At 42.1% G+C, this 144179-nt stretch overlaps 1 long non-coding RNA gene across 1 annotated transcript; it reads left to right on the top strand.

Moving 5' to 3' along the window:
* The first annotated feature begins 31267 nt into the window (after nucleotides 1–31267).
* LOC311514794 lies at nucleotides 31268–52935 on the top strand. The gene is made up of 4 exons (XR_014709942.1): nucleotides 31268–31681; nucleotides 36793–36890; nucleotides 47813–47900; nucleotides 52685–52935. It is a non-coding gene; the product is annotated as an uncharacterized lncRNA (long non-coding RNA).
* The last annotated feature ends 91244 nt before the right edge of the window (nucleotides 52936–144179 follow it).

Consider the following 144179-nt stretch of genomic DNA (forward strand, 5'->3'; position numbering starts at 1 on the left):
GAATAGAACTGACCTGTACATTCTGTCATCTCTTGCATCAAACCTGATCATATCATTTTGTGATAACTTTAAGAAGATGTTCACAACTCTGGGCTTTTCCTGAATTCAGTGACACTAGAAGTGTGGGTGAGGGGGAGCTGGGGAGATTGCAAGAAAAACTCTATCTACAATCAGGAAGTAGCTGGAATCTGATCTGAGATGGGAGTGGAAAGTAGGGCAGCAAGAGATGAAGGAAGAAATGCAGGCATGGGCTGAATCAGTTTTTTTTTATTCCTCTAAGGATTATGATAGCTGATAGTACTTCCCTACCTCACAGGGTTGAGAGGATGAATATATTAAAAATTGTGAGATGATTGGATACTGCAGTAATGGGAGCCATATAATTATCAAAGATAGATTACATGACAGATACATGAGGACTATCTTTCTCAAAGGTTCTGGCTAATTTTGGAAAAGGGGCTATGCTGGACAATGTCAGCTACATCCTCTTGGCCCACCCCTACTCCCCTTGTGTTGAAACTGATTTTGTTGCTAATGTAGACAGGGTCAAATTCACCACCAATAACCACAAGTGTACTAGACCCCTTGTTCCACAAGGAACTTAACGTGTTTTCTCCAATGGGTGTTTTGCATGTTTTGGCCCCATACACATTAGCAGAAATCATTTTGAACCCCCGTTGAAGCAGGAACTTGATATCCATCATCAAACAGTAACAATTTTGTTTGTATAGGTTAGCCCACAGGCTAATGTATTATGGGAGACCGGAATTCATTTGAAGCTTTTCATCATAAACATGAAATTCCCGGGAGAGGCTTCTTTTGTTTCTTATATGAATGTCATTATGGATGCTTGACAGTCAACTCCCAGTGGTCTGGATCTGTCTTTGGGAAATAGTTCTGAAGAGACAATGATCATGCTTCTATTTTTCTTTAGAAAACACAGCCCCCCGCCCTCGCCCCCAAAGAAGCATTTAAAGCAGTGTGGGACCGTAAGGTCAAAAACACATATGAAACTTGGCAACTGGCATTTGCTATTATTTAGAAAGCTTCATTCTCTATGAGACTCAAAGACGTGAGGGGATTACTTTTGTATAGATCATTTCTTGATCAAAAATATCCCGGGGGATAAAACATTGCTGATTCCCTGCTATACTATGACTGAAGGAATGGGAAAAGTGTGGGTGAATTAAAATACTAGGAGAATGATTACTGGCATTGTTAGCAGCTAACACTGACTCTTTAGCACATAAATGACATAATTATCCTTAGGGAAATAATGTTTTTTGACATACTGCCCTTTGACTCAACTCAACACTTGGACTCCTATCTTCCCTATAATTCTTCTTGATTATGTCAGGCTGCAAAGTGAAGTAAGTCAGACCAAAAATAATTAATAGATAGCAAGAAAAATTATTTAAAAAACTAGAGATTTTTGCTTCAAAATTTCTCTTTCACAGGGATTTGAAACAGGCCCTAATCAAGGAATCAACTGCAGGAACCCTGGTAGTATGAAAATGCTTTTGCCTCTCCTTGTCATTGCACGTCCTGGCAACAGCTTAATGTGTCTCTGTCATTCTGGACAGCAGTGACATGCATCCCCATTCCACACACCTTACATTTGTGAATGCCTTGTGAGACTTTTGTAACACCTCTCTGCAGCTCTGTTGTTGGGGAGAAAAAAGGTATCTTGGGTAATTTCAAGATGCAAGAAACTCTGTTATGGATTTAGGGGATTCAGCTGCCCTGTGCAACTGTAACACTTGTGGTTTCTTGTGTAATTTGGGGAGAAACTGTTGTAGATTTCATTGGTTCAGCCAAACCTGAGTTAAAGACCTTGTCCGAAGTGTTGAGGCCCACTGGCAAAACTAATGTAAGCGGGGGAATAGTCCCGCTATTGTGGGGAACTTTCCTGTCTTCTGCACTACCCCGGTGAAGTGGGCTAGCGAAAAGATCTGAGTGCTTTCTCCCATTTCCTTTACCCAGTGGCCTCCCTGCCCTTGAGGACTCCCCTTCCACTCTCCTGTCTGACAGAGTCCTCGTAACCCCAACAAGGCTGGGCCCAGGATTCCTGGGGGGCTCGACCCCCCAGCCCTGCTGTGGTCACCTAGGACAGGGGTTGGGTGTCCCCACTCCGGGGTGTACTCTCTGCACTGGGCACTTCTCTGACCCACTGACCATTACATACAATTTAAAGCAAATGGAAGTTATTTAATCAACAATTAATTTTAAAAAGAATAAGGAAAAATGGGAAAGGTTAAAGGAAACACATCAACCCGCTCTGTGGCAGGGAACATCATGAACAGTGTCTCTGGAATGTCCGGGCAGTTCACAGTCTGTTCCTTGTAAGTCCCAGGCCTCTTTCTCAGGCCCTGGCTGTGCTGCAGGGATGCTGTGGGTCGGACACTTGCTCTGGTGGTGGCCACACGCTCTCGGGCTCTAAGTGGTAGGATCCTTCTTCTCAGAGTCACCACGCCCTGTTGGGGTTACAATCCAAGCCTGGCCTGCAGAGCCTCTTGGCTGAGGAGTCTCCCTGTGTTGAGCCCGCTGCCTAGGGTCCCCCTCCCTCAACCCAACTGCTCACCGCACCCAGCTCCAGACTGCTCCAGCCCCAGCTGCACCACTCTGTCTCTGCTGCTCTGCCTCCAACTCCCTGGGCTGCTTCTTTGGCCCCTCTGCCTCTGGTTGCTACAGCTCTGCTCCCAGGACAGGTCTGCTCTCTCTGGGCTGTGCCTCTGGCTTTGGGGCTGCAGCTCTGCTCCCAGGACAGGTTTGCTGTCTCTGGGCCGCTTTTCTGGCCCCTCTGGATCTGGCACAGCTCTGCTCCCTAGCTTAGCTTGGGCCCCTGCTTTCTCCTTAGCTTGGCCCCACTCCGTCTGACCCAGACAATTCCAGCTCACACGGAGGACAGGACCTTCTTGGCCTCCTGATTAGCCTGCCTGCCCTGACATTCAGGCTGACCTGGAGCATTGGCCTCTCCCCATTGTTCCAAGGGACTGTCAGTCTCAGGGTCCTGATTCCTCATCGACCCTTCCCCCTTTTAGTACTGGGAGCTAGCAACTAAAACACCCCCACTGACTGTTAGTAAGGGGCAACAGTCCCCTTACACTAACATTTGTAAAATAAGCATGGGGAAGTAATGTATAGGTACAAGACTGTACATGTATTGCAAACTCAATGTTCCAACCAACCATATTTTGAAATGTCTTTTAACTAAGGCCCTTCGTTATCGGTATTTAATAGTTTTCCTGAAAAATTACAAGGTTTTTGAAAAAGCCAGTATTGGGGTTTTACTATTTTGTTCCAGGGGAATTTGGCCTTTTTTTGGAGGCAAGAATTTTTTTACAGGAGAGGCAGATGGGGTCACACTGAAGGGCTGGCAGTGTCAGGATGCAACCCTGTCAGGCAGGGGTGCCAGCACTCATGGGGCCCCTGCTGACCCCAGCCTTTCAACACAGCCGTTTGCTTTCTCTGCACAGTGGGGGAGCGAGATGAGCAGGGAGCTGGGTCTCAGCAGCCGAAACCGCCTGACCACTGCAGCAACAGGTCTGCAGGGAGCGGAAGGTTGCTTTCTGTGAGGACTGGCCCCCTTCAGTGTGGGAGTGGATGGGGCCATGTTGAAGGACGGGGCTCAGGGAGGGGCTGTGTCTGGCAGGGGAAGCAGACAGGGCTCTGTATGGGTGGTCTCGGCTGCTGGGACCAGTTTCCCTGCCTGTTTCAGTTCCTAACTGTGCAGCTGCAGCAGCTGGCCCTAGAGCACAGAGCCCCATGTGCATCTCCTGCTGGACAGGGCCTGTGCAGGGTGGACAGGACTGTACTGAAGGGCTGGGGTCAAAAGGGGGGCTCGGTCCAGCAGGGGAGTCAGTACTCCCTGCGTTCAGCCTTCTGCTCCCCTCCTGACCCCGGCCCTTCAGTGTGGCCCTGTCTGTTTCCTCTGTGCAGGGGCCTTGAGAGTGAGAAGGGCAAGGAGCTTTGACCATGCAACCGATGCAAGGAGCAGAAGAATTCCTCAACTGTCGCATGGTGAGTAACCACCTCCCCCCCTCCACCCATCCCTTCTGAGAACCAGGCACTCCTCTATGCCTCCCCCCGACCCTCTTATCTGGCACCCCTCCCCCTCTCCTAATGCCCTTTGTTTTCTGTTTTTACTGATTTTTCTCCATTTTTTCAATTTTTAAATAAAATCCAGTAAATTCCCATGAAATTAAAAAAGCAAAAATAAAAATCAAATCCTGAAAACTAAGGGCCTTACTTTTGACCTAATTTAGTGCATCTATGTAGAGTGGTGAGCTTTGGGGAAGTCTGTTAGCACTCCATGAAGAAAACATTTGCTTCATTGTACACTCAAAATATTGTCTTAGATCTAAATCCGGATTCCATTTACGGGAATTCTTATGGGAGTTTTGCCATTGACTTCAATGAGACAAAGATTTTGCCATTAGTGAGTAAATAAATAAACCACGTAATTATCAAACACGTATTATCTTGTCTTACTTTTAATACGATGTAATTTAAAAAGTGGTGGTACAAACAGAGGCTTTTTCATTTGTCTTTTTCTAAAAATCAAAACAGATCTGTTGCCAGGTTAGTTTGCCATTCCACATTTAAATTAATGTCACTTGAAACATCAGCCCACACACCAAACTTTGACATACAATTATTTTTTAGTAAAACCATGGGTTTTAAAAGTGTATTTTCTTAATCTCCCAGCTATGCACAAACCTCTTAGGTTTAACCAGTTCTTATCTGTTTCTTCTTCCTTCATCATCACAATTTAATACTATTAAATTTTTTTAGAGACAACCCATATTGTTATCCCATCTATCCGGGCTCAAAACTGCTCAGTGCTTCTCTTTTAAAAAAAGAAGAAGAAGAAGAAACCTTTTGTCCCAGCCTAAAAGCGAATGGCTTGATCCTGTACGGTGCTGAGTACTCTAGCAGTGATCCAGCCAAGCACTTAACACATGCTTACCTGTAAATACATGAGTCCTCTCACTGAGTTTTCAGAAGACTTCTGAGAGAGAGTGCTCTGGGCCTTGTGCGATCAAACTCTAAATTAGACCTTGACATAAGGAGGGTGTCAAGATTACTAAGCAGAAATCTTGGAAGGAAAGATGGGTAACATAAAGTCTGGTATACACTACAGGCCTATATTGGTACAGTAAAAGCTGTGTAATCCGGCACTTTATCAACCGGAAAGCTCTAGTAGCTGGCATTTCTGATATCCCCCAATACAAATCTTCAGTCTAGTAACCGGGACTAGCAAACTGCCCAGGAGGTTATGCAATTACACATTCTGTACTCTACTTTTATGCAAAAGAGGCAGAAGGCATTCAGATTCAGCCCAATCTCCTACACCTTTTACGTCTACAGTGATAATTGATAATGGTTACCCTGAGGCACTGTAAGATCCTGAAGTGCCTTCTGAATCATCAAAGAAAGATTAAATTATGTTCAGTGTTAAGTGTATTTTTAGTGATCTGGGTGTATGCCATGCACTGCCCATAGTGATATGTAGTGTCAGAAGATAACCTACTGTATAGAAAACTTTACCTGAGAAAACCCAAGTGCTTCAAGAAACCGGCCACTCTGCAGTGCAGTACTACGAGTACAATTCACTGGATTGGTGAATACCTCTATACTGTACTACTGTCGTTACGCTATGTCCATCCCCCAATATCCTGTTCCTCCTCATCTGGCCCCATGGGCACTGTGCTGTGGGGAACTAGCCTCTTCTCCTCCCTCTCCCCAGCAGGCTGCTCCAGCTGCCCCCCCCTCCCCCCCCGTTCTGGGGCCACAGAAGCCCCGGGTGGGCGAAAGGTAGAACTGCAGCGCCTCCGTGGCAGAATGTATTTCCTTCAGGAAAAAAAGCTGATGGTGGGGGTGGGGTGGGGCGTGAATTCTGCACGTGCGCAGTGGCACAGAATTCCCCCTCCAGGAGTAAGACTGTATAGGAAGCTCCTCTGTGACAGAGGAGGGGCATGGTCTGGAGCTTGACTCAACCTCTGAGTGGCCCTCGGCTCTGCTCATCCAGCACCTTGGCACTAAGACCCGAGTCCCTGATTCCGCTAGTCCAGGGGAAGCTACGTATAAGGCGTTTGGGGAGCAGTATATATACTGCAGGAACTGGCTCCAGACCATGAGCGGGCCCCATTTTGGGGCAGCCTGGAGCCAGAGTTGGGGCCAGGCGTCTGCATGCCTCACTCACCTGTGCTGCAGGGAAGGGCACACACACTCACCACACAACTGCACTAGAAACAAGCTATCAGACTCTTGCTATGTTCCTCAGGGGGACCAAACTCTTAGGTGAAGTCAGCCAAAGGAAAAAAAGAAGGCCAGTAAGACTCACTGCCTCTCTTTGCGGAGTAAGAACACTGAGGTTTGGGAATACTCCAAACACCTGCACTTCTCTACATACATAAGTAGAAATGTAAGCGTCACACTAACCATCTCTTTCCGAAATGTATCACAAAATGTGCACAAGGAACTTTTATCTGGGAAGTGGAATGGCTGGGCAGTGCTCAGTCCAAAACTCCCAAATACCTGTAGGTTCTTCACTCATGTAACTGGCATGAATGAGAGCACAGATAAATGAGTCTGAGGGTGTGCAACTTTGCCTCCCTTACTGCGGTAGAAACCCAGTGGTGGGAGATGTTATGGAAACCAGCCACCAAAGGTAGACACAGAGCGTCTATGTCTAATGCATTTGGCTCTTCACTGATGGCAGAATAACAGCCAAAAGCAGCAAACAAAGAAGGTAAATACACATTTCATCAGGAGGCCATCAGCTAATATCCCTTTCTGCAGAATATTAGTGTGAGGAGTGGCATGGAACTTTCCTATATTCAAATAATCCCAAATCTTAGAAAAAATGAAAACATCTCCTTCTTTCCTTGGCCTCGTGATATACAGGGAACCCAGTTAGTGGCCTTTAAAAAAGAAGGGTTTGTTTGTGAAGCCCCTTATGCTATATAAGCAAGAGCTCGTCAGAAGTGCAGTGTCCTTGCTCTGCAGAGTGCAGGGATTGCTTCTTTGGAGCACTCTAAAGGCCGAAAGGAGGAGCAGATCTCTCCCTCTTCACTGCTCTACTCCATGGAATGGATTGGTCTTATGAAAGTAAGCAGGCTGCATGTGGCCTGGTTTCGGTATCAGCTGATTACATTGACTTAAGGTGGAACACATCCCTTCAGTAAAGGCTGTGTCCCTTCCCAATACATTTCTCTAGTATCTTATCAATTTCAACACCCTCCTCTTTACAGAGCTTCTTGTCCATGCATTGCGGTGTTGAAGTTCCTCCTGATCAGCTATCCTTGACCATGGAACCAGAATCATTTCAGAGGAAGGTACCATAGAGAGTCTAGACTTAATTCTTTTCCCTAATAATCTAATTTAGCTTCCCTTATATACCTCTCTCTATATATAAAATGATATCGATTTAGGGAAAAAAATGTATGATTAACATTTCCTCAAGCTCAAATGATGACTATCTTCTTTTATTATAATCACATATACAGTTTCACAGGTACACATGGCATTTTATAGACAAATAGATTGTCCCTGCCGTGGGGAGTTTACCATCTAGATTAGACATTATGATACAGGGAACGGTGACGTTAGGAAAGGGAGAGAGGATAGGAAGAAGATTTACACAATATAAGTTTTATCAGGTTTCTTCTATTAATTCTATAAAGGAGACTTGGGTTCTATTCCTGGCTCACTGGGAGACCTTGGGTAAATCATTTAACCGCTCTGTGCCTCAGTTTCCCTATCTGTAAAATTGAGATAATGATAGTGCCCTCTTTTGTACTGTATGTTGACATATAAGGAAGAAAAGCACTCTTATGGGGACTAGGTATTGCTTATACTATTAATGTATATGTCTACATGTATTTGAAATTGGTGTGACTATGTGTGTCAGTAGTCAGACTTTTGAAAGTGCTTTTGAAAGAGGAGAGGAAGGCTGCATGATTCACAGAAAAAGGAAGGTTATTTCAGGTGTAGGGGACAGTATGGGAGTTTTTAATTCTACTTTTTGGTAGCTAACATTTGCAAAGTGTGTTTTTGATATGCAAATGGAAGACACTATAGAAGGACAAGTCTTATTCTATTCCAAACATGTACAAATAGTAACTTAATTAATCCTCACACTATGTCCTCTCTGAGGTACATCAGCAAGCAGAACTGTCTCCAGTTTTCCAACAGGGAAACTGAAACATGATTAAGCCCTGATTTTCAAATGTGAGTGACTAAAGTTAAATATGAATGTAGGTGCTTAGGTATCTATGTAAATGGCCTGATTTTTCAGACATGTCAAGCGCCCACTGCTGGAAGTTGCATCTGCCAATGACTTGGTGATCCCTGACTCATTTTTCTGTCACCCAAAGATTTGCAAACAGTCCTGGTTCAGCCCAGATGGTTTTATCAAGACTGTTACTGATCATGTCCTCATTAACAACTGTTGGTGGTCAATGGTCATGGATGTTCAAGTTCTCAGAGGTGCTGAACTTGACAGTGACCATTGACTTCTGCTGACAAAAATGCATCTCCAACTTGAAGACAGCCAGTTAATGGGTCAAAATTAGTTTGGTTCAACCAAAAGCTCTTATTACAACTGAGCTATCAGACGGCTTTCTGTTCTGAACTGTGGAAGGCTATCAAAGAATTAGAGACTGGTGTTTCACTCTCTCTGTCATCTGATGAGGAAATGTGCTGTCGAGTCATCAGTGCTGACCACTAACAGCTCAGTGCTGATGCCTCAGCCCTTCCAATGTTGTCCATGGATCAGTGAGGAGATGCTCACAGCAGTTGCAGCTAAGAAAAGAAGGGAGGCTACAATTTGAGTCTTCAAAGACACATTTGTCAAGAGCTCAGAGTAAGGCTGAATGGGTTAGACATTGGAGCGTCGTCAAGTCATTTTGTAGGAAAGATAGTGTGAGGATTAACTAAGGCAGCCTGTTTGGAATAGGCTGTGACCAGGAACAATTTTATGCACTCCTCATTCAACTTTGCATGTTTACAGCAGATGTGTAAACCAAGCTGGCTTGTCCAGTAAATAATTGAGATGGCAGTATCAGCCAGAGTCTGCAGGATCAATTGCGTGGACGGGAAGATAATTTCAAGATGCTCTTCAATTGTCCACTGCCTGCAATCCCTCTTCAAGTTCCAGAGAACCACCTCCTTTCTGTCAAGAAGAGAGTTGGACTGCAGTCCGTAAGCTGAAGTCTGGGAAAGTACCAGGAGTTTGTAACATCGCACCAGAGTTGCTGAAGACAGGTGACAGTGTTGTACTGCAGCTACATAGGCTTTTCCAGATAATTCGGCAAATCCCAGATGATAATTAGAAGAATGGGGGTTATTTTGCCTCTGTTTAAAAAGGGCAATGAGGATGACTGTAGCTACTACAGAGATATTACGCTATTGTTGGTCCCAGGAGAAGTCTTTGCATCTGTGCTAATGTCTCAAACCAATGATGCACTTTGTGACAAAGGTCGGGATACTTAGTGTGGCTTTAGACATGGTGTCAACTGGATCATTACCCTGAGACAGCTTTTTGATAAGATGGCTGAATGTAATAAGCCATGCACAGCACTTTGTATAGCCCTTCCTTCAGACCTTTGATTCAGTGCATTGGGCAAGTTTGTGGGATCTGATGGGGTGTCTCAGTGTCCCTGGGAAGATAGCATCATTGAGAGAAGAACTCTATAAAGGAATGGAAAACTGCTTTTGAGTCAATGGCAGATACATGGCATAGTTTCCTATCACCACAGGAGTTCAGTAAGGCTGTTTTAGGTGTACCATTTGTTGTTCAATATATGCATTGATTGACTGATGGATAAGCTTGAGGAGGCAGCTGAGCTGAGTACCATTCTGCTTAAAGATCTTGAATAGACCAATGACATTGTCTTGTTGGCTTAGTTTGGGGCAGATGATGGCTTATCCAGTCAGGCAAGAAGCAGCGTTCACTGGTCTGGTTATTAATCCATCTAAAATGAAGTCCTTGTACGTTATTGTCAAATAACCTTCAGCTTCAGATTACAACCAGCTCTATTTTAACCTGTCTGGATGGGACATCGAGCAGGTGACGTCTGTCACATATTCGGGAAGTGCCATAGAGAGTGCTGGAAAATACTCAAAAGATGTGGATGATCCTATAGCAGCAGCTGCTGCCATGTTTCAGGCCCTTCAGTGGCCTCTGTGGGAATGTTGTGAACATCAAGCTTGCTACAAAGCTGTGGATCTATAGAACTACAGTTATAACAACCTTATTGTGTGGAAATGAAGTGTAAGTGCCGAAGAAGGATGAAGAACCCCACAATGATGCTTTTGATTCTTACCTCTATCAGCTGCTCCATATTATGTCGCAGGACAAGAGAAAAAATGAGGCTATTTGAAGATGAAATGTCTCTATCAGCACTAGTTCACTTTTGGTGGTTTTCTTGATATGCACATAAGAATGGAAGATCAAGGAAATCTGAGGTGTGTGTGCCACGGAATCCTACTACACGGCCAGCATTCACGTGGGTGCCAAAAGCATCAGTGGCATGACAAGTTTGCCAGTGATGGACGTAAACTGAATATACAATCATACCATCTTCAGCACCTTGCCAGAGATCAATTCAGGTAGGTATGCAGTTTGCAAAGAGGCCACACCCCTTTGGGATCTGCCATGATGATGTTGATGAGAACCCACTGCTCCCATTCAGTCAACGAAGAATGAAGTCAATGGGAGCTGTTGATGCTTTGTTGCTTTAAGACTCAGTCCACTTATTTTGGTGTCTAAATACTGATTTAGTTTATCTTCAGGTGCCCAAATTTGGTCTAAATTTACTTTATTTATTTCAATTAAAGGAGTGTCTCTCCTTTGCTGTAGGTGCATCTAGGGCAATTTTTAAAATACAATTAAATAGACTAATCCAGGAACTTCCCTTTGATGTGTGACTAGTGATCTGATCCAGGAGAGGATATAATTGAGAGCTTAATTTCTATAGTGTGTGCAAAATTGCCTTTTAAATAGCTACAAGTGAAGTCTAAATAGCTGAAATTCAAGCAGAAGAACATACAGGATGAATATTATTAAGGTAAGCTTGCAATAAACTGGGGATTAGTGAGGCCTGGTAGAGGTTAGTATAACAGTTAGCATAAGTAAGTGACATAGGGTTATAAGATGTGGTAATAAGTGCTTTGTAATAAACAAGTTAACTGCAGGAGGATAAGCCTAATGGAATTTTAGGGTTTTCTTTTTGGTAAGTTGTACCATTGAGGCTAATCCATTGACACAATGGAAAATATTGACAAATATATTGATGCAAATAGCTATGTCAATAGTCAGAACCCCAGTTATGGCTCCCTAGAAAGCCACATACGGACAGGGGCTGAGACCTACTTAAATATAGTTACGGATGTGTAGCTGACTGAACAAAGGGGTATAAAAACTGCTTTAAGTATATTCACAAGTGGGATCATCGGAATGATTATCAGGTGGCAGCTCATGTAACACTTTCACTGATGATGGTCCCACTGACTGTTTGTTCATCTTTCTTTCCCCACTCTCCATGAAGTTGTAAGTATATCAGCCTCAGTGGTTGCTTTGTACTTTGTATCTATGTATTTCTCATTATTCTTTATTTTTGGATGGCTTCCCTTTTCAGTAAAATGTTTTCAAGTTTCTGTGTTTATCTCGCCAGTTTCAAACTCAATAAAATGTATTGTATAGCCAGCTGAGTAAAAAGAACCTATTATTCGGGACTATTTCATTTGCATTTTCCTTCTATCAAAGGCTACACCTTCAACCAATAATTAACATAAATCTTAACCCAGAAGATATATTCACATCCAGTCTTTAAGATCTCCCTTGGTCCTCTCAGTCTCTCTCAGTTCAGGAAAACAAATATGTCTAGCTGTGTGCCCTGAAAGGCAGCAAAGTAAGGCTATTTCAGGCCAAGGGAAAGAATGATATCTAAAGCTGAGAAGCCCTCATGGAGAATGCTCTGTTCCCCCTTCCCACTGGAATCAGTTTCAGGGTCATCCCCTGATCTCACCAGTGGCAGTTCGGCAGCGGGGGACATAAGTAGAGTCCAAGCTATTTCAGGCTTTATAGGTGAAAACCAACACCCTAAATTCTACCCTGTACCTTTTTAGCAAGGTAGTAGAGATCCAGAAATCATCTTGGAAAGATGTACCCTGTAACAAATGAGAAGCTGAATTCTTCACCAGTTTCAAGAAGAAAAGGAGTACTTGTGGCACCTTAGAGACTAACAAATTTATTTGAGCATAAGCTTTCGTGAGCTACAGCTCACTTCATCGGATGCATGCAGTAGAAAATAAAGTGGGGAGATTTTATATACACAGAGAACATGAAACAATGGGTGTTACCGTACACACTGTAATGAGAGTGATCAGGAAAGGTGAGCTATTACCAGCAGGAGCGGGGGGGACGATGACCTTTTTAGTGATAATCAAGGTGGGCCATTTCCAGCAGTTGACAAGAATGTGTGAGGAATGGGGGGGGGGAATAAACATGGGGAAATAGTTTTACTTTTGTGTAATGACACATCCACTCCCAGTCTTTATTCAAGCCTAAGTTAATTGTGTCCAGTTTGCAAATTAATTCCAATTCAGCAGTCTCTCGTTGGAGTCTAGTTTTGAAGTTTTTTTGTTGAAGAATTGCTACTTTTAGGTCTGTAATTGAGTGACCAAAGAGATTGAAGTGTTCTCTGACTGGTTTTCGAATGTTATAATTCTTGATGTCTGATTTGTGTCCATTATTCCTTTACGTAGAGACTGTCCAATTTGGCCAATGTACATGGCAGAGGGGCATTGCTGGCACACGATGGCATATATCACACTGGTAGATGTGCAGGTGAACGAGCTTCTGATAGTGTGGCTGATGTGATTAGGTCCTATGATGTTGTCCCCTGAATAGATATGTGGACACCGTTGGCAATGGGCTTTGTTGCAAGGATAGGTTCCTGGGTTAATGTTTTTGTTGTGCGGTGTGTGGTTGCTGGTCAGTATTTGCTTCAGGTTGTGGGGCTGTCTGTAAGCAAGGACTGGCCTGTCTCCCAAGATCTGTGAGTGATGGGTCGTCCTTCAGGATAGGTTGTAGATCCTTGATGATGCGTTGGAGAGGTTTTAGTTGGGGGCTGAAGGTGATGGCTAGTGGCGTTCTGTTATTTTCTTTGTTGGGGATGTCCTGTAGTAGGTAACTTCTGGGTACTCTTCTGGCTCTGTCAATCTGTTTCTTCACTTCAGCAGGTGGGTACTGTAGGGGTTAGAGCAAATGCGGTTGTATCGTAGAGCTTGGCTGTAGACAACGGATCGTGTGATGTGGTCTGGATAAAAGCTGGAGGCATATAGGTAAGCAAAGCGGTCAGTAGGTTTCCGGTATAGGGTGGTGTTTATGTGACCTTCGCTTATTAGCAGCGTAGTGTCCAGGAAGTAGATCTCTTGTGTGGACTGGTCCAGGCTGAGGTTGATGGTGGGATGGAAATTGTTGAAATCATGGTGGAATTCCTCAAGGATTTCTTTTCCATGGGTCCAGATGATGAAGATGTCATCAATGTAGCGCAAGTAGAGTAGGGGCGTTAGGGGATGAGAGCTGAGGAAGCATTGTTCTAAGTCAGCCATAAAAATGTTGGCATACTGTGGAGCCATGCAGGTACCCATAGCAGTGCTGCTGACTTGAAGGTATACATTGTCCCCAAATGTGAAATAGTTATGGGTGAGGACAAAGTCACAAAGTTCAGCCACCAGGTTTGCTGTGACATTATTGGGGATACTGTTCCTGACGGCTTGTAGTTCATCTTTGTGTGGAATGTTGGTGTAGAGGGCTTCTACATCCATAGTGGCTAGGATGGTGTTTTCAGGAAGATCACCGATGGATTGTAGTTTCCTCACGAAGTCAGTGGTGTCTCGAAGATAGCTGGGAGTGCTGGTAGCGTAGGGCCTGAGGAGGGAGTCTACATAGCCAGACAATCCTGCTGTCAGGGTGCCAATGCCTGAGATGATGGGGCGTCAAGGATTTCCGGTTTATGGATCTTGTAACAGATAGAATACCCCTTGTCAGAGTTCTAGGGGTGTGTCTGTGCGGATTTGTTCTTGTGCTTTTTCAGGGAGCATTCTTACAACTACAATACCTACCTGCTGAAGTGAAAAAACAGATTGACAGAGCCAGAAGAGTACCCAGAAGTTACCTACTACAGGACAGGCCCAACAAAGAAAATAACAGAACGCCACTAGCCATCACCTTCAGCTCCCAACTAAAACCTCTCCAATGCATCATCAAGGATCTGTTCTTAACAACTTCCAATGACAGGGATTCCACAATCTCCTTTGGTTATCTGTTCCAGTACTAAACTATCCTTATAGTTAGAAACCTTTTCCTAATAGCTAATTTCAATTTCAGTTTCCATTGCCATAGATTAAGACAATTACTTGTCCTTCCTTCAGTGGATGTAGAGAACAACTGATCACTTTCTCTTTACGACAGTCCTTAACATATTTGAAGACTATTATCAGATCCCCCTTCAGTCTTCTTTTCTCAAGACTAAATATACCTTGTTTTTTAAATCTATCCTCATAGGTCATGTTGTCTAAGCCTTTTATCATTTTTGTGGCTCTCCTCTGGACTCTCTCCAGTGTGTCCACATCTTTCTTAAAGTAGGCCACTCAAAACTGGACACAGTATGCCAACTGAGGCCTCATTAGTGTCAAGCAAAGCAGGACAATTACCTGCCATGTTTTACATAAAATACTCCTCTTAGTTTACCCCAGAATGATATTAACTTTATCACACCTGCATCACATTGTTGATTAATTTAGTTTGTGATTCACTATAACCCACAGATCCCTTTCAGTCGTACTAATGCCAAGCCAATTATTCCCCATCTTTGTATTTGTGTATTTGATTTTTTCCTTCTGAAGTGTAGTACTTTGCACTTTTCTGTAATGGGTTTATCTTCATCATATCTTTTGTCTGTTTCCCTCAACCATCCTATGACATCTGAGTCTTTTCCAGTTTAAGTCTCAGCCAGCTGGCATTTATCTATTTCTTTCTCTCATCCCCACACTTGCCTATGCAGTCAGCTGCTCTGGTTGGATTAGGTAATATGGAGATACAGTACTGACTTGCCAAAAGGCCACACAATGATTCAGTGGCAAAGCTAGGACTAGAACTCAGAAGCTCTAGGATTTCAGTCCCATGCTCAATCCACTAATGACCACTGCTTCTCTTATTGGAACCATTCACAAATCTGCTGCCTGTTACTCATTCTTACATGCTGCCTGGCATGAGCATTGACTGTGAACTGGATGTGCAGCCTTGTTTTGTCTGCACATTAATTTTTAAAATAAAGCTTGTTACATATGGCATAGGCAGGAGTGGCTCTGGGATTACATTGAACTGACTGAATAGTGTTTCCCCTCTCGGTGTTTGGTTTGGCCAAACGCTTGCTGTGTTCTGCCAATCCTAAAAGTCTGTCTTTGAGAATCACTTATCCCCTGTTGCAAGATATTCCAACTGCTGTTGTAAGATAACTCAGCTTTTCGGCTACAAAACTGGCATGCTAATTGTTTGGCTCACATTGAATGTAAGTGGCCAGATTTTCCTCTCTAGGGAAGAACAGCAGGTGGCATTTGCTCTGGCATAGCATATGGGACTATAACACTGGAGTGTCTAATCCATTTAATAAAAGTAACGGACACTATGACTATTCCAGTCAGCCAGCCAGTTCTGGGGTGCTGAGGAGTTTAGTTCAGGATATAATCTTAGACAAAATATATCTGTCATGTTTGTTGGTCTTTCTGGAAGTATGTTCCATATGTTCTGCTGCAGAAAAGGAGCCAGAAATATACTCAAATATATGATGGAAGATGGTGAAGGAAGCATCCATTTATAGGTATAGCCCTGAGACTCAAAGAGCAGATCTGAATCTGGATCTGAACTTGGAGGTGCTTGGATTAGAGAATTTGGTTCAGCCCATTAGAGAGAGAATAGCCAGCCACAAAGCTCAGATCCAGACCCACGTCTCACTTTCGAATTTTTCCAGAGTTCATGTTCGTTCGGATCCAGAATATTTGGGCCTGATTTCCCCCTGCTTTATGTAAATCCATTGATTTACACCAGCATAAAGCTGGAGTGATAAAGTGGTGAATCAAGCCCTTGGTTCAGGCCTATGTCTGTTCAGCGAGGTCCTGGTCCCATTCTCATTGAAGTCAAAGGGAAAACTTGCTGGCTTTGGGACCTTAGAAAGTCTTTATCACCTGAGGTGGATTGAATGCTCCTCAGATGACAAGGTCATTTGATTTAATTGGCTTTGCTCAAATAATTCTCATATTCTCTTAATCCCCTTTTTCTTTGGTCAGACATGATTTTCCCTTCATGATCTGCATTAGGCAAGAATTTTTGTTTTCCTCTTGTGTTGAATCTGAGATATGGTAAGACATTTGTGTAATTGGAAAAAGAAATTCAGTAGTGGGAAAGTTTGCCAGACTGGGTGAAATTCCTCTGTTTGATGCATAACAACTCCCAGAAATTTTCCACACGTTTCCATTCAAAAGTCCACTGTTTCCTTCTTCCATGGTAAACTGAGTCAACTACATAAACATCACAGATGAGTGGGGAGGAAGACGTACGGTTTAAAATATTGCAGCCTTCAGAAAAGTAGATTTTTGAAAAAAAAAAAAAAGATCTGTGGGTTTTATTTGACCATCATCTTTTTCACCAGCATTTTAACTCTTGCAGTTGTAGCAACATTTGTCACCAATGGCCACTGACATATTCATTTACAAACAGGTATTTCTTGCATACAAACTCTCTCACAGTTCTTACATTAGTTCAGAAAATATTTCAAATGTAGAGTTTAACTGTGCTGTATGAAAAGAAATGCCTAGAGACCAATGCTTTCAAAGCTGGCTCCCTAAGCCCTCTTTAGGCTCCATCAACGTCTGCCTAAATATGGATTTGGAAGCCTAGCTTTGGAGCTCAACATCTTTGGCATTTCTAGCCATAAAGCACATTAGCGAACAATAGGGTTTGCCTCCGCCTCTAAAGCTTTATGGTGGCAGGGCTCAGATCAGAAGAAATTCACTTAATTGGTCCGATGGTGCCTTTCCTGGGTGCAAATCATTTAAGTGCAAAATATCCATCAGATGGGATAATTGAAAATGACTCTCTTTGGTAAATTTGCATCTTTTACATCTAGCAGTACTGATCATAATGAATGTCAGCTCTGTTTCCTCTCAATCACTGCATTTGATATTAATTACCACATTTGAAATTGATTTCAGATTGTTCTAGGAGCCCAAGTAACTCTCTGTTATTTACAATTAACAATTTGGCTGGCCTATAGAAAAGGGATTTGTTGTCCATTCTTTGTAGTCAGAGTGAAGTTCCTATGTCAGAGTAGGTGGAATTTTTGAAGAGCATAATGCCTGCTAATTCATAAATGTAGCATTTCCTAATTAAAGAAACAGTACTAACAGTTCAGTGTCATGACACATTTTTTCCCCATCGGCAGCTGTTTTATCTTCACAATTAGCATTCCACTGTGTCCAGAGATCTAATGGAAAATATTAGAAATCCCCTTCAGTGCCAGTTACAGTATATGAATTTTGCAGGGTTTATGGAAAAAAATTCTAGCAGTTTTCTGCACGGACAGTAAAAACCTGCTGTTATGATGATAGCATAAACATATACATCAAGAGAACCTGAAGCCATTGTAGACTGATCAGAATACCATTGGATGAGAAAATGAATGTATGTTTAGTAATTATTGCTCATCCTTTCACATTCCATAATGTGACTTGATTAAACCAAGGTGGGGTGGTGAATCAAAAATGTGGGACACAAATGGAAACATGGAAAGGCACAATATGTTAATAAGGTGTTTAAAAACAAGGTTTTCTGAAATACTTCATATATCCATACATGCATATATATTATTTTTTCAAATAGCTGCTAGCTATAAAAGATAGCTCTCCGGTATTTATTTATTTGTCTATTTATTTAATTATACTATTAGATATAGTAGTAGTTAGTAGTTAATATACTAGTAGATCATTTCATTTTAAACCTGAAATTACTACCACAAAAAACTAGTGCCCTTGTTGTTCTAAGCAGAATTTCTTTTGCCACGTTTTGGCATTCATGTATTGCAACTAAAATGTAATGGGAAAAGATGGTTATTAACGAGAAAATTTATTGTGGTGCTAAATGTAATACAAAGACATCAAACAAACTAGTAGCAATTATCTGTCCATTGAACTTACATCTTTTGAATGCACAAACCTCTGAGCTTCCAAATCTGGGAGACATGACTCTATATAGAATGTAACAGAAGACGCAATTTCTAGCCTGAGGTACTTACAGCATAAGCTAGAGACAGACTGTACAGTTCAAACATAGGTATTGAGAATGTGTTAAGGCACCGATCCAGAGTGCTCCAGTGGGATCTTCAGAAGGCATTGTGCACCAGATTTTTAAAGGTGTTTAGGAGATGAAGTTAGGCACCTAGTAGGATTTTCTAAGGCACCTGGTATCATTATCACCATTTTACAGAGGATGAAACTGAGTCACACAGAGGTGAAGTGACTTGCCTAAGATCACTTAGTAGTTTAGCAGCAGAACAAGGAATAGACCTTTTTTCCCTGGAGTTCTAGTCCAGTGTTTTAGCCACTAATCCACACTACCTGACCATCTAGCTGCTTATTCAGATACCTAAATACCTTTAAAAATATGGCCTTGTAAACTAGCTTGAGGCAAGAGACCAGTGGTAGTTATACCCCATAAGGGCATAGAACATGTGATCCCTTCCACAGCTGACTAACTTTCCTGGCTACTGTTGACAAAGAAGAGAAGCTAGCAGTTCATTAGTTCCTGCCCATGGTGAAAGTTCCAAAATCTTTCTGTAACTGCTACCTGTCCTCTATGATTTCAGAAAGGAAGATGGTTTTCACAGGTCCCCAGTGACACTTAATGGAACCCTGAGTAAGATTGTGTATGTAATTTGCATTCAACTTCCTTTATCGGCTGCTGTTCTCAGCGGCAGCAGCCACCCTGCCTCCTTGTTCCATCTATTATTAAGAACAGGAAAGTTTTCCTCAGCAAACTATGACATACTCCCCCACAGGAAGTGTTTAAATCAATTTGAAGAATTAAAAAGAGAGAATAATATCCAGCAGGGAACAATCCTACATTGGCCCTTGAGGGATGAACGATGTAATGGGCCATTCCCAATTCTCTCTCTGATTCTGTGGAATGTAAAGAGGCTCATTTTTCATGGCTTTAAACTACACCTAGAAGAAATAAATAGAAACAAATATATCTTGGACATCAACACTCAGCTAATGTTGAATATTAAATCGAATAGACAATGTACTGTAATGAGCCAGAGTATAATTACAAAATGGTATGTTGGGGGGAGCTTTAAAATATATGAAATAAGTATGGTGATTTAGCAGTTATCTGATTTTCCTAGCCAATCATAAATATATCATTATAAATATTCCAACATAAATCAAATTAGGTAATTATATATCCTGATAATAAAGCTCTAATGCAGTTTCTAAAAGTTCTAGCTAAATATTATATCATTTCCACTAGAGACTGTAAATGTAGTAGGTTTAAGGATTTTTCCATTTAATAGAAAAATGTTTTTAATACCCCCAACTTTTCATGCATGATTAATAGTGATTATTTTTTATGTATTTTGCATTTTACTGGGCAATATGATTTATATTCTCCAGACCCTGTGCATAGATTTGTCAAGTACACTTTTCAGAGTAGCAGCCGTGTTAGTCTGTATCCACAAAAAGAAAAGGAGTACTTGTGGCACCTTAGAGACTAACCAATTTATTTGAGCATAAGCTTTCGTGAGCTACAGCTCACTTCATCGGATGCATTCAGTGGAAAATACAGTGGGGAGATTTTATATACACAGAGAACATGAAACAAGGGATGTTACCATACACCCTGTAACAAGAGTGATCAGAAAAGGTGAGCTATTACCAGCAGGAGATTGAGGGCGGGGCGGGGGAACCTTTTGTAGTGATAATCAAGGTGGGCCATTTCCAGCAGTTGACAAGAACAGTGGGGGCGGGGGGGAATGAACAAGGGGAAATAGTTTTACTTTGTGTCATGACACATCCACTCCCAGTCTTTATTCAAGCCTAAATTAATTGTATCCAGTTTGCAAATTAATTCCAATTCAGCAGTTTCTCATTGGAGTCTGTTTTTGAAGTTTTTTGTTGAAAAATTGCCACTTTTAGCTCTGTAATCGAGCGATCAAAGAGATTGAAGTGTTCTGCGACTGGTTTTTGAATGTTATAATTCTCGATGTCTGATTTGTGTCCATTTCTTCTTTTACATAGAGACTGTCCAGTTTCGCCAATGTATATGGCAGAGGGGCATTGCTGGCACATGATGGCATATATCACATTGGTAGATGTGCAGGTGAATGAGCCTGTGATGGTGTGGCTGATGTGATTAGGCCTATGATGGTGTCCCCTGAAGAGAGATGTGGACACAGTTGGCAACGGGCTTTGTTGCAAGGATAGGTTCCTGGGTTAGTGTTTTGGAGTGTGGTTGCTGGTGAGTATTTGCTTCAGGTTTTACCCTGACTGTATATTCTTGCTCACCAGAATGGACCATTGTTCTGCATGATCCACTGGTAGAGTCTAGGTTTGCATTGATTAAAGAAGGATCTGACTCAAAATACTGGATCCAAACACCACTAAACGGTGAGAGCATCAAAGTCTGAATCTAGATCTGTAGTTTGCATCTTACTTTAATTCCTGTACAAACATAAAATAAGTGTAATATCACAAGTAAATGCCACACTTTTAATTCCATTGTATTATTTGTTACCATTGGATCTAGGCATTTAGTGAGTATCATAAAGATGTCATGTGAATAAAAACTTAGTTAAAATGTTCATATTCAGTCAAATATACATTTGCTGCTCAAGGAGACATAGGATGCACTGTAGGAAATAATCCATCCTTATAGAAATACTTCTCCATGGGGCAGATTAAAGTAAGAAGTGATTTTTTGGCCCAGCTCCACTTAGAGACTTAGATGTTGCAATGCTTAACTTGGCACCTAGAAAATCACTAGAACAATAATGGGATCCACAAAGCCTAGACTGGGTGCCTAGGCCCAGATCCACAAATGTACTTAGATGTGTAGGTCCCAGTTTTGGCTCTGTAGTAAGGTAGAGTGGCCTCCCTGAGAGCCTGACTGTGAAGGACCACTCCACTCTCCCTGGTGGGTGGAGCTATGCCAGCCCCGCCCACCATGCTGGAAACAGAGGGGATGGACTGGAAGGATAAGAGGCAGGGGGCCCCAGCTCAGTTGTGCTGGAGCCAAATGTCTCACCTGTTGCGAGACTCTAAACCAGACCATGAGCTGTGCACCGACCTGCCTCTACTATGGGGAAGAGCTGTTGGGACTGCTGTCTGCTGTTTACGCAGTGGGGGCCGACTGTGGAGAGGCACTGCCAGGACTGCTGGCTGCTGTGTAACCCCAAGGAGACTGTGGAGCTGTGCCAGGAAAGGGTGGTAGGAAGTGACCCAGGAAAATCAAACTTTCTTCAGGCGGTGTTGCTGGAAGATGTGTCAGCATGTTTTGGTGGAATCTCTGCTGACCCAGTGGTTGGGACCCAGTGGGTATGATTGGCCTGAGTTCCCCTACTCCCCAGCCACCAACCCCATCCCTGGGGTGGTGGCCTGCTCACCTTAGGCCGGATGGCCTGGGTATAGTTGTGCCTGGCTCTAGCCTAAAGGCATGAGTTAAAGACTTCTCCTTGCTCTCCTCCTCCCAGAAGGCCAGGACACCTGGCAGTATTTGCTGTCTGCGCTAACGAGTGGGCTTTGGGATACAGATGGCCCCTGCTCTGCCCTGTCCAGGGGGTTAGAGCACTAGACTGTGTTTGCTGTCTGCCCTAGCCAGCTAGGCTACAGACCGATTGTTGCTTGGGCCTGTCCACATAGACAGGGCTATAGACTGGCAATTGTAGCTAGGAGGTGCTAATTCCCCCGCTAATTGACTTCTGATTGCTGTACCAAAGTGAGGCAGAGTGGCCTCCCTCTGAGCCTGATTGGTGGTCGGCCTTCCCAAAAGGCTCCATTGCAATCCACAAATCTGCCATCAAAACTCACTCAGAGCCTAAATTTTCAGAGTAAGAGTTCCCTAGCTGCCTATGTTTCAGCCTCTCTCCCGCCTTATCTCCTGCCGAGCCCCAAAGCAGGGGAAGGGAGGAGAAGTCGGCAGTGGTGGTAGCACCAGCTTATAGCCCTCTGGTTCACATGCTCACCTGGGATTCAGGAGACCTAGGTTCAATTCTTCCATCTTTACCTGAGGGGAAAAAAAAGGATTTGAACAGGAGTCTCCCTTTTCCCAGGTTAGTGACCTAACCACTGAACTACAAGGCATTCTGGTGTTGGGGGAAGGATGTCCCTCAGTCTCTCCTGTTGAAGCTGTTCCACTGTGGCTAAATAGCGACTGGACTCAGAGTCCGCCTTCTCCCAGGTGACTGCCCTAACTGCTGAACTACACAGTCATTCCCTTTCTCTGGCCCAATGACTAAGAGTTAAGCCATGGTGGAACAGCCTCAAAGGAGTGACTGAGGGAGCCCTCCCCCCTCAGAATGTCCCACGTGGCTAGAGATCTCCTCTAAAAACATGAGAGACCTGTATTCAAATCCTTTCTCCCCACTCAGAGGGGATAATTGAATGTGGGTCTTGACATATCTCAGGCGAGTGCTCCAACCCTGTGGCTAAAATTATAAAGTGGTTCATCACCACCACTTTCTCTTCTGGCAGGATTGGGCCCTGCAGGGAAGATAGGTAGGAAAAGACCTGTCTTCCTCCTGTTCATGGATCACACTGGGCTTAAGCAGGAGATAGGTGTCCAGACGCCTAGAGTAAGGCAGTAATGTGCATACCAAGAAGCAGAAATTTAAGCATCTAGGGAACTTCTACGGCAGAAATGTATGCACTGAGTGAGTTTAGGCACCTACAGGGTCAGGTGGCCGGCAGGTTTTATGGATCAGAGTGGTACCTAAAATTGGAAATTTATTGCCTAAACCCCAGATTTAGGCACCTAAGACCCAGCTCATCAAAGGTATTAGGCACCTAACTCCCATTGATTTCAATGGAAGTTAGGAACTTAAATACCTCTGAGGATCTAGCCCCTAAATCCCTTTGTGGATTTAATCCCTTGTGATGGGGTGTAGAAATCCCACACTGACAATGAAAGGGTTAATGAGCTACCGTGGTTTCAATCAGCCCTGCCCACTACACCTGAAATAGATGTCAGGGTTGGAGGAAGAAATTAAAAGGGGGTGACCCCAGCTCATTTGCTGGCTGAATAGGAAGGAGAGTAGATCTCTGTGAGAGAAATCTGGCTGGGGCTAGGAACTGCTGGAGAGACTGCTGCCTCCAAGAGGGAAGGTAGGCAGGCTTGATGTGTTACTACTGTTGTGATGTATGACCAGTTCCTTGCTTAGTGTTGCTGGGTAAGACTGCTGGAGGAGATGCCTTGTCTGAAGGGAGCAACAGACAGATAAACCCTTTTCTTGCCTTGGGGACTCCACAATGGTTGTCCATGAGCCGAGGAGTAATCCTGGCACAGACTTCTGTGTGTATTTATCACATTAAAGGTGATATTAAACATAAAAGCAGAAGGAGGGAAAGTGGTGATCCAAATGTGATTGCCCCCTGCAACCATAGGAAAATGATCATTTTGGTTTAGAAAGGTTTGGCTCTGGGCTCTGGAGAAAGGCTTAAGGACCTTCCAAAAGACTCTGGGGAAAATAACATCTTGTCTGCAAATTAGTGATCAGGTCAGCCCCGAAGAATCACTGTGCCTTAAGCCTCTAATAACATATCATTTATACTCTAACATACCATGGCTGTCCAAGTAAATGTTAATTTTTTCTCCCTTCAATATCAGTAAAGAAGGTTCTGTGAAAATTTCCTAGAGAAGAGACTCCAAAATTCTGATGACTCTTTGGAAAATAATCTCTCTAAGCCTGATTCTAGCTGTGTAAGGTGGCATTAGTGTAAATGAGAAGGAGGCTTAACGCCAACTTCAGGGCTCTTTTACGCTACGAAAGTGGTGCAAATGAGCCTTAGTATTTGTGAGAATCAGGCTTATCAGGCATATATCTAACTTAAACGTGTAGATCAAATTCTCGTCTCTGTTATACCTTTTAACTGGCTTAAAAAAAACTTGGAGGCGGGTAACTGAGAGCAGAAATTGGTTCCCTATTTTTATATTTCTGAAAACATTCATATTCTTTCCTGCTCTGTTCAAATGAATCCAGAACCAAGTTGTCTTTACTGGGCATTATTTTTATAGGGTGAAATTCCTATCTATCTATATACCATTTGAGCCCCCTTTGGTCTCTGAAAAGTGGTACAAAGGGCTTGAGCTGCTCCATTAATGAGAAGTGAATTTCTCCACCATTGTAGACCCGGCACCCAGGGCCGGATTAACTCTCCTGTGGGCCTGGGGCTATTAAACTTCGTGGGGCCCCTGTATACCACAGGCAGATCCCAGCTGGAGGCGCAGCAGGGCTCAAGCAGGCTGCCTGCATGTCTTGGCCTCACGCCGCTCCCAGAAGCAGCCGGCTGCTGGCCCGTCTGAGCGCGCCCCTTGGGGTAGGGGACAGCATGTCTTGGGGCACTGCCTGCGCCCACAAGCGCCGCCCCTGCAGCTCCCATTGACTGGGAACTGGCCAACGGGAGCTGCGGGGATGGTGCTAGGGGCAGGGGCAGCGTGGGGAACTGCCTTCCCCCCACCAGGGGCCCCAGAGACATGCCAGCAGCTGGCTGCCTCCAGGAGCGGTGTGGGCATGCAGGCACCCTGCCCGAGCCCTGCTGTGCCGCTGGACTTTTAGTAGCCTGGAAACCATGATCGACTGGCGAAGGCTCCAGGATCAACCAGTTGATAGTGATCAATGGGTTGGTGACCACTGATTTATTTTTGCGGGGCCCTCGTTAGTCTGAGGCCCTGACCTGAAGCCCCTAAAGCCCCTGCATTAATCCGGCCCTGACAGCACCTAGTGGTCTGGAGAACGAGGGAGCAAGCCTTGCCCCAAACTTTGGCTACAGAATAACAATGAGTTGTCATTAGAGTGCTGGGCCAGCCGTTGGAGACTTTTCAAAGATCAGCAAAGCTTTCCTTATTGCATTGTCCCGCTCAAATAGTCAGTTTGTTTTGGATGAATGGTCCTGGTGGTTTTTGTCTCAAGCAAAGCTGGTTGGAAATTCTGTGATGGAACATTTTTCCTCAGAGAATGCCAGTGCGGCAATATTGAACTATTCCATGGAGATGGCCTGATTTCACTGAAGCAGAGAGATTTCCATCAGACATTGCTCTGATTTTTCTTCCAGCTCCTCTGATTGGCTATTTGGCTACCAGGCTGTTGCCTGCCTGAAGTGAGACCAATCTTTCTGGCTCTTCACAACCTGCCATGCAGACTGGTAGGGCACCAAGAGCCCTGGCTCGCAAGCTCCATAGTTCCCAGGCACCTCTACGGGTTGCCTGGTTAATTGCCTGGGAGCCAGGAACCCAGAAGCACTAGCTCCTTGGCATACCATGTAGCCTGTCCCAGAGTCAGGGAACCCAGAGCTTTCCCTATCAGGGATAAACAAAACCCCCAAATTTTGAAGTTCAAATTGGAACCAAACCAAACTTTGAAATGTCTGCATCTTCAATAAAACAAAATTACCTTTTTCTGCAGAGCTGTAATCCCAAACACTCCACTTAGGTACTGGTCAGGAATGGAGACCATTTTTTACAGATATCTTACTAATAGCTCAGATATAAAATATTTAAAGGCCTGCACATTTCATACTCTTAGTATTGTCCTTTGTGTTTGTTACTGGAGAATCATAGAATCACAGAATATCAGGGTTGGAAGGGACCCCAGAAGGTCATCTAGTCCAACCCCCTGCTCAAAGCAGGACCAATTCCCAGTTAAATCATCCCAGCCAGGGCTTTGTCAAGCCTGACCTTAAAAACCTCTAAGGAAGGAGATTCTGCCACCTCCCTAGGTAACGCATTCCAGTGTTTCACCACCCTCTTAGTGAAAAAGTTTTTCCTAATATCCAATCTAAACCTCCCCCACTGCAACTTGAGACCATTACTCCTCGTTCTGTCATCTGCTACCATTGAGAACAGTCTAGAGCCATCCTCTTTGGAACCCCCTTTCAGGTAGTTGAAAGCAGCTATCAAATCCCCCCTCATTCTTCTCTTCTGCAGGCTAAACAATCCCAGCTCCCTCAGCCTCTCCTCATAACTCATGTGTTCCAGTCCCCTAATCATTTTTGTTGCCCTTCGCTGGACTCTCTCCAATTTATCCACATCCTTCTTGAAGTGTGGGGCCCAAAACTGGACACAGTACTCCAGATGAGGCCTCACTAATATCATACTCAATACTTTTTCAGCATTCTGAATCTGTGGACAGATAATCTTTGACTTTTACTTAACAACTAAAAGTTGAAGGAATAGTGACTCCTACTGTATATAACTGAGAAGGTAACTTTAGCAATAAGGCTTTGAATTTAACCTCATGTAATCTACATATAGGTTATACACAGAAGGTGACATTTTCAAAAACTCTCAATGCCAGTCTAATTTTGCTGTTGTTAAAATAATGATAAAACTCCTGCTAACTTCAAGAGGAGTAGAGTTAGGCCAACACTGAGTGCTTCTGAAAACCCCACTCGCAATTTCTTGTTTGCTAGAATTGTATTAATTTAATCAGATTAAGCTAACTCACTCAGTTATTGTGCACTAGGGATACTTCCCTCAGTGTTACGACAGCATAACTGAGATTTTACTTGGTGCATGGAAAACATATGATTATGGAAACTTAAATTACACACAATATCTTGTCAAACATACATTTTAATTAGTGGCAAACATTTTAACAAGACATTGCAGAATCCTAAATGTTGTTAAACCTTGATAATTCAGCCATGCCAGAATTACTACAAAGACAACTGATTAACAAGCACATTGTTGGCAACAATAATTCAATTAAGATGTGTCTAAATGTAATATTTATTGGATAATATTCCTTCACGAGGAAGGAAATTGAGCAACTTGTGATTAATGCCCTGGACTGTAGTACCACTATTCCTTTTTAGTCTTCTGAGTGCTTCATGACATTTTGAGAAAGAGACAATAAGGGTTTGGAAAAGACAACAATTACTAGCTTAAGACAGCTCATTTATTGATCTCTGCCACATTTAATAAGAATTTCCCACTAGCGTCTTTAGATGTCTGTTAGTCACAAAGGACAACATCTGTTAAAGAGACATACTGCATTCAAAGTCTGGAGCTAGATTCCTGGGTGTGACCAAGGAATGCTCAGCACAGCTCAAGAGGGTCTCACCTTTGTGCTTCCGTAATCGTGGGATGACTCTGCTGGACCATTTCCCTGTTATAATTCAGAGTAGCCAGAAGGCTGTTCTAATTTATGCTGGCTGAAAAGGGCTGATACAGCAGCTGGATATGAAGGAGCCCTACTTATACCCCCTTTATTCCAGCCACATCTTCTACACTAGCAGGAGGGGATTGTGATGTATAAATTACTCAATCAGTTCTGCACCTTCCAAAGACCATGGCTACACTGGGTATGTCTGTGCTGCAATCAGAGGTGTGATTACAGCATGTGTAGACATTTGTGAGCTAGCTTGAATGCCAGTAGCAATGAAGCTGAGGCCACACAAGCTAGCCACCTGAGCATGTACTGAAACTCGCTGGCAGGCTTGTACATGCCCAGACAGCGCATGCTGCTCCAGCTTCACAGCTGTTTCTCCCCCGTGTCCATTTGTGGCCTGGATTCACTGGCTTCTCCTCCTGTGGTAAGGCAGAGGACCCTTAGCTTATGCCTGCTGTCTCCTGGCAACCACAATAGGGTTAATGGCTATTGCTCTGTGAGCTAGCTAGATCAAAGTAGATCATGTGTACACATGCTGAAACCATCTCTTTGATTGCAGTATAGACATAGCATCTGAGGTGACTGCCTGTGGCTGACTATGCGAATTAATCACCACTTTGCTCTTTTAGGAGCTGATTCTAGAAAGTCTTCAGACAGGAGTGACATTACTCATGTGAAAGTGATTGCAGGCCAGCATGGCAATAGTAGTAAAGGGTTTTATAATAACGGTAATGCACCACTGGTATTTATCAAATAAGCCATCACTTTCAGCATTCTGAACCCTGCTGAGCAATTCTTGGAGGCTGATGCTAGATCAACTCAGGCTAGAAAAGTGGTGCAAATCTTTAACAGTGACTGTAATTAACCATTGGCTCAGTTTACCCAGGAGTGGTGTATTCTGCATCACTTGAAAATTTTAAATCATGGCTGGTGTGGCATGTCTCTAAAAAAGATGCTGTAACTTAGTCACAAGATACAGGCTTGATACAGGAATTAGTGGGTGAAATCCTATTGTCTGTTCTGCAGGAAGTCAGACTAGACGATAAAGCCCTTAATCTATTAATCATTTTGAAAGACTTGATGCACTGGAAGGTGTGGGGATGTAGTTTGCTCATTCTTTATCCCTATTACAGCTTTCCATGACCCAAGAATATGAAGAGATGAATAGATACCGGATGAATATATTTTCTTCAGCTAATAAAACAAACACCCGAACTTTCCTTCCTCACTTAAGGAAAAGACTTAAAATCCTTAAACCTTGCTTCAGAGAGATCTGGCAAATTCTCATAGACTTTTCTTTCTTCTGACCTGGACACTAGTTAAATAGCACAGTAGTTCAAACACTACTAATTAAAAGTCTTTTTGAATTCATCCATAAGTATCTATAATATTAAATTTCTGGAAACTTTTGTCAAGCTTGTTTAAAACTAAATTTTACTAACCTACTATTAATTAAAAAAGGATTAAAGTGAACTTTCCACTGCAGAATGTAATAAAAATACTTCCACCACCCTTGCACTTTGAGAAATACCCTCACATGTACTTTCAGGGACACAATTCCCAAACTCAGAATGATTAATCAAGGATTGTTTTTCTAAAACAACCTTTTCAATGGAATGAATGTGAGGCAAAGCATGGTGCAGTTATTCATTTAAGAAGCGGAGATAAAATTACACTCTGATAATTTCATATTTCTGCCTGATCTTTTTTTTTTTTTTGCATTTGAAATATGCCTGACACACCCCTTGTGTAGAGGATTAAGTATCTGCTGTGGTGTGAAGTGTATCACAGTAGTGATGAGCTGCCAAAATCTTAACAACTGGTTCCTCCTCACCCCACAAGGGGGTCGTGCCCCCCACTAGGGACTCCTGCCCCATCCACCCCCCTCCCCTGTCCCCTGACTGCCTCCAGAACTCGGCAAGAGGGTCTCGTGGGCCACTGTAGTGGGTGCCCACCCCACTCCTAAGAGCCAGAGGGACCTGCTGGGGGGCAAGGTGGGGAGCCCCGGTGGTGCTTACCTGGGACATGTCCCAGGAAGCATCCAGCAGGTCCCTCTGGCTCCTAGGGGCGGGGGAGGGTAGCTGGGGGGGAGCAGGGTGAGCGGCCGCTCTCCCCACTGATCACTTCAAAAGTGGTGCCTTAGGCACCGACTCCGTGGGTGCTTCGGGGCTGCAGCACCCACGGGGAAAATTTGGTGCGTGCACCGGCAGCTCCCTGCCCCGCTCCCGGCCCCAGCTCACCTCACGTCTGCCCTGCTCTGCTTCTCTGCCCCCCGGATTCCCGCGAATCAGGTGTTCGGCAGGAAGCCTGGGAGGGCTGAGAAGCAGGTAGTGGCTTTGCGCTCAGACCCAGGGAGGTGGAGGTGAGCTGGGGTGGGGAGCGGTTCCACTGCGCTCCCCCCCGGGTTACCTGCTGCGGCATGGTCCCCCCACCCCCGCCCCAGCTCACCTCCACCTCCCTGGACCTGAGCGTGAAGCTGCCGCTTGCTTCTCAGCCCTCCGGCTTCCCGCACGAACAGCTGATTCGCGGGAAGCCGGAGGGGTGGAGGGGGCACGGAGAAGCAGAGCGGGACGGCGCGTTCAGGGGAGGAGGCGGAGGCAGAGCGGAGGTGACCTGGGGCTGGGCGCAGGGCATGGCGGGGAGCTGCCGGTGGGTGCTCTGCACCCATCAGATTTTCCCCGTGGGTGCTCCATCCCCAGAGCACCCACGGAGTTGGCACCTTTGGTGCCACTTTTGGCCAGTTGTTAAATTTAGAAGCCGTTTTAGAACCGGTTGTGCCTCGTGGGACAACTAGCTCCAAAAGGGCTTCTAAATTTAACAACCGGTTCTAGCAAACCGGTGCGAACCGGCTCCAGCTCACCACTGATCACAGTTTGCAACTTCAATAAATTTCTCTGGTTAGTCATCTTGATTTATGATGACAAAGAGATTTAGCCTTAAGGTTCCTAGAGATAGGTTCCATGCATGATTAACTGTACTACATTAAAGAGTTGGTGGTGCCAGCTAGCATCACTGCCGAGAAAGCTTTGTCAGAGTCTTTACTCCCCATGTCCATGTTTTCGTCCAATTAAGCTGAAAAAGCATGACTTCCCCACATCACAGCTGAGTAAGAATTGCACTTGTCCCAAAGGTGGGCAGCTTTTAAAATTAGAAATAGTATTTTAAAATGAGAAGAACTGAGTTTCTCCTTCTCACAAGTGTAATAGTGTATTGAGCATCGGTGTCTAGACCAATATGAAACCTCGGACTTGAACTTTCAAAGAGGCCTAGAAATTAGACACCCAATTCCCACTGAAAATTAATGTAAGTGATACACCTAACTTCCCTGGTTGCTCATGTAGAGCTGAATTCTGCCACCCTCAGGCCTGGTCTACACTACGAGTTCATGTCGGATTTAGCAGCGTTAAATCGAATTAACCCTGCACCTGTCCACACAACAAAGTCATTTTTTTCAACATAAAGGGCTCTTAAAACTGATTTCTGTACTCCTCCCCAATGAGGGGATTAGTGCTGAAATCAACATCACTGTTTCGAATTAGGGTTAGTGTGGACGCAATTCGAAGTTATTGGCCTCTGGGAGCTCTCCTATAGTGCACCATTGTGACTGCTCTGGACAGCACTCTGAAGTCGGATGCACTGGCCAGGTGCACAAGAAAAGCTCTGGGAACTTTTGAATCTCATTTCCTGTTTGGCCAGGCGAACTCATCAGCACAGGTGACCATGCAGTTCCAGAATCGAAAAAGGAGCTCCAGAATGGACAGAACGGGAGGTACTGGATCTGATCACTGTATGGGGAGAGGAATCCGTGCTATCAGAATTACGTTCCAAAAGACGAAATGCCAAAACATTTCAAAAAATCTCCAAGGCCATGAGGGACAGAGGCTACAGCAGGGACGCAACACAGTGCTGTGTGAAACATAAGGCGCTCAGACAAGCATACCAGAAAAACAAAGAATCAAACGGACACTCCGGGACAGAGCCCCAGATATGCCGCTTCTACACTGAGCTGCATGCAATTCTAGGGGGGACCACCACCACTATTCCACCACTGTCTGTGGACTCCGATGATGGGGTACTCTCTGCCATGGTGGAGGATTTTGTGGACGGGGAAGATGAGGAGGAGGAGCTTGAGGAGAGCACACAGCACACCCTTCTCCCCAACAGCCAGGATCTTTTTATCACCCTGACTGAAATACCCTCCCAACCCAATGAAGCTGGAGAAGGGATCTCTGGTAAGTGTACCTTTTTAAATGTACCTTTTATGCATCCGATGAAGTGAGCTGTAGCTCCCGAAAGCTTATGCTCAAATAAATTGGTTAGTCTCTAAGGTGCCACAAGTACTCCTTTTCTTTTTGTGAATACAGACTAACATGGCTGCTACTCTGAAACCTTTTAAAATATAATACATGTTATAAAAGCAAGCATTTTTTAATGATTAAGTAGCCCTGAGGACTTGGGATGCATTCATGGCCAGTACAACTACTGGAAAAGTCTGTTAACGTGTCTGGGGATGGAGCAGAAATCCTCCAGAGACCTCTCCATGAAGCTCTCCTGGAGGTACTGGCATTGGTGGCTCTCCTGGATGTACTCCCAAAGCCTTTGCAGAAGGTTTCTGGGGAGAGCAGCCTTACTCCGTCCTCCATGGTAGGACACTTTACCACGCCATGCTAGTAGCAAGTAATCTGGTATCATTGCATGACAAAGCCTGGCAGCGTACAGTCCTGGTGTTTGCTGGCATTCAAGCAACATCCGTTCTTTATCTCTCTGTGTTATCCTCAGGAGAGTGATATCATTCATGGTAACCTGGTTGAAATATGGGAATGTAATTAAGGGGACGTTCAGAGGTGGCCGTTCCTATTGGGCTGTTTGCCTGTGGCTGAAAAGAAATCCTCCCCGCAGTTAGCCACGCGGTGGGAGCGGGGCGGGGGGCGGCATTGGCACTGAGCTGTTCGCGTTTGGTTAGCAGGGATCTTCCCTGATACCAGCCACACGGTGGGGTGAGGGGTAAAGCAATCATCCCAGAGAATTGGATGGGGTGGGGGGTGGTGTTAGTTTGGTTTCTCCTGCTGCACGTTAACAGGAAAACTGCAGCATTAAATGGCCAACTCAACGTGCTTTGCTTGGTATGGGAGAGGAGGGCACTGCTGTTATGAAGGTTGCAGAAGCAGAAAGACTATGGCTTACCATGGCCGCCTGCAAGCTGAATTCTGTTGCCCAGCACTGCGTGTGTGATCTCTAACACCAAGGCCGCAGGCACTCAATATAAGATGCAAAATGCGACCTTGTACCAAAATCACATGTGCTATGTAATGTGAATAGTGTCACCCACTATCACCCCCCCCCCCGTGAACATACCACTGAAACAAATGCAAAACCAAGCATTGAAGGGATTTTTGTCTGAATGAATTTCTGCAGCTACTTTAATTTTTGTCTCCCTCCCCTCCCCCAGATGCTCACCTGATCTCACTTTCATAAAGTATTCTCCCCTCTGTGCTGATGGCCACCAACACAAAACTCCCATAGGCAAAGTGATACAGAAAGCTGAATTTAACCTCCTCCCCCAGCCTCACTATTCTATGTCATCACTGTTGTCTACAAAAGAAAAATGAGCAAAACAATATCACACCGAAATATGTATGTGAACAGGAGGTGGAGAAGCAGAGGGTGATTGATAAGTTGCTGAGAATCCCTTCTTTCTCCAAGATCTAGTTAAACCAGTTGTGACATTTCTAATTTATGTACAAATTTCTACATAATTCTACTTGTGACCAGAGTGAGATTTTGCAGAGTTAAGAGGAAAGATTTATATACACAGTATATATACTGTAGGGGTTGTTATGTTAAGAAACAATCCGCTCTCAAAACCCCCCTAGCCTTTCCAATCTTTTCCCACCTCTTTGTAAAGCAATTTATTCCTTCCAGAAAATATTCTGATTCGTATCCAATTTCTGTCAGATGCTGGAATATATACCAGGAGGTTTGCTGTGTCTTTTGGACCAAGTCCTGTGTGTTAGTGGTTTTAATAGAGTATTATAGCTTATTTAATTTTTCTTTTTATTATAATTATAAAACAAAAGAATTGTATGATTAGATATGTTTAATTTTTCTACCCACCCTAGCTTTAACAGTTTTTTCACTACAATTACTAAATGTAATGCTTACTTTTTATTGGCAAGTTCTGGCAGTTTTCCTTAGGTAAACGTTACTTTGTTTATTAAGAAGATTTTAAGATTTTAGCAGCAGTATATAAAATAAATATGTTAAAATGTCAACAGTTAACTGTTTGTTTTTACTCTTTTCCCTAACAATAAAACACTGTTGGTTTTGTCAGCTTTGTCAATGTGATGACATTACATAATGTCTTCTTCTAATCAGCTTATTGCAATTCCAGTTGCTTGAATTTTTTTACATGCCATAAAATGTTCGCTTTGATAGAAGTTGTGGAAGCTTTGCCAAGAAAAAGATGGACAGCAACTCACTGATTTTTTTGTCTCTTGACTTGGTATAATCAGACTTTTCTTGGATAGAATCAGTACACAACACATTACTCAATTTATAAAGCTGGGTCTCTGCCTTGGAGACTCTCCTATCAGTTATAAGGTAGCTTTAAATTCTAGTTAAATTCCCTTTGAATGCTACATTTTTTTTTCTTGCTCACTAAGGCTGCGTCCACACAACAGGGGGTATAGCTACAGCACCATAGGATTATGCCAACGTAGCTGTAGTGTAAATGCAGCCTACAGTGACAGAAGGGGTTTTTCCACTGCTGTAAGAACACCACCTCCCTGAGCGATAGTTGCCAGAAGCATTCTTCTGTCGACCTAGTTGCATTTACACCAGAAGTTAGGTCAGCAAAGTAATGGCAGTCAGGGGTATGGATTTATCGCATCCCTGAGCAAGATAGCTGTGCCGATATAAATTTTAAGTGTATAGCAGGCCTACATGAACCATGCTTAGCATAAATCAGGAGCAGTAATATAAAAATTGAGGATTAGATTGTAATCTTGCAGACATAGTGCTGAAATTCAATGAGAACTCTGACTTCAGCTGAGACAGGATCTCACCAGAGGTTTTTTGGCTTGGCAACCTTGCAGCATTGTGCAATTGTATGGCATTAAGAAAGCCTGCAGTAGTACTTGATGACCTAGTGGCCATTTTCATGTGGCTTTTAGGGTTTAATTCCCATATTCTCCTCCCATATACACCACTTTCACATTGCTGTACCTTTATTAACCTTGACAGTCACCCTGACTTAGTGATGTAAACAAGAAGAGAATCAGGCTCTGAATTTCTAAATTGGCAGAGCAGTGGTGTATTTATGATGCCAGGGAGCTCATCACCTGAGGAGGAAGAGAAGGTCTTGTGTCTCCTGGATGACTGAGGAGTAGGGCCTGAAAAGCAGCATTCAAGAGAGAGTGCGGGGGAGGCGAATGCTGGGAAAGAAGGGGAAAATAGAGAGACACAGGGGACGTTGACATGGGCACACAGGATTACCCTTTAAAGGTGCAGAATGTGTAGGTGTATTTGGGCAGGTGACCGTTTCAGGTAGAGCATGAGGCTCTGAGTGGGTGCATTTTTAAAAAATGCATTTGCATCACACATACCCCAGAATGTCTTCATAGAATCATAGAAGATTAGGGTTGGAAGAGACCTCAGGAGGTCATCTAGTCCAACCTCCTGCTCAAAGCAGGACCAACACCAATTAAATCATCTCAGCCAGGGCTTTGTCAAGCCGGGCCTTAAAAACCTCTAAGGATGGAGATTCCACCTCCTCCCTAGGTAGCCCATTCTAGTGCTTCACCACCCTCCTAGTGAAACAGTGTTTCCTAATATCCAACCTAGACCTCCCCCACTGCAACTTGAGACCATTGCTCCTTGTTCTGTCATCTACCACCACTGAGAACAGCCTAGCTCCATCTTCTTTGGAACCTCCCTTCAGGTAGATGAAGGCTGCTATCAAATCCCCCCTCACTCTTCTGCAGACTAAATAACCCCAGTTCCCTCAGTCTCTCCTCATAAGTCATGTGCCCCAGCCCCTAATAATTTTCAATGCCCTCCGCTGGACTCTCTCCAATTTGTCCACATCCATTCTGTTTTGTGGGGCCCAAAAGTGGATGCAATACTCTAGATGTGGCCTCATTAGTGTTGAATAGAGGGGAATAATCACTTCCCTTGATCTGCTGGAAATGCTCCTACTAATGCAGCCCAATATGGTGTTAGTCTTCTTGGCAACAAGGGCACACTGTTGGTTCATATCCAGCTTCTCATCTACTGTAATCCTCAGGTCCTTTTCTGAAGAACTGCTGCTTAGCCAGTCAGTTCCCAGCCTGTAGCGGTGCATGGGATTCTTCTGTCCTAAGTGCAGGATTCTGCACTTGTCCTTGTTGAACCTCATCAGATCGATGATCTGTGTTCACACACCCACACATCCTGCCACATGGAAGGACCTTGTGGCTTTTGGGGAGGAATGTACATACAGGAATAGCAGTAGGTCAGAGTTGCAATGCAGGTGTCCTTGTGTAGCATAGTTCCTTCAAAAACCAGCAGAATCTTTGCAGAAAAATCCACTTATGTTTACTGCTGTTAGAGTGGGAGGATTGTGCCTCTAGTCTCCTGATTCCACAAAGGGAATGTCGGGTAGTTGCCATTGGGGTGCCATGCCGGAAGAGAGAAGAACCATATAAAGTTGTCCCTCCCCTTGCAAGGGTGCCTCACCATCTTTAGGCCAGGTGCGTCCTTTTCCCCAGGATGATTGGGCTCCGAGTTCTGGAGGTCATGACTCCTGGTGCCTACGTATGGGCACAGACCTATAGTGGTGCTAGAACACTTTTAATAGTGGGGGTGCTGAAAGCCAGCCCCCTTACCCCTATCCTCCCCTGGGAGCAGGACCGTGTCTCCGGGAGGGGGGACCCAAACATGGGTAAGGGCGCTGAGGCTGGGGCCAGTAGCTGGGACCTCGGGTGCAGGGCCAGCAGTCAGTACCCCGGGCAGGTTTTACCCCACATAAAACCTTGGAGTGCTGCAGCACCCCCGGCATCCCTAGTTCCTGCCCCTATGCAGACCTACTATCCCTAGAGAGAACATTCAAAGGATCCATTGTCTTGATTCACCCTTCCATGTTTTACCTCATGAAGTTTACCTCAGTGTGGTGCCTAGTATTTTTGTTTTCCAAACATCAATGTATCCTCATAACACTCCTTATCCATTTTACAGATGGGTAGAACGAAACAGTAATAAGCTGAGTGAATTTCCTCAGGTTCTACTGCAAGTCGATGGTAGAATCAGGAAGAGAATACAAGAACGTTAATTACATCTCCTGTGCTTTATTCTATCTCCATGACAGCTCCTTTATTTCTTCACACAACTCAGTCAACCTGTGGAACTCTTTGCCAGAGGATGTTGTGAAGGCCAAGACTATAACAGGGTTCAAAAAAGAGCTAGGTAAGTTCATAGAGGATAGGTCCATTAATGGCTATTAACCAGGATGTACAGGGATGGTGTCCCTAGCCTCTGTTTGCCAGATGCTGGGAATGAGCGGAAGGGGATGGATCACCTGATGATTACCTGTTCTGTTCGTTCCCTTTGGGGCACCTGGCATTGGCCACTGTCGGTAGACAGGATACTGGGCTAGAAGGACCTTTGGTCTGACCCAGTATGGCCATTCTTACGTTCTTATGTTAGTTATTCCTTTCAGACACCATTGGGGGACAGATTCTGATGTCAGTTCCAATTATGTAAATCTGGAATAACTCCACTGAAGTCAACAGAGTTACATTGGTGCCAATGATCACCATCTAGCATGTTTCCATTCAGTAGAATGACTCCATATTTGCACTTGCATAATTGTCGTTGACTACATTTCCTTGAATAACAAAGTGGAGTAGCTCCCTTGAAATCCGATTTAGGTCTTATGTAATACCAGTATCAGAATTTGACCCTGCACATTGTGTATTTTCTTCCAAATGCTACAAATAAAAAAACCTATTTTCTTCAAATATTTGCATAAAAATGTGGTGGAGAGGGGTCATGCTCCATAGCACACTTCTTTTGAAGTGTGATCACAGGCCCTAGATGCAAAGCTACAGAAGGTATTTTTCTGGCAGTCACATCTGGTTCCTTGGCAGCCTTCACAAGTATCTTAACTGGTTGCCATAGGCCTGTTATGGTTCATCAATGTCAGTCGATGTTCAGTTATCCATTGATCCTTTCATATATTTTTTCTTGATTTTGTTTGTCTGAACTGTAGAATTTCCATGCCAAATTTTGCTCACTCTAATTGCATGTGTGGTCCTATTGAAGTCAACAGCCACAGTGAAAATACCCCAAATAGCTCAATTTCAAAGCCACGTGTAGCGAAAGATTCAGATGAGTCTATAACTCCCATTTAAAAAAAATAAAAATCCGTTAACTGCATGAAAACAACTTGCCATCCATGGAAACAATGGTGTCATACTGACAACAGCATTCCTGTGCACGATAGGTGCAGGAACTGTAGTTATTGCAGCAAAGTACTACAGCCAGGAAAAGAGAAGGTAGGACACTCTCACAGGAAGACACACCCGCTTTCTCATCATATTACATTTTATTTATATAGTACCTTTGATCCAAGGCACTGGATAAAAGTAGCAGAAGGACACAGCAATAAGACTAATGCCAAAAACTAACAGCTGGTGGTCCTGGGTGGGGGAACAAAATATTGGACAAAAAGACATCAAATCTCGTAAGCACAATGTGATGCTTTCATCTGTCACTTCCCTTCGCTCCCAGCACAATCCTTTTTTCTTTTTATCCTGCCTTGAATTTTTAATTCTTGTGCCAAAAAATTGATTTGCAGATGTGATGTATGGAGGCATTGCCACCACATGTTTGTCTGGACACCATAGACATTCCGGTGACACTTGAATTAAGTGTTCTTTGGAAAATCCATTGGTATACTGCCATCAGTGGGCTGGTTTGAGAAGTACAAAAAGCCTAACTTTCCGACCTTGTGATGAATCAGAGAAACTTCCCACAACCACAACAGGCATTAGAGAGCCTGTGGGCCAAGTTAGACCTGCCCTGTTATATTTGCAGCCAATGCCAGGTCTGGAGGGGGGGAAGAAAAGGAGGGAACCTGGCTCAGTTTGGGGATGACTGTTAAAGAGGCAGGAGCTAACTGCCTCCCTACCTGAGGGGAAGGGTCACTAGCCTGCCAGCTGAGGCAGCTATTTGGGAGTAAGCACTGTCTACCCAGCTGTGAGAGATTCCAGAGGAGACCTAAGTGCCTCCGGTAACTGAGAGAGTGAAGCCCAGAGACACTGTGGGACTTGCCCTCCTCAACTTGGGGTTGCCCTGTCCAAAGGAGCCTGGAACTGTGGCAGATACTGGCCAAGACCCATCAGGGGGCACTACAGGAGACAAGTCACTCAGAAAATTGGACTAAAGAAGCCACACCACAAACTAAACAGACACTGATAGGAAGTAGCAATGGATTTAGACTGCCAGCTGGGAAGGCCGCTCCCTGTACAGGAGTTGATGCACACAAGGCCCTGGGCTGAGAGCTGATGGAGAGGGTGGGCCCATGTCCTCCTACCCCCATGGCCTTAAAGACTGAGACTCCTCAACAAGCAGGGGGCTGAAAGCCAAGCTTGCCACGAGGCTGCTGGCCCTCCAAGACTGCTGTTACAGACTTATTAAATATCTGACTATTCAAGTTGCCCAGTGAGTGAAAATATATAAATGTATTCCAATGCATTTTATTTATTCTCACCTCAATGGAGAGAATGGGGCTAACATGAATTTGGGATTCAATTGTATCTATCACATGTAGTAGAGGGGTTTTGGGCAGTGTTCCTTCTTCCACTGGATCGTATGGAGGCCTGTTGTGGGTGGGAAGTGGCTGCTGGAGACCCAATGAGTCTTTGCTTCAGTAGCGCTGGCCTCTCACAGAACCCCAAAGATCCTTGTAGATACTGGGAAATCTGCAGGGTTTGTGTGGAGGTCAGAGTCTGTTCCACACACACAGCAAATCCCAGCTGATGCAATGAATGGGGAGTAATCTCAGCAAGGAGAACTTTGCGACATTGCTGTACCTTTAGTCCTTTCCTGCAGGTGTACTTTGAGAAGAGGACAATAAAACCAATTAAGAATTAAGCCGACACTATGTCAAAGGGAGCAGAGATCTGCATGGGCCCAGGGGATTGAAGCTATGTACTAGAAGAAGGAATTGAGCCCAACACATCTTAAAATCCTTTAGTAGCTCCTCAGTAGCATACAAAAATTTGAGGCCCCATTGAGACATTTGTAACCCTGTTTAGAATGAAAAAAAAGGACATAGCCAATCACTAAACCTTTTGCCCATTACAGGAACCCATCCTTTTTTAGGGCTTCTGTCCACTCCACACAGGCACTGTTTCATTTCTATGCTCCTCTGCTCTTCCAGTTTCTGTCTAACCAAAAAGGGGAACTGCAAGATGATGGCCCTAAAAGTGCTTTATCGCATTATTTCCTGCCATCATTTCCAATCAGCTTCAGAAATACTGCATGGAAAAATGACAAGACTTACAACATTTCCAGCCAAACCTTTTCAGTCTGCAAGATTTGGGTAGTTCAGGTAAATACTCAACATTTTTGGTGCTTGGCTGAAAGAATGCCAAGCTTTATGAGCCAGATGTGCAACCTTTATGCACAGTTAACCCTGCACAAAGGGCCAACAAAAAGCCTATCCACCTCTTAAATCCCACTTAAGACCAATGTTAAATATTTAAGTTGTGCAGAGGCATTAAGCTGGCCCGCTGCACAGAGATGTATTCAACCCAGTATGTTTAAGGATTGCACAGTTGGGGCCCATACCTTTTTAAGGTTTGCTCATAACTATATCCATTTTACAACTGTATGATCTGCATAGAGAACTCAGAATGCTGCCCTCCATTTGAAATTTTAGGGGTCTGCAAATGAAAAAGGGTTGAAAATCACTGATCTATATAATGTGTACACATTCTGTAGAGAGACCTAACTAGTCGTCAACATGAGAATTACTGGTGTGTTATGTATTATAGCACTTCACACGGGCCGCATATTTGAGAACTTTCGAGATCAGGTTTGGTATACAAATCTATTGATTTAACATGGAAAGATTTTCTTTGGTCTGGCATTATTCACTTATATCAAGGATCTACATTTCTCCAAATAGAATATTAAGCTCTAAAGGGTAATTTTTAAAAATAAAAATAATGCTGTAACTAAATAACACAAAGTAATGTAGCCATGTTCATTATCATAGGCATAGTTTTACAGCTTCAAATAACTTACTTTCTTTGGAAATCTTGACTAGTGTCTTGTTTGATCCTAAATGAGATGATTTTACCACTACAAAGTTGCCTTTTTGTTTAAAACCGCCATCTGTGAAGCCACAGCCAGATAGTTGTGTGTGTGTGTGTGTGTGTAATTCATCTGAGAGGCAGCTGTTGGTAGATCTGCAAATGAAAGTCTGTAATTAATTTATCTTAATCTGGTTATTAATTAAGAAAATGTTTCAGTTTGCAGTGAAAAACATGTTGTTATCCCATACCACCCTAATCTTTTAGTGCATCTCCCTTGGGTAACTGACTCCCTTGGGTCATGCAGTGTGGTGGATGTGGAGCTGCTATGTAACAGTCTAGGAATGCTGATCTGTAATAATCTTATGAATACTGTGTCCTGATCATGAGAAAGTCACTGTGCAGCTACATAGGGTTATTGGGCGCTCTTGAATGAAGATTTTGGTTTAGATCAGCAGTGTCCAACCTTATTACACACGAGGGCCACATAAGTCTAAGAACAACTTTGTGTGGGCCAAACAGATTCTACATATTTAATAAGATTTTAAAGTCACCTGTACTGATTTATATTTTAAGTTCAGCTTGTTTCGTATGAATTTACACAGGTTGTTTCTGTATACAGTATTGTCTATACTATATTGTGTTAAGCAGGCCTTATGAAATGTTCTGGTGGGCTGTGTATGGCCCTCTGGCCATAGGTTGGTCATCTCTGGTTTAGATTAATAGGGGACGGTTGGAAAAAACAAGCAGGAAGGCAAATCAATAATTCTAGGTAAAAAGCTCCCAACAAATACTTGAGGGCAACAAGCAGTGAAGATGCTCCAGCCCAAAGTTACACAGCTGTTTTGCCTAGGCTGGAAGACTAGAGATCCAAGGGACACTCAGTAATTAAAAAGACTCTGGCCAGATGAAGTGGGTATTGTCAGTGAGCTGTGTGGTGGATGACACAGACACAGATCCTGGGACATGACACAGATCCTGGGACATGTCTGAGGCAGTTGGGCCCTTCCTAAGCTTCCAGGGGATGGCAAGCCTTAATGAAGACAGATGTGTATATTCTGTTTGTTTAGAGCCAGAACATTTCAGAGAAAAGATCTTAAAACAATACTTTGCTTTAGGAAAGCTGTTTGATCACTGGATGCCATGGGTCATAGCTTCTGGAGAGAAGTGAATTGCAGGTGCTGAACCTAAGTCAGACTTGCTGAGGTAATCGTGGCTAGTTCTGTGGGACTGCAGCCCAAGGCCCAGTCTGAGTCTGAGAACTGTGTGATTCAGCCCAAGTGACTTGACAGCTCGAGGCCTAAGACCTGCAGGGGCCACCCTCAAAGGCTACGTCTACATTGGAATAAAAGACCTGTGGCATGGCCTCGGTCAGCTGACTTGGGCTTGTGGGGCTTAGGCTGTGTGGATAAAAATTACTGTGTAGACATTTGGGCCCAGGCTCTGGGACCATCCCCATTCTCCAGGTCCCAGAGCTTGAGCTCCAGCATGAACCTGATCATGTATGCCACAATTAAACAGCCCCTCAGCCTGAGCCCCGCAAGGCCGAGTCAGCTGACTCAGGCCAGCCACAGGTGTTTAATTGCTGTGAAAATGTATCCAAAGAGACCAGGAGGGTGAGATGTGCAGTTAGCCCAGTAACTCTGACATGCAGACATTATAGCTGGACGCTAGCTACGGTACAGCAAATGGTCAGGTTTCTGCAAGCCTGAAGCTAAGCTGGAGGATCTGGGGTGGGGCAACAATGATATACCACTTGTTAGAGTCCAATCCAGAGTTATTTAAAGGAGTTCTATGGTTTACAAGGAGACACTACCATGTTGGTAAAAGTCTTAGACATCTCTAGAGCAATACAAACTTCTGACTGCTAGAATGACTTAGTTTTCATCCTTTGTTTTGAACCTTCATCTGTCCATCTCCATTTGCAACTAACTTGCCTTCTTGAGCCATGCAACCTAGATTCTAGGTGGAGGTAGGTAGGGGACCTATTACGCTGCACGCACTCCCTCATGAAGGCCTTGCATGCCCCCTTTCCCCACAAAATTATACAACTTTCCCAACTGTTAATAAGGTTTGAATTTTTCATATGATTTCCAGCCAGGAGGCCTGAATTCCTTTGGTGCTTGTTGCTGTTTCCAGTTGGCCAGCTGCAGTTTGTCTAAGTTGACACCAGACTAATCGTAGTGCTCTGCTCAATGTCATTGCACGGTCACACTGGCTGCTGCCACACTGAGCAGTGTGGTCTGATCCAATGAACTGAGAACAGAACTGGGAGCTGGGGAGCCCTCCATTCTAATCCCGGTTCTGTTGATGATTTGTTGTATGGTCTTGAGCAAGTTATTTTACCTCTCTGTGTAAAATCAGGACATTCAAACAACGTATACTGTTTGCTTGATGCTTAGAAGAATCAATGCTATAAATCACTAGAGACAGTTCAATCATGCTACTACTTCTAAGCTATTCAGTGGACTTCATTAAATACATTTTCAGTTTATGGGGCTGTGATTTCATTGTTCATACTTTCTTCTAACTTAGAAACAATTTCTTAAAGCAAGTTTTTTAATACAATCAACTAAAACAAACATATCTTCCCCCAAAGTTCCAAATTATTATAAAGTCTCATCTCTTTCCACACATTTGATCTGCCAATCTTCCTTCTTCCTTTAGATAAGCAGACACAGGGCTTGTCTAAACGAATAGTTAGTGCATGGCAAGCTGGGTGTAAATCTACCCTGCACTAGCCTGCCATGCACTGTGTCTGGGTGAACCCTGCTGCCAGGCACTAGAAGTTCCATAGTGTGCTTTGATCTGCTCTGTTTTGAAAGAGGGTCACATGGACAGCGCACGGCTTGGATAAGCTCATACTTGTAAGTAAGCCCCAGGGAAAATCTTCCAAACCGAGAGATGACATCTGAGTGGAATCAGATATCTGACATTTCTCTTGTGTAAGCCAAATAGTGTTCATTAATAAAGTCCTATTCATCGTAAACCATTTTCTGTTCTTTAACAGAAATGATCCTGATCATCAACAAAACCTCAGCTTCTCTAGGGAAAGACACTGCAATTAATTGACCTTTAAACTATACAACATAGTATGAATTGTAGTAAGAAGCAGGTATGTGAGAAAAGTTCACACAATGCAAAATTTCTTACATGTATTTGATCTCCCCGCATTACCATGCCACATAGTACGAGGCCAAATTTTATACAAACTATTCAATCTCCTTGGAGGATATAATAAGGGGGAGATTTTCAAAGGCACACTGCTATTGATTTTTTTTTAAAACATAGTTAAATGCCTAACTGTGGTTTGTGCCTTTGAAAATCTTCCCCGAAATCAGAGATTTTTGGCTTTCTCTCTAAAGTAGAGATGGCGTGAATGATCAGGGTCAGACTAGTTTGCCCAAACTTGAAACAAAACTTTGAGATTAAGAAAATTAGTTAAATTTTTTTGGAATTCCTGTTTCAGACCCAGATCAGAAGCAACAGTACCAAAATATTGAAAAGATTATTCTCTTGGTATTTCTGATCTGGCTGTGAACAAACACTGGAAATTCTATGAGAGAAATTGTTCCAACAGATTTCCAACCTGATGTCCAGACCTAAGAGAACTAAATTTTCAGATAACCACTGAGAAAAGTGTTCATATCTTTTTGGAGCACATTAATCTTTTACTAGTCCAAAGTAATTTTAAAAGACAAAATAGCTCTTGATGGTGGAATAGAACACACCACATAGCATAACTGTCTGAACAAGGGTATGTGTCAAGATTGTGGTCTTATAGATATTGCGACCTTTACACTTCATTGTCACCCTTTGTGATATGATGTTTGACAGAAATTTCTTGCATCCGATGAAGTGAGCTGTAGCTCACGAAAGCTTATGCTCAAATAAATTTGTTAGTCTCTAAGGTGCCACAAGTCCTCCTGTTCTTTTTGCGAATACAGACTAACATGGCTGCTACTTTGAAACCTTTCTGAGGTATGATACCCAAGCAAATGGAACTAGCCTTAATTCACCTTTCTTCCACTCCCTATTAAAGTAAGTAGTCAGACATTTGGCAGAAACTCTGGTTTGTTGGGTTTCTCCAGTAAAACACCAGATTAAAACCTTGAGCTGCCATGGGGCTCAAAGTATAGAGAAATTAATATACAAAACTACAGTCATAATACTGTAATTTTTTTGAAACTCCCACCCTTAAAGTAATTGTCAGACACTTTAAAAAGTGCTCAGCATTGTCCTAACTCTGGTCAATAGGAATTTTGCCATGGTCTTCAAGGAAGCAAAGTTAGGCCAATGCCAAGTGCTCTTCAAAAGTCCCATCCCATTTTTTCCTCCTGCCTATAGCAATACAGACTCTCTCCAGCAGGCTCTCTCCAGGTAGCAGGCAGCCTCTCCAAGCAGAAAGAGAAAATCAGAACTATGTGAAATGTTAACAAGCGCGTAAGAGAATTTCTTCCTTCTCCTGAGGGGGTGGGGGGAAACTGCTTGAAAAGTGACTGAAATATTTTAAAGTAAAATTTTTTTATTACCTTTTTTCACACTTCACTTTCATAGAGTTTGAGGTCAGAAGGACCATTAGATCCTCTAGTCTGACCTGCAGTATGTCACAGGCCACTAAGGGTATGTCTACACTGCAATTAAAATCACACATCTGGCCCATGCCAGCCTGACTTGGGCTCACAGGCCTCGGGCTAAGGGGCTGTTGAGTTGCAGCGTAGATGTTTGGGCTCAGGCTGGAGCCTTGGCTTTAGGACTCTGTGAGGTGGGAGGGTTCTAGAGCCTGGGGTCTACACCACAACTACACAGCCCCTTAGCCCAAGCCCCATGAGGCTGAGTCAGCTGGAACGGGACAGCACCAGGTTCTTAATTGCAATGCAAACACACTGTTACCCCCATGTTGAGCCCAATAACTTGAGTTGTATGAGTCAACAGTGTGCCCTTGTTGCCAAGAAGGCTAACGGCATATTTGGCTGCATTAGTAGGAGCATTGCCAGCAGATCGAGGGAAGTGATTATTCCCCTCTATTCGGCACTGGTGAGGCCACACCTGGAGTACCACATCCAGTTTGGGCCCCCAACTACAGAAAGGATGTGGACAAATTAGAGAGAGTCCAGCAGAGGGCAATGAAAATGACTAGGGAGCTGGGGCACATAACTTATGAAGAGAGGCTGAGGGAACTGGGGTTATTTAGTCTGCAGAAGAGAAGAGTGAGGGGGAATTTGATAGCAGCCTTCAACTACCTGAAGGGCGGGTTCCAAAGAGGATGGAGCTAGGCTGTTCTCAGTGGTGGCAGATGACAGAACAAGGAGCAATGGTCTCTAGTTGCAGTGGGGGAGGTCTAGGTTGGATATTAGGAAAAACTGTTTCACTAGGAGGGTGGTGAAGCACTCAAATAGGTTACCTAGGGAGGTGGTGGAATCTCAATCTTAGAGGTTTTTAAGGCCCGGCTTGACAAAGCCCTGGCTGGGATAATTCTATTGTGGTTGGTCCTGCTTTGAGCAGGGGGTTGAACTCGATGACCTCCTGAGGTCTCTTCCAACCCTAATCTTCTATGAAAGAATTTCAGTCCTCAGATTAAACTATTTGCCAATTATGCTAGTTACCTGCTCTTGTTGCATTTCTGACGAGGAAATCTATTAATTTGAAACCATTTAACTCAAATCCTGGCAGGAAGTTTTAGTGAGAGAGTTCACAAACTTGCTTTTATTTTGGCTACAAATTTATTAAACTCATTCATGTTTTCCAAACCTACTTTTACAATCTAACCAATTTGGGAAATGCCTCTTCCATCTAGTTGTTCTGAAGCTTGTTGAATAGAATGAGCCATCCTGAAAGAGGTTGGTATGTTACCATTAGAGCTGGCTAGAGAACTACAATTGTGTTTCACAAGAACACTTGAGGTTTCAAATTTTATTTTCATTCTGCATTGGAACAATAACAAACCTTTTGAAAAGTATCTTAGAAAGGTCAGGTTTTCAATTCCTCTCTCTCTCTCACTCACCAGAAAGTCCACGCTGGATCTCCAAACCCTTCCCTTCAACAAATATCAAGACATTCTTTTTCCTGAAACTTTTTTTTTAAAAAATTGCAGATTCTATCTGGTTTTAGTTACTATTACCTTCACTTTCTCCTTCAGTCTTCACTAGTCTTTCTTGCAGTGCTAATTGTTGTTCATGTTAGAATCTAAGCCTAATCCTGTGCAGGACCTAATATGTAGTCCCTATTTATGAAGAAGGGACTTTAGATTCTATTTCTTATATCAGATTTTCCAGTGCAGACTCCTGCAGGCCCACACACTAGCCCTCAAGAGAAAACTGAGACCTTCTTGGTCTGAGAAACACCCTCCTTCTCCTGTGAGAATAACCTAGAGTTCTCTGAAGATCAAATCCAGGCATGACAGCATATGTCAAAGCAAGACAGATTTAAGATTAGAATGGAAAAGGAATGGAGAGTCAGTGACGAGGAGAGGTACAGGAGGATAGCAGAACGTGTGAGAAGATGGTTCTCCCACCAAGAGTGGTGAGATGGTTTGAATGAAAAGAGAGGAAAGTCCATGTTAGTTCACTAGAGGGAGAGGGCCAGGAGTAGGGGTCGGGGGAGGGAGAGAGAGATAGAGAGAGAGAGAGGGACAAATTAATTCCTCCATAGACTTCACTGGAATTACATCAGGACTGAATTAGACCCACATTCTGGTAAACTCATCAAGTAATAGAAACAGTTGCCATAAGCCAAACACACCCTAGAGACTACTACAGGCATCACTTTTCTGTGCCACCTTTCTGTACTCTCTCAGCTTCTCATTTGTTCCAATAACAAAACAAAGCAAAAAAATCTTCACCTCCTAAACTGGTCTTTCCATGATTTTTATTCATTATATAGCTTCCTTTTGCATACCTGATTCTCTCTGACATCTTGTGAGTGCATGGTATGTTCTTTTTTCTGGAGCTTAGCTGCAGTTATGTGAAAATGGAGAAAAGGTGCTCTGGAGGTATCCTCTTTTGAGTTAACGGTGGGATTATAAAACCTATTAACCTCTTTAGCAAATCCTCTTATTTATTTTAGGCCTGAATTTACCCTGGAGGCCCTGTCTGTAACTGAAATGGACTTGATGTCTACACTGCCAAGTTTTCAAAACCTAACGTAAATTCAGGTACAGTATGGCTTGGCTTGTTCAGCTCTCAGAATTCCTCTCAAGATATATAAAATATTTTCCTAGAAAAAGTGTTCATAAATATTTATGGCATCATGGAAATGATTGCACTGCCAGTACAGAAAGCTGTCATGAGGGCAGGCCTGGGGAGCGTACATGGTGTCTGTGGCTGTGCAGGTCCTGTGGCCCCTGGTGCTGCACACAACTGGTCTGGGGGGCTGGGGATACTATGCCAGCTCATAAACTGGATCAGTGACCACAGAACGCTGGGCTTCACCTTTGCAGTGTGGCCTGATGTTTGGGAATTAGATGACACCTTCCTAACTGTCTACCTCCTCACATACTCCTCCCGGAAAGAGACAGCTTCCTCTGGCTTTATATGAGAGTTGTGGATTTCACTCCTAAAAATCCAGACAGAAATTATCTTCTGAAATGTTAGACTCTGGGAAGAACAAAACGGATGGAATTTCTATCACTAGAAACTGTGTGATGATGCCTCATTTACTTTCTAGTCTCTGCTTATTTGGCATCCACTCTCTCCCTTCAGAATCCTTTATTGCACCTTCGAGGAGTAAAAACAACTAAGTACTGCCTTTGTATTTTTAGTAGACTCATCTTAGTGCCTTTTCCCAATGTAGATCCCTCCAACTGCAACCTCTTCCAGGCCTCCATCCTTCAAGTCCCCTCTTCAAAATGTGCTGCTTAGTCTTTCCTGCAGAAAATTCAAACAAAAATAATTCTAAGGCACAAGCAAAATATCATCTAACCACACTCTACTCTCCATCACCTCCCATTCCCTTATACTTTATCTGAACTACTTCTGTTTGGACTGTAAGCTTTTTATGGCAGGACCCTTGCATTCATGTCCGTTTTGAGAAGCCTCTGACTTACTTATGGTGCTATATGAAACAAAGGAAAATAGGGGAGTTCTATAATAAAAACTGAAGTATTTCATGTCCCAGAGATGATCAGTGACTTGATACTCATTCACTTTCTTTACAATTACCTTCCTAAAGAGAATGAATTAATATAATATAATATAATATAATTAATTATAATTAATATAAAATTTGAGAGCCCCAGTTGCTATTAAGCCCATCTGCCTCATATGTTCCCCAGACTATAGGGATTTTCCATGTTACAGAATAGTGCTAAAATCAGTGTTCAAAATTTATTCAAATTTGAAAGTGAATTCAGACTAGAGGGTGATTACAATTTCTTCATTTTCTGTGAATACTCACATGGAGCACTGACATGTTGCTAGCATGTTTACTCACAAAAAAGCAAACAGGTGTACAAATATATTAGGCCCCAATCCTGAACATTTTTATGTATTTGTATAATGTTGGTCACATGAGTATTACTACTAGAGTTAATGGGACTTCTCATGAGTTTGAAGATAAGCATGTGCAAAAAGCTTTCCAGGAGATTTGCAAATTTCACAGTTCATACAGTCTTGGTTAGTGGGTAAGTATGCTTCAGCAGGACCCCTAAGTCTTCAGGGGAAAAGGTTCCAGGTAGTGAAGGCGAAGTTGGAGATATGAGCATCATTTCCAAAACAAAGTTTTATTTGAATAAATCTAGCACCAACCAGAGGTGTTGCTGACCCAGAGAAGAATTATTTTTCATAGTTTGAGGGAGACAGTCCTAAGAACTGGGGAAGCTGAGACAGCCTGCCTGCAGCGAGATCTCCAGCCACAAGAGGGTGCTTGAGAGGTAGTGGGGCCATTCTCAGCACCAGAGAAATACATGATGGGTATAAGTGATTTCTCCTCCTAATGGAAACAACTCTGCAAGGTCATGAATAATGGCTAACTGCTTGGGGTCTAGGGCACCAACACTGAAAAAGGAGTGTCTGTTTGTTGAGGAGTATTTTCTATATAAACAGAAATTGATAAAGTTTTATGAGAGAATGATGTGATGTATAGTCATTCAATATCTAAGAGGTGATTTATGAAACACACTTTCCCAAAATGGTCCTTGGAGGGCACTCCACAAACGGAAGCTCTGTTTTTCATTTCAACCTGCAGACTGCTAGCCTCCATATTTTTTCTTTGACCATTCACACGAGAGCTCCCAAGTATGTAGAGCTTTCCTGGAAACTCCCTGACATAAGGTAGAGAGAGTAAACCTATTTGATATCAAGTTTAACAGTTTCTGGCATACAAATATTTGGTTTCCCAAGCTGACAATGGAAAATACATCTTGGAGGCAGTCTATTCATTATGATCTAAGTTTTTCTTCAGATGAAGCCCTGTGTACTGAAATCAAGAGACATCACAGGGGTTTTTTTTTAGCCACGAATGATTTATCAGCATTTTAAGATGAGCACATACACATGCACACTAAGGAGATCATTTTTAAAGGAGACAAATTTTGAGTTTAAATGACTTCCTAAACTTTCCTTACGCCAGTGCAAGCGGTTTCTTATTTGAAAACATATCAGCAAAATGCTTGTGCATACAGACTGTTAAAAATGACTGATAGCTTTATTATAGGGTTCTTAGCTGCTCGTGAACACAATTGCTGCCAACAGTAATTGATGTGAGTGAACGTTTGAGCTGCAAATCTAAGACACTGAAATAAATATAGATAGTTAAACATCATTTGTTTAAATTTGAAGAGAAGGGGCATTCCTTGGCCAATGACACCAATCTTGGTTCCTAGCCAAATTTTTCATTGAATCCACGTATCCCTCTTAGGCCTGATTCTGGTTCCACTTATGGTGATCTATATCAGTACTAACCCTACTGAAGTCAGTAGTAACATCAGAGTAAGAATGATCATGCTCAGGCCCAGGGACTAACTGGGTTGTGTGAGGTGCAAGTCAAAACAGAATTTGGTCCATTGAAGTCAGTGGAAAAAAATTCCCTGCTTGATCCCTAAGTGTTTGATCCAAAGTCTGCTGAACATAGAGACCTTTACTGTATCAAAGACTGGCTTTTAAGACCCTCATTTCATTATATGGGATAGGTCAGGGATCAGCAACCTTTGGCACATGGCCAGTCAGGGAAATCCTCTGGTGTACCAGGACAGTTTGTTTACCTGCAGCATCCGCAGGTTCAGCCAATCGCAGCTCCCACTGGCTGTGGTTCATCGTTCTAGGCCAATGGAGGCTGCGGGAAGTGGTGGCCATCACATCCCTCGGGCCACGCCACTTCCCGCAGCAACCATTGGCCTGGAACAGCGAACTGCGGCCAGTGGGAGCTGCGATCGGCTGAACCTGCAGATGCTGCAGGTAAACAAACCGTCCCGGCCCACCAGCAGATTTCCCTGATGGCCCGTGTGCCAAAGGTTGCCGATCCCTATTCTATATAATATCTATTTAATTATCTAAAGGCCCAATCCTGCAAGATGCTTAGGACCCTCAGATCCCATTAGGAAAAACACTGGGTTGTGTCTAGCACTTGCCACTTCCACTCCAGTCAAGGGACTTTATCCTGAAGTCCTTGCTCAATTTTTACTCAGAAAAAACTCCCATTATCTCTGAACCTCAGCTTTTGGTCCAATGTGAATTATAAATGCTGAATACTTCTCAAGATTTTGCCCATTGGTACAAAGGGGAATAAGGATGCACGGTGCCATACAAGATTGCACTCTCAAGTATTCAAAACTAATGACTGTGATATTGGTGTCTCTTAAATCCAAACAATGCAGAAGGTAAATGTGTTAGTTATTAAAAAGGAATTTCTGCCAGGTTTTCCAGATAGGCCCATTACTACAAACTGTGCAACTTTACAAATAAAAATAATGCTTGCACATGGCAGTCTGTTCTCGGAGTCACACAAATGAGAGAACAGTATGCTTCTGCTCTGACAACGTCTAAATGCTGATTTCTGCAATCTAATTGGAAGGTTTCAGTTAACTAAAGAAGCTGATGTCTGATCCTTTTGTTTATTACAAGTGACTAGTAAGCTGCATGTTTTCCAAGCACTCTCATCAGTTGAGGGTAGGTAAAACTGCATCCTAAGGGCTAATCCAATTAATCTTCATTTTACCCAACATGACCGCTGGCTTCCAGCGAAACAATGAAGCGTATAATATCCTTCTGATGCATTGCATTTAACATTAAATGCAGTAATATGCTTGTGCCGCCCAGGGAAGCTTATGGCCTTTCATATTTTCATTACCTGTGCAAAGAAATGGGAAAAAAATCTGGTCATTTACTTGACTTGTGATTGCAACCAAAGAGAATTTGGGGAAAGATTAAAAGACAGCAGTTCTGATTATGGCTGTGATTGGGCAAGTGGCAGCAGAGGTTTCAGCCTTTTTTTGTCATTTGACAGACTTTCCCCAGATTTCAGTTTTTGGGATAGTTGTGTTGAGTGGATAGTTAAGGTGAAATTCACCTTTGTGAAAATGTTAAGCATTGAAGCCTCACTACACTTCCCATTAATTTCAGTGGGAGCTGGATTAAGGTTGTGTCGCATGGCCAGAAAGGGTTAAACGTCCTGCAAAATAAATGACTCAAATCCAACCCTTAAAGATACGTGGGGAGGTAATATTTGTGTTTTTGTGTATTTACATATATATGAGTAGGATCAACAATGTAATCAACAGTCCCTGTCTGTGCTGTATTCTATTAATTCAAAGATCAAAAGAACATCCTAGCATTTAAATGAAGTGTAAACATGGCATATCTCTATATTTATCTCTCTTTGAAATGTATAGCAAATCATCAGTGAATGGTGGAGGAACAGGGGATTGTCTTATGTTAATTTGTATAGCTAAGTACCAATGATGGACCCACTTGAAAGTTGCCCTAATTACCTACTGTTCCCTAGAGGGACTCCAACTTGTCAAAGAAGACCTGAAATTGTACAAAAGATCATTGGGTCCTGATCCTTCTTATCTAGGATCTGCTTAAGCTTCATCAGGGGAAGTTTGAGTCACAAGATGAGATCCCAGTTAAGCTGGTACATCCTGGATATGATATTGGACATTGGACTATAACCTATGAACTAAATTCTAAAGGAATTCTTTGCAACTACAAAGCTCACCATCTCTGCTATGAATCTGAACCTCAAGAATTGAACTCATGTCTGTATGTATATTGATCTTTTAACCATACTCTCTCTCTCGTTTGTTTGTTTTTTAAATAAATTTTAGTTTAGTTAATAAGAATCGGCTGTATGCATGTATTTGGGTAAGATCTGGAATATTCATTAACCTGGGAGGTAATGTGTCTGATCCTTTGGGATTGGTAGAACCTTTTCTTTTATATGATGAAATAAGATTTTCAGAAATCTTCATCATATTTGACTTGGGTACCTGGATGGAGGCCTGAGGCTGGGTTACTTTAAGCGAACAGTGTTGTCGGTTTCTGGAACCAATGAAATAATAAAGAAGCTGTTTTATGCTGGCCTGGTAAATCTAAGTATTGAAAATATCCACCAGCTTTGAGGATTATCTGCCCCATTCTTTGCAGTGTACCCTAACTGCAGTTCACCCTCAGCTGGCCCCCACTGGTTGCTTAAATGGGATTTACATGGAACATGGGCTTTGTGCTGGTTCTCTGCACAAGGATGAACTTAACCCACAAAAAAGAACATGAAATAAAATGGGATAAATGAGTGATTGGAAGGAACATGCTGCCATTTTGTTTAACATGTGACTCCCCAATTTATATTTTAGACTGAGAATTATCTTCTTGGTAATCTTCCTTTTTCAATTTCTCTCCGATCCAAAGGCACCATGGTAGCTGTTTCTCAAACTCTTTATATCTTCACACAACCAGAAAGGGATTCATGGAACACTTATGATCCCCACATTTTTAAAGCAATTTCCCATTGAGCTAGGTAAATTTATTTAATGTGTTTCTTTGAAAAAGAAGCAGTATGCCACAGCTTTACTTAAAGGCTTGTTTCTTTTGGCTTGCTTTAGCTCTTCAAAAGTTGCTGATTTTTAATAAGACCAGAACCAATGGGGTTAGAGAACTTTTATTGAGTCCTTTGGGTCTTTTAATGATAGCTGAGCAAAATTTTTGAAAACCTTGATTGTCCCCCTCTTTCCAGTTACATTTTTCAGCCTTCTCCTTCCCCAACCCCCTTTTTGTTTCTTATTTGGCTTCCACTGTATCATGTAAGTTTAGGATCATTTGATGTTTACACTTTCATTTTTATTTGTTTGAAATAATGGTAGAAGATTTCTGGAAGCATAAAGAAGCACCTGGGAAACTTAAGATATGTGCTACTTTAAAACTAGACCTGACTCAGTATTAAAATTAGAGGTCATAATTCCCCATATGTGTAATGTGGGTGGGTGGGGGAAACTCCATTAACTTTAGTTAATTGGGCCCATTATGTCAGCACCAGGAACTTACAAAAGGGGATGACTGAAAAACACCTTTTGTCAAACACTGCTCAGAGGTAGAGCTTATGGGACTTAACAACACAGTGGCCATGCAAAGAGCAGATCAGGATGCACAGGGAGCGTGAAGCCTTGTTCATGCCCTAAGCAGTGGCTGATGGCACAGGAAGGATTCAGATTCAGCTGCCAGCAGTGAATTTAGTCAAATAACAGTAGACTATATAAACAACCCCCTGAGTATTTTGGGAGAAAAAACATAATAGACAAAATTCCAGCTCTCCTACTGAGAGTTTTACTATATATAAACTTTACCCCCTCCCCATGGATCCTCAGATAACTGTAAGATGAGGTTTTTACTAAGATTTCGTATTTAAGTCCTACCTAGAGAATCAATTTAATGACAGCTCTCTGGGCTAGACACTTAGGTTTCCATGGCTTTAAGACACCTTCCCATTCCTTCAATCCTGGAGCCATCAGAGACGTGGCTGAAGGCTCCTCTAAATTACACCAGTGGGAGTGCCCTCCCTGCTTGTGTCCCAGCATGCCACCCCTGCCCCATGCCTACATTGTCATGGCCCAGCTGCTTGTTTGATGCAGCTTACGTTCCCTGTGTGCTTCTGGAATAGTACAGCAAGCCAAAGATCTGGCAATCTGTGTAGCTATTTGAAGACTGTAAATGCAGATCTCAGGATTCTGGGCTAAGTGAAGGGCAATAAGCTCAGTTTCAGAGGGGTAGGAATGTCTGACATGGTTCTACCAGGGCCCCTTCTGGACAAGACTCACATTTATCTTTGTTGATCCTTCCTTCAGAGCCCATTGTGATGTGTGACTCAAACTCAGTGGAAGACAGTAGCAAAATGAACACGGGTAGTCTGAATATCTCAGAAAATGGGGAACTGGACACAAAAAAAGGTGCCAAATTTTCCTTTTTTGGATAGAGAGCGGAGTGTTACATTATTCATTCTGTCTGTTCAGTAATCCCAGCCACTTGAAGTAGAAGAATCATGCCGGGCTACTCCTAAAAGCTGAATAATAGCAGTGGGGGACTTTGCCTCTGAAGTGTTGAAGTACAATTTCTAGAGATACACCAAAATCAAACCCCAAGACTGGAAATTAGGATCCAGGTCTGGATCTGGATCTGAGGTTGCAGGTCAAATTATTTCTGTAAAGAGCTAAACTGATGCACCAAATCTTAACCAGCAAACATTTGAGAGAGATTGGCTCAGATTTACAGTCTGAACCTCCATGTTCAGGTGTAGCCACGTCCTACCTAATATAGAAGTATGAGGTTTAGATTCAGCGTTTTGTTTTGGGTCCTTTTCTCAACATTTTTTAAAATATTTTTGTGGTGGTTTTTCTGGTTCTAGTACTTGCCCTTCCTTCTCTGTATTTAAATGTCAAAGTCTAGGTTTTAACATTTCTTGATTGAAAGGGGTTTATTGTATTCTGTAGTTGTGTGTATGTTGGCTACATGGAATCACTGTCATGTCCTTATCAAATTCACAGAAAATGACATTAACCAGAACTTTCCCAGAGTTCACTGATATCGCCACTTACACAGGGCAGTAGATAATTAAAGTTCCTTTTTAAAAAGTGGCAAACAAAAAAAAGTTTGCAAAACTACTAGAGGACCCCAATTATGAGACCCTTCCCTGGGAAAACTGCAGGTTTTCTAGAGAAAGAGAACATACACAAGGCATAGAAGAAATATTCTTCCCCCAAAATACAGTTCTGTTTTTTAGTATTCCAGATGAACCATTAATACCTGCTTAATGGTTATACCCTCGAAGTTTTATTTTTAATTTTGTTTTCTTTTAAGGGATTGTAACACTCATGAAAGAAGTCAGTCTAATTAAGTCCCAGGAGGGTGGGCAGAAGCCACCGAAAGAGCACAAGGCCCAACCCCTCAGGGATGGAGGGTCTGCAGCATCCAGGACTTAAGTGATTAGAGGAAATTAGAGGATTGGAGGTCCTGGTGATGTCAAGGAATTATGACGTGATTGGAATAACAGAGACTTGGTGGGATAACTCACATGACTGGAGTACTGTCATGGATGGTTATAAACTGTTCAGGAAGGACAGGCAGGGCAGAAAAGGTGGGGGAGTAGCACTGTATGTAAGGGAGCAGTATGACTGCTCAGAGCTCTGGTACGAAACTGCAGAAAAACCTGAGTGTCTCTGGATTAAGTTTAGAAGTGTGAGCAACAAGAGTGATGTAGTGGTGGGAGTCTGCTATAGACCACCGGACTAGGGGGATGAGGTGGATGAGGCTTTCTTCCGGCAGCTCGCAGAAGCTACTAGATCACACGCCCTGGTTCTCATGGGTGACTTTAATTTTCCTGATATCTGCTGGGAGAGCAATACAGCGGTGCATAGACAATCCAGGAAGTTTTTGGAAAGCGTAGGGGACAATTTCCTGGTGCAAGTGCTAGAGGAGCCAACTATGGGGGGAGCTTTTCTTGACCTGCTGCTCACAAACTGGGAAGAATTAGTGGGGGAAGCAAAAGTGGATGGGAATCTGGGAGGCAGTGACCATGAATTGGTTGAGTTCAGGATCCTAACACAGGGAAGAAAGGTAAGCAGCAGGATACGGACCCTGGACTTCAGGAAAGCAGACTTCGACTCCCTCAGGGAACGGATGGGTAGGATCCCCTGGGGGACTAACATGAAGGGGAAAGGAGTCCAGGAGAGCTGGCTGTATTTCAAAGAATCCCTGTTGAGATTACAGGGACAAACCATCCCGATGTGTCGAAAGAATAGTAAATATGGCAGGCGACCAGCTTGGCTTAACGGTGAAATGCTAGAGGATCTTAAACATAAAAAAGAAGCTTACAAGAAGTGGAAGGTTGGACATATGACCAGGGAAGAGTATAAAAATATTGCTCGGGCATGTAGGAATGAAATCAGGAGGGCCAAATCGCACCTGGAGCTGCAGCTAGTGAGAGATGTCAAGAGTAACAAGAAAGGTTTCTTCAGGTATGTTGGCAACAAGAAGAAAGCCAAGGAAAGTGTGGGCCCCTTAATGAATGAGGGAGGCAACCTAGTGACAGAGGATGTGGAAAAAGCTAATGTACTCAATGCTTTTTTTGCCTCGTCTTCACTAACAAGGTCAGCTCCCAGACTGCTGCGCTGGGATCACAACATGGGGAATAGATGGCCAGCCCTCTGTGGAGAAAGAGGTGGTTAGGGACTATTTAGAAAAGCTGGACGTGCACAAGTCCATGGGGCCGGACAAGTTGCATCCGAGAGTGCTGAAGGAACTGGCGGCTGTGATTGCAGAGCCATTGGCCATTATCTTTGAAAACTCGTGGCGAACGGGGGAAGTCCCGGATGACCAGAAAAAGGCTAATGTAGTGCCAATCTTTAAAAAAGGGAAGAAGGAGGATCCTGGGAACTACAGGCCAGTCAGCCTCACTTCAGTCCCCGGAAAAATCATGGAGCAGGTCCTCAGAGAATCAATCCTGAAGCACTTACATGAGAGGAAAGTGATCAGGAACAGTCAGCATGGATTCACCAAGGGAAGGTCATGCCTGACTAATCTAATCGCCTTCTATGATGAGATTACTGGTTCTGTGGATGAAGGGAAAGCAGTGGATGTATTGTTTCTTGACTTTAGCAAAGCTTTTGACACTGTCTCCCACAGTATTCTTGTCAGCAAGTTAAAGAAGTACAGGCTGGATAAATGCACTATAAGGTGGGTAGAAAGTTGGCTAGATTGTCGGGCTCAACGGGTAGTGATCAGTGGCTCCATGTCTAGTTGGCAGCCGGTGTCAAGTGGAGTGCCCCAGGGGTCGGTCCTGGGGCCGGTTTTGTTCAATATCTTCATAAATGATCTGGAGGATGGTGTGGATTGCACTCTCAGCAAATTTGCGGATGATACTAAACTGGGAGGAGTGGTAGATACGCTGGAGGGCAGGGATAGGATACAGAGGGACCTGGACAAATTGGAGGATTGGGCCAAAAGAAATCTGATGAGGTTCAATAAGGATAAGTGCAGGGTCCTGCACTTAGGACGGAAGAACCCAATGCACAGCTACAGACTAGGGACCGAATGGCTAGGCAGCAGTTCTGCGGAAAAGGACCTAGGGGTGACAGTGGACGAGAAGCTGGATATGAGTCAGCAGTATGCCCTTGTTGCCAAGAAGGCCAATCGCATTTTGGGATGTATAAGTAGGGGCATAGCGAGCAGATTGAGGGACGTGATCGTTCCCCTCTATTCGACATTGGTGAGGCCTCATCTGGAGTACTGTGTCCAGTTTTGGGCCCCACACTACAAGAAGGATGTGGATAAATTGGAAAGAGTCCAGCGAAGGGCAACAAAAATGATTAGGGGTCTGGAACACATGACTTATGAGGAGAGGCTGAGGGAACTGGGATTGTTTAGTCTGCAGAAGAGAAGAATGAGGGGGCATTTGATAGCTGCTTTCAACTACCTGAGAGGTAGTTCCAGAGAGGATGGTTCTAGACTATTCTCAGTGGTAGAAGAGGACAGGACAAGGAGTAATGGTCTCAAGTTGCAGTGGGGGAGGTTTAGGTTGGATATTAGGAAAAACTTTTTCACTAGGAGGGTGGTGAAACACTGGAATGCGTTGCCTAGGGAGGTGGTGGAATCTCCTTCCTTAGAAGTTTTTAAGGTCAGGCTTGACAAAACCCTGGCTGGGATGATTTAATTGGGGATTGGTCCTGCTTTTGAGCAGGGGGTTGGACTAGATGACCTCCTGAGGTCCCTTCCAACCCTGATATTCTATGATTCTAAATGAAGAATAATAAACAAGGATGGGATTGCAGGCCACACAGGGTTAGGTTGACAGTCCTGGATACTAAAATTCTGTTTGCCTATAAAAGAGGTACAACACTGGGAGAGCTCCTGAAAGCTTCCAGACTGATATTCCTCTACCCTGAGCAGTAGGGGCTATGCAGAAGAGTGCATAGCAGATTGGTTTCTGCCCACACCCAATAAGCCTGAAGCATTTCTTCTGAGGCTATCAAAATTTCCAGTTAGAGGTTTATTGAAATGATCCAATTACATTTAGAGTCATTTCAGTATTAAATCAGATGCATCCTACAAAGTGGGTATTCACCCACAAAAGCTTATGCTCCAATATGTCTGTTAGTCTATAAGGTGCCACAGGACTCTTTGCCGCTTTTACAGATCCAGACTAACATGGCTACCCCTCTGATACTTCAGTATTAAAGTGCATTTCCCTGTGATACCTTGCGTAAGGGAGTTGTTGTTCCAGCCTCTATTCTCTCCTGTGGGCCAGACTCCCTGGCTGAACTACAGCTCCCGTAATGAACCCACTCATGTGACTTTCATGATGCACCACACAGCTTGGTCAGAAGGAAATGTACTTCTCCAGGGAGCCTGTCCCACAGGAGAGAAAGCGGGAAGGAACTATAACTCCCATTTGCTAGGCAAGTGCAGGCTAATGTTTTGTTGAACTGATTTGAAATGAAATGTTTCAGATCAGTTCAAAAACCCATTTTTTTTATTGAGGTCAAACTGACATAAAATGAAATATTTTTATTTTCTTGGTGGAAAATCAATATTTTCCAGAAAAATCTGCATTTTCTGGTGGAAACTCATTCCACCAGAAAATTCCCTACCACCTCTGTCCACCAATCACTCCTTACCATCATTGTGCCTAGCTTTCACACCGTCCTTCCAATTCATACATTTTTTTTTGCACCATACATCACTCAGGTCTGCTAGTAGCTCTGCCTGTCTTCAGTTGGAGGACCTGCCAGACCTGACTTAACATTTAGACACACTGGGCTCTGGCAATGTCAGTGCCAGGCTGTGCTAACTCACTGCAAGGATAGACTCATCAGGAACCAGAACAAACGCAATGACTAATTCATCCATGGAAAGTCACATCTGAAAACGCAGCAGGAACAGGCTGCCCACTATGTTTTCTAATCTCTTTAACAGACTGTAGAATCTCGCAACATGAAACCCACTCATGTCCAGGAGGTGTATAGGAGCCTCATGCAGCAGTGAAGCCATACTTTGACAGCTTTAGTGGGATGGACCAAGGTGCCTAAACTCACTTGGAGCCAAAGTTTTTCAAAGTAAAAATTCCCTAGGCACTTATGTTTCTGACTCTGGGCCTTATTACGGGCTTATTCCTTCACCTGCTTACTTCCCTGGTCCTTCTTGCAAGAACAGAGAGCAACAATACCCGAAGTCCAAAGATGCAAACAATTCAATGTTTATTGGGGTGAACTTCCAACAAGCATGATTCCAGTTTCCTTCCTTAGTGTCCCCCTTCCCAGCTCTGACATCACAGAACCTTACCTGTGTAACCCTTCTGCCAGGCCGAGTTGATAGCAGCAAGGGCTGGGTTCAGTACAGAGGGGTTCCCTCTCAACAAAGCAAATACAAAACCGGCTCGAGCCCCCACCCAGTGACCTGGGAAAAATCTTACACACACCCCTGGGTGCCTCAAAGAGGCAATATATCCCCTCTCACAAGCACAAAGTCTTGGTGTAGCAGGAAATCTTTAATAACATGAGGTAAACGACATCAGCATTAAATTGAGAAATACCACAACTAGGGTTCATCAACCAAACCATGGGCAAAGACCCACCCCAGGAGATTGAGCCGTGTCCTTTCCCTCTGGTTCTTGAGTCCAGCAACCCAAAGATCACCTGAAGTCCCAAAAGTCCAACAACCCAAAAGCCCAGGCCCAGAGTTCAAAAGTTCATTTGCAGAGTGTTACTCCCCAGTCTGGGTGCATATGTGTGTGTGCGTGTGTGTAAGCCATCCTACAAACTGCTCTACTCCACTCACTGCCCAGCAATATATCTTCAGGCTCCCCACTACTTATCACAGTGCTCAGTAATTTTAGCTCTTTAGTGATTTCAGCTTGTAGTAGTAGGAGCCTCAGTGCTGGTACACCATAAGGCCAAAGCAAATTCAGCTCAGCACCTGTAGCTAGACTCCTAATAGACCCAAAATTAGCACTGCTAATTCACAGTGGAGAGAGAGAAAGATGTGCAACTGATGTTTCAGACCCACCCCACCAGATACTAATACCTGTCCCCAACCTCCCTCAATTCACTGAGTTTTGGAACCCATGTCCCTTGCGAGTGCTACTTAGTTGATGGCGAGTCCCTCCATCATAACAAAAGGCCAAGTACAGTTCCACTGTCCTTGATTCACATAATCAGGATAATAACAATTTATTCTTCCTGCCCCAATAACAGAGACACTGGGGATCCCACAGCAGCCAAAGTGACCATTTGGGCAGCTATGGGCTCATGCTAGGCGGGGTGGGTGTGCCTATGCAAATGAGATCAGCCCCTGAAGTTCTTTTCCAAAACTTGCCACAACTCACCACTAGATGTCAGGGTGGAGCTCATCGTGACTCTGCTTACACCTGTGTCCCTGTTCCCATTCCCCCCTTTAGCAAAACATGATTCCAATTTCCTCCCCCTTAGCAAAACATGATTCCGATTCCCCCACCCCCATGTCCCCCCTTTCTTCCTGATTGACTGCAGACTATATAGTAAAACTTGAGTTCTGCTTAGCGATACCTTAACCTATCATTTTACTGAAATTTAACTAACCAATCCGAACATATTGTAACATGATTATTTAACCAATTATATCCCACCACCTTAATTAGTTTACACCCAGCAACCTTAATTATACAACAGACAGAAACAATCACAGAACCAAACAGAGATTATACAGAAAAACAATAGGGAAATGGGGACTACAGTGATAGAATAACAAAGAAATGAGGATTTCATATCCCCGCTATTGATAAGTGAGTTCTTGCCAGACAGGATGCTATCAAACTAAGTTTCCTTTTACATCTTCTAGGCACATCCCTTTCTCTGGAGGCGATAGGAGCTATCAGGACAGGATTGTATTCCTAACAGCCCAATAGCACCTTATTTCAATGTGACTAGGTTGGAATGTGAGGATGTGACCGTTCGCTTCCCAGCTTATGGCTGCCTCTGCTGCTTAGCCAAAGGCCTTAGCCTAAGAACAGGGCCTCAGACTGTCAGAGTAAGAGAAGGCCCTTACACCGGCAGACAATGATTTTGATTCTTTCTTTTATACCTCTATAACTAGCTAAGTGATAAGAATACACCTAAATTCTTAGAGTATAGGCCTTTACAGACAGGCCCGAATATCTATATCCTAACAGGCCTCCGCAGTGCTGTCTACCCCTATGTGTCTGTCTGTCTGTCTCCCACCTAATCCCCAGAGCAAGTCACAAACCAGGGGAAGATGGGCATTTGGCCACCTAACTTGCCCAAGGGGCATGATCTGATGGGCATCTTCTGAGTGTACTTACCAGATGGGGCCCTGTCCAGGAGGCAGGGATGGTGGTGCTGCTGCCATCCCCCCTATAGCTTTCATCCCAGTGGTTAGAGCACTCACTTGGAATGTGGGAGTTCCAAGTTCAATTCCTCCCCACTGTGCCACAGGGAGAAAAAGGTGCTGAACAGGGGTTACCCCTCTCTCAGGCAAGTATGTTAGCCCCAGGCTATGGAATATTATGATGTGTGGTTCTCTCAGGGCAGGTCTACACTATAAACTTACTGCAGCCACTGCAGTAATTACTGTGGTGGTTTATGTCCACGCTGCTGCTCTTCTGTCGGTGGTGTGCATCCTCACCAGAACGCTTCCACTGAATTAAGAGGGGAAGTGTAGGGGGCTGAGAGCCAGAGCTTTGACTACTCCTACTCCTCGCTGGTAATGGGGCAGCCACACCGGGCTTCTTGGCTTCCCTCCGGGAACGGGACAGCTGACCAGACACTGGGTGCAGATCTCCTCGCTGGGGGGCTGGCTGCCCACCAGGCTCCCTGCTGGGAGCACAAATGCTCCCACCCCCCGCAGGCTCTCAGCTCCCCACTCCATGCTGGGAGCACAGAAGCCAACCGGATTCCAGGCGCAGAGCTCCCCGCCAGATGCACAGCCATGTTCCCAGTGGGGTGTGGAGAGCTGAGACCCCAGGGGGGCAGTTGGGCTCTCAGTAGGGAGATCCTCCTCCAGAGTCCGATCAGCTGCCATGCTCCCTATGGGGAGCTGGAAGTTGGGATCCTGGGTGGCAGGGAGCTGGCTTTCTTGCCAATTTCATGGCTCCAGCAGAGCCATGAAATTGGCAAGAATGACAGCCAATAGATGTAAGTAAGGCAGTGTCTATAGGGACACTACATCACCGTAACTACAGTGACATAGGCCCTATGCCTCTCGTGGAGGTGGAGTTAATATGTTGGTGTAGTAGGGCACTTACAGAGGTGGGAGCAAGGCTGTAGTGTGTACACTGACCTAACTCTGTAGTGTAAACCCAGCCTCAGTCTTTCCTATTGAAGCTGTTAATTCAAAATGGAACAATCATTGGGCCAGAGTGAAGAGAGAGAGAGAGAGTGGGAATGACTCTGTAGCCCAGTGGTTAGGGCACCCACCTGATAGGAGAGCCTCGGTCAAGTTCCTCTGCTCCAGTCACTCTCTTATTATTTAATCCACAGTGGAATATCCCATCTTCGTGGTTAAATCACCTCTCCTCAAAGGTGGGAGATCTCTGTTCAAATCCTTTCTCTACCTTTGTCAGGGAGGGGGGAATTGAAGTGGGGTCTCCCACCTCCCAGGTGAGTGCTCTAACCACTTGGCTAAAAGGTAAAGAGTGGTCTTCACCTACAGCACATTTGTATGGAGTGGGGCAGGTACGTAACTCCACCCACTGTAATCAAATTCCTTTATATTAAAGGATATTATACACTCATTTCCTGTGAGAGACTTTCAAAAGGAAGGAAAACTCAAACCAAACACTATGTGTAGGGGATGCAGTATGTCATATTTCCATTGGTTCCAATGTTCACTTATAACATTTACCTTAATATCTGAAATGCTTACATAAAAATTAATCCAGTCCCTTGTTGAGAATATCCTGTAAAATTAAGATTGCAAACCAAACTTTGGAGGGGCATTAATAATGGGAACCAATGAATATATAAGGAATTTAAAGCAGACCCAGCATTCTTCTTCCCTTCTGCATAATGGTGTTATGAGATGGCTGTAAAAGTGAGGTTTAAACAACCAGCCTGTTTTTAATGCCTGTTATTAAGAACATAAGAATGGCCATACTCAGTCAGACCAACAGTCCATCTAGCCCAGTATCCTGTCTCCTAACAGTGGCCAATGCCAGGTGCCCCAGAGGGAATGAAGAGAACAGGTAATCATCAAGTGATCCATCCCCTGTTGCCCATTCCCAGCTTCTGGCAAACAGAGGCTAGGGACACCATTCCTGCCCATCCTGACCAATAGCCATTGAGGGACCTATCCTCTATGAATTTATTTAGTTCTTTTTTGAACCCTGTTATAGTCTTGGCCTTCACAACATCCTCTGGCAAGGAGTTCCACAAGTTGACTGTGCGTTGTGTGAAAAAATACTTCCTTTTGTTTGTTTTAAACCTGCTGCCTATTAATTTCATTTAGTGACCTCTAGTTCTAGTGTTATGTGAAAGAGTAAATAACACTTCCTTATTTACTTTCTCCACACCAGTCATGATTTTATGGACCTCTATCATATCCCCCTTTAGTCATCTCTTTTCCAAGCTGAAAAGTCCCAGTCTTATTAATCTCTCCTCATATGGAAGCTGTTCCATTCCCCTAATCAGTTTTATTGCCATTTTCTGAACTTGTTTACCGCTTTTTCCAGATCATTTATGAATATGTTGAATAGCACTGGATCCAGTACAGACCCCTGGGGGACACCACTACTTTTCCTTTCTCCATTCTGAAAACTGACCATTTATTCCTACCCTTTGTTTCCTATCTTTTAACCAGTTTGCCCAGTACTGAAGTCAGGCTTACCAGCCTGTAACTGCTAGGGTCACCTCTGGAACCCTTTTTAAAAATTGGCGTCACATTAACTATCCTCCCGTCTTTTGGTACAGAAGCTGATTTAAATGATAGGTTACATATCAAAGTTAGTAGTTCTGCAATTTCACATTGGAGTTCCTTCAGAACTCTTGGGTGAATACCATCTGGTCCTGGTGACTTATTGCTGTTTAGTTTATCCATTTGTTCCAAAACCTCCTCTGATGACACCTCAATCTGGGACAATGGCTCAGATTTGTCACCTAAAAAGAATGGCTCAGGTTTGGGAATCTCCCTCACATCCTCAACCATGAAGACTGACACAAAGAATTCATTCAGTTTCTCCGCAGTGGCCTTATCGTCCCTGAGTGTTCCTTTAGCTCTCAGTTGTCCAGTGGCCCCACTGGTTGTTTAGCAGGCTTCCTGCTTCTCATGTACTTAAAAAAAAAATTGCTATTACTTTTTGAGTCTTTGGCTGGCTGTTCTTCAATTTCTTTTGCGGTCTTCCTAATTCTATTCTTACACTTCACTTGCCAGAGTTTATGCTCCTTTCTATTTTCTTCACTAGGATTTAACTTCCGCTTTTTAAAGGATGCTTTTTTTGCCCCTCACTGCTTCTTTTACTTTGTTGTTTAGCCACAGTGGCTCTGTTTTGGTTCTCTCACTATGTTTTTTAATTTAGGGTATACATTTTAGTTGAGCCTCTATTATGGTGTCTTTAAAAAGTTCCCATGCAGCTTGCAGGGATTTTACTTTTGGTGCTATACCTTTTAATTTCTGTTTAACTAACCTCCTCATTTTTGTGTAGTTCCCCTTTTTGAAATTAAATGCTACAATGTTGGGCCACTGTGAGTTTTTCCCAGACATAAGGAAGTTAAATTTAATTATATTGTGGTCACTATTACCAGGTGATCCAGCTATATTCACCTCTTGGACCCGATCCTATGTGCCACTGAGGACTAAATCAAGAATTGCCTCTCCTCTTGTCGGTTCAAGGACTAACTGCTCCAAGAAGCAGTCATTTAAGGTGTCAAGAAACTTTATCTCTGCATCCCATCCTGAGGTGACACGTACCCAGCCAATATGGGGATAGTTGAAATCCCCCATTATTATTTTTTTATTTTAGTAGCCTCTCTAATCTCCCTGAGCATTTCACAGTCACTATCACCATTCTGGTCAAGTGGTCGGTAATATATCCCTATGGCTATATTCTTGTTATTCAAGGATGGAATTACTATCCATAGAGATTCTATGGTATAGTTTGGTTCGTTTAAAATTTTTACTTTATTTGATTCTATGCTTTCTTTCACATATAGTGGCACTCCCCAACCAGCACGACCTGTTCTGTCCTTCCGATATATTTTGTACCCTGGTATTACTGTGTCCCATTTATTATCCTCATTCCACCAAGTTTCTGTGATTCCTATTGTATCAATATCCTCATTTAATATGAGGCACTCTAGTTCACCCATCTTATTATTTAGACTTCTAGCATTGGGATATACGCACTTCAAAAACTTGTCACTTTTTAGCTGTCTCCCATTACATGATGTAATTGAATGAGACTTTTTTTCATTTGACTGTTTCTCATCAAATCCTACCTGTATTTTATCATCTTCCATCCTCTCCTCCTTACTAGGACATAGACACTGTTCATTAGTAGATTCTCCCCTAAGGGATGTCTCTGTCCGAACCACGTGCTCCTCCACACTGGTCGGCCTCCCCCCAGCCCTGAGTTTAAAAACTGCTCTACAACCTTTTAAATGTTAAGTGCCAGCAATCTGGTTCCCTTTTGGTTGAGGTGGAGCCCATCCTTCCTGTATAGGCTCCCCTTATTGGTATCTCTCAAAGAGTCTGTTGCTTTAATGAATTTGAGTAGAGAGTAAATATAGATCATGGAAGGCCTGATCCTGCCAGTTGCTGAGCACCCACTGCTTCCATTGAAGTCAGTGGGAGTTAAGGAGGTGCTCAGCATATTGCCAGTTGAGTTCCTTTGGCTGTTTTGGGTTCAATCTTGTGAGACACTGGTACCTTCTGTGGGATGAGGCATACCTGTGCTTGCACTGAACTCAGCTCCTCAGAAGACAGAGCCCACTGTTGTTTGGGGTAGATATCTTTCTGTAAACTCTTTGTTATATGTCATTAAATACAGTGGGAAAGAAACATTTTGGTTTGCGTCAAATGTGGATGATGCCCTTTGCTATGAAAATTATAGGGGGCTTCGTCCAAAGCCCATTGAAGTCAGTGGAAACATTGCAGTGGAATTCAGTGGGCTTTGGATCATGCTTGGGATGCAGAAAGGAACTGAACCATGCCAACCAGTTTAGTTTACTGTGATTTTGTGTCTCAGCAATTTCTGCTCACAATGAGTGTTCGGCAATTCTCCAAAAAGAGCCATATTTTTGTAGTTTATGTACCCACCCTACTCACACCCACACACCGTGTATCATTTGAAAGCTTATTTTATGTGTATTTCCATGCAGTATAATGTGGAGCTGTCAAGTGGTGCTGTAAGTCAGTAGGAGAGATGAAACTACGATACCCAAAATGAGAGTGTCATTTTTGTTCAGTCCCGGAAACACTGCAGCATGACAATGACTACAGTTTTTACTGTTTAAGTTAATTTTAACACATTAATGTGATGTTTAGTTGTCAAAACTACCAAATGACAACCTTTTAAAAGATTTTTATGGGTTTTTCATGGGCAAGTGTTTTTTCCCCAGAAATGATGAAGCTGTTGTAACATGTGGCAAAAATGGTGAATATCAACATTTTGCAATGTACTAACATGAAATGTTTTCACTTCGTATGTTCTTAATTGTCAAAGTATCTCACAAGTGATTATAATAGTCTTCTATATTTTCAACTGAAATTCACTATCAGATGAGCCTCACATTGAAGGTTGTGCCCCAGCAGCAGTAGATTGCATGCCCATAGTTTGTACTGCACAGCAAGTGGATATACATGTATGTGAATTCCTAATATAATGCTTCTCCATTTATAAGCTTTTGAATATACAATATAGCATCTAGCCTTCTTGCTAGAAGGTTTTAATTTGTAATTGCCTATGCATGCAGTGCTAGCCTTTGAAATATTGTAGAAACTAGCTTTTTAATTCAGTGACACATGCAGAGGTCAGTGTAAGTTTTAGAGATCACAATACACAGATTCACATTATGAATATGTTAAAGCTATGAGAGAAAGAAATGGCCCAACAAGTAGTGAAGACCAAGCAACTACTAAGAAGGGATGTGATAGAGATCTATAAAATCATGAGTAGTGTGGAGAAAGTGAAGAAGGAAGTGTTATTTACTCCTTCACAGAACACAAGAACTGAAATTAATAGGCAGCATGTTTAAAATAAACAAAAGAAGTATTTCTTCACACAATGCACAATCAACCTGTGGAATTCATTGCCAGGACATGTTGTGAAGGCCAAAAGTATAACAGGGTTAAAAAAAGAATTAGATAAGTTCATGGCGGATAGGTCCCTCAATGGCTATTAGCCAGGATGGTCAGGGATGCAACTTCATGCTCTGGGTGTCCCTAGCCTCTGATTGCCAGAAGCTGAGTGTAGAGGATAGGGGATGCATCATTCAATGATTGCCTATTCTGTTCATTCCCTCTGAAGCCTCTGGCATTGGCCACTGATGGAAAACCGGATACTGGGCTAGATGGACCATTGCATTGCTCCGACTCAGTATGGCTATTCTTATGTCCAGAAACAAGTCCTTGCCTCTGCACTGAAGAGGAATGAGGAACATGTTACTGCTCTTAACCATGTCATCAACAATATGACAAATCCATCTGACCATGAATCACATCTAGCGATGCCTATCAACATATCTACAGGACTTCATGTAACATCAGATGCATGTGAGTGTCTGATGAAAATAGTAGATGTTGGTGAAGATCAAATGGAGAGATTTGTCAGAGGTACACTTGATTCTGATGGGACACATAGCTTCTTCAGTCCTGTCCAGAATCTGGCATCAAAACATTTATGAACAGGAACAAGAAGACCAAATTTAAGTCTGGCAAAGGAGGGATAATCACAGCAACTATCATTCCAGAAATTGTTTTCTGCAGAGCCCTGTCCTCAGCAAGATGCAGAGGCAACTGTTCTTAGTCACCTGTGCCTATGCCCCTCTTCTGTGCTGATGGAGCAATGAGAAGAATTGACAAAGCCGAATTAGGTCATCAGCTGGGAGCTCAAGATGAAAGAATTCAACAAATCAAACAGTGTACATCAGAGATGCCCTGGCTGGCATACAAATGATGGCTGGAGACAAATTCCACACATTTGATGAATTGGATGCTGAGTTCTTGAGACAACCTCCAACTGCCAGAAGCTGGGACTCAATGACAGGGGATGGAATACTCAATAATTGCCCTGTTCTGTTTATTCCCTCTGAAGCATCTGGCACTGGGCACTGCTGGAAGACAGGATACTGGGTTTGATGGACCATTGATCTGACCCAGTATAGCTATTCTTATGTATTAGTAGAGAGATGTGAAGAACACAGCTGGGGATGGTGGCTTGGCCCAAACTGTAATAAAATCAAGCTTGCCCACAAAGAATTCTCCAATCATCCAAAGAATACAGACTATCCATGTTGGGGATTCAATACTCAGGGGAATCAAAAGAACATTCTGCAAGGGACAGGCAGACAATGGGATGATGTGATGCCTTCCCAGACCCAAGTCATAAGATGTCTTCTAAGGTCCATCTCAACCAGGGATATGTGTACACAGAGGTCTTTCAGGGGGTACATCAATTCATCTAGATATTGGCCTAGTTTTACAACTGGCTACAGAAAAAGCACTAGCGAAGTCAGTACAAACTAAAATTTCATGCATTGACTTGTTTATACTGCTCTATATACTATGCACTGAAATGTAAGTACAATATTTATATTCCAATTGATTTATTTTATAATTACATGGTAAAAACGAGAAAGTAAGCAATTTTTCTGCAGTAGTGTCCTGTGACACTTTTGTATTTTTACGTCTGCTTTTGTAAGCAAGTAGTTTTTAAGTGAGGTGAAACTCAGGGTATGCAAGATAAATCAGACTCCTGAAAGGGGTACAGTAGTCTGAAAAGGTTGAGAGCCACTGCTGTAAGGTTGGTTAGGCTTTTTAAGTTAATGAGAAAGGATCAATTGGTGATGGTTCATATTGGCGCTAATGACATTGTGTTACAGAATATCTCAGATAGTAGATGACTTCAGGGAACCCAGAAGCATTCTGAAGAAGACAAATTATCAAACAATCTTCTCTAGAATCCTCCTGTTCCATGTACAAAGGAAGAGAGAAGGCAGAAGATTCTGGAAGTGAACCACTGGCTAGGTAAGCGGTGTAGAGTGTAGGTTTAGGTTTTGTGGAACACTGGTTCACCTTCTATGGGAGGAGGGGGCTGTATAATTTAGATTGCCTTCATTTAAGTAAAAGGGGGACCAATCTCCTCAGGGGCAGGTTGATAGTCAGGAGAGCACTAAATTAATGCCAAAAAGGGTGAGTAAAAGGAGGGAAGCTATGAGCACTCAGCACAAAATTAAGATACTGAGAGTAAATGTAATCAAGGAATCAAAGAACGTGAAGCGTAGAAATTCTTTAATTGCCTATACCCCAATGCTAGGAGCCTGGGTAACAAAAAGGAGGAATTAGAATTGCTCATTTATAAGCATATATTTGATCTAGTATGTATTATTGAAACCTGGTGGGATGATTCCTGTGATTGAAATACTAAAGTAACTGTTTATAACCTATTTAGGAAGGATAAAGACAGCAGAAGGGGACGGGGTGTAGCAATCTGTTATCAAAAATGGCAGCATGTCTTTTTGAGTCACTAATAACGTGGAAGAAAATGATCTTGAATGCTTGTGGATCAATGTTCTTACAGATAAAGCACAAAATAGGGTATTAGATGATGTCTACTACAGACCACCAAATCATCCTAGGGAACGGGAGGACCTGCTTCTTGATTAAAATACTGAGCTGGTTCAGCAGGGAAGTGAAGGCAATTATAAAAAATTAAATATACATATATAACAAATGGAAGAAAGGGGAAGTTGACATTAATGAATATAAATAGGAAATGTAGAAACTAGGAAATGTAGAAAATTGATAAGGGAAGCAAATAGACACAAGGAGAACTCTATGGCCAGCAGAGTTAAAGAAAGTAAGAAAGATTTTTTAAAATTTGGAACAAAAAGAATCCTAACAATGGTATTGGTCCATTACAAGATGAAAATTATTAGATTTTTATCTAAAATGATCAATAATAATGCTGAAAATAAATATTTCTGTTCTATATTAAGGAAAAAAACAGATGATGTAGTCCTATCATATGGTAACATGCTTTCCACTCCACTAGTATCTCAGGAGGATGTTAAATAATAGTTACTACAGTTAGACACTTTTAAATCAACATGCCTGGATATCTTGCATCCACTGGCTTTAAAAGAGCTGGCTGAGGAGCTCACTGCACCATAAATGTTGCTTTTCAAGAAGTCTTGGAATGCCAGGGAAATTCCAGAGGACTGTAAGAAAGCTGCTCTTGTGCCAGATAATGGCACAGCTGATACAAGACTTAATTAATATAATATTAAAGGAGGATGGTGTAATTAATGCAAACCAACATGGGTTTATGGAAAATAGAGCTTGTCTAATTAACTTGATATCTTTTTCTTTTATATGAGATTACAATTTTGGCTAAGCTTGCTCTGCCATGTTAAGGACTGTACAATTGCCGTAGAGAGACTGCAACATGGGAACTTTAATGTTTAGCACTCTTTAATACTGTCAGTTGGTGGGAGGATTTTGTGTAAAGACCAGAATATTTTTCTTCTCACTTTCATCATTTTTAGCCATCATGGTGATTGTGGGAGGGGAATATAATTTCCTCGCATTGCACATTTTCAGATTAGTAAAATAGCATGTAGCAACATTATAAGGGGATGGATATAAGAAAGTCTCTTTCTTTCTTTCTTTCTTTCTTTCTTTCTTTCTTTCTTTCTTTCTTTCTTTCTTTCTTTCTTTCTTTCTTTCTTTCTTAAGTCAAACACCCAGAGATACATGTGGGTCACTTTAGAGATATTTATGCTATAAAAATATTCAAAACATTGTAACTCGCTGTCATAATATTTTTGGTTTGCTTCCTGATATTTTTCCAAATATTAAACATTTTTGATCAATAAATAAAATCATCATGTTCCGAGAGAGGATAAACTGTGAATGATTAGACTTAGTCTGCAGAATCCATACTTTTGTTGGATGATCTGCCATTTCACAGCATGGGAACATAAATAGACAGGGATATACAGTGAAACCAGCCAATAAATTATCATCTTTTGCTCCTTGCTCCTTATGAACCCTGATTTCTACTATCTGAAGATTAGAAGCATGCTCTTTGCAAAGGGATCATTTTGTTAGTGGCATAGATTGGATTTAATTGCATATAGTAAATAATGACAACTGTGAATGGTAGAGTATGTATGCATATACCAGGCAACACTTCCTCAACTATTTAAGCATGAGATCCCTGATCCAGGAAAGCAGTTAGGCACATGATTAAGTCCATCTCTCTAAAAAAAAAAATCCACTTAAGCACATGCTTAAAATTAAAGCACCTGATTTCATGAATCGGGGCTTAAGGACCTGATTCAAAGACCAGTGAAGTCAGTGGAAGACTAAATGAACTGCTGCCTTTTGGATCCCCAACACACTGTTAGATCATTGGTACCTGCTAACAGAAAGATTTGTGTACTTCATTCATTATTAGTATTATTAAGCTCTTGTGCAAGATGCTGGCTTGACAGCACCGAGGACAGAAATTCCTTGTTTATCCTCAGAACATACAGAGCGCAGGCAATGGCATGACACACTTGAAGAAAATTATAGAAGGGGGGGGGGGGGGAAAGAACTCTTAAGTCATCATTCTACTCTAGCTCCCTGTCAGAGGAGGTTTATTACCTAGAGAATGCTGTCAATTGTTTATCCAGTCTAGTGTTAGTGTGCCAAGTTAGGGGTTTTTCACCACTTCCATTACAAGACTATTCCATCAGCTAATAGTTCACAGTGCCAGGAAGATTCTCCTGTACATCATTCAACCTAAGTTTTAATTTTCATGCCACCTCTTCTAGTTCTATGCTTTTCTCAGTCTTAAATTTGTTAGCTTTCAGTTTCACTGAATGTCCATTTTGGTGTTAGGAGAGAAGGCAAATCGGAACTCCAGCTCTCTTTTTCTGTCTTTTAGCAGTTTATGATCCATGACAGTGTTGTGTCCCTCACTCCATGCCTGTTTAGTTTCATTAATATCCTTTTATGAAGGACTTTATGTAAGGTATATTTGAAAGTCCAAGTAAATGTCTAACTTGCTGTTCTCTGTCACCTCTAGGTCAGTTGTCATCATGACTGTTTCCAAGTTTCTCCTTTCCATTTAATTTGTGAGTTTCTGATACTTCTCTAGCTGTATGAAGGCTCCATCCTGCAAAACGGTGAGCATTCTGAGCCCCAATCCAGCAAAGCACATAAGCGTATGCTTAGCTCTCGGCATGCGCATAATCCTACTAAAGTCAATAGGAGCATGCCCATATTTAAATGCTTTGCTGGGTTAATATTCGTGCGACCTATTCTACACCCACTGCCCTGAGCCATGTGGTTATCCAAAGAAAGCGCTCTAATGGCCCTTTAATTTAAAAAGTTACTTCCAGTGAATTATAAAATCATGTGGAAAAAGAGTGCAAAAAAAAAAAAGATTTTTAAAAACAAACAAAAGAGCAAATTAAGGAAAAGATAGACCCATGAAGAATGCTGGGACAGCTGTTTGGTGCATTTACTTTTGGGAACTGTAACTGACTAAGAAATTAATGAAATGATCGGTAAACATGCCAGTGTTACTTAAATACAAATATGTTCCAGTTAAATTACTTCATTTTTCAAGCTAGATGGCATGTTATACTATGTTCTGTAATACATTAACACAATGCATGCAAAGATTTAACATCTGTAGATTATCTGGCACAACTGCTTGTTTGTAACATCATCTCAGAGTGCCAAAAATTAAATTAAAAAAAATAGCTATTCTCTTGAGCATCATGGAAAATCCTGGCCCCAGCTCTCAGAATGAGTAGCTGGGGATCTTTCTTGGGACATACATACATCCTTCCATACATGCAGTAGCAGAGCTGATACTGGGCTGCAGTAACCTATGCAGTGTATTCTCTCACCCTACACAAGTCAACGGCCAGTGAATCTGAGCAGCTGTGGCTCAACCAGCCCTTCCTCCTGCCTCGTTTCTGCCCACCCTGCACTGCTCCGGGGAAGACACCCAAAGTTAGTGCCGTTTTGGAGTAAATTTTCAAAATCTGCTCTTGGTGAGGTACGATTAAGCCTCATAACTTTCTCCTCCCTTATTTTAGCCACTAGAAGGCAATATAGTCACCAACAGTTGAGTAGGCCTGACCTACTGTTCTGTAGAGGGCAGTGGTGCGTGTACACACACACACACACGCTACCAGGTTACCAAACGCCATTGTCTATTCCATGGATCCATTTCCATTATACTATAACACTAGCTCTGTCTACAACAGTACGTGCTACTAAAATGGTGTTTGCTGCACAATAATACTGCTGTAAATGAGTGCAGCCGGTGCATGGGACTACAGAATGAGGTCCATTGAGGTTTTGGTATTAGCTATACTTTACTGAAACACTCTTTCAACCCTAATTCGTTGTTAAGCAAGTGGGTTGTTTTTTTTTTTTGGGGGGGGGATTTAGAGGCAGACTCTGATATAATATTGAAATGATCATGAATAGTACCTTATTTCCTGAGTAGTGTCACTGAAATTATTGGGACTACTTGTGGAATTAGGTGTTACCCAATATGAGTATGGCTATCAGAATCTGGTCCTTGTTAGTTTATTTTTGGTAAATAAATGCTATATACAATATATTCACATGGTGAGGGCATTATGATTGTGGCCAATCCCTTAGATTTGATGGACCATTCACTACATCTTAGACATATGAGGGTTTATGCCTAGCTTTTTAAAGTCATAGTGTAGTAAAAAATGACCTTTTTTTATAATAGGACACCAATAGTCTCTTCTGCATCTCTTGTATCTAGAAACATTTGGCAGGCCTTGTAAGCAACCTAAGGTTTGTGTTAGTACAAGAATTTTTGTGCTATGAGGTAGTTTTGTTCTGCAGTGAACAATCTCTTGACTGAAGCTGATTTTAATAAACTTCATACTTGGTCTTTAAGAAACAGACAGTTGTCAGGCAATAATAAAAATAAATAATAGGGTTTTTGATTCAAGACCAAAATAGCTGGATGCCAGCTGTTTCCAAATTCTTGTCATATGCAACACCATCCAAAGTGCTTTGGTTGGTCTTATTTGAGTAGAGTTTACTCATTTAGAGATGCAGTCATTATATGGATTTAAACTACAAGAAAACATCACGTGAATGCCAAAGGGACATTATATTTGATATATTTATTCAAGGGAAGAAATTTCCTTTGAACCCTCTCAGATGCTGAGGGATCCTCCATTTCTCTTTACTCCCTGTCACCCCTGAGGCCCTTGTGGTCCTTTTAGGCAAGGAGAACAGGAAACACCTTCCCAAGAAGCCAATCAGAGCTATCCTTAAACTTTCCAAAGGGGTCACTGTAGAATAATAGGAATTGTTCCCTGACTCCAAGGACCACGCCTGAGAAATAGTTTTCCACTGATTAAAATAGCTTTGGGAACATTCCACATCATAATATAGAGCTAAATCCCTATCTTGTAAGTGTGAGTTATAATTTTTCAGATGTATCTGATTAATTTATTTTTTAAACTTACAAAACATGCCCTTCTACGGGTTCAGATGATGTCATTTTAATGCTAATTAGGCATATTATTTTTAATCTAGTCAAACCTCATATTTTCTGTATGGATTGTTTTATTGAAGAAATGAGTGAGTCCCCCTTGCAGATGTTACTAATTTTTGTCTGTGAATGCTGTTGAAAGTCCTGAAGTCAAGTTTCCCCTGTTTATCCCCTGAACCGGTACAGCATAGATAGTAAAAGCTTGGCAATATAGCCTTCCAATATGAGCTTAATACTAACCTGGTGGGACCACTTCTACAGATTTACAATCGGTGTCGGTTGCAATTATGGTTTTTGTGATGTGTACGTTTGTCCACTAGGAAACTAGCCTGAGATGGCAAACTCATTTTGCTCACGTCACTGCACATTTGTCAGCTGGAAATAGCAGCTGTCAGATGGGAATTACCAATAACCTTGGCATCTGCTGATCTGTGCCAGATTTAGGTTGGTGACCTATAGATAAAAGTAATCATATTCTATTTCCAGTCCTCACAGTCATCTAGATCACCCAAATACCTTTAAAAAAAAGTAATGTAAGTGTAATGAATTCGCTCCAACTGCAACTACCTTTCACTTCGCAAACAACATAATCAGTTAGAGTTAACATAACAAATAGCAATAGGAAATACACTTTGCCATTAGCCTCCCCATGATAACCCATGGATTGCAGGGATGGTTGGAGAAATTCCAAACTAAGTATGTTTTGGGTTCAGTTCAGAGTAAGAAGGTTACAATAAAGGCCTTAATTATGATCGTGTGCTGAGATACAGGGCACTTGTCCACTGGGAACTTGACTGAGACCAGGAAAGAGCCTTGCTAACAACATTTAGTCACCGTGAAGCTCTGCTAGCTTAAAAACCTGACATAGAACTAAATTAGGATCTATATCCTTTTACCAATCCACTGAGTATTGCGAATGTAACCCATTGTAAGACAGAACTAAAATAATGGTCTTGATCCTTGGCTGGAAGGTGGGGCAAAGATGGCTGTTCAGCTGAAGTCAGGTTGGTTCCTGTTGCTTGCTAGAGTCTCTGAGTCCATCCACGGTTCTAATTTTCTTTTAATTATTCTTATTTATACAGAACCATAAGTTTGAATTATACTATACAGATCACTAGAAATGACTGGCAATTGTACTTCAGTTCTAAAGCAACCAAAGTATATAATGTAGGGACAAGCATCCCCCAACCTATAAGCTGTCCTTTAATTAAAAAGTGCAGTATTATTATCTTTTAATTTTAAAGTTCAGCTATGGTTGTGGTTATCATGCATATGCCTCATGTCTGAACAGCCCTTTATGCAGATGGAGAACATAATCTTTTTTATGAGTTTTATTTGACAGTTCAACTTATCATACTGATGTCAGTCAAGTCAGATTTAAATACAGAAAACTTAGTAAAAAAGAGTTTGGGTGTTCTAATAATGGCTTGAACTTGGTGTCAACATTTGAGATTTAATAAGCGCTCAGATCTTAAATATTAAATAAAAATAAAGTATATTTTTAAAAGTGAATCAATAATTTTAGGGTGCTGGATATTCTTATCTGTAGCAGAGATAAGTGTCAGTTAAATATGTTTTTAAATAATCATGGTCAGACCCTGCAAACAATTTTCAAGTTACCTGTTATTCAAACAGACCCATTGACTTCAATGAGACTCCACAATTTCAGTGAGACTACTCATCTGAGTAAGAATTGTAAATCATAATATGTATTGAAGTGGACATTTGTAATTAATTAGATTGTATGTTTAATTTTGGCAAAGGTCATGAGAGCTAAGGATAGATACTTTTTTGTATATTGTTTATAAAGGAAAATAAACAAGTATTGCAGATAGTTTTGGGCTCCAAATTCAATTTGCATCCCATCAGTTATGATCTGAGAATTTCATCTGGATTGGGTTTGGTTGGTTTTTTTTTTTAAGAAATATTATTCTTTTATAGTAAATTAATAAATACAACAAAGCTGTTTAAACATAATCCAGTAATATTTATATTCCATTGAAATAAATGCTGTAGAGGGAGTTCAAACTGGGAATTAAACTTTCTGCTGAAAACTGGGTTTACATCCATGATGCTTTTGCAATAATAAGGCAGAGCCATGTTGATTTGTGCTCTATATAAAACAAAAAATGTTCTTAAAGAATATTGGTGTTTGCTGAAGGGGAAAAATGATGGGGAGACAATTATTACAAGAAAATTAAAACAATGAGAAAACGCTATTTTATACGAATCAGCACCGAAAGCATGTCTAACTTCCTAATCACCGTAATGAGAATTTTAACTCTCTAGCTGTAATAAGACTTTATATTTCATTGTTAACCACAGTAAATACCAAGCAATGATTAAGGGCCTAATGCCAAGTTGCTTGCAATCAATGGAAAGACTTGCATTGAGTGCAATGGGCTTTGGAGCAGAGGAGTAGTAATTAACAACGATGCCCCTAATACTCAGCAAGACTAGGAAATGAACTGTGGTTTCTGCATCATGAGGTCCTCTCTCTCCCCCCCACCCTGTAGCAGGAAAGAGAAGAGAAGACCCATCTGACACCACGCATCCTCCTTGAGGAATGAGGAAGAAGGAAGCTAGATCATTGGCTCAACGGGTGGTGATCAATGGCTCCATGTCTAGTTGGCAGCCGGTATCAAGTGGAGTGCCCCAAGGGTCAGTCCTGGGGCCGGTTTTGTTCAATAACTTCATTAATGATCTGGAGGATGGCGTGGCTTGCACCTGCAGCAAGTTTGCAGATGACACTAAAGTGAGAGGAGAGGTAGATACACTGGAGGGTAGGGATAGGATACAGAGGGCCCTACACAAATTAGAGGATTGGGCCAAAAGAAATCTGATGAAGTTCAACAAGGACAAGTGCAGAGTCCTGCACTTAAGATGGAAGAATCCTATGCACTGCTACAGACTAGGGACAGAGCGGCTACGCAGCAGTTCTGCAGAATAGGACCTAGGAGTTACAGAGCTAGACTGTTCTCAGTGGTACCAGATGACAGAACAAGGAGCAATGGTCTCAAATTGCAGTGGGGGAGGTTTAGGTTGGATATTAGGAAAAACTTTTTCACTAGGAGGGTGGTGAAGCACTGGAAAGGGTTACCTAGGGAGGTGGTGGAATCTCCTTCCTTAGAGGTTTTTAAGGTCAGGCTTGACAAAGCCCTGGCTGGGATGATTTAGTTGGGGATTGGTCCTGCTTTGAGCAGGAGGTTGGACTAGATGACCTCCTGAGGTCCCTTCCAACCCTGATATTCTATGATTCTCTGATTGCTGCTATCTGAACAACTCTGTTAGTCAGGGAAGAGGAATGCATTTCCCCCATACTTCAGTGGGAAAAAAGAGGAAGAATAGGCCTAACCATCAGTCATTCCCACAGTTTTTGTGTGTCCCCCCACCCCAGTGACATGCAGAACAAAGGAAAGGATCCAACCAAAACGCCGAGGTATGTCAAATATTGAACCTAAAAGGAACACACTTGTTTAATAGGCTATAGCTTTGAGAAGAGAAATAGTATTAGACAGTGTCTGTAAAAGTCAGCCCTGCATTTCAGGGTGCACAGGGTCCAGGCTGCAGCAGGAACCCAAGGGGAAATTTGGTTTGACTTAGCATACTGGGTCTGAGAAAGCACACACTGAAGGGCAGCTCTGATAACTTTTAAACAGGTGTTGATTATGTTTTGATCTCTGGCTGGCAAGCTGTGCTAACTGGATGGGGTGAAGGGGAAACAGAGTGGTGGCCCTGCCCTCACCCTTCACCTTCTATAGGGAGGCTAGTGCCACACTGCAACGTCTTCCTGGCTCCCTCTCCGTCTCTTTGTGCACCCAGGTAAAGACACCCATAGTCTGGCCCTCAGTATTTAACATTTGACATATAATAAAGGTCTTATATCTAAATTAAATGCATGTTGAATTCTGTTTATAGAACTGAATTTAAAGTACTACCAACTTTTCTAATACTGTTTAAGATGGCTAAACAGGTAAGATAAAGGGGGGATCAACTCAAATATTTAATTCATTCCCGAAGTTAAAACAAAGGGTAAAGCAAGGGTTTGTGTTGCATGTGATGCTCTGAAATTGGATGAACAGTCTTAACATAGCTGGAATTGCAAGCCAGGAAATAGTACAGACTACCATAAATCTCTTCTTGTCCTGATGTTTGCATGAGACTAAGCAGCTAATTCCACTTTTTTAAAAAATAGAGTTCAGTTGGGATTTAGTTTTACAGAATACTGTTGTTCACCCAGATCCAGGACTTTATCTCATAAAGCTCTTTAGATGAAGGAGGACTTGAAAGTATAACATTATGCTGAGCAGTTTCAAAAATAATTTCAACCATGAAAGGCAACCAAAATGGCTTTGAAAGATCAGCCACCATAGTTTGTACCTTGTACAACTCTACAAAATACTATTTGTCCCTCCTTAGAGATATCAGCAAGAAAATATTTGCAAATTTGATCTAGAGCAAGAGGTTTCCAATTCTGCTACCACACATGTTTTGTGGTGCAACTGGTGAACCTGCACTTCTGTTGGAGGAAAAGCTCCCAGCTACCATGAATTCACTACAGCTTTTTGCTGATACATTTTGCCATTTTTGCAGTAATACTGAGGCTGCAAAACAACCTATCATCATTGGGGAAAAACATAAATACTGAAAGCATAAAAAATGTTTTAGACTTTTCACCGATCTCGCTGCTGGCAAGAGTAGTTTTGGCATGACTTTATTATTACTTAGTATCCGGGGCTCAAGCTGTTCTGAAGCGGCTTCCCAGCATTTTTGGGGGGAGCTGTAACAGCATTCTGGTACTTCCAGTACTATCACTTTCTGGAAGTACCACCAGTGAATTCCAGCACATATTTTTTTAGGACTGGAGCACTAGTAATATCACAGTAGCAGCCAGTGACTCAACCAAAATCAGGGCTGCATTAAAGTAGGTGGTGCACAAACACGTAGTGACGTACGCTCCCTGCCTTAAAAGTAAACAATTTCAATAAACAAGACAGACAAAGGGTGGGAAGGGAAGCAGAACCCTAGAAAGGTGAAGCAACTTGCCAAAGATCATACAGCAGGTCAGTAGCAGAACTCTGCATCTCATGAGACTCTGTTCCATGATACCTGCTTGGACCACCCTGCTTCTCATAACTCTACTGAAACAATGCTGCGCCTCTCAGGATATCATCATGGGATGCTTATGATCTGACTCTGGTGGGTGCTAAATATCTGCAGCTTCCACTGATTTCTTTAAGCACTCAGGATAAGGTGTAGGATTTAACCCAGAATGTTCCAAATGTTGAATTAGATTTTCAAAAATTTTCAAAAGTACTTAATTGACGTAGGACTCTAAGGGTATAGCACTACAGAAGGAAAAAATACACCACCACCCCCAGAACACCCTCCCCCCCCACACACAATAAACAGTGGCAGTGAATCTCAGAGCCTGGGTCAACTGACTTGGGTTCCTGGGGCTCTCACTGTGATAGCAGCATAGACGTTCAGGCTTGGAGTTGAAGCCTGGGCTCTGAAGCCTGACAACGTGCGAAGGTCTCAATCTCAGCTGCAGCCTGAGCCCGAATGTCTACACTGCTATTTTTTAGCCCTGCAGCATGAGCCTTGTGAGCCTGAGTCAGTTGATCCAGGCTCTGAAGCTTTCTGCTGTGATTACTTTTATTATTTCTGTATGCACATAACCACTGTCCCATTTCCAGAAGTGATTTAGGCACTTAGGCCCAGATCCATAAAGGGAGACTGTCTTCCTGAGCTGAGAAGCATACCGCGTGGCTACACCCAAACTCTCTCAGGTGTTTTTGAAAATTGTGCCCTTCCTCTTCATTACTTTTGACATCAATTGGTTTTTATTTGTACTGCACCCAATGGTATACTTTGCATCTCACAGAATGGCTAGTTCAGCATGGTCCCTGCCTCAAAGACCTGAAGTCAAACATGACATATAGACATGAAAAATGAGCATAGGAAAAAAGAAGAAGGGGATCAGGTGGGATTGGATTTATTCTAAATCTGAGGGTCAAATTTAGTTTTCCTTTCTATTGGAATAAATCCAGCCTAACTCATTTGAAGTCACTGAAGTAACTTTGATTTACTCCAATGTAAATGAGAGCAGGATTTACAGCTAACCAATTTAAAGGTGTGCATGTATTTTTTCAGTTTTAGTGGAGACAGCTATATGTGACGAGAATTGCCAGCTACACCAAGACTACTGTCTTCTGTAGGCTTTCCAACTTTTGCTGTAGCATCTGGCTAGCCTAGAACTCTCAAACACTGGTGAAAATAATGCATTCTTAGTCTTCCAGTGCCAGTGCATGGCAAACATCTCTGCCCTAGCGTATGGGCCAGATTCTCACCTGGTATAGATTGGTATAGCTCCGCTGACCACGAAAGAGCTGCACTGATGGACACCAGCTGAGACACTAGCCCCAAATCTTTGCAATTGAATTGTTTGAAGTAAAGCCTTGTCAAGAATTGAAAATGTGCCAAGCCCCCTGTAGAATTCAGAAGATGACTGAAAGATATTTTGACTGTCATGAGAACATTTCACTATATTTTAAAATTTAATGTCCCATTAAAAAGAGGTGGAAGCTTAAAAAAAAAAAGTCAGCATTCTGCCAACTTGCCTGAGGTGCATCTTAGTAGGGATAAATCTTTCTATCATTTTTCTGCCTGGAGTAATATTTTGATTGTTGTTATAGGCATGTTGGTCCCAGGGTATGAGACAGACAGAGAGAGAGAGACAAGGTGGGTGAGGGAATATCTTTTATTGGACCAATTTCTGTTGGTGAAAGATAGAAGCTTCTGAGCTCCTCAGAGCTGAAGAACTTGATTGGTCCACTAGAATATATTGCCTCACCCATCTTCTATCTTTCTCTGGATTAATATTCTTTCTTTTGCAGTTCGCTGTATTACTGATTTGACACTGTAAAAGAACAACTTTTGACTTTATGTATTCTTTCATCTGAGTAACATTTCTAGACTCAATCTGCAGTATCCTTCAAACAGGAGACATTGTCAAATCAGTATATTTTTGGAGTTAGCCCACATGACTGGTAAATATCCGAGTAGGGGTTTGTCTGCACTTGAAATGTCACTGCGGCCCCACTGTTGCACTTCAGTGTAGACACTGTCTATGCTGATGGAAGGGGTTCTCTCACTGCGGTGGTAAATCCACCTCCAGGAGAGGCAATAGGTAGGTAAATGGAAGAATTCTTCCATCAACCTAACGCTGTCTACGCTACAGGCTAGAGATCGGTTTTACTACGTTGCTCAGGAGTGTGTATTTCTCACACCCTTCAGAGACATAATGGGATCAACTGAACTTTTTAGTGTAGACCAGTCTTAAGTTATTAAAAGCATGATGTGTGCTACGATAGAAGACGTAACAGTTTAATACATTTCACTTAATTTGCCAGAAACCTCAAACTGTTTTCTTGTCTATGTACAATTAGTCACTCCTTTTTTCCCATTCTTAGTATTCAGTCCAATTCCCATTCAATTCAATCGCTATCTTTCCACTGAATTCAATTGGAGCTAGAATCTTAATGCCCTAGGTAATGACATCTGCTATTTCAGTGAAGGAATAGGAGCCCCATATACTGTGATTTCCTATAGGTTTTGTTTCAAGACTCCACTGGCCATGCTGAGGCTGCTGGAAATGTAGCACTTCTAGTGAAAAGCTACTGCATCATCAGTCATTCCACAGCTGGACATCTGCATTTTTTGCTTCCAATTTTGTTAGTAAATATTTTAAAGGGTGGTGACATGCTTTTTCCAAACACAAGTTGAAAAATGTGAAATGGATTTTACTTTAGATTATTGGGAAACAACAGGAAAGGACAAAAATAAAAAGAATACAGCGTATTCGTATCCTCTGTAACAAGCTTTAGCAATTCTGAGAACAAAATGGCCTTTTCCTCTCAGAAAGATAGAGATCTTAGAAATTTAGAGGTGTAATAGGCAAAACACTGCTTCATTGCTGCATAGCTATGTATACCACATCTGCTCCTTCATTTGGGGGCGGGAGAGGGGAGCTCAAGAGAGGTTATAGTCCAGTATTGACTCATTTAAATGTTTAAACCTGCCTCCCCTTCTATCTAGGTTCTAATGCAATACCCATTGGAGTACTTTGTCATTACTTCTCTCCATTCACACAGGCTGCTTAAGGCAGAAGGGACCATTAAGACAATATAGTCTAATCTCTAGCATTACTGAGGGCACTAAAGATATGTCTACACTGCAGTTAAACACCTGTAGCTGGCCCGTGTCAGCTGACTCAGGCTCACGGGGCTCGGGGTGTGGGGCTATTTAATTGCGGTGAAGAAGTTTGGGCTCAGGCAGGAGCCTGGACTCTGGAACCTTCCCCCTTTGTGGGATCCCAGAGCCCACGCTCCAGCACGAGCCCAAATGTATACACGGCTATTTTTAGCTCCCTTGCATGAACCTGGGAAAATTGACCTAAGCTCTGTGACTCAGCACAGTGGATTTTTCTTTGCTGAGTAGACGTACGCTGTGTGAAGTTCTATGTCCTCCATTATGCAGGCGGCAGACTAGATTATAACAATTTCTTCTGGCCTTCTGTAGAGGGAGGGAGTAGCACCTCTCTCTTCAGGATCTAGGCTGCCTTACCTTGCTTCCGCCTTCCAGCTTCCTGAAGCAGTTTGAGTGGATTTAATCCTACATGAATTCCGTCACTCACCACTGAATTGTAGCCACCTCTAGGATTGAGAGTGGCACCTATTTTTCAGCACACAACAGTAGTGTGGGACAGTTTACAGCAAGAAATGAAGAACGCCGTATCCACTTGACGCTACAAGGAAGATGTACAGAGGCGAAAAGATAATTTAGAGGTACCATTTGTAACCATCACGTTTTTAAGCAACTGTTATTTTTTTAAAAATGTCTCTTTGAAGAATATTTATACTCTTTACAGGACCCCATCCCATTAGTTCACTAGCTGCTTCCATTTCTGAATATGGATTTATTTATCAAAACTGCTGCTGTGATAGAACATTTCTTCCTTTAACATTGGTTATTTTACCATCCTCCCCAAAGGCATTTTAGCTACAATAAAATTAAAGTACCATTTTTCCAGTTGTCTGAACAGGAAATATTAGCATTAGCATTTTGAATTGAATTACGATTCTCTTTGGATGAAGGCAGTAACTGCAGGCCAACTTGTTGTCCTCTATGATGACTAACTAAAGAATTTTCTCTGTATTGACAAAAACAGCTTGCAGATGAAATAACAACTAGCATATGATGATGAAATCATTATTTGTTTCGGCTATTTCAAACCTGGGCTGTAAAACTTGTGGGCATTTATGAGCTTTTTCTCCTGTTGTATACACCCAATTTCTTCCATTAATTCCTATTTAATGAACACTTGGCTCTGTCACTGATGTGAATCTTCTAACTTTTGTATGAACCTTATTATAGATACTTAAATGTAGTTATACAATACTATGGAGATACATTCTCTCCATGAAGAAAAGGAGTACTTGTGGCACCTTAGAGACTAACCAATTTATTTGACCATAAGCTTTTGTGAGCTACAGCTCACTTCTTCAGATGAAGTGAGCTGTAGCTCACGAAAGCTTATGCTCAGATAAATTGCTTAGTCTCTAAGATGCCACAAGTACTCCTTTTCTTTTTGCAAATACAGACTAACATGGCTGTTACTCTGAAACCAGTCTCTCCATAGTTCATCTCAACCAGTTTCTATTTTAAGACCTTTTTTAGTCGTTCCTAATAATCTGACTAGCAAAACTGGTTTGACCTGAGACCTGCCAGGTTTAAAATGAAGGTAAAGTTTGAAGAAATCTGATCAAATTGTCTTTGAAGTACAGACCTGTTAAAATTACCTTGATTTGAACTTTTGATTTTTGTAGCACTTTTCCTTGTGTCAAAAACTATTTGTTACTCACTAGCCTTGCAAGCTTTTCACATAGTTGAATCTCCTTGAAGCCTTGTACATAGGCTATACAGTACTTGAAGGTTGTAATGAAGTCCTTAACGACTGTTAAACTAATTATAGCAGTTGTAGTGTCTGTATGAACCATCTAGCAACTTGTTACAACATAGAACATAGTCCAACATTGTGACAGACATTTTCCTTTACCTCAAATGTAGTAGAAGTCATGGGGCTTGGTTCTTTTCCAATAGTGGGAGTGATCCTCATTTATACCACTCTGGCAGTGTAATGGGGCCTTAAAATGGGCATAAATTATATTTACCCTAATTTAAATACCTTTAAACTGTCAAAGCACCCTAGAATGGTCTTAGTTTAACTAAGAATCAGACCCAGTACTTTTTCAGCAGTGTAATTCCATTGACTTGAATGGAGTTACTCAGATCCCTTGAAGGCCAGGATTCTTGCCCCAGCTTTGCAGATTTGTGTGGTTTATTGAATACTCATTTGTATGATTGGCCATATTACCAAATGGCATCTAACTGTTCTTTTCTGCAAGGTAGAAAGAAAACTGGTCAAGCTGTTTTTGAATGGTAGGTCATTAAAGATGACCATGAAAATAAAGATGTTGAGTAGTAGCTCGATCAGACTTCATCCAGGGTCCATTGTAAACCCTATGCTCACTCCCTCTATAACTTTGAACAGGACATTTATTTTTGTGATCAACTTTTAGGGGGCAACAGAATTTTGGGGGGAACATTTGAAGGCAATTAGTTCAACAGCATTTAAGGTTAGGAATACTTTAAAGTAATGATGTTTTGCAAATTTGACTCCAAATCTAACACTTGCTTGGCTTGGACCCTTTGGGGCTCAGCTTGACTGTGAAACCTCAAATTATACAAACAATTAAGTACCCATTAAATGCTAATTAAAATAATTTTTAAAATGGTTTCTTTACCCCCTTATTTGGCGCAGGGATGCGCATTTTAAAAAGTCCACCTGGCCTGATCGATACATTCTGCAATCTATGCAGGCAAGAAACTGTAGGGGAGAAATAAGAACCTTATAGATTGTTCCTCCTGAACAGTACAGGGTAGGGTGAGATGGGAACCCAGAGACACAAGGACAGCTCCAAAAGTAGAGCTGTGGGAATAACTCATTATTCAGTTCATTTTGTAACAACATGACAAAATGGTTTGTTTTGAAAATGTTGAAATAACAGTTTGACCTTTTTAGAAAAAAAAATCCCTCAGTTTTTATTTTATCGAAACTATTCGCCACATACATAACTCCTGCCTCCCCATACTTGGTTGGGGCGGGGGGGGAAGGCACAATCTAAACAGGAGGACATGTGACTGCCACATGTGTCTCCTCTGCTCAGTGACTCCTCTACCGCCCTGTGCCCAGCTCAGAGCCACCGCTCTCCCTGGCAACAGGGCAGGGAGTGGGATGGAGCTGCTTCTGCCTGAGCGAGTCTGGCCAGGAGGCAGTGGCTGCCTGCTTCCTGGCCAGGGTCAGCTGCCAAGGACAGGGGCCGAGCATGCCGGGGGGAGTACAGGGGGAGCTCTGTCCCACTCCCCGCCTGGCTGCCAGGGAGTGCAGTCAAATGTGCCGGGGATAGGGGAGGCACAGGGAGAGGAAGACAGAGCCCCTCTCCTTCCCCACCCATGGCAGACCAATCGGAACTTGACCCCCCCATACCCCACCACGCATCGCCTCTGTTTAGCCAAATTCAACCTATATTTGCACATAGTTTGGTTGCTCTGAAACTGCATTTTTGGTGATTTACTATTTGTCTGAAACATTTTTGCCCAGCTCTACTCCAGAGTTCTTCAGGCCAAGGAGAGTCAGAAGAGCTGGATCCTTGTGGAGCTGGGAAGCACCATGCTTACCACAGTGGAATTTACTTCGCTGGGTACAAGATGGAGTTTACAAAGTCCACATGCATAGCTCACTTCTTTCAAGATCCACAGGCATTGCTTATGGATCTTACAAAGTGTATAGATGCTTACTGCTATGGGACTTATAAGTGTGTAGATTTTGAACCCAGAATTTACAAGACCCATAGGGAGGGCCCTCCCTTAAATATACACAGGATACACCCAAAGAACTTATCACCTGAGTACTGACCTTTATGGACATGTTAAGGGTTCAGAGTAATAACTACATTCAAGAAGTTTACAATTTCTTGAGTGGAGTTGGCAAGCTCCACATGTGAACTAGCTTTTATTCTGGAAACATACACACTCCACTGATGAAACCAGTGGTATTTCTAAATTCTATGAGGGAATTAAGTTATTAATCTCATTAGGTGCTGTTCTTCAGGTCTCCCAGTGAATGAAGGATAGAACCCTCATGCAGAAAACTTTTTAAATTATTTGCTCCTAGTAAGGTTTTGAAGATGTTTTTTGGACCCAGGAAAGGCAGTTTTGAGTTAATTTACATTCTCGAAAGAAGTGGGTTAGAGAAAACTTTACCTTGATTTGAAGTATGTGAGATGAGGAGTTATGAAACTCACCAGAGAGGTAGCAGGAAATGTTTCTGCTCTAAAAAGAAAAAGGGAATAGAATGTGCTATTAAACAAAACATAACTCACAGCATAAAAATGTTGGTATAAGCTTGTAGCTGCAGATCATGTCATTTATGCCTGATGAGCTATAACTGCAGCAAGTTAAAAGAGGCAACTCTTAGTGCTCCACGTGTTTTAGCCTTTGGATGAGAGTCATACTCGGATATTGAAAAAAAAAATCTTTTAAAGTTGCAGAGAAAATCAAAGCCACTGTCATATGCAGTAATTTGTGGTTCAGTAAATTTTTTCCTTCTCTCAGCCACGTCTCCTGAGAAATCCTATGACATTCTATGTCTACATCCTTCTTTATTAACAACTTTTTCTCTTTTGCAGCTGATATTTTATTTTTCACTTGTTAACTCCACATTGTAATGATGAGTATCTAGGACTCTCTAATCTAGTTTTCTTCCCACTCTGGCCTGATTCTGTGAGAAGCTGAGGCCCCTCAGCTCCCAGTGACTTGATTGTGAGTAGAGGGAACTCAGCAACTCGTAGGAGACACTCAAGTCCTCACAAAACCAGGCCTTTTACTTAACCAAGTCCAGTGCGCAACTGATATTGGTATCTTTGTTATTATAGATCCTCTTTTCTGTCTACTCCATCTCACCTAAGAAGCTGCTTGCAGTTTGCTGAAAGGTTGATGGGATGATAAGACATCATCTGAAACATTTTTCAGAGATATCTGGAGTATCTAAAATCTCCCTGTCCATGTAGCCCTTTGCTTGAGTAGCTTCCTATCAGATTATCAGTGAAATCTTCTTAGCTGGTTGTTTTTATAACTATTTAGCCAGCAAAAAGCTCTCCAAACTAGTGTAACACAACTGGAATCTATATTTTGGGACAAAATGCCCTTATTGTTTATGTTTATGAAGTGTTTTAGGTCAGTATGTTAGCACAGAGAGTTAATTTCTCATGCTTTACCACTTCACATGAAATCTCGTTCTCTTTTTTCCCAACACACATGGTTTATAAACAAAGCCAGTTGCTGTTTCCCAGCAGATTCTTGAAAGGGGATCTTGCAAACAAAACAAAACAAGCCCCTAACCAGACTTTTGTAAGTTGCACATAAAAGTTACAATGCTTCATTTGTTAGCAAGGGTGACATGAAAACTGGGGTTACATGGGGTGTCATTTCTTTGAGGGATATACCCTGTAGGCTAAATTCCATGCTGGTAAAATGGGAGATGGAGGGAGAGGTCACTAACTGCCCCTGCCCCAATCCTCAACACAAGTGGTGGATTAATACCTTTCCTTAATACTTAAGTGAATATTAGTAAGGGGGAGCAGCTACTGGCTCAAACACCACACACCCAAGAGGGCATTGTGTGCCAGCAGTGGGGTGTGTCTAGCCCCGACAGCTAGCTAGCAATGTGCCATTTTAATCAGCTGATGCTAGCCAGGGATACCACTTATTTTTACATCATACTGTGCAACCACAGGGAGATTGTGCTGCTAAATACTTGGCAGCGGCTGCTCCGTTCCCCCTTCATATCTCCCTCAATTAAAGGCAGGCTATGCCCTTTGCTTGCTGTATTGCAGTATGGGTATGAGAAGAGTGAGTTACATTAGAATTATATGAGATTGGTGTACACCTACTGACATGATGTGGTAGATGTAACTTGTCTTGTAATCAAATCAAACCAGTGTCACTAGATCTGATTTGTGTTTTGGATAGTCAATAGACAGTACAGTATTGTAAAATAATTAGAAATATTAAGAAAATTGAAAGCCAGCCCAAGTAAAACTAATAGACAGAACAGAACCTATCGTGGAGAACGTGTTAAAAGGATGCAAAAGGACATTAGGACGGACAAGAAAGGAATTTGAAAGAGAGTTAACTCAGGATCCACTTACTGTCTGGATGAACCAATCGATGGCAAAGAGAACCATGCCCTGAGAAAATATTCAGTATTATATGCGTTATATACTATTTATAGCTTCATGGCACGGTTCTCTTTGTTTTTCTACAGAAAGTAAATTCTTCTTTATACAAATACCTTCTCCCTCCTATTGTTCACTCAGCTACAAGCAATGGAAAAATTATATCTCTTCATAACAGGAACATAGGAACTGCCAAATTCAATCAGACCAGTGGCTCATAGAGTCCACTAAACCTGTCTCAGACCATGGCCACTGCCAAATGCTTCAGATAAAAACGTAAGAAATTCTGCTTGCAGAAATTATGGAGTAATCTGGCATAAGAAAATTTTCTTCTAAACCTCCAGTCAGTTAGTGGTTGCATCAGTCCTCGAAGCATGAGGGCTTATAGCCATTATTGACTATATGTAAAGGATTTGACAAGACAACAGATTTCAATACAAGTAACAATGCCTTTTGGGTAGTCAAGCGAAGAGGTGTTCACAGATTTATTACAATGCCACAAGGTTGTTGAACTGCTGAGTTTGGCCCCCTGGTTAAAAACATTAAGAAATAAGTCTTTCATGTGAACAAAAATATACATTATAGAACTAGGCTGTGTGGAAAAAAAACAGGATAATTTTCTTTCATTTTTCCTAATCCCAAAAATGAAATGTTTGGCTTACTCATTTGCATTCACTTATTCAGTGGTTATATCCAAATCTAAGAATAGATCTCTGGGTTGTAAACAATGATATTTACTTTCATATTTCCTGCTCTGGGTTGCATTGGAACTCCAGAAAGTTGAAGATAAGAGTTGACTTGGCTCCTGAATGTGAACGAATGTGGCATATTCATTTGTGTGGGGGTTGGGGAATGGGATTTAATATTTGACTTACATTCAAAACCTACACTTGGTAATCATGGTTGAAGTTTCGCTTTTCAAGCAAGCATAATTTGCTGTTCCACAAGACGACAAAGGAACTTACCTTTCTAAGAAACAATTATAAATATGAAAGCATCATGCCCATGCAGCTCACAACTTGAAGTTGTGTTCTGTAGCAGGGCTTGTGGAACAAAATCTTGATGCATAACGTCAGTGGGAGTTGCTTGCGTGTGTCTCAGAGCAGAACAAACCACTTGCAGGATTTCACACGCATGTTTTAAAATTCTGTTAATCAAGGTTATTATGGAACAAAAAAAGCTAAATGAGCTGAATTCTTGCATCTTTAGCTCATACATCTGTGTTTTTTCCCCTCTTAGATTTTCTTTGCAGCTCTCAGCCAGACAGCTATGCTCACTCTATAATATTCTACCCAAAGAACATTTAAAATATGCAGCCTTGCATCAGTTTCTGGGCAGTGTGTGGTTGCGGGTATAAATAATTGCAGATTTCAGATATTGTCATTAGGAGTTAGTAGACCGTAAAAGGGAACAAAGTACTAGGCATCTTTTTTTCTCATAGAAGTGTGAGGTTGCTTCCCATCCATGGTAATAATAATGCCTTACCTGTTAAATTGGCTTCCCCAAATCACTTTGTAAAGGATTCTGACCCTGCTCAGGTAGATATTTCCCAAAATATAAAAACTGTATTAATTCTAAACATTACATGAGAAAAAAAATATCAGTTTGATTCAGAATAATGGTCCCAATTACACCAACACACAAAATAGGGCAGGAAGAACATAGAGTAAATTAAAGAAATCAAATCAACTGATAAAACATTGTCATTTTCCATATCCTTTTATGTATTCTTACACAGCAAGGGTGAAATCCTGGTCTGAATTAAATCATCAGGAGTATTGCTATGGACTTCAGTGAAGCCAGAATTTCACCCCAGGAACTCAACAGCAGTAGTCACAATAGATGTTCAGTGATGGAGCCTTAAATTCTACCTGTCCTTTAGAGTATTTCCTGGCCTGCTGGGTAAATTCCGTTGAATAACATGGGGTTCTTATACAAAAGGCACTCCCTTCCTACAGGACCTGTGGAATTTCAAGGTCACCTTTGAAACACCAAATGATTAACTATAGGATAAAGAACCCATCTTCCAAAGGCAGCATCTACAGAGGATCCTGTATCAAGGATCTGTTCCTGCTCCCACTTGAGTCAAATTTAAGAGTATTTTTGACTTCAAAGGGAATAGAACTGAGCCACAAATCTGTAATGGCATAACTAATGTGAGGACCTCTAAGCTTATACACATCCAGATGGAAAATGATCCCCTGTGTCAACCCAAGAGGTAGTGTGGAGACAGCTCTTGTAGAATTTATTAGTTGCATGGTTTTGATTTTGATTTCCCCCTACCATATTTCTCTGTCCAGGTTCTTTAGCCAGTATGTGCTACCATGGCTGCATCAATCTGCCTGTCTTCCACCCTGCCTACCCCAAATAAATAGATTCAGGCTACCTGCTTCATCATCATGGCCAGTTCCTCTGATTGGAAAAGACTGAGTTCTGATTAATTGTCCACTCTTTGTGGTCCTTGGCTTCCACAACTATCAGTCCCATCTGTGCCTACCAGTCATGCTCTGGTGCAGGAAGAAGAAAGCTCCTAAATCATGAAAGGGTTGGAAGAATCAGTCTTTAGATATAGGCTCTATTAAGCATTGCTACACAGCTTAGCATGAGATTACCTAGGAGAATGCGTGAAGATCACTACCTCCTCTGAGTTGTCATTTACTTGGCCAGTTGGTTGTCCTCAAAGGGAAGCATTATTAAAGAGACCAGAGAAGTCTAACCTACTCATCCAAAAGGGCTGTCTCCACCAGCTAGAGAAAGGAAAATAACTTATCAGAAGCAGCCAGTCTGCCTCGTTAGAAGGGCAAATGCTGTAACAAAAGCTTTGCTTTTTTTCTCATTGCTTGTCAGGAGGTTTTATACCTGTCTGGAATCGTAAGAGGGACATCTGGGAACAGAAGAAAATTCAGTTTGCTCATAAAACTGGAGACACTCTTTAAGACCTATGAAAACAGAATCCCTGAAATACTTCCAAGTATACTGGCTGTGTGCTAAGGCATTTTTAATGTTCAGCCTGTTTGCTAAGAGTTTAAAGGAAATGGCTTCCCTTGGTCACATAGACTAGTTTTTAGTACTAGCCTGTGTATACTAGCCTATGTCCTAGCTTGTAATATATTAGAGAAACATATTGTTTATTTGTTTAAACATGCTTCACTGCTATTTGAATACACACATATCCTGGAACATTGCTCATCTCCCCCCATCATATGCAATTGTTATTTAGCAAATACAGAACTGAAAACCCCCTGAGATATTACAGCTACAGGCTAGGAATTCAAGAAAAGTGGATAGTCTGCTCTGCTCCAGTTCAGTGTGGTTCTATATTGGTAAATAAATTTGGGATTTTTTAAAAGACATCTCAAGTGCCCCAGAAAGGGGTTAGGGCAAAACCATGTGTTATGGTGGGCCCTCACTCTTTGAGTGTTCCCTGGTGGCCCAGTGTGGAACTGCAGTTGTAGCTCTGTCTCAATTTCCCCTAATGAGCTTTCAATGAATTCTGTGAGGCTTTTTCTTAAGTTTTTTATATATATATTACAAATACAACAAATATACCAAAATACAAGATCCATCATAATTCACAAAACAATGAGGCTTTTACTTTGTGAACAGGTTTCAGAGTAATAGCCGTGTTAGTCTGTATTCACAAAAAGAAAAGGAGTACTTGTGGCACCTTAGAGACTAACCAATTTATTTGAGCATAAGCTTTCGATGAAGTGAGCTGTAGCTCACGAAAGCTTATGCTCAAATAAATTGGTTAGTCTCTAAGGTGCCACAAGTACTCCTTCACTTTGTGAACAGTGCCCCTTCAGGGGTCGCATTTATTTAATCAAAGGCCTAAATATGGTACAGAAACAAGTGTCCTAGCTGGGGCAGTTGAGATAATGTTAGTCTGTCTGTCCCCCTTGTGTCCATGTCCCATCCATCCAGACCCCTTATCAGTGAGGCCCTCTGGAGCCAGACCTCTTGCCATCATGTGGGGAAAGATTCCTTCCCTGGACTTAGGGCCCCTGCAGAGGTCAAACTACTGCAGTTCTTCCCCTGTATGGTGGATAGCTTGTCTGTGATCTGGACCACCTGCTGCTGTCTGGCAAGGACCTTTCACCAAGACCCGGTCTCCCTAGGACTTGCCACTTGTAGCTTTATCCTTTCATAACATCTTTTCTCCGGAAGTATCTTTTCTAGGTCCCTTTTTCTGGTGAACTCCCTAACCAGCTCCTCTGAAAAGTTGCTTTCCTCAGGAGCTTCCTTTTTGTTCTGGGAATTCCCGACTGACCCCTAATAACCCTTTTTTAGGCCCAGATATTCCTTAGTTAATTAACTGCTGCCCAGTCACTTAAACAATTAACTACTTTTAGGTGGATCTGGGTTGGCTCATTCTCCTTAGCAGAGCCTGTCACAAGTAGGTTGGGGCTGCCTACCCTGTGACACCATGCCAAATACTTACTGGTTATTCATCAGTGCATTGGCTCTGGCAGTTTTTCCTCTCTTTGTTACATTAGTCAGTCCTGCACTACACTGCAAGAACTAAAAAAAGATGGGACGGGTAATGACCCACACTATAATATTACTTTGGGTTGGTCTATTATTTCCAGCAGGTGTTGAGCTCGGCATCCTTAGTTATTTGGCTGAGCTAAAATTCAGGAGGACAAAGTCTGAAAAAGAAAAGTTAAACCACCCCCAAATGCATGGAAACAATCTCACTTACTAATCTGCCTATTTTCACTATGTCTGAAAGCTGTGGTTTTGAGACATAAAATTTGAAGTAAATTTTAAGAAACTTGCCTACCACAGCACAATTCTCCGAACGAGAAAAAGCTCTATGAATGAAAATGGAGACCCCCCCCCCTTTTTTTGTAAAAAAAAAGCCAATTTAGGGGCTACTTTTTCATTAATTATTTTATAATTTTTTTCAGTGCTGTCATTTCCAGAGGGAGAGCAAAGCTCTTGGGTTAGAGCCTCTGACAGCCAAAAATACAAGCTGTTGGCTTGAACCACCGTACCGACTGTTCCAGCCCTGAAAATGATACATTAACAGCTCTTTCAGAAGGCTGTAAAACTACAGGAAAGCAAAATCTGACTCATGCTTTGTCCCACATTCAAGATATGCAAGAAGCCACTTCCATCAGAGGCTTAAAATTAGATCAGCTCCTATTGGCTTGGCTAAAAGAGATTCCCATTTGGCTCACCTGGGAGAGCTCCTGACTCAGATCTGGAGGGAATCTGACCAAATGTTTCCTGTAGTAATGCATGTACTAAAAGTCCAGCCTCTTAATGGGAGAAACTGCTAATCATGTCTGGACACTCTATTGTCACTAGCTGTGAGTCCTCCTGGAATATTTGAAGAATAGGCAAACAGTAGGCTATTTTATCAAACAGAGGGAGTCTGAGCTTTGAGTCATACGTACAGCTTTAGTTTCTTCAAAATAAACTGTTCTTAAATCAATTCCATCTTCAAAGTATATTACAGTTATGAGGCCATATTCATCTCTGGTCTAACCAAAGGAGTTACACCAGGAATGAGTATGACCCTGAACTTTATAGTAACAGCAGCAGTGCCATTGGTACAATCCACAGCTAAAGTTGCCAGTCTGACATCAACTCACCCCATTTTGCCCCACTTTGAACCTCACATTGTCAAATCACCAGTAAGATTGAATTGCCAGATCAGAGAGGCTGTTTTTGTTTAAATAAATATTTGGGTGAAAACGATTGAGAATATTTATCTAGGAGAAGGCACAGTTTAGGAAGCACTATGCATGTTTGAAATGTTCTTTACAGTTCTGCCAGGGAACCCCAGTTCTGGCTTGCAAAGACCCTGTGCTACTTTATTCTCAGGTCAATCCTGAGCAGAGATGGCCAGTTCATTTTAAAGAAGCATCCACAGTGTATACTGCTTCTCCAACTCATCTGATCCTTGTGACATTTCCATCTTGATTCTGCAGTTTAGAGATACATCTTGATCTCAGTTACACCGCTATAAAGCCAGAGGGATTGCATTTATTTAGGACAACGCACCAGTGTTAACAGATCAGAATCTGATGCTCTGAGCTGTAAAATCAGGATGGAAATGTCAGAAAGCGAGAAGACCTGATAATCGCTTCCTATGGTAAAATCTTGTAGGGATCATAGAGGCATGACTGGGAGCAGACCTGTGAGATAGAGGTATTTATTGCTTCCGGTCGGGCTGGAAATATATCTAGAGCGGTCCTTCTCATGGGATTCTAACACTTTGCTTCTGGTCCAAGCCAGAATCTGGAAGTAGCAAATAACTAAAAGAGAAGTTAACCACTTTTTCATACCTCAAGAAAGATTTAGTTAAAGTTTTGGGTGACTGTTCAGGTCAGTGTTTGCTGTTTCATCTTCCTTCAAATTTCAACCTCATGTGATTGGGAATAACCAAGATATTAGATTCTGAAAAGCATGGTTTGGAAGAGACATGCCATCAGGGTTCCCTCCCCACTCTGAACCCTAGGGTACTGATGTGGGGACCCTCGTGAAAGACCCCCAATCTTATTTCTACCAGCTTAGGTTAAAAACTTCCCCAAGGCACAAATTCTTCCTTGTCCTTGGACAGTATCGCTGCCACCACCACATGAGTTAGACAAAGGTTTAGGAAAAGGACCACTTGGAGTTCCTGTTTCCCCAAAATATCCCCCAACAATATCTCCCCTTTCCTGGGGAGGCTTGAGAGTAAACAAGGTAGCACAGACCAGACAGTTGGATTTTTAGGACACTAAAAACCCAATCAGATTCTTAAAAACATAATTTTATTTTAAAGAAAAAAGTAAAAGAAGCACCTCTGTAAAATCAGGATGGAAGGTAATTTTACAGGGTAATAAGATTCAAAACACAGAGGAATCCCCTCTAGGCAAAACTTTAAAGTTACAAAAAACAGGAATAAACCTTCCTCTTAGCATAGGGAAAATTCACAAGCTCAAACAAAAGATAGTCTGACACATTTCCTTGCTATTACTTACAATATCTGTAAATTTAGATGTATCATTTCAGTAGAAGCTGGATTACTTGCTTGGTCTCTCTCTTTGTCTCTGAGAGAACAACAATGAGCACAAACAAAAACTTCCCCCTCCCTTCCCCACAGATTTGAAAGTATCTTCTTTCCCCATTGGTCCTTCTGGTCAGGTGCCAACTAGGTTAATGGAATTGATTAACCCCTTACAGGTAAAGGAGGGATTTTATGCTACCCTTAGCTGTATGTTTATGACACATGCATATAGGCTATACCTTAACTTTGACTGCAGTAGAATGTGCCGCTGAAATCTGTTGTACAGTAATTTGGACACTAGGAGACCGTTAGTCAGAGTTTAATGTTGTATTTATATTAAAACCAAACATGGTTTAAAGGATTTATTTTGTCCTTTTTGTTTCATTCTAAGGCAATGCTATCTAAATGGTAAACTGCATGATTGTATCTGTAGAGAGATACTTAAGGGCCAGGAATATTTTCATATCAAAGTGAGCATATTCTTAGCATACTGAGCACAGAGCATGGTTCACAGAGAGTTCCTTGGGTTCTCAGAAGGAGCAACTAAGCTCTGTAAATTTTGGAAGACCTAAGGTAAAATTTATTCCCTTTTGAGCAAAACAGGGAGAAACCATTATTCAAAGGTTATTAGCAAAGGGATATTAAACTTTGGGCATCTCATTGTTTAGGCTCCCTGAGAACTAGAGGTGAAGAAATTGCATTTAAGAGTGAATTAAACTATGTAAATCTAGGAAGTTCAGGAAGAAACATGCTTATTCTTTGATCTATAACGTAAATATGATCTGTTATTTACAAGCAACAATTCTAAGCAGTAGACAGGCCCAACCTTCTGTACTGTGAATTTGGCCTGTTTAGTGTACAAACCAGTGGTGATACTATGCAAAATGGAAAATATGTATTATTTCAATGCAGATTGACATGTGTGACTAATTATGGTTATTGGCACATGATACACATTTTGAGGGAACAGGGGCTTGGTTCCAGTACTTGGATGTCTTATGAGAGCTTTCTTTTATAGATGTTCTTTAATACTAAAAGTTTTTTTTCCAAGACACCAAGAGACCAAGGGTGGAATGGACATGTGTAACACATCTTGAAGAACAAGAGTTACAGAATAGGTCAGTAACCTCTTTTTTTTCAAGTGTATATAAAACCATCTAGTAATTATATCAATTCAACAATATAAAGTCTGTAAATTTGACATAACTTCTTCCCTGCCACAATCCAGCAAACAATTTATTCTTTAAAATAAGTGTTTTGGTAAGAATAGATTTTGGTCTCGATCCTACAAACACTTAAACACATGCCTAACTTCACTCACCTAATCAGTCCTATTAACTTCAATGGGAATACTCACATAGGTTCTGATCAAAAGCCCATTGAAGTCAAAAGGAGGCTTTCCCTGGGCTTTCCAATGGGCTTCAAGCATACCAGGAAGTTAGACACAGGCTTAAATATGTGCAGAATTGGAACTTGGTTACTTTCTTCAGCCCTTTGACAGGGCTATGTAGTTTTTAAGTACTAAGGGTAATTATCAGCATCTTTGAAGGCTATTGGAAAGCAGGCTGAGAAGAATCCATGTGAAAAGGAAAGTTTAGACCACAGAGAAGTTAGAAAGGAGTTAATATTAAGGACAGGAAGACAATATAAGGAAGGCTAGGAGGGACAATACTTGGCTATAGATTTAATTTACAGTAGCAAGTTGTTTACTGGGATCATGGACATGTATTAGAATTCAAATGTATGGCTATTCAGCTGTTTTATTTATTATTATTTATTTTATTGCTGTAATCATAATAATCTTTTAATATTTTTTTACCCAAAGGGGCTCCAGGCACCTAAGTTTGAATCACTTTCCCCTCATTTACTTGTCCCTACCAAGCTCATCAAAGACTTGGGGCTAACAGAACTGATGAACATTCCAAAGCAGAATGCAATTTAAGACACAGAGGTTTGGACCAAGTGGAGTTAAGAAACTGCCATATCTTTTTATTTTGAATCACTGTTCCACCTCTCCTTTGACACTGCAGTGTTCCCCTGAGAATTCACTTCCCAGAAACTGTTTACATATACACAACTCCAACTGGTAGTGAGGGTATGTTTCTGTTGCTGATAAAGAGGTAGCCAAAATGAGGTAAAGCTTCTTAAATCTTAAAATCTGTCTGTTTTTGTTTTGCTTTGTTAATGCCAAAGGTCTTTATCCCACATGGGCTCAGTCCTACTCCCATTGAAATCAATGGAATTTTTGCTATTGACTTCAGTGACAATGCAATTGAGCCAATTGTAAGTATGGACTGAAAAAGTGTCTGTTGACCGTGGAATCTGGTTTTGAGGTATAAGACAAACTACACTTCAGTACCAAGGAACCCTTCAGTAATTAAACAAATTAGTCTGAATTACCTAAATTGACTTCACTTTTGTTTGCAAAAAAGTTACACTGTTTGTCAAGGTCAGGCCAGAGTGAGTTGTTCAAAATTACAACCTCCTGAAAGCCACGATTTATTATTGGAATACTGACAGGCCCTTAACGATAGCAACGCAAATGGCACATCTCTAAGCAAAATATTCTAAAACCAATTATCTGTATCCTTGGATGTACAATGCACTGAAAGTCATCTGCTAAATAGCTGTTTCAGTTAGGTTTTTGGCCTAGTCTCCCTGTGTTCGATGTCCAATTTGACCTGTTGGTTTGCCAAAAAAAAAAAAAAAAAGAGAAGAAGAATAAAAATTCCTATGTTTAAAGGTAGTGCTGGAACAGGAGCTATGTGGGCTTCATTGCAGCCCCTGAACCAGATGTTTAGTGCTGGGGCTCTTTAGATGTTTCTAGTATTGCTATATAGTCATGAAATGAAAGTCTCATACTATGTGTTAAAAGAGTTATATGCATAATTAACTTTATTTTTGATCAATTTAGGAGGAAACTCTGCCTCCTTTTTCATTGGTACAAGTGGCTCAGAAATGGTGTGGTTCTACACCGCCTTTGTATTTAGTGTAAATAATACCATCTTCCAGCTTTCTCAGTATCTAGCTGCAATCAGAGTCTGGCTGATGTAAAACCCAGACAAGCCTGAGATGTTGCTGGTTTGAACAGAGAAGTGTTTTGAAGAACTCTTCTCCCCTGGTAACAATTGAAAGCATCTGCCTTCAGATTAATAAATAGATGAACTGGCCCAATGCTAAAACAGACACCCAAAGACTGGTTGCCTAACTTTGTCTTGAAAATTTTGACCTCACTCATTTCTAGCTGTTACATTAGAAACTGAGAAAATGTAACGTTTTTATAAGAGAATATGAAGAGAAACAAAATTCAGAAAAAATGATTTCCCCACACAAGTTTTTAAATTCCATGAACACCCTGAATTGCATTCCATTAATTAAAATCTTTTACTACATTGATATAACAGTGTAAGTGTTGTAAAATGTAACCTTGCTGCAGTGAAATTAATTGGGAAACATACATTTATAATTCTCTCCTATTTGTATCCTTATGCCATGCATGTCACCATTGCACCTGAGTGCCTGTTCTTGTGAGAGTTTGGTGACCTTTGTTCACTTGAGATGGCAGCTACAATTCCAATTCTGCAAACATTTAGGCTTGGGCTTACCTTTAAGCAGGTGAATAGTTCTGTTGACTTCAGTAAGACCACTCACAGACAGAGGTAAGCACTAGAACTATATGACGATGGAGGTTCTGTTTTACAAAGTATTTCATGATTTTGAAATTTGACTATGTTCCAGATAGGAATAAAACCTGAACACCGCAAAATTCTCTGAAGGAAAATTCCAAAATTTTTGTTTCAGGTATATTAAAACGTTAAAATCAAAATGAAACAGTTCAAAGCTTTGTATTAGAAAACAAAATTAAACAAAATTCAAAACAAAGAGTAATTTAAAATGAAAATTGAAGTGTTTTGTTCTAAAAATGACAATGTTTTCTAGTTTTCTCATGAAAAAAATCCTGGAAAAATCAACCCAATTTCACAAAATGTTTCAGTTATGAAAGAATTGCAATTTCCTATGGAATATAGTTCGATCTAGGTTTCTCTGATCAGCTTTAAGTAGGCACATGTACAAATGCTTGCAGGATCAAAGCCTTAGAGAAAAACTGAAATCCATGAAGCTTCCTGCTGATCAGTTTCTTCTGTACAGTAGAACCTCAGAGTTACAAACTGACCAGTCAACTACACACCTAATTTGGAACTGGAAATACACAATCAGGAAGCAGCAGAGACAAAAAAACAAAAACAACAAACCCAAAACGGAAAAAACCCAACAACAACAAGGCAAAAACAAAAACAGTACAGTACTGTGTTAAACATAAACCGCTAAAAAAAAAGGGGGGGGGAGTTTTAAAAAAAAGATTTGACAACATAAGGAAACTGTTTCTCTGCTTGTTTCATTTAAATTAAAATAGTTAAAAGCAGCATTTTTCTTCTGCATAGTAAAGTTTCAAAGCTGTATTAAGTCAACGTTCAGTTGTAAACTTGTGAAAGAACAACCATAGTGTTTTGTTCAGAGTTATAAACATTTCAGAGTTACAAACAGCCTCCATTCCTGAGGTGTTCATAACTCTGAAGTTCTACTGTATTTTGAAAGTCAGCTTTCTCTCTCTTTGTCATTACCGTGGCTTTTAAACATTCTCATAAATGTCTTCTCTCACTTTGCATATCCTTGAATATATAATGCAAGGAAAAATATGAGTTTTACTCTTTCCATGCAGCATGACTTTTAAATTTGTACATTTATGTGAAAAGAAAATGTCTTACTAACCAGAGAGAAAATCAGACTATATACTCGTGGGCGAACAATCACCCTGTATTAAAAGAAACCTGTGAATCAGGTTTACAGACAATTTAATCAATTAACACAAAATTTAGCCTGAGAAACAATTAATTGACAACAAACCCTTAGAGTACATATGTATTGAAGCCAGGGGAGTGAATGGCAGCTTGTGTAGATGTATCTGCTCTATCTGCACTCTGGCTAGCACACCAAAAATAGAAGTGAGAATGCCAAGACATTGACTTCAGAGCAGGCTGTACAAGTTCATCTGACCCACCGACCCACACTGATACCTACTCACACGGGCATCTGGCACTGAAGCCCTAACCATGGTCCTCACTTCTGTGTTTCGCAAAAAGAAAAGGAGGACTTGTGGCACCTTAGAGACTAACAAATTTATTTGAGCATGAGCTTTCGTGATACAGCTCACGAAAGCTTATGCTCAAATAAATTTGTTAGTCTCTAAGGTGCCACAAGTCCTCCTTTTCTTTTTGCGAATACAGACTAACACAGCTGCTACTCTGAAACTTCTATGTTTAGCAAGCTAGCTAGAGTACAGTTAACGTGGGTAAGTCTACATGAGTTGTCATTCATACCCCCAGCTGCAACATAGACATACCCTTAATCTAAGAAAGTAGAGGTGAATTGAAATGGTCAGAAAGTTACCACGCCTAGAATATGTATAGATCAGTTCATGACCTAAACTGTGATCACAACTCTTTAAAACCACCTTGCTTTCTGCTCATTAGCACATAGTGCATCAAAAAGTCATAGACTGAATTCAAGTCCTGCAGTTCCGGTGGGTAATTAAGTCATATTTGGATGAGAATGAATCAAGTCAACCTTCACTACAGTTAATAAGTCATTTTTTGTTTTTTTGTTTGAATTATTAGAATCAGATGCCTCTGTTATGCTGACTCCTAACTTGTCTATATCACACTGTTTTCTGGATTACCCATAATAACAGTTTTTATGTTTTCAGTTTCAGTGTAATGTATAGTAACGTTTTGTTTTCATATATTTTATTTCCTCTCAAGCATGCAGTTTAAATTACATCTGCCAATCCCAGTGCCCACCCCCAGAATTGTGGTTCAATCATTTTCTTCAAAATATATATATATTTTTCCTATGAGGCTTTAGCCTGTGACATATGTGAATATATATTTTTATATATAATTGTATAGCTATATTAAAAACTGTCACAGGCTAAAACCACAAGGGAAACAAATACAGAGGTAAATCCTTAGAGAGACATTTTGACATTTTGCTTAGAACCTGAGATAACTAAAAGATGGGGTTGTGCTTTAAGCTTGATCTTTGAATACTAGAATTACAAGTCCTGATCAAGAACTCACTGAAGTCAATAGAGAGCCTTCCCAATGACTTTAGTAGGCTTACGATTTGGCCCAGATATAAGTGGTTTGGCATTTAATTTAGAGACTGTGTACTTCAATCAGAACTAATTATGGCTAATTATATTCCCTTTAATTAGTCAGGCATTTGCTGCTGGTTCAAAGGTTTTGGAACTTGCTTGGTCCGGATGGAAAGAAAGTGTTGTTTACTGACTCTGAGGTAAGAGAGCAGTACCGGCATATGGTTGTAAGGCACTGTATCACGTTATGAGTTACAGTGTGGCCAAACCCATAACTTCAAAATCATGAGTCAAGCCCTAAAAATAATGAGATTGGTTTAAAAATCATGATATTCAAAGTAAATGTTGGGTTCTTTTTATTTGTCTTCTGTTTTTTGAGTCTTTAGGTTTCACACATGTTACCGTTTATGAGGATTAGAAAATTACTTTCTAAAAAAAGGAATGCTCAGATGTTCACCTAATTGCTTGTCACCAGGAGCTGGGGCTTTACGTAAAACATCAAATGCCATGAGACTCACAATAGAAATCACCAGAGTAAACAAAACTGCAACCTCTACAGGGCTCTAGGAGCAAGGATGTAGGGGTTGGGGGAGCAGACTGTACTCTCATCCATCCTCCTGGCTGAGGGTAAGGTCCCAGGCAAGGACACATGAATCCTGGAGATGAATGCATGGCTGTATGGATGGTGTTGATGGGTAGGCTTTGGCTTCCTCAACCATGGGATGCTGTTCTGGGAAGAAGTTCTTCTGGGAAGAGATGTGGTCCACCTGACCACGAAGGGGAAAAGCATCTTCATGCATCAACTCACCAAACAAGTGAGAAGGGTTTTTAACAAGGTTCAAAGTGGACAGGTGACAAAAGCCCACAGGTAATCACAAAAGAAAGGTGACTTTAACAGAAGTCTAGATATTGGGGGCTGGTAGGACATGAAAATTACAATAGGGTCATAGGAACAATAGGAGGGAAATCAGTGGGGAAATCTGCTCAATATTGTAGAGGTCTATGCAAAATGCAAAGGGTATGGGGAATAAAGACAAAGAACTGTAAGTATTATTACATAAGCTAAATTATGACTTAATTTGCATCACAGAGACTTGGTAGGATAAGTCTCATAATTGGGAATATTGGTATAGAGGAGTGCAGTTTGTTCAGGAAGGACAAGCAGGATGAAAAGAGAGGATGTGTTGAATTATACATCAAGAATTTTCTATGAGGTCCAGAAGGAGGTGAGAGGCAGGCCAGTTGAAAGTCCCTGGGCAAAGATAAAAGGGGTAAAAAAAACTCAGAGAACTTATAAGTAAGATCCCATGGGAAGAAAATTTAAGGGAAAAAGGAGTTCAGGAGAGCTGGCAGTTTCTCAAAGTTTGCCATCCATTGGTCAGGCAAAACATTTTGGTTTTACTGAAAAGTGGAGGGGAAAAATAGCTTTGGGGAGTTTGGATGAAAATCCCCCCTAAATTAGTAAAAAAAAACCCAGACATTTCACCATGGAAATTTGCATTTTTACCAACAAGCCATTTTGTATTGAAAAATGAAATAAATTTCAGCTAGCTAAAATATGCACCATACACTACAAGATGTTAAAATTGATATCAAACCAACATTAAATTCACAAGCAGTTACTCCAAGTCCATGAGATTTCCAAGTGGGCCTTTAAACAACAGTTCAAAATTTTGTCTCATGTGCATCATTCCATGCTTCCTTCTTTCTCTGCAGCAACAGACAAAGGGCAAGAATGAACCACAGAAACAACACATACTAAAAGCCATTGGCTCTCAACCTTCCCAGACTCCTGTTCTGCTTTTAGGGGTCTGATTTGTCTTGCATACCCCAAATTTCACCTCACTTAAAAACTACTTGCTTACAAAATCAGACATAAAAATACAAAAGTATTTTGTACAAGTACACTGTTACTGAAAAATTGCGTACTTTCTCATTTTTACCATATAATTATAAAATAAATCAGTTGAAATATAAAGATTGTACTTACATTTAAGTGTATAGTATATAGAGCAGTATAAACAAGTCATTGTCTGTATGAAATTTTAATTTGTACTGACTTGGCTAGTGATTTTTATGTAGCCTGTTGTAAAACTAGGCAAATATCTAGATGAGCTGATGTACCCCCTGGATGACCTCTGTACCCCTGGTTGAGAACCACTGCTAAGGCTAGAGATAAAACTTCCCTACACCAGTAAGAAGCACCTTTACAAACAGAGGAGCTCTGCCCTCACCACAAGAAGGCAGAACAGGGCCCGTTCCCACCTGCAGGAACCAGGTCACCAGCTGTACTGCCTGAGGCTGCCAGCTTTGCAGCCCTGACCTAGGAAGCAGCAGCTGTCCCTCTCTCCTGTCCCCAGGCCCGCCGACAGCAATTCCAGGCCCCATGATAGAACAGTCAATGGGCCCCCATGGACGTGGTCCGCCTGACATTTGCGTGGTGCTGTGCCGGTGCAGTGAGCTGCTGCTGTAGTACAGGAAACTGCTCCCTGTATGAATGTGCTACCTGTACCAGTTACTGGTACGTAATGGATTGTAGAAAATTGCTATTGCAAAAAACAGCTATCTGATGTAGCAAATTCCTACAGATAGCAGTTTGTCCCCTGCACTCTTGTGTTGTCTCCTGCACCCATGGCAGGACTAAGTATTAACTAGACCATTCCTGACAGGTGTTTGTCTAACCTGCTCTTAAAATGATGGAGATTCCAGAACCTCCCTAGGCAATTTATTTCAGTGCTTAACCACCCTGACAGTTAGCAAGTTTTTCTTAATGTCCAACCTAAACCTCCCTTGCTGCAATTTAAGCCCATTGCTTCTTGTCCTATCCTCAGAGGTTAAAAAGAACAATTTTTCTCCCTCCTCCTTTTAACAATCTTTTATGTACTTGAAAACTGTTATCATGTTTCAATCTTCCCTCCTAGGTCATGTTTTCTAGACCTTTAATCATTTTTGTTGCTCTTCTCTGGACCTTCTCCAATTTGTCCACATCTTTCCTGAAATGTGGCACCCAGAACTGGACACAATAATCCAGTTGAGGCCTAATCAGCATGGAGTAGAGTGGAAGAATTACTTCTCATGTCTTGCTTACAACACTCCTGCTAATACATCCGAGAATGATGTTTGTTTTTTTTGCAGCAACATTACACGGTTGACTCATATTTAGCTTGTGGTCTACTATGACCCCCAGATCCCTTTCCGCAGTACTCCTTCCTAGACAGTCATTTCCTATTTTGTATATGTGCAACTGATTTTTCCTTCCTAAGGGGAGTACTTTGCGTTTCTCCTTATTGAATTTCATCCTGTTTACTTCAGATCATTTCTGTGGTTTGTCCAGATCATTTTGAATTTTAATCCTCTCCTCCAAAGCACTTGCAACTCCTCCTAGCTTAGTATCATCCGCAAACTTTATAAGTGTACTCTCTATGCCATTATCTAAATCATTGATGAAGATGTTGAACAGAAGTGGACCCAGAACTGATCCCTTCCAGCATGACTGTGAACCACTGATAACTACTCTCTGGGAATGGTTTTCCAACCAGTTTTGCACTCACCTTATAGTAGCTCTATCTAGGTGGCATTTCTCTAGTTTGTTTATGAGAAGGTCATGAGAGACAGTATCAAAAACTTTACTAAAGTCAAGATATACCACATCTACTGCTTCTCCCCAATCCACAAGGCTTGTTACTCTGTCAAAGAAAGCTATCAGGTTGGTTTGATACTATTCGTTCTTGACAAATCTGTGCTGACTGTTATTTATCACTTTATTTTCTTCCTAGATGTTTGCAAAATGATTGCTCAATTATTTGCTCCATTATCTTTCCGGGTACACAAGTTAAGCTGACTAGTTTGTAATTCCCCAGGTTGTCCTTATTTCTCTTTTTATAGATTGGCATTATAATTGCCATTTTTCCAGTTTTATGGAATCTCTCCCGTCTTCCATGACTTTTCAAAGATAATCGCTAATGGCTCAGATATGTCCTCAGTCAGCTACTTGAGTATTCTAGGATGCATTTCATCAGGCCCTGGTGATTTGAAGACATCTAATTTGTCTAAGTAATTTTTAACTTGTTCTTTTCCTATTTTTGACTCTATTCCTACCTCATTTTCACTGGCATTCATATATTAGACATCCAATCACCACCAACCTTCTTGGTGAAAACTGAAACAAAGAAATCATTAAGCACCTCTGCCATTTCCACATTTTCTGTTATTGTTTTTCCCCCCTCATTGAGTAATGGACCTACCCTGTCCTTGGTCTTTTTCTTGCTTCTAATGTATTTGTAGAATGTTTTCTTGTTACCCTTTATATCCCTACCTAGTTTGATCTTGCTTTGTGCCTTGGCCTTTCTAATTTTGTCCCTACATACTTGTGTTATTTGTTTATATTCATCCTTTGTAATTTGACTTTTTGTAGGACTCTTCTCTGACTTTTAGATCATTGACGATCTCCTGGTTAAGCCAGCGTGGTCTCTTGTCATACTACCTATCTTTCCTGCAGTGGGATAGTTTGCTCTTGTGCCCTTAATAATGTCTCTTTGAAAAACTGCCAACTGTCTTCTTAGACTTGCTTGCCATGGGATCTTACCTACCAACTCCCTGAGTTTGCTAAAGTCTGCCTTCTTGAAATCCATTATCTTTATTTTGCTGTTCTCCCTCCCTACCATTCCTGAGAATTATGAACTCCTATCATTTCATTATCAGCTTCCACCAAAGTTGCCTTCCACTTTCAAATTCTCAACCAGTTCCTCCCTATTTGTCAAAATCAAATCTAGAACAGCTTCTCCTTTAGTAGCTTTCTCCACCTTCTGAAATAAATTTTTTTCTCCAATCCATTCCAAGAACATGTTGGATAATCTGTGCCCTGCGGTGTTATTTTCCCAACAGATGTCTGAGTAGCTGAAGTCCCCCATCAGCACCAAGAACATAAGGTTGTTCTTATTTGCTGACTTGTCCTAATTTGCTAAAAACTACTATATGTTGTAGCACACTGCTACATGTAGCAGTTTCTTACACCGTTGGGTGTGTGAAATTGCTATCTGTAGGAATTGGCTACTTGCAGCACGGAGAGGTAGTGATTTGTTATCATTAGCAGTTACTGATACATAAGGTTGTTCTTATTTGCTGACTTGTCCTAATTTGATAAAACTGGACAGTGGTGTGGGACGGGAGCATAAAGTGTTCAGCTTCCAAACAACCCTGCCTGGATTCATTGTAGTGGGACCCTGGACATGTGGAGGATAATTTAAACTCTTGATTTCCTTAGGGTTCACCTTCAATATATACTTCTATGCTGGTGTGATGTCTGACCATTACAGATCATCAATTCAGCGGGCAGCCACAGGCACCAATGCACTTGTCCTGTCGCCTGGACTGAGAAAGTTTCTGATCAAAGGGAGCGTAGATTCCAGCAACCTCCTGGGGTAATATCTCATTGGAGATGAAAGGGCTTGTTCAGAAAGAGATTCAGAAGTCTGTCTCCATGCAGGTATGTGCAGCGGGGTGGTTACCCCACTTCGGCCCTGACGAGGTTAAAGCAGCCCTGGAGAGGGCTGCAGCTGGGGAAAAGCTAGGCTGATTGGGGGAAGCAGCCCCAGCTGGGGCCACACCCCAGTCAGGCCCCAGCTGGCCCTATAAGAGAGCTGTGGGCCAGAAGCTAGAGGAGTCTCACTCTAGCCCTGGAGTGGGAAGGGCTAGTTGCCTGGGATCAAGGTACCTGAAGTGGCCCAGTGCTGGGGAAGGGTAGAGGGAGCTCCAGCCTGGTAAACCCCTAGGCTGCGGGCCTTAGGAAAGGCCCAGAAAGGTACTGGGACTGCAGGGGGTAGCATGAGGATAGGCAAAAGCAGCAGGTCCTAACCCCTTGCCAATGATGAGTGGCCTTTACAGACTGCAGTCTGCCCCAGTGAGTGGGGGCTAGATGATGACTGGCAGTAGCCACTGAGGCAAGGTGGGTTTAGAGGGTTAGGGGTTCCCCTTGGGAGGGGAGACTCAGAGTGTGGGGGACACTTCTGGGGGCAGGACCCCAAGGTAAAGGGGTACTTGGGTTTGAGAGGAACATGGGGCTCAGTGGCAGGTGAGCCACTGGCCTGCAGAGGGTGCTCTGAAGGCGGAAAAGAACTAATTCCCAAGATGACCAGCAGGAGGTGCTGCACTGGTGAGTTGCTGCCCCGCTACAGTATATTTTATTCTTGGGGAGCTGGAGAGAGAAGTATTTTTCATTTCCTGTTTCCCTTACTGAGGGCCATCTATGCTCACCTGACATTTTTTCTGGCAGAAGCAATTCCTATCTATTTATTATAGGGTCAAAATATGGCTGCCATCACACAGAGGCATTAGTGGTGGTGGAGGTGAGAAGAGAGCTAAAAAGTCCTTTCCCTCCCCCAACACCCCTATGCATGTGGAAGCCATAATGTTGTGGCTGCCTAAATACCCTGATGGCAAATAGGTAAGAATGGCCCTACTGGGTCAGACCAAAGGTCCAGCTAGCCCAATATCCTGTCTTCCAACAGTGGCCAGTGCCAGGTGCCCCAGAGGGAATGAACAGAACAGGTAATCATCAAGTGATCCATCCCCTGTCGCTCATTCCCAGCTGCTGGCAAACAGAGGCTAGGGACACCATTCCTGCCCATCCTGGCTAATAGCCATTGATGGACCTATCCTCCATGAATTTATCTAGTTCTTTTTTGAACCCTGTTATGATCTTGGCCTTCACAACATTCTCTGGCAAGGAGTTCTACAGATTGACTGTGTGTTGTGTGAAGAAATACTTCCTTTTATTTGAGTTAAACCTGCTACCTATTAATTTCATTTAGTGACCCCTAGATCTTGTGTTATGAGAAGTACAAAACAACACTTCCTTATCTACTTTCTCCACACCAGTCATGATTTTATAGACCTCACTCATATTTCTCCTTAGCTGTCTCTTTTCCAAGCTGAAAAGTTCCAGTCTTAGTATTCTCTCCTCATACAGAAGCCATTCCATACCCCTAATTTTGTTACCCTTTTCTGAACCTTTTCCAATTCCAATATATCTTTTTTGAGATGAGGCGACCACATCTGCACACAGTATTCTAGATGTGGGCGTACCATGGATTTATATAGAGGCAACCTGATATTTTCTGTCCTATTATCTCTCTCTCTTAATTATTCCCAGCATTCTGTTCGGTTTTTTTGACTGCCACTGCACATTAAGTGGATGTTTTCAGAGAACTATCCACAGTGACTCCAAGTTCTCTTTCTTGAGTGGTAACAGCTAATTTAGACCCCATCATTTTATATGTATAGTTGGGATTATGCTTTCCAATGTGCATTACTTTGCATTTATCAATATTAAATTTCATCTGCCATTTTGTTGCCCAGTCACCCAGTTCTGAGAGAACCTTTTGTAGCTCTTCACAGTCTGCCTGGATCTTAACTATCTTTAGTAATTTTGTATCATCTGCAAATTTTGCCACCTCACTGTTTACCCCTTTTTCCAGATCATTTATGAATATGTTGAATAGGACGGGTCCCAGAACAGATCCCTGGGGGACACCACTATTTACCTCTCTCCATTCTGAGAACTGACCATTTATACCTACCCTTTGTTTCCTATCTTTTAACCATTTCCCAATCCATGAGAGCACCTTTCCTCTTATCCCATGGCAGCTTACTTTGCGTAAGAGCCTTTGGTGAGGGACCTTGTGAGGGTAGGGGCAGAAGGCACTGCCAGCTATACTGAACACCCCATAGGAGCCATGAACTGTGTGGCATATATGCTGCTACACCTGTTCTGTACTGGCAAGGGCAACCCTCACTCTCCAGTGCTCCTGGTGGCCCCAGGGCTTCCCCTGGCTTCCACCAGCATAAACACCCCTCTTTCCACCATTGCTTGAAGATGTACCACCTTCTCCTCCACCATCCCATTGCTCAAGCTTCAGAGCCATAACTGAGCCTGCAGTTGGTAAAGTGCACATGATCTCTATAAAACATGACATAAGTTGATTATAACTGTTGCTACTGAGGATCTCAAACTCAGACAAATCTAAGTGGGAAGGCAGAGTTCTACTGAAAAACTGATGTGGTGTTTTTGGTGAGGTGAATAGCTCTTTAGAGGTTCAGGCTTCTCCCACGAATAAATAAGCCAGCAAAGCAGCCTAACAAAATAAACAAACCTACCCTGCTATTTACATTAGGAGGATAATTGATGTTGTATCCTGCAGCTGACAGAATGTGATATAAACAAGTATTGCACAGAAAATATTTCAGTGCAGTGTTTTCCATGGAAATTGAAAATAGGGGGTGTGTTCAAAAATATCAGGGGAGGGGTGAGACTGTTTGGGCAAAGGTGGGCTCTATGGCAACATAGTAAAAAATGAAAAATATTTCATTACCATTTTATTAGATTTAACTCATGGTTTTTAAATCATCACACAAATTGAAGTTGGCTATGCAAGCCTTCTATGAAGCACTATATCTACATCCTCCTTGTTGTAATTTTGCACAACTCTGTTAACGAACTTCTCAAATGCAGTGCATTCATTTTTGGTGGCTTCTCATGTGTCAGGTACTTCCAGTCCTTCATGATATGCTCATGATCGGGCAGAAGGCAACTTCTGTTAGAGCACAAAATTCTATTCAATGAGGGAAAAAATGGTCAACTGTAGCTGCTGTGACTAGGAGTAGAAAAATTCCTACTTAGCCCAAAAATTGGGTCAAACCATTAGTAATGGTAAAGAAGAAGTTGAAATCAAATCTACATTTGTTCATCGTATTATATTCTAGTCTGTGTTCAAATTCTCTGTTCTGGCCTGATCACATGGCAGCCCCATTGCTGGTAGTGCCTCACTCCACTCAGCTGTCCATGTTTTACAGGCATCTGTTAAAGCTACGTAGAGGTTGATGAAATCCAAAAGTTGTTCTTGTAGAGATGTAAGAAGCAAGTCAGTGTACTTTACTTTTTCAGCTAGCTTAACAAACACTTCTTGTCTCCTTCATTTAAGGAGTTAATATAAGTGCTGTAATTAGTCAACTTCTGAACCAAAGTCTTTTGCTTCTTCCAGTATGTTTTCAATGGATATCTCTGATTGATCCAAGTGTAGCTTCCACTGCTGGATAGATCTACTACTGTTGTAGCAGATGCCTGGATGACTTTGTTTAATGGCCCAAGTGGTTTCAACAGTAGACTTACAAAAGAGAATGGTGATTGTCTTCTCTGAACTTAGTAGCAAAACCAGCCTCACTACTTGGATACGTCCCATCTTGGTAGATACTTTCCAAAGCCAATAATGGTTGCAATAATTTTAAGATGACAGCCAAGGATCACTCTTGAGAAAGCCAGTGGATTTTCCCAGGTTGGACTAATTTGAACTTCTATCCCAATATATTTTCCAAGACATTCAGTCCTTTTGGAGTCTTGCTGAAAGAGTATATAATGAAGATGTATGGCTTTTTAAATACCCTTTGAAGATTCTGCAGTGTGTATTGGAGAGACTAGAGTTACACTTTTCTCTGAGCAAAGCTTGTACTCCACTATGTCTTCCAGAGAAGTTTGCAGCTCCATCAAATGCAGAAGCAGCCATCTGTTTGGGGTTCAATTGACAAGCATTTAACTCTTCTAAAATGGGGTTGTCAGAGATACAGCAGATGTGTCTTCTATAACCTGAACATCTAGAAATTCATCTACTGAATGTGGTGAGAGAGTTCTTTACTTTTTCAACTGCTGGTTTTCACTATTGTACTTCATGCTTCTAACAGTCAGCTGAGTTTCTTGCAGCAAGATAGTGAGCATTTGTCAGTCTTGGTTGGAACTAGTGTCCAACTTCAGAATTAACAAATGACAATGCACTTAACATTGGCCTCCAATTTGTGTGTGTGGTATCTCTTACTTAAACAGAAAGTATGATGTGACAGCCATGTTAACATAAACTGTGTCTTGGCATTCTTAACAGTCTCATTAAGTACTTCTAAAATTGGCTTTGACAATGACTGGCTTATGAGGGTTTCTGCATGTCAATGCAGTCCAGAGGATTGGTGGTCTGCAGATTTTTCACATAGTTTGTCAGCATTGGCTTTGCTAATCAGTCTGGCAAACCAAGCTCCTCCACTTCTACTATATAAATCCATGGTATGCTCACATCTTGAATACTGTGTGCAGTCCTGGTCACCCCATCTCAAAGATGTATTGGATTGGATTGCTGGGGTTTTGCCCTCTGTAACCCTCTGGCAGTGCCTCACCCATGGGCTTAACCCTAGTTCCTTCCCCCCCTCCCCATCCCTGATTTTTCACTTCAGCCCTATCCTAACCCTGCCTCCAGTTGCTTGAGCCACCCGACCAGTCAATTTCTGCCCCCTGCTCAGACCCTGGCCACCCCCCTCCTTTAACCCCTGTAAAAAGCAGTTAGCAGAATCTTATGGCTAATAAGGGCCGTGGCTTCAGCAGATGTTGCTGAACATGCTCAGTACACCATAAGTAGCACTTTCCTACTGGGAGCAGTTTCCTGTACCACACTGGCTGCACTGCTGGGCACACTCTTCTGGCACTGCCAGGGCTTCCACATGCCCACCTGGTAGGGTTGCCAACTAATTGCACAAACCCAAAGACACTTGTCCCACCCCTTCCCTGAGGCCACACTCCTGTCCCACCCCTTCTCCGAGGTCCCACCCTCCATCCCCCTCTCTCTGTCGCTCACTTTCACCCATCCTCACTCCTTTCCCCCAGACAGGGGATGGGGGTGCAGGCTCCGGGGGGGGGCAAGTTTCGGTGCAGGAGGCAGCTTGGGGCAGTGGGTTGAGGTGCAGTAGGGGGTGCAGTGTACCAGATCTAGGGGGCACTCACCTTGGGTAGCTCCCCTAAGCAGCGACCTGTCCAGGCTGCTCCTAGGTGGAGGCATGGCTCTGCATGTTGCCTCCTCCCACAGGCACCATCCCCACAGCTCCCATTAGCCAATGGGAGCTGCAGAGTCAGTGCTAGGAGTGGGGGCAGCATGCAGAGACCCCCTGCTCCCTTGGGGCCATAGGGCCATCTGGCTGCTTCCAGGAGCTGGGACACAGGGTTGAGGCGCACAAGGGTGGGAGGGAGTTGGGTGTGGGAGGGGGTGCAGGCTCTGGGAGGGAGTTTGGGTGCAGGGTGCTGGCTCTAGACTGGGGCAGGGGTTTGGGTTCAGGAAGTGGTCAGGAGGTCGGCGCTTACCTCAGGTGGCTCCTGAAAGTGATCAGGACAGCCCTCTGGCAGCAGCTGCTAGGCAGGGGGCCCAGGCACTGCTTCCCACAGGCGCTGCCTCTAAAGCTCCCGTTGGCCGGGAATTGTGGCCAATAGGAGCTGCGGAATTGGCATTGGAGGTGGGGGCAGTGTGCAGAGACCCCCTGCTCCTCCCAGGGCCGTTCTGGCCACTTCTGGGAGTGGCCAGGTGTGAGGCAGGCAGGAAGCCTGCCTTAGCTCCACTGCCCTGCTAGTGGTGGCAGTAGTGGTTGGGGGGGCCCTGGACCCTTTTTAAATCACCTGGGCCCATGGGCAATTGCCCCTTTGCATCTCCATCCCCCCGTCTGTGGGCCTGGCTGGTCCTCTTTCATCAAGAAGACACAGGCTTCTCCCTTGCTGCCTGGAACCAAGAAAATCTCAGGTTGTGGCTACATCTCCCCAATCCTTAAACATCCTAGTTTCTATGTCTAGATTTTTTTTCTAAATGTGTCATTGCAACCCCATTTCTGGGGTGACCCTTTACAGCTTTGCCCCTTCTCACAGCAAAATGCCCAGGTTTGTTGAGCACACTTGCCAGATCTTCACCAACAAACACCACGACTAGCACTCCTCCCCAATGCATGCCTTATCGGGAAGAAATGGTTACATGAAGGGCAAACCATCCCCCAGAAAGCCAGTCATTAGAAACCTTTGGTCAAATGCAGACAGGCAACAGCCACTTCGCACAAGTGCACTTCAGGTGAAGACTCCAGATTGCTGCTGATTAGTGTCAGGTCAGGGTTTGTGAATTTTTCATCAAAACTAGTTTTTTGACAGAATTTTGTTTTGGGGGCTTTATTTTGCAAAATATCTACTTTGTGCAGAAAATTTTGATTTTTAATTGAAAAAGAAATACCCCAAATCCAAAATAATTCAACTGAAAACCAAAATATTTCAATGTGGATCTGCTGTCAGTGCCTCATAGGTGTTGTCATTCAGTTGCCTCATTTCCCTTTTCTCCTCCATTGTCCAGGTTCCCCACACCAATTGCCTCTCTTGTGAGGCAACCTCTCCTTCCATCAAGGGAGACCATGATAGTACATATGAGATGAAGACCAACCTAATGAATGTGACACCCCCCCTCCCCGAGTTATACAATAATGATACTCTTAATCACAAGAAATGCAGATGTAATTATTAAATATTGATGATTAAATTGCTCTGAAAGCTTGTGCACTGCTTTCCTGGTGATCCTTTTCATCAAATTCTCAAGCCATTATTTTGTAGCACTTGCAGGTTCAGAATACAGACCAAGACATGATTATCTGATGTCATGTCATCTGTCATTATTAAACAAGGTACTTATACACATGCTTAACTTTAGGCACAAAAGTGGTTCCATTGCATAATTGATGTCAAAAAGACCCAGGACAAGGGATCAATTTTCATGGGATTATGTATGTGCTTAAAATTAGGCATATTCTTGAGTACCTTATTGAATTGGGATTTTATCTGTTAAAGTCAGTGATAGAGTAGCTATACTTAAAAAAAGAATTCTACAACAAAGTGGTTGATCATGAATAATTACCATAATTCAACTAAAAAACCCAGAAATAACTAGACATTTGGCTACTTAAAGTGCTTGGCCTGGATAATGATATTTCTATCATAATGTAAAAGTGCTATTAACAGTAATTGAATATTAAGAACTCTTCTAACAGGTTCAAGCCATTACAGAAATAGTGTTTCATTTGTAGAATATATGGAATTGTGTGGTTTTTTTAATATCCAGTTCTTGGGGGTTTGCCTGTGAAAACAGAAATTTAACACAGCATGATATTCAAATCTCCTTTCACCCTATCAAGAGAATTAAAAACAATCTTGATTAAAATTCAAATCCCATAAAATGTTTACTACATTGTAAATCTTTGTTTTACATGGCAAAGTGTCTAAAAATAAAAGTGCAATTAAAATATCAATTGAATTTGAAAAATAGCCAAGCAAAAACAATAGCAGTTCTCAGTTTTCCTAATTAGATACTTTCTTTTGAAAGTGTAAAAACATAAAATTACCTGTTTATAAATGATCACCATTTTCTTGTTACTAACCAAAACACATGCTATCAGGATGAAAGACTGATACTAATTGCTTGTTTACAATTATTTTAATTTGCCTAAGGTAAGGACTTGGCTATTTATTATAGTAGTTTCACTGCACTGCAAGATCTGCCAGGATTTTTATCATAAGAAGCTTTTTGTTGAATCTTGGCACATGAGAAATTTTTTCTCATTTTCAAATAAGGTTTTGGCTATTTCTGAGATATGGGCCAGATTTTCAGCTTGTGGTTCACATTCAGCTGTATTTATACTTTTAGCCCCCAATCCTGGAAATACTTATGCGCATGCTTAACTTTATGCATGCAAATTGTTGCACTGAAGACAATGGAATGACTTATGTACATGAAGGTAAGCATGTTTGTGCTTGCGGGTTCACAGCATTTAGCCCCAGTTATAAAAACTTATACAGATGCCTAATTTGATGTAGACCTGTGGAGCGCACACACAAATCAGGCCTTACATGAGTGGTGAGAGAAGAATTTAAATTCAAGTGTTTCTTTTGCATCTGTACAATTCCTAAAATTAGTATTCAAAGTCAGCTTCAGTGTGAACACTGGAATTTGGCAAATTATTCTTTTATAAAAATAGGTTTATTGATTTCTTGGTATTAAAACAATAGTAAATAGGCAGATATTGTGAGTAAAATAAAAATCATTGCATTCTATGAATTTGAATATTTTCTTAAGGCTTTTCATTCAGTATTGATAGTGTTTGACAGCAGATGTATTCAAAGTTTCCATTGCTGCCTTTAAGCTTGCAGCAAGTTTAATAAACCTTATAAGGAAATCAGAGATGTGGCATTGCATAAATTAATCTTACCAAATTAGAATTTACTATAGTTTTCATTTTTCACTCCTTGTAGTTAATAGATCCCCATCTATATTCTCTAGGGCCCTGTGGCTCTCATTCCATAGAGTTGCCAGGTAGCAAACACCTCCATGCTGCCACCTGGCAACAGCTGTGACCTGCTTGTGCTCCATTACCTGCGGTGGACACAGACCAAGAAGTCCCACTTTGATGGGCTCCAACATGAGGCAGCCTCATTGCTCCTGATTGGCTCCCCAACCTATATAAACCCAAAGGGACTTTTCAGAAAGTGTCTAGACAACAGTGTGCAGCTCTTTTGTAGCTGCCTTAACTCTTCATGCTCTTTGGTCTTGAATGCCTGGCTGAGACCTAGTCTTGATTTGGACCTCCTTTCCTGACCTGGACCGTAAAACCTGACTTGGTTTCTGATTCTTGGTATTGACCCTGGCCTGGAACTTGATTATGAACTTCTCTGCTAACCTTGGCTTCCAGTTTGATCCTACTCTGACCCTTGGTCCCCACTACCCTTGTCAGGATCCTGACAGTCACTGAAATGTCAACTAATTAATTTCCAGACCTATTTATTCAACTTTATCTTAAATGACTGATCCAAAGAATATAAAATGAATTAAAACAAATGTATTGCAAATGAATATTAGAATTAGAATATTTTGGGAGTTTCATTGTATTCTAGCCATTTGGATAAGCAAGAAGAGCCATTACTTTTGTTGTGGTTTCCCTCTGTCTGTTTCTAGTGTATACATGGGATGGCTGCCTTCTTGGCTGACATTCTAGGGACTGAACCTAGGACCTCCATAGCTAAAAGCATGCTCTAAGGAGTAAAGGCTCTGTAGCTGTAGGCTGTAATAATTCATATTCTCTGGATTGGCACAGAGGGGAACTTTGAAAATGCATTCACTAGTTACAAACACAAAATAGAACTTAAGGTAAATCTGTATTAATTGAGCAGCTTTCAGTTTAGCAGAACATGCAAAACAATTAAATATTACTGTCTCCTTGATCCCAAGAACTATAATGGCATGAAAGTATTTAACATTGTTACCTTGCTAGTAATATATAATTAAAACACATCTTAAATCAAATTCTGTCAACTCTTAACCTTTTGCTCCCATAACTGGTATTTTCCAACACTTAGTGTGTGGAATATGTAGCTGCCATTGCCAAGAGTTTAATGTATACTATCACTTAATAAAAATTAGTTCTGAAATAAAATCTTTAGTAACATCACAAAGAGTTGTATCATGGCATTAGTGCAGGCTTTGTCCATTAATATCGGACTGCTGCTTTCTTCAGGATTGGCTTTTTTTATGGACACTGGTGTAGTTCCAGCTGTTAAGAACTTTCATCTGTGGTAACTGAACTTGAGGGAATACACCACATTACTCTTGTACTTGAGCAGTTGATCAGAAAGCCTTATCTACAGTAACCGTAGGTGAGCTGCATGCATATGCATAGTCACTTAGAAACTTGTCTGGTCTACAGACAGTGTGCATGGCACTCAAGAGTCATGAGATTGTGGATTTACATGCATTATAGTCAGAAAATGCAATAAAGGATCTTTAATTGTATATCTGGAAATATTTTATGCTGGTAATGTTTGTCATATCATACTGACAATAGACATGTAATCTGTCTATGGCTGTAGCTCTCAACCTTTCCAGACTACTGGACCCCTTTCAGGAGTCTGATTTTTGTCTTGCATACCCCCAAGTTACACCTCACTTAAAAACTACTCGCTTACAAAATTGGACATAAAAATACTGAAATTCCTTACTTTCTCTGATTTATAATATAAATCAATTTGAATATCAACATTGTACTTTCATTTCAGTGTATAGAGCAGTAAACAAGTCATTGTATGAAATGTTAGTTTGTACTGACTTCACTCGTGTGTTTTATGTAGCCTGTTGTAAAACTAGGCGAATATCTAGATGAGTTGATGTGCCCCTGGAAGACCCCCTGCATACCCCCAGGGGTACATGTACCCCTGGTAGAGAAGCCTTGATCTAGGGAAGAAATAAGGTTTTCTTTCCAACTCATCACAATAATTCATTTTCCATTTAATTGAATGTTCTGGTCCTATGTAATGACAAGCAGATTAGACTGAACTTCACACAAAATTACTACTCTAAATATTTGTATCCACAGTGTAACTGCGTATGGCATCTAAACTGCCTACATCAAGACATTTGCAGCCTGTTAGATTTCAAGAAAGGAAATTTTGCAGAATGATATATTCTCACGAGCATATAACAAATAGAGGAAATGTGCAAGATGACAAGAGAATCCTAAGGGACATAATTAAGGCACAAGTGGTATAATTCAACTGGAAAAAATACAAGAAAGAAGAAACGGGTCAAAGATCTCATGTTACTGCAAACAGAGGAGGGAAGGAATAACCAAACTAAAATACAATGATTCATTTAAGGCTGGCAGACGAGAGATGATAAACTAAAACTTGAATATGTATAGAACTGGTGGAAATTTAAAGCTACAGTTGGTCAAAGCTTTTTTTAACACTTTGATCAAAAATGGCTCTTTGATCAATTTTTGTAGAAACTTTTCATTTTTAATGGAAAATGTAATGAAGCAAAACAATTTTTCTATCATTAAAGTCACTGTTTTTCCTTTCTCTCTTTTAGCAACCCCTTCTCTCCACTTTCCCAGTGGAAAAAAGTTGAAACAAACAAGTTTTTCCCCCACTGGAAAAGGGGGAAAATATAAAGTGAGAGCAGATGTTACTTTGTTAAACTTATTTTAACTGTTTCACATTTTCTTCCACTGAGAGAGGAAAGTTTGAATAAATATACTGGGAGGGGGACAGGATTACTGTGTCAAGGAATATGTGAGCATTGCAATGTGAGACTGGAAGCATAGAGGTGAGGGGCTAATAGCATTTGCATTTACATTTACAGGCCTTTTTGGCAGATGAGTAGGTATGACAGAGGTAGAGCTGGTTGGAATATTTCTGGCAAAAGTATTTTCACTGAGATGAATCAGTTTCAATGGAAATTTCATCCAGAAGGTTTCTAGGGCTCTCTGGTCACTGCAGCCCAGAGACAGAGACCAGAACAAAAGAATCTGATCTTTCAGAGCACAAAATGGCTATTTGGTTAAAGTTTTAAAAAAATTTGGGTTTGTTCCAATGCAGAATGAAAACAAATTTTTGAAACCTCAAAAGTTGTTACAAGAATTGTCATTCTCCATTCAGTTCTACACAGAGGTACTTAAGGCCCCAATCCTGCAAACACTTATGTGTTTAAGTATACTAGTGTATTGGTTTCAGAGTAGCAGCCATGTTAGTCTGTATTTGCAAAAGAAAAGGAGTACTTGTGGCACCTTAGAGACTAACACATTTATTAGAGCATAAGCTTTCATGAGCTACAGCTCACTTCATCAGATGCATTCAGTGAAAAATACAGTAGGGAGATTTATATACATAGAGAACATGAAACAATGGGTGTTACCATACACACTGTAAGGAGAGTGATCACTTAAGGTGAGCTATTACCAGCAGGAGAGCGGGGGGGGGGAGGACCTTTTGTAGTGATAACCAAGGTGGGCCATTTCCAGCAGTTGACAAGAACGTCTGAGGAACAGTGGGGGTGGGGGATAAACATGGGGAAATACATTTACTTTGTGTAATGACCCATCCACTCCCAGTCTCTATTCAGGCCTAAGTTAATTGTATCTAGTTTACAAATTAATTCCAATTCAGCAGTCTCTTGTTGGAGTCTGTTTTTGAAGTCTTTTTGTTGAAGTATTTCCACTTTTAGGTCTAATCAAGTGACCAGAGATTGAAGTGTTCTCCGATTTGGTTTTTGAATATTATAATTCTTGACATCTGATTTGTGTCCATTGATTCATTTACGTAGAGACTGTCCAGTTTGACCAATGTACATGGCAGAGGGGCGCTACTGGCACATGATGGCATATATCACATTGGTAGATGTGCAGGTGAACAAGCCTCTGATGGCGTGGCTGATGTGATTAGGCCCTAAGATGGTGTCACCGAATAGATACGTGGACACAGTTGGCAACAGGCTTTGTTGCAAGGAGAGGTTCCTGGGGTAGTGGTTCTGTTGTGTGGTGTGTGGTTGCTGGTGAGTATTTGCTTCAGGTTGGGGGGCTGTCTGTAGGCAAGGACTGGCCTGTCTCCCAAGATTTGAGTATTGGGTAATCCTTCAGGGTAGGTTGTATGTAGATCCTTGATGCATTGGAGGGGTTTTAGTTGGGGGCTGAAGGTGATGGCTAGTGGTGTTCTGTTATTTTCTTCGTTGGGCCTGTCCTGTAGTAGGTGACTTCTGGGTACTCTTCTGGCTCTGTTTCTTCACTTCAGCAGGTGGGTATTGTAGTTGTAAGAATGCTTGATAGAGATCTTGTAGGTGTTTTCCTCTGTCTGAGGGGTTGGAGCAAAAGCAGTTGTATCGTAGAGCTTGGCTGTAGACAATGGATCATGTGGTATGGTCTGGATGAAAGCTGGAGGCATGTAGGTAGGAATAGCAGTCAGTAGGTTTCCGGTATAGGGTGGTGTTTGTGACCATTGCTTATTAGCACCATAGTGTCCAGGAAGTGGATCTCTTGTGTGGACTGGTTCAGGCTGAGGTTGATGGTGGGACATACTAGTGTATGTAGTCCTATTTGGGACTTCTACAGGCAAATGGGATTATTCATAATAGTAAAGTTAAGCACATGTGTAAGTGTTTGAAGGACTGGAGCCTAAGGGCTATAAGCACACACTTAAGTTCTTTGCTAAATTGTGACCTGAGAGCCAGAAGTGTATTGAACATAAAGGATGACATTAAAATAAATGAAGCCAGGATTTCACCTAATGAACACAGGTGTGATTCAAATGGCTCTAAAAGATGTTAGAGAAATATTAGTTTATTTTGTTCATAGTCTTTATAGGTTATTGGAGTCACCTGCAGTAGTTGTCACTAAAATGCCAACATGTATGAGTAGTTCTGAGATACCACTGCTCTGTGTGGAGGGGAAATGGTGGTATCCTGACTTTTCAGTGGAAACCATGTTAAATAATATAAAACAATAGCCACACTTATCCAGCATCCAAAGTGTGCTAGGGGCTGTAACAATTCAGAGAGCTGGAGCCTCAGTCCTGCTCCAGTTTTGAGCTGCTCTGGTAGTTTAGCAGCCTTAACTGGCCTGTATCATGATTCCACAGGCCTGGAGCCATTTCTGGCTGGCATCCAACTAGCATCCTTCAGCTCCTGGGCCACCTTCCTCAGACCCTGCTGTGGGGGTATGATGGAGGTAGGGGAAGAAGCTTCTGGCCAGTGGTCCAAGGAGTCTTCCCCAGACTGAAACAGTTTGATAAAGGAGCAGTTTGAAGCTGGATGGGGAGGTGGCTGTGTGGAAAAATCCTTCATTGTTTTCATTCCTTGGACTGAATGAAATGAAGAAGCACTGACTGTGGCATAACAGACCCATCACTTCCCTGGAGTGTTTTCTTTTAAAATTAACAGGAACCAAGCAAATTCTGTTTTAAAATGTTATACCTGAAAAGTCTGCTTTAAAAGAATGGATCCAGCAATTCCAGTCAGCTTACCCTTAACTCTTTCCATTCTGCCTAGGTATTGCATCACGGACAGAGACCAATAGTGGCCTGTAAGCCATTCATTAATGAAGAGGTCCAAGCTATGGATTTATGAATGCACAAGGGATCAAATTCAGCCTAAATGTCTGTCTTGGTCATTTAAAGTGCAGTATATAGGTTGTGAACTTTGGCTCCTTTTAAAGTTACTGCATTGCATGTTCTTTTGTTGTAACCAGACTTCTGTTTCACATGATCACATATTTTAGCCAGATGGGATACATGCGAACACTGCATGAAACCAAGGTCTGATTATTTAAAATAAACAAATACAAAACCACTGGCCTGCTTATGCCAAACACAAAACTAAATGACCTTGCTTTGTTCTGCCACCATAAAGCCTAAATGCAAAGAAAACAAGTCAACAATTTTAAAGTGGCCAAAGAAAGCTGACTTGTCCACAATCCTATGAGCTAATGCAACTGTGACTTATAGCTGTGGGAGCCACCAGTGATGTGAATTAGGGATCAGTTGAACCTCATGTAAATCAAGATTTTTCTACAGCAGGTCACAAGCTTCTTTTGAGAACTTTTGTCTCTTGTAAGTTAAACCCCTGCAGCCAAAATCAATTAAGGGAGGAGGCATTTATAGTAACAAGAATATTGAATTATAATAGGAAATTAAAAAAATAAGCAAGCATTTGGGAAGCGATAAAAACCCTTATGCTTCAGGGCATAAGAGAAACTTTAATGGTGGGCAGTTAGGAGGAAAGTTTTCCCTGCAAAGTTATCCCATAATTGCCTACTTCAGAGTTTCTTGCAACTTCTCTGAAGCAGCTGTTACTTGCCACTATTGGTGACATAATACTGGTTTAGATACCAGTCTAATTCTAGGAGTTCAAGTCACATGTTACTAACTTGGCCTGTTCCCCACTGCCAAGCACAATTCTATTTAAAAAAAATTCTATAACACCTCTTATTGTTTATCAGGTTCCTAAGTACTCCAGTTATAGTCCAGGACCCTGCTGTGCTAGGCACTATACAAACACAAAGTTGGCTAGATTGTCAGGCTCAATGGGTAGTGATCAATGGCTCCATGTCTAGTTGGCAGCTGGTGTCAAGTGGAGTGCCCCAGGGGTCGGTCCTGGGGCCGGTTTTGTTCAATATCTTCATAAATGATCTCGAGGATGGTGTGGATTGAACCCTCAGCAAGTTTGTGGATGATACACTGGAGGGCAGGATAGGATACAGAGGGACCTAGACAAATTGGAGGACTGGGCCAAAAGAAATCTGATGAGGTTCAATAAGGAGAAGTGCAGGGTCCTGCACTTAGAACAGAAGAACCCAATGCACCGCTACAGACTAGGGACCAAATGGCTAGGCAGCAGTTCTGTGGAAAAGGACCGAGGGGTGACAGTGGATGAGAAGCTGGATATGAGTCAGCAGTGGGCCCTTGTTGCCAAGAAGGCCAACAGCATTTTGGGATGTATAAGTAGGGGCATAGCGAGCAGATCGAGGGACATGATCATCCTCCTCTATTCAACATTGGTGAGGCCTCATCTGGAGTATTGTGTCCAGTTTTGGGCCCCACACTACAAGAAGGATGTGGATAAATTGGAAAGTCCAGCGAAGGGCAACAAAAATGATTAGGGGCCTGGAACACATGACTTATGAGGAGAGGCTGAGGGAACTGGGATTGTTTAGTCTGCAGAAGAGAAGATAGGGGCGATTTGATAGCTGCTTTCAACTACCTGAGAGGTGGTTCCAGAGAGGATGGTTCTAGACTATTCTCAGTGGTAGAAGAGGACAGGACAAGGAGTAATGGTCTCAAGTTGCAGTGGGGGAGGTTTAGGTTGGATATTAGGAAACTTTTTCACTAAGAGGGTGGTGAAACACTGGAATGCGTTACCTAGGGAGGTGGTAGAATCTCCTTCCTTAGAAGTTTTTAAGGGCAGGCTTGACAAAGCCCTGGCTGGGATGATTTAATTGGGGATTGGTCCTGCTTTGAGCAGGGGGTTGGACTAGATGACCTCCTGAGGTCCCTTCCAATCCTGATATTCTATGAGAACAAAAAGGTGGTTCTTGCCCCAATTTAAGTTTAACCTTACAATTTAAGTATAAGACAACAGGTGGATACAGACAAGTGAGGGAATACAAGGAAACAATGAGACAATATTGCTCAGCATGGTGGGGGGTTGTCCTCATCACACCAGCAGCCTAATCATTGTCAAGTGTTTTGCAGGCATAATAGAATAGGAAAGTGTTAAGGGTTTTGAAAGAGGATAATGAGGTAGCTTTGCTGATGTTTACAGGCGGTTCCTCCTAAACAGAATGGGCTATGTAAAAGGGGGATGCTCCGCTTCTCATTGATGTGTCAAGGGGAGAGCCACCATCCCTAGCAAAGTGATTTGTGCAGTGCCATCTCTGGATAGTGTGGACTGCGCTGGCCATAAGGGTATGTGGTGTAGCTTATTAGTGAGACTCATGCTCCAGTGTTCACCAACAGCAGTATCTCCATGCCCACTAAATGGCAGGGGCAGATTTTAACTCTCCTGATTCTGTTGATCCCCTCAGAGATGGAATCTTTCATCTCCTGGTCATTCGTATAGGTGATGGCTGGGGCAGAGTGACACCATCTGGCAAAATGGTTAAGTTTTCCACATCTGCAGCATTTTTGTCCCTGGGCTGGACACTTCTGGAGCCCTTGATGGTGACAGGCTTGGCCACAGTTGCTGCAGTGAAGGCCCAGGTCAGTATCCTGCTCCTGCACCTGCCAACAATCGGGGCGGTACCTTCTATCACCCGCACAGTTACCTGAACCTCTGTCAACACCTTACCAGAGTGGCTGCAGCCATAGATGGTGTGAATGATGTCCCTGAAGAAGAACCCGGGAGAGGTCGGGGTCTGGAAAAGAGTCTGAACCTCTGGCTGGCAATTTGACCTTGCAACCCAAATCTCCATTGGCCAGTGGGGTGTCAAAGATTCTGACTCCAACAGGAGGTGCTGCCACAATGAGGAGCGAATTCACTTCATAAACTGATCCTAAATCCTCTCACTGGTTAGGGGTGCAAAATGACATGTAACTGCTAATTCCCAGAGGCTGGCTACAAACTGGCAGACCAATTCCCCAGGCAGTTGTACTGGCTGCCAGAACATAAGTGTGAGCTTAGCACTGGGTATGGGGTGAAAGCATGTTGCTTGTGCCCTGGCTGCCTCCAGATATGATGTGCTGGTCTCCAGAGTGGAGAAGGTCCAAAAGCATTCAGTACCTCGTGTGGAGTAGGAGTGTGCTGGTGAGCTTCAGGTGTCGCTTCCAGATCAGCTGCCATCAAGTACACATCAAATGCTGCAATCCAACTGGTCCATGACAAGGGTGAGTGCCTTGGTAGCATCAGGAACATGGCAGGTGCACTCAGAGGCTGGGAATTGCACAGTAGCTAGGGGCCCACTTGGGTCCAACATCCTCATTGTCATTGTGGCATTGTAATAACCTGAAGACCACTGAGGTTTAAATGCAAAGAATAAACTTTCATTCCAGGGGTTTTACAGGCATCCCCTCTCTAGGTTTCTCCATGAACCACTGGGGCTCTGCCTCCTTCCCTTCCATGCTCTGCTTCCTGGTTTCTTAAAGGAGCCAGGCCTCATAAGCAGCTGTTCCCAAATACTTCACTATGCAAATCTTTGCAGAAGCATTTTGAGTATATACAAGCAAGGCAAGATTATTTGTCAAGGACGGAAAGAAGAGATGTTGCAGCAATTGAGATTATAAGAGCCTGGATAAGAGTTTTAGCTGTGAGTGGCTAGGAAAGGTCATATCTTAGAGTGGTTCTTGGGTGCTCAGGCTATGAAGCTGAGTGACAGGATGGTGGCGTTGTCAATAGAGAGAGGTTTAGGGAGGAAGATGAAGAACTCTGCTTTAGCCATGTGGAACTTGAGCTGAAAGGTAGACATCCATAAGGAGATCTCAGACAGGCTGAGATGGTAGTTTGGACAGAAGGAGACAGTCTGGAGCAGAGAGGTAAATCTGTGAATCCTCAGCATAGAGAGATTACCCGGAGCTAAGGTGTAGAGGGAGAAGAGAAGGGGGCCAAAACCAGAGCTCTGCAGAACCCTGACAGAAAGTTGGACGGGGGGATGAGGAGGTTCCACTGAAGGAAAATACTGAGAGGATTAGGAGCCTTTGATCCCAAAGATCAGCTTCGGCAGTATAGTTGGCAGTTAATAAGCATCCCAAAATGTTGGCTATTGAGCAGGGTGCTCAATATAACATATTTATTGGGCCAAACTCTGGCCTTATTTTCACCCAGGCAGCCCTATTGACATCAGTGGGGTCACAAAGGTGTAACTGAGGGCAATTTTTATCCCACCATATTTCTTGATCAGTTATTCTCCCTCTGTCTGCTCTTTCTTTTCCCACTCTTTCCTTCTCTACTCTCCATTTTCACCTTATTTTTTTTGGTGGATTTGTTCCTCTGTTCACTATCAATTCTTGTCTTCATCAAGAGCACTAGCATCATATTTACACCACCAGTGGTGTTTTCTACCAGGTCAGATTCTTTAGTTGTTCCCTAAAAGAGAAGGTCAATTCCCTGTGGTGCACTTCCCTACCCCTCCACCACATTTTCTATTCGATCCTGAGCCTTTTCCAGCTTTCAGCTATAGCTTTCCCTTGGTGTTCAATGGCCCATGCTGCAATGAAGTCAGTTTTGGTCTGACGGCTTGTCTAAACTACAAAATTAAGTTGACTGTAGTTAAGTTAAAAGAAAAGGCACCTTAGTGGCACCTTGGAGACTAACCAATTTATTTGAGCATAAGCTTTCATGAGCTACATCTCACTTCATCGGATGCATACTGTGGAAAGTGTAGAAGATATTTTTACACACACAAAGCATGAAAAAATACCTCCCCCCCCCTCCTGCTGGTAATAGCTTATCTAAAGTGACCACTCTCCTTACAATGTGTATGATAATCAAGGTGGGCCATTTCCAGCACAAATCCAGGGTTTAACAAGAACGTCTGGGGGGTGGGGTAGGAAAAAACAAGGGGAAATAGGTTACCTTGCATAATGACTTAGCCACTCCCAGTCTCTATTCAAGCCTAAGTTAATTGTATCCAATTTGCAAATGAATTCCAATTCAGCAGTCTCTCGCTGGAGTCTGGATTTGAAGTTTTTTTTGTTGTAATATTGCAACTTTCATGTCTGTAATCGCATGACCAGAGAGATTGAAGTGTTCTCCAACTGGTTTATGAATGTTAATACTTGACATCTGATTTGTGTCCATTTAGTCTTTTACATAGAGACTGTCCAGTTTGACCAATGTACATGGCAGAGGGGCATTGCTGGCATATATCACATTGGTGGATGTGCAGGTGAACGAGCCTCTGATAGTGTGACTGATGTGATGGTGTCCCCTGAATAGATATGTGGGCACAGTTGGCAATGGGCTTTGTTGCAAGGATAGGTTCTTGGGTTAGTGGTTCTGTTGTGGTATGTGGCTGCTGGTGAGTATGTGCTTCAGGTTGGGGCTGTCTGTAGGCAAGGACTGGCCTGTCTCCCAAGATTTGAGTGTTGGGTCATCCTTCAGTATGGGCTGTATATCCTTGATGATGCGGTGGAGGGGTTTTAGTTGGGGGCTGAAGGTGACAGCTAGTGGTGTTCTGTTACTTTCTTTGTTAGGCCTGTCCTGTAGTAGGTGACTTCTGGGAACTCTTCTGGCCCTATCAATCTGTTTCTTCTCTTCCGCAGGTGGGTATTGTAAGAATGCTTGATAGAGATCTTGTAGGTGTTTGTCTCTGTCTGAGGGATTGGAGCAAATGCAGTTTATCGCAGAGCTTGGCTGTAGACAATGGATCATGTGGTGTGGTCAAGGTGAAAGCTGGAGGCATGTAGGTAGGAATAGCGGTCGGTAGGTTTCTGGTATAAGGTGGTGTTTTTGTGACCATCGTTTATTAGCTCTGTAGTGTCCAGGAAGTGGATCTCTTGTGTGGACTGGACCAGGCTGAGTTTGATGGTGGGATGGAAATTGTTGAAATCATGGTGGAATTCCTCAAGGGCTTCTTTTCCATGGGTCCAGATGATGTCATCAATATAGCGCAAGTAGAGTAGGGGCGTTAGGGGACGAGAGCTGAGGAAGCGTTGTTCTAAGTCAGCCATAAAAATGTTGACATACTGTGGGGCCATGCGGGTACCCATAGCAGTGCCGCTGATCTGAAGGTATACATTGTCCCCAAATGTGAAATAGTTATGGGTAAGGACAAAGTCACAAAGTTCAGCCACCAGGTTAGTTGTGACATTATCGGGGATAGTGTTCTTGACAGCTTGTAGTCCATCTTTGTGTGGAATGTTGGTGTAGAGGGCTTCTACATCCATAGTGGCCAAGATGGTGTTATCAGGAAGATCACCGATGGATTGTAGTTTCCTCAGGAAGTCAGTGGTGTCTCGAAGGTAGCTGGGAGTGCTGGTAGCGTAGGGCCTGAGGAGGGAGTCTACATAGCCAGACAATCCTGCTGTCAGGGTGCCAATGCCTGAGATGATGGGGCGCCCAGGATTTCCAGGTTTATGGATCTTGGGTAGTAGATAGAATATCCCAGGTCGGGGTTCCAGGGGTGTGTCTGTAGTTAAGCTGATCTACAGTCACAGTAACTGAAGTGGTGGTTCATGTCCACACTAGCTCCTTCTGTTGGCAGTGCACGTCCTCACCAGGAATGCTTCCCCAGACTGAAATGGGGCAGTTTGGGACACTGACAGCTGGAGCCAGGCAACCCTGGGGACTCACAGCTGGGGCCCCCCAGTGCAGGGGTGGGGGGGCCTCAGCTGACAGTCCAAAACCCCGCTGCTGCCTCCCAGTGAGGGATTGTGTGGGGGAGGAGAGCCTGAGACCCACTACCTGGGCTCAGGCTCTCCTTCCCCACCTTCAATCCCTCACCAGGAGGTGACCGGGTTTGTGCTCCCCATCCCCCTCCTCAACCCTCACTGGGAGGCAGCAGCAGGGTTCCAGGCTGTCAGACCTGGCAGTGAAGGGGAGGACTCCAGCTGCCAGCCAACATACGATGTAAGTAATGCTGTGTCTACATGGACATTGCATTGCCCTAACTATATCAACATAAGCGCTATGGCTCTTGTGTAGGTGGAGTTATTCTGTTGATGTAGCGGGGGACCTACTTCAGCTGAAACAACGTTCTTGAGTAGACACTGACATAATTAGGTCGAAGTAATTTGGAGACCTAACTCTGTAGTAGACCAGACCTCAAACATGGAGAATAACAAACGGGAGAGGAAAAGTGAAAATTTGGTCCACCTCCCAATCAACTTTCCCATCTGCAGAAGCATCTTTGAGTACAGTGGGGAAAAAGGAGGCAACCACATTTTGGCTAATTTCTTGCTGAATCAACTAACTGGGTTGGGAGGCAGATTTCCTATGTTTTCATACTGTGAAAGTTGGAATATATTTGTATTCAACATAAACTCTCTTAGAAAGGACTAATGGGACAAAATAGTGAGGTTAGGGTATAAAAAATGTAAAGTTTTTATCTCTAAATATGGGTTCAAATGTGTCTCTCACTTAATAGTGACTTGGAAACACAAGTGCACATACACAAAATACTTTATCTAGGATTACTGCAGAATGTGGGGACATGGATTGGCATTCACGTCACACTCCCTGTCAGTACCCGGCCAAAGCCAGGAAAGTTAATGATCCAACCAAATTTGGTGATGGATCCTGGTCACATGCCATCTGAGGCACATTGCCCATGTGCAAAGAGAGACTGCAGAAAGGATCATTGGCAGAGTTTCATTAACCACCCTATCTGTAAGTGATTTTACAAAGTTTTATGACTTCCAATGTAAATTATAGTATTTACAGAACCATAGGGATATAACTCATGAAAAAACAAATATGCATGTTCCTCCCACGTTCTTTGGACTGAGCTGTGATTCAGATGGGTGTGGGGAGCAGAATTAAATGCAATGTTGAGCTGGGACAGGTATTTCTGTCCAAAAGCACAGCTGGAACATCATGCTTTTCACAGGTTTTCTTTAGGTTAAATATTAGCATAATGATATGATCTATCCTCTGAAAATCTGAAATGAATTGAAGCAAGGAAATGTCCTTTTCACTATATCATTGTATGTCAACACAAATGTCGTCTTTTAAAATCAAAGTATTGTCTTACAATCCTCAGACATTCTTTCAGTGAAGCACCCTTCTATGAGTGTTAAGCATAATGAGTTAAAAGCTAATCTTGAGGAGACTAGCCACTTTTACTCCACTGTAGCCATTACTATGCATCCTACACACAATCTTTGTATCTGCTAATAAAAAGCTGAAATATATAACATTTCTGGCTTTATATTTGGGAGAGCTGAGCTGTCCAGCAAATGTACAGCACACTGGAAAAACCAGTATTAGTTTTAATGGATAAACAGCAGGCTGTTTCCAAAATTATAGCTTAAGCTAGCAAAATGTTTAAGTCTGCAGAGTGGCAACTTGCCGGCAGCCATGCTGAACTCATGCCAAATGCCAGGGTAGTTATAGGCTTTGAAACAAAGACCCCACTGAGCAGACTGCTTCTTTTCCCTTTCCATATTTGCTCTCAGTTTGAATTAACAGGAAAGTGGTCTGAAATTAGCTCTGAGACTTGACAATATGAACACATTTGAGTAATTGTCAGTAGCTTTCATTGTTTACTTAAATGGTGGATTTAACTACTTGTTCCTACAGTTGTAGAAATTTATGGCAGGGTTGTCATCTTCCGTGTGGGTGGAAAACTTGAGCAGGAATGTTTTGATTAGATGAAGAATATACTGCAATTGAGGATATAACTTAATGTTTAAAAACCTCTGCAGTATGAATAATTCCAGCATCAACCTGGAATCAAACTCAGGGACTGAAGTCACTATTCATTAATATCGGTGGCCTTTGGATCAGGCCCTTCATCTTTTTAAAGAGTGGGCATAAAACTTCTAGGTGACTAGTACTAAATTTTCAGATATATTACTCGGCATGTGCCCACTTTCCTTCTGCATAAGGAACTCCCTCTGTTAGCTAAATATTTGCATATTTCTCAGTTGCTTCTGTATAGTAGGCGAAAGAAGACAAAGAGTTAGAGGGGGAGTTAATGTTCCCACCAGAGCAATGTAGAAAATTTTAAGTAAACATGACATTTTCATATACAGCAGTGAGTGACCTACAATTCTACATGGCTGGCACAATACATCTCTTAGCAGCTCTCAATGGATGTGAAGAACCTCAGAACTCTAGCACAAAACTCCATTTTTTTTTACAGTGTTTGATTTAAGGATACTGCAGATATAAGGGTATTTTGACTCCCCATTCATTCTGAAAGATATGCTCTAAAAAAGCCAGTCACATACATACAGAAATGCTTAAGACTTTCTGTACTTTGCTTCTTTTTAATTTCTAATCTTAGTAATGATCAGAGCTGTGCAAATAATAGATTTTTTTTTCCAGTTCTCTGGAACCCGTTGGCTGGTCAGGTATTCTAGGGTGGGGCTCTTTCGAATTCAAACCACTGCTCTGAATCAAAAAGAGCAGAGACTTGATTTCAGGTCTTCTACATCCCTTGTGAGTGCTCTAACCATGGGGCTATCAAGTATAAACGGGGGGTGGAGGGAAAGTACTTACAGTAATTCCTCGCTTAACATTGTAGTTATGTGCCTGAAAAATGCAACTTTAGGCAAAACAATGTTAACCAAATCCAATTTCCCCTTAAGAAATAATGTAAATGCGGCAGGGGGGTTAGGTTCCAGGGATTTTTTTACCAGAAAATGAAAAATATATATACACAAACACACAGCGTAAGTTTTAAACAATTTAAAACTGGTACACAGCGATAATGATTGTGAAGCTTGGTTGAGGTGGTGAAGTCAGAGGGTGGGATATTTCCCAGGGGATGCCTTACTGCTAAATGATGAACTTGCAATTGGCTGAGCCCTCGAGGGTTAACTCGTTGTTGTTGTTAGTGTAGCCTCACGCTCTACAAGGCAGCATGAATGGAGGGAGGGGAGGCAGCATGGCAGACAGACACACCCTGTGTGTGAGAGATGCGCATTGCTCCTTTAAGTACGCTGACCCCACTCTAACTTAAAAAAGCAATGTACTTAAATCAGCAAGCTGAGATGGCAGCTGCTACCAGGAAGCTCCCTCCGTCCTAAGCCCTGTCATGTGTTCCCCTGCTCTATGAAAGATGGGGTAAGTGGGTGCAGGAGCAGGGGGACACCCTGACGTTAGCCCCCTTTGTCAAGCAGCAAGCAAGCAGGAGGCTCTGGAGAGCAGCTCCAAGGCAGGGGGCAGAGCAGCACATGGCAGTGCAGGGAGGGACAGCCAGCAGTTGATGGGCGGCTGCTGCACAGGGAACTTAAGGGAACAGGGAGCTGATTTGCGGGGGTCGGGGCCTGCCGGTCCACCCTGGTTCCAAGCCCCCACCAGCTCACTCCAATGGACTGCTCTTCCTGCAAGCCGTGGACAAAACAGGTGGCTGCCAAATGACATTATAAGGGAGCATTGCGCAACTTTAAATGAGCATGTTCCCTAATTGATCAGCAACGTAACAACGTTAACTAGGACGTGAGGAGTTACTGTACTCCCATTTTGTGAATGGCACCTAAGTTCCCTTGGGAATCTAGGCAAAAACATTTTCCCCTGAAAGTATTCAGGAAATTTATGTTGAATCTGCAAATAGTTTCAGTCAACCTGAAAGTGCATTTTTGGGTGAATAAACTATTTGATATTTTTTTGCCCAGCTCTTATAATGACACTGTCTGTTACTGAGGTATAAAATGCAGATGTGTTCATGTTTAGTAGAAAAATTAATAGTGGTTTGTTTGCAGTGAACAAATAAAACAGTCTAGTCTCTGTAACATGAGGGGATGCTTTGAGCAGGGGATGCTTTGAGCTTTGGAGTAGATAACCTCCTGAGGTCTCTTCCAACCCTAATTTTCTATGATTCTATGAAATCTCCCTGTCCTAGAAGTCTACAGGGCTTCACCCAGAAAAGTGCTTAGGCACACAAGTGGCCTCATTGAATTCCTTCCTTCTCTTACATCTTTTTGACATCAGCCTCACCCCAGATAGTCTAAAGTACTGATGCCAAAATCTGTCTTGTCTATTGCTTCAGCCATGCTCGCCTTCTCTCTGAGTCATTCCACGGGCTGCCACTGTGCAGCACAACAAATTCCAACTTCTTGTACTTGCCTTCAAGGCCCAACATCACCTAGCCCTGGCCTACATCTCAGACCTGACTTGTTTTCATGCCTCCCACTCACTTTTCTCAGCCAGTGACACCAACCTCCATTCCCCTTTCGTCTTTCTCTTGCAGAAACCCCTCAGGAATCAGGGCCTGCAGCAGAGCTAGTCTCCGGGGAGCCTCATCAGTACAGGTGGCCTGCAGCAGTTCTGCCTGATTAATCATACCACCTGCTTGGCTGCAGAGGCCAGCAGGCTGGCTCTTAAGGCAGCAGTTAGTTGGCTTTTCAGTGCTCATACCCACCACTCTGCCTACTCCTGCATTACCTGGTTCCTGCTGCTCCTGCCTTGCACCCAGCCTTGCCTCTGTCCTGCCTTGAACCCCCCCCCCCCTTGCCTGAAACCCTGCTTACTCCTGTTCCTGACCTCCAGTTTGACTCTGGCTCCTGACTCCGGCTTGAAGTCCAGCTCCAGTATTCAGTTCCTGCCCTCCAGTTTCGCCCTTGGCTTTGGATCCTGACTACGGCTTTGACCCTAGCCACTAGACCTCCTGTCCATACTGACCATTAGGCTAAACTTCCCTCATCAGAGTCAGCTGACAACACCTTAGCACTTTCTTCCATGCAGCTCCTTATTCTTGGAATGCCATCCCTAAACCTGTTTGCCCATCTGTCTCCTTCTCACTTACAACCTCATCTGATTTCCATTTTAGTCAATGGGGGACTTTCCAGTAACATCAATTAGACCTTGATCCGGCCACTAAATTCCTTCTGAAAACTCACTTCTGCCAAGGAGCCTATCAGAAATGAGGGTGGAGAAATAATTAACACAACAAAACAGGCAAAGCAAATAAACCAACACAACAAACTGAAAGCATCAAGATGTGCACATGCTTTTTGGAATAACAATGATCTTATGGTTACAAACTGGCAAAAACAAAAACAGAACAAAATCAAGCCTTTTTATATTTTTTGATGAAAATGGACGTCTGGATAAATACCACAGAATGATGTTTGCACTTAGTTATCTGACCAAGGATTTCAAAGGTGAAAGCTTTACAAACAACAATGAATTAAGCCTCACAACACTGATGTGAATTAAGTGAGGATTAGTGCTGTGGAAATAGGCTGACAAATTATTGTGGAACATTTTTGGAATTTTCTGTGAAAATGTTATCAAAACTTTGATCAGCTCCAATAAACATTATCCTCATTTTATTGGTGGGGAAACTGAGGCATGGATGACTAGAAGTCTATATTGGAGTTGATCCATTTTTCAAATATAGCAAATTTCAATATTTTTCAATAAATGTTAGTTTTTTCTTTTTTGACCTGTTCCAATGGTAGCATATCTAGAAAATCTAGAAAATATTTTGATCTTCCAATTACCAATATTAGGAACAATACTGATCCTAGTGCAACCTAAGGATTTTCATCTCTGAGAATCTAACAAAAATCTGTTTTAGATTATATAACTGAATTAATACTAATGATGTAGTTGAAAGTTCATGGACACTTGTACAATTAGTTTATTCCCCGCAGGACATGTGGTTTAAGTCTGAGAGTTCATAAATATTTTATTAGAATAGTTTGCATTTTAAAACTATCATTTTGTTGCCAAAGGTTGGGTAGTTCCCAGTGTAATCTCAATGATCCATTCATAGCAGCAAATATGGTGCAGGGCATAAGACCACACGCTGTTGGGAGATGTAGATATATTTAGGACTGTCTTCAGACAAAGCACACTACCTGATAAGCAGGCAGTGCACTCCGGGAGGTATGGGTTGGGCTGAGGAAAAGAGATTCCACCCCAAACTGCAGTAGTTGATGCAGAGTTGCTTTGTAATAGTTGCTGCTAGAGGAAGCAGAGAATCTGCTAGCCCAGTGTTTGGAGTTTTGGGTTAGAAGATCTTCACTTTATTATCAAGGTGGTTTGGACATTTTCCAGTGAAATAATTTTCTGTCTGAAAATGCTGATGCAGTGAAAGCAAAATGTTTACAAAAGCATGTTGATTTCAATGGAGTTCCATGTAGGACAAAACCAAAACAAAGTGTTTCAACAATGTTGAAATGTTCCCTTTCCAAAATGTCAGAATGGAAAGATTTTTTTCATTTTTTTTTTTTTTTGCTTTGAACCAACCCCTTGTTCATACTTTTTGAATGCCAAAATTGGAATAAAACATTTTGATCAACCTGAAGTTATTATAATTTGTTTTAGTAGGAACAAAATATGGGAAATTTGGTGGTTTTTTTTTTAATTTGTGGAATTTCATACAAAATGAAAAATCTGGTGTGATGGTTCTCAGGACTGAATCACCTCATTTATCCCCCTGCTTCCAGCATGAGGGAGTCTTGCCTATGCCTGTTTTGATATCAACTCTACACTTTCAGCCACATAAGCACTCTCCTCTGGGCTATGCCACCCCCTTCTTTGCCTTGCAGGTTAACAACAGATGCACCCCAGCCCCTGAATGCTTTTGAATCATTGTCCTGTGATATCCAGCTCCCAACACTGGCTACTCACAGAAATCCCAGATCCTCTGTCCCCAAAGGAGCAGTGTGCCCCAGTTTTACCTTAAACTACCACTCCTGTAATACACACCACAGCACTTGTGAGCACTTATAATAATAATAATTAATTCAAAAATTGTTTAAGAAAAATTGAGATTCTACTAGAAACGAGTGTGTGATGGACACACATGGTTACAATACAAAACAAAATCAGAAACTGCAAGCCTGGGTCTAAACTTATCAAGAGTTACCTTTCCTATCTAATAAAGTAAGTCACCCTATCCCCCAAGTTCAGACTGTTGTAGAGCTGGCTGGCTTTACAGGAACCAGGATTCAATTTTTCATGAGATCTGTGAAAGGATTCAGAATGGCTCTTCCTGCTCTGTCTTATCGAAACTGTCTTTTGTTTCTATTCATAGACAGGGCAAACCCCTGTCTAGTTATAATTTTCCTCTTTTATTTTCAAGTGGCTTTGATTGTTTGCAGTTGTCTCTAATGGTTTTCCATTGAAAGTCTTAGCACTCAGCAAGGTTAAACAACTGAGGTTTGCATTGCTACACTACATTGTTACACTGAGGTTTGCATTGCTATGCTAGCTAACACAGCCTAAATGGGTCATCACCGAGACTTATTAACTGCCAGTGATTGATTTTTTGCTCCAAGTCTATAAATCATACTTTCAACATAATTACATTAGTCATTAAATGTCACCTGTATCATCATCACTGCAAGATGTATGATCTTGTCAAGTATCAACTTTCTGTAGATACCTTACATGATACTCTTATTGAGAGAGACCCTGAAAGACACATTTGGTGTAGTGAGTTTGTCAGGTCTAAGGTGAGAGTTATTTGCAAAGAACAGAGGACCCTTTGCCTAGGAGTCTTTGTATTATATCCAGCATCCACCCAGCTCTACTCTATTCATATCCACTTATCCCCCATCTGCCCACCACCTATTCCTTCCTCTGGGCTGCTGCTTTGAAAGATGCTATGAAATTTTGCTTCATAGCATCCAAGGGAATAGAGTCCTTTGGTACTGACTGTCCACTTCTACACTTCCCTGCACAATAGAAACAGAACACTGTACCTCAGCTGGACTTTATTTGCCTGCAGATGTAGGTGGGAGATGGAGGATTTGGCTCCCAGTACACAATGAGGTTAACTAAGGGTTGAATTCTTATTTCCTCCTTGTAGCTGAATGAATGCTTTGATGGGTTTAATTTGTTATTGACATGATTAACTGTAATTCTTCCTTACTGCCCTAGCTGTGCTAACTTCACCAAAAAGCCCCATCTTTGAAAAGTATGTACATTCATTTCATATGGAAGGGATCCGCTTTAAAATATATTTTAACAATAGACAATGCATGTCTGTTGTTTCAGACATGCAACATTGAATAGACCATAATGCCATCTTCATCTCCGCATTGTCAGCTCTGTCTGGATTGTTGGCTTCTGCTGTCATGGGGCACCCCAATATGGATTGCATTGATGATATTTCCGAATACCAAATACAGGGCCACCCACAAGTCTAGAGTGGACCTATAAGAGGCAATATTATATACTGGTAGCCTTTAGGATATAGATAAGATTTTAAAAATATTGTCAGACCGTGCAACACAATTTTGATCTTTTTCTGATTGCAACTACACTTTGAAAGCTAATAGACTTCAGAGGGAATTTTGCCATAGTAAGGAATGAAGGCTGCAAGATTTGACTCCAGCAGTTCGGAGCACTGAAAAACAAACTAATCAGACTTTGAGTAGGAATTCCATACACACTTCCACAATAGATCATGTTATTAAATGTGTTTATACAGGAAATGTCTGTATCCTTTCATGCGCTTTTTACACACGGTATCGGAAGTGTTGTGACATCAAATTATACTTAAAGTCGCATCCAAAAATTCAAAATCAGCAGACTTTTAGCTCTCCGAGACTAGTTGCTATCCATCACCTTGCTCTTTAACTGGATGTATGGGCTGTCAGTTAACCACAACGGAATCATTATTGCTTCTTTGGGTCTGTCAGTAAATGGCAGCCCTATTGCATCAGATTTTTCCAGCTTGCTTCATGATGTTGAGATATGTCTCCGCTTCATAAACATGCTCTGAAGACCACCCCATATCTAATCAAAACATTTTCCATTCCAAAGTTATACTCTTTAGGTTTTAGCGCTATTGCATGATGAATAGATCTAGCTCATGCTAAATAGGGTGTACTCTTTTTAAATGGCTGAAGGTTGACCATGACTATACCTGTATTGGTGTGCTAAAAGAGTGAAAGAGTACAGGGCTTTCTACTCTCCCTAGTGCAATTGTACATGAGGCACCATAATGCAACTGATTGTACTCCCAGAATGCAAAGAAGGCATGGGGCTGCTACATATCTCAAAGGGGGAGAGGGCTGTTTAGACAGGTAAGAGGGTGTAGTGGGGCCCTGCTTCCTATACCTACCATCTACTGCCAGTGGAGCGGATGCTATGTGCTTAGAAAAGCAGGTGATAGGAGCCTTAGAAATGCCTTTTCCAGAGGGATAATAGAGCTACTGCTGAACACTTTCCACAATGCTCCTGAGGCATTGTGTCTAGGGTTGCCAATCCTCCAGGATTGGCCTGGAGACTCTGGAAATTGGCATCACTCTCCTGGTGAAAACAAATCTCCCAGAATAGCTTCAGTCAGAGTTGGTAACCCTAATTGTGCCTTATGCTGGCACAACAGAAATGCAGAAACTTATGCAGATGGTTCACTCATGGGTGACACAAGACTTCCCAACCTTTGAAGACTAAACACGTTAGCCTGGGAGGGAAAGATGGAATCCATATCCCAGGGGTGCTGGAACAATGTGTATAGTGGGGGTGCTGGGAGCTATTGAACCAAACTGTAAACCCTGTATCTGATGGAAACCACTTCAAGTCAGGGGGTGCTGGTGCACCCCCAGCACCCTTAGTTCCAGCACCTATGCCAGATCCCCCAGGTGGCAGCATTACCTTTTTTATTTTGAAGATGGTTGGCACTTACAAAGACGCCACAGAAATCTGGTGGTGTTATAATCTCCCGTCAGATTTTTTTCTTCCCAGTGTGTATTGCAGTGTTGGGACATGCATGTCTACCAGAGCCAAGGAATTGTAGAATTAATGTGCTTTCTGACATCAGCAGTGGCATATGATTGGCAAAGATTCAAAAACAACCCATCCAGTAAAGTATGACAGATGCCTTGTTAGCCTAGATGGAATTGCAGACTGCTCAAAACCTGGTTTTGGTTTTTTCATTTGTTTTAAAGGCATATCTTTTCCTTCCACTTCCAGTAACAAAAAGGGCAAAAAGAGAGAGGTAACACAGATCAGCCAATCCTAGATTTAGTTTGCATTTGTTTCACATTTGGGTTCATTAGCACTATTTACTCAACCATTTAGTAAAAATAAGAGGAACAATCATGAATCTCCAGTAAAACACAAAAACATCCCCTGACCTTGTACAATGCTGTGGTTTTAAAGGAGGAAATATTTACATAATTGTATGCTTCAGGGTCTAATTTCTGATGTCAGTCACACTGACAAAGCTTGGAGTAACTCATCTGAGATCACTAATTATTCTGGATTTACAGGGATAGGTGAGAGCAAAATTCAACCCAATGTGTCTATTAAACTGTCAATACAGAGTACTTGTCTGACTTTTTGGTGTTAAAATAAATGTACTGATTTGCTGAACTGTAACCTAGAAGACCTGGGCTCTACTCCTGGCTCTGCTACTAGCTTGCTGGGTGACATTGGGCAAATCACTTCATAGCTCTGTGCCTCAGTTTCTTCACCTGTAAAATGGGAATAATGATACGTAAAGCACTGTGATCTGATGAAAAATGCTGTATAATGGCTGGATATTATTTTATTTTAAGCATATGTATGTTCTATATTTGCTGTCTAGCAATTGTGGCTACGAAGATAAACCCTCGGAGACACCTGAGTAATGGAAGGAAAAACCAACCTGATTATCTCAAGATTTTTTTTTCTATTAGCTTAACAAAATATACCTGGTCATCTGCTTTGCTTGTGAACTGATATTTTAGACATGTTAGGCACAGGCCTTAGTGGATTATTGATCAACTACATACTTTATCATGGCTCTCACATTTTGAGGAAACTTTTTTTTTCTTTGTGAATTTTGTATTTATGAAAGGTTCTGGATTAACATGTGTGAAGACTAAAGGGTTAGATCTGTAAACTGATACTGTGGAAGAAAATGATGATATATGAATCCCTGTGCACTGCTCCACTACTGTGCCTAAACCTTGGATCTCTCACAGCCATTCAATCCCTCACCTGCCCACTGAGATTGCCAATGGCAAATAAGCCAGCTGTGGTGAGAGTGGTGTTTACTATACATTTCAAATTCAGTGGTCTGTTTTAATGCAAATTGTGTGTAAAAGCACCATCTGCACATCAAATAAACTTTATTAGTATCTGAATGTTCCAAGCGATGATGGGCGGATGGAATTTTTAAAAAGCCGATGGTGCCTTTAAGCACATTACAATGCAGAGCGCTGATCATGTTTCGTAAATTATTCCTCTGGATAATATGCTTTACAGGAGGTTTGCTTTTTACTTTAGTGAGAATCTAGGTCGAGAAATGAGCCAAGCCTCTGTGGGTTTCACATACCTCACTGCAGCTTTACTTTGTTTAAGGTGCTATAGGGAGGGTGTAACTCATATTGTCAAAATGTGCATATGGTACTCTTGTCAGTAACTGAGGAGTTTTTACAAGCACAGCTTCTGGGCATTGAAAACAACAAGAAATAACAAGAGAAACCTACTCATCAGCAAATACTATCACTGGGGGGATGAAGGCCAGGTGCAAAGCATAAATATGAACAATGTTGAACAAGCTGCTTCCCTGCATGAATTGCAGGTGCTGATGGTATATCGGAGAAATGGCTTTAAAGAACCCACTGGCTGATGATGGTACCTCTGTCTGGATATTGTATGCTTTCTCAGAAGGAAGATTAATATGACCTATTTGCATTCCTTGTTTTTGCTCTTCTATGCACAATTTGTTCAGATGCTTTTGACAATGGCCTGGGAAACTGTTTTGTTGTTGTGACTTTGAAAAGTTGCATTTCATAAAGGTGTAGTAACCAGAACAAATTCCTCTTGCATTAGATTTAGCCCTATAAAATACAGTTTCAAGGTGATGTGGGCAGAGGGTTCCATGTGTGGGTGATCATTTTGCAGTATATACTGCAGACTAACATGTAATCAAAGATTATTTCTTGGTTATTTCATATGCATGAGCTTAGTTTCAGCAGGTTCAATTTCCATGTGTGATTATTCAGAGAATTAGGGCTTCAATCAAAGACCATATGAAAGACTCCCATTGACTTCAATGAGCTTTGGATTCAGTCCTGAAAAGTACTGAATGTTCTGACTCTAATCCCATAGACATGCTTAGCTTCTGATGTCCTTAAAGGTAAGTTTCTTGTTTTGAATATTTAAGAAGATTAGTTCCCCTGAAGCTAAAGGGACTAGTTACATGCTTAAAGTTGAGTTTTACTTTTTTATGTTTAATGAATTAATGCTCAATAATCAGAGTTCCTTATGTTACCTTGGTTACTTCACATCAATTCACCTCTCTTCCTACAGTTTTCCATCAGTAAAGTGGGATAATGATACTTTATCTTCATTTGTAAAGTGCTTGGAGGCTGTAATAGTTCTTGGGACACCCAGGACTGTCAACCCCCAATACCTTGTTATCCCCTTGCCTCAAGCCTGAAAATGTTGTATGGATCTTGATCTGAAAGGCCAAAAGAGTTAAAGGTTTTATTAACTTTCACTGCCCAACATTAAACAGTACTAGGTAGCTTCGGGGTTATTTTAAAAAGAGGCCTTGGTTTTACTCAGTTACTTGGCAAACACACAAAAGCATTCCTTCAAATTAACAGGTTTTTGATAGAACACAAAAAAGAACAAGAAATCAAAACAGTGATTTTTTTTTTGAAAGATGTGAATGAGTGATTATGCAAAGCAAACTTAGTTAAAACCTTTAAAGCTTGTCTCCTTTTAGAGGCAAAATATCAGTGTTTTTTTTCAGAGTAACTTTTCTTTAATCAAAAATGAAAGAGTGAGATGGGAGATGAGACAGACTTGACCTGAACTGAAATGATCTGAACATTTTTTTTTTTAAGGCTTTGTTTAAGGAACCCCAAAATGGAAAACATGGGTGTCATAGTTTATCTCCCTCCTTGTTATGTCCACCAATTAGGTCTAATTCCCACCACACAAATTGTGCTCTATTAACCTCTGGTTCTATATCTTCTGTTTTTACTAAGTATAATTTCAACAGTCCCGGAATTATATCAACATGGCTTGTTTGGTTTAGATTAATCCAGCTCCTGTGTCTGGTTCTTTTGCCCTTTTTACAACAAGTTAAAATAGTAATCATCTTGACATCTCTTTTATGGTTATTGTAACATCTTTTTACTTTTGAGCTCTGTGAGGGGGTGTGCTCACCACACTAGCCCTACAAGAGCTGAATTAAGCCAGGCAGGCCCAATCAACTAATTAGGCTGCACACCGTGGGGGCTTTAGGCTGGAGGCAGTTCATTAAGGACAGATTCACCTGTGCAGGAATAGGCAGGGCATATATAAAGCCAGGTAGCTGGCTGTAGAGAGGAGGTGCTGCTGTGAAAGGCTGTAGGCTGGAATCACTCTGAGTGGAGGGAGTTGGAGGCTAGTAAACTCAAAGGGGGGAAGCCAGATATGTAGGAGGAAGCCCAGGGAAACAGCAGCAAGGGGTAGGATTATGGCTGCTTGTTATAGGGTCCCTGGGCTGGAACAGAGGGTAGGAGGACCCAGGCCCACCACCCACTGGGGAGTGGAAAGTGCATTGGAGGTGCCAGACAGCAGGTTTGATTCTAGGTCTAGAAAAACTGAATTCCTTTGGGAGAGGAGGATTTTAGTGACCTGGTGGGAGGGCTAAACTATAGAGAGGAAGCTGCAGACCCAGGAGTGAGCAGGGCAGCAGAGCAAGACAAGACTGGAGAAGACACCACTGGAGGGTGAGTGCAAGACAGACAGACAGCTAATTCTTAAGATGGGTGGCAGGAGGTGCTACATGCAGTGAGTGGACCTGTGAAATGGTCATAAAAGGGGTACACTTTGTAGGCCAAACAGGGATACTTGCTTGTGTTTGGCTGTCAGCTCCCTGAAACCACCGGTCTGTTAGTCCTCCAAGCACTCTCCTCTTGGCTATACCAACTCCTTATTTGCCTAGTAGGGTAACCATGTACGTACCCCAGTCCCTGAGCTCCTCTGAAGTGTTCTCCTGTAGTGTCCAGACCCTTCTCTGTTGAGCACTCACAGAAATACCAGGCCTGCTGTTCCT

The sequence above is a fragment of the Lepidochelys olivacea genome (assembly GCF_965140295.1).
Source record: "Lepidochelys olivacea isolate rLepOli2 genome assembly, chromosome: 1".
Classification (NCBI taxonomy): Eukaryota; Metazoa; Chordata; order Testudines; family Cheloniidae; genus Lepidochelys; species Lepidochelys olivacea.